The sequence below is a fragment of the Artibeus jamaicensis genome, unplaced genomic scaffold, assembly GCF_021234435.1.
Source record: "Artibeus jamaicensis isolate MK-2021 breed Jamaican fruit bat unplaced genomic scaffold, CSHL_Jam_final contig_3109, whole genome shotgun sequence".
In the NCBI taxonomy this organism is placed as follows: Eukaryota; Metazoa; Chordata; class Mammalia; order Chiroptera; family Phyllostomidae; genus Artibeus; species Artibeus jamaicensis.
In genome coordinates this window covers 572821-674891 of record NW_026521716.1, presented here as the reverse complement: position 1 = coordinate 674891, position 102071 = coordinate 572821, and the positions used below count along the sequence as shown (strand labels likewise).

The following is a 102071-nucleotide window of genomic DNA, read 5'->3' as shown; positions in this document are numbered from 1 at the left end:
GGCAGGGAGTGGACAACGATGCCAGATGCCACCTAGGGCCAGGTAAGAGGGACAAAGGAGTGGCCTCTTGTTTAAGGGAGGAAGATGTCCCCGCCGGTCCTGGTGAGCGCAGCCTCGGCCCAGGCAGGGAGGCTGAGGAAGGCAGGCTGGTGGGCAGGTGGCCGGTGACCACGGAGCAGGATTCGGAGAGGTTTCCTGCGGGTGGGGGGTGGGGACAGGGCAGTGGGAGAGGTGAACCGGGGACTAAGAAGGATTTTTATAAATAGAGATCCTAGAGCTGTTTATTTGTCAAGGAGGATGAGCCAGTAAATAGAGGGAGAGACCGGTGGGGGAGGGGAGGGGAAGAATTCAGGAGCTCGGCCCCTGAAAGGGACCAGCTTAGGGGCAGAGTTCAGCCCGGAACAGCGCCTCACCAGCTCTGTGGCAAAAACGACCATTATGCCCGATTTGGGGGGCGGGGGGACCCGCAGGCTTGCGGGAGGCCACACACGGGGAAGGGTTCGATCGGGCTCTGAGTCCCTAGTCCCGCCACTGACGTGACCTAAAGCTCCGGAGTCACGCAGTCTGGGTTCCGCGGAGTTAGCCCACCGCCGGGAGGCACAGAGCAGGGCGGGCTCCGCCTCGCGGCTGCGGGGCTGCCTGCGGGAAGCAGGCACAGGCACAGACGCAGGGTGAGCAGGGAACGAGCTCCGAGAGCGTGGGTCCGAAGGGCGGGGCGAGGCTTTCTCCTGAGTCCTTGGGAGACCGCCAGCTCAGCGCCTCTGACAGCCCCCGGGTGCAGTCCCCTTTATTCTGGAAGCCATGAGCACCTCCTTTGTCCTCCTTCGAGGACCAGGAGCAGGAGCCCGGGGCCTTCCCAAAGGGGAGCCAGGGCTCCTGGGGCCTGCGCTCCCGCCCCTCCCGCAGCCCGTCTTTGGGCTCCTGCCCGTGACACGCCCCGGCCTTCACCGGCTTAGGGTCCGCTCTCTCCCAGGGTCTCTGCGTGGTCATCTGGGCACCAACCGCGGCCCATTTAAGCTGCAACATCAGCTCCCGGGGCCCCCTGTGGTCCAGTCCCCTGTGGCCAGAAGGCTGTCCCTAGTGGGCCGTGGGTGCAGCCCAGCTGTTGACAACAGGGAGTGGACAGAGGGGAAAGGAAGTGCCTCTGAGTGGGCGTCCCTTCCACGGACCCGCTGGACTCTGGGGCCCAGAGACTTGAAGGGTGCGTTTCCTGCCCTCAGGGAGTTGCAGGCTGGGGGGACTCCGAGGGTGGGCAGCGACCAGAAGTCAAGGGTTACAGGAGAAATGGACACCCCCCCACCCCGTCCTTGCCTGGGAGCACAGTTTCACGCCCGGGTCTCTGCCCTGCAGAAGCTCGCAGGGGTCACGTGTTGGGACGTCATCGTTGGCAGCATTTGTCATGCCGAAAACTGCAGACTCTAAACAGTCTTCAGTAGCACCGCAAAGTGTGGACAGCGGTTAAAAAAAATGAGGCAGGCCCCGGCTGGTGTGTCTCAGTGGACTGAGCGCCGGTCTGTGAACCAGAGGGTTGCTGGTTCGATTCCCAGTGAGGGCACGTGCCTGGGTTTGTGGGCCAGGTCCCAGCAGGGGACACACAAGAGTCAACCACACACTGATATTTCTCTCCCTCTCTCTAAAGATAAATAAATAAAATCTTTTTTAAAAATAAAAATAATGAGCCAGTGCGATCTGGAACAGAATCAGGAGTTTTCCAAGGCATGTTATTGACCAAAACAGGAAGCTTTACCAATAGTATCACACAATACTGCTTGCATTATGGTTACCTAATTCTCCATGACAACATCGCCATAACTGTAGTCCTTTATCTTTTTGTTTCCATTTTATTTATATTTTCGAGGGAGGGAAAAAGAGAGGGAGAGACACATTGACTGCTTGCCTATCCCGCCTCCCCAGCCTGGGACGTGGCCCACAACCCAGGCATGTGCCCTGACCAGGGATCGAACTGGCGACCTTTCCGTTCATAGGCTGGCACTCGGTCCACTGAGCCGCTGAGCCAGAGCTAAACGCCGTCATTTAAACGACGCGCAGTGAGGTCACGGCCTCTCGGGCGAGGAATCCGGGCGCTGCTCAGCTGGGTTTCAGCTTCAGGGTCCCACGGAGCCTTCGTGGAGGTGTGGGCGGGGCCGCCCCTCACCTGGGGCTCGGCTGCGCCTGCTTCCAGGCTCACAGGGTTCTGGGCAGCAACCGGGTCCCCACAGGCCGTCAGACTGGCGGCCTCGCGCAGTGCTGGCTGGAGGCCGGGGGCCCCTCACCCCTTTGCCACGTGGCTCACTGCGCGGGTGGAGGCCTGCTCCTTCCAAGCCAGCAAGGGAGAGAGCATCTCCAAGCGGGAGAAACAGTCAACCTCTTATTTTACTGTAAAAAAAAATACATAACATAAAGTTTACCGTTTAAAAAAAAGCAATTTAAATGTGTCCCAGTTTAGGGCATCAGGTGCATGCAGAGTGTTGTGTGACGATCACCGCCGCTCCCAGAACTTCTTCATCACCCCAAACGAAAACTCTGCACTTGTCAAGCGACGGCTGTCTCCCCCTCCCCCAGCGCCTGCATTCCACTTTCTGTCTCCACAAACTGGCCCGTTCAAGGTATAAGGGAGTCATGCAAGGGAAACCTGGCCGGAAACCCAGCCCACGATCCCGGCATGTGCCCTGACTGGGAATTGAACCGGCAACCTTTCTGTTCGCAGGAAGACGCTCACTGAGCCGCACCCGTCAGGGCTCTCTATTTTATTTACATCCAGGCTAATGTTTATCATTTCCTTTCTTCGGCTGGCTTTGGTTTTTTCTTTTTTTCCTAGTTCTTTCAGGTACATGGTTGGTTATTGATTTGAGATCTTTCTTTCTGCTTGAATACAGGCATTTACAGCTGTGAATCTCGCTCTTAGCGCTGCCAACTCAGCATCCTACAAGTTTTGTATGTGGTGTTTTTGTTCTCACTCGTCTCGAGGCGTCTTCTGACCTCCACTGGGCTTTCCTCTTTGACCCCCTGGGTAAGAGTGTGTTTCGGGTCCTACATTTGCGAATTTCCCAGTCTACCTTCTATCACTGGTGTCTAGTTTTATTTCGTCATGGTCAGAAAAGACACTTTGTATTATTTCAATCGTTTAACATTTACTGACATGTTGAATGGCCTAAACATGACCTGTCCTAGAGAATGTTGCATGCACAGAACACAACATGCATCCCGCTGTTTTCAGGTAGAATGTTCTGTGTGTGTCGGTCAGGTCTGATTGGTTTACAGCCCTCTGTTTCCTTGTTAGTTTTCTGTTTGTTTTATCCGTGACTGCAAGTGAGGTGTGTGTTTCTCCTTCGAATTCTGGCAATTTTGGCTTCGTATGTTCTGAGGATCCTTCGTTAGGTTCATGTTGATCACTGTTAGACTTTCCTGCCAGGTTGAATCTTTCATCAATATGTAATGGACTTTTCAATCTCGTAAAACCCTTTAAAAAAAGATTTTATTTACTTATAGAGGGGGGAAGGAGAGAGAAAGAGAGGGAGAGAAACACTAATGTGAGAGAGGAACGTGGGTCAGTTGCCTCTCAGATGCGCTCCAAGCGGGGACCAAGCCCACGACCCAGCATGTGCTCTGACAGGGTTTCAAACCGGCAACCTTTCGCTTTGCGGGACAACATGGACCAACTGAGCCCCAAATGTCAGGGCTCTTATAACCTTTTTTTGACTGAAGTCTATTTCATCTGAAAATAATGTAGCTCCCCCATAATAAGTCTTTTGTTTATTATGTGCATGGCATATCTTTTTCCATTCTTTTCCTTTTGAACTCCTTACGCCTATAATCTGAAATGAGCCTCTTATAGTTAGCATATCAAGGGTTGTGGTTTTTAAATCCAATATGCCCTTCTCTTGGCCTTTTAATTGGAGAGTTTGACTGTTTACATTTAAAGTAAGTATTAATAAGAAAGGATTTACTTTGTCATTGAGCTATTTGTTTTCTGTCATATTTTTCTGCTCTCAAACTTCTCCAGTGCTGTTCTCTTGTATTTAGTTGATTTTTTTTAATAGAAAACTGCTTTGATTCCTTCTTTTTCATTTTCCATATATTTTAAAGTTATTTTCTTAGTGATTACCTTGAGGATTACAATTAACATCTTAAACTCATAACAACCTGGTTTGAATATATCAACTTTGTCTCCAAAGTATGCCTACACTCTGTTCCTATACATCCCTATTTCTTCATCTTTGTACTGCCATCGCCACAGATTGTATCTTTATACATCGCCTTTTAACATAGATTTATAATATTATTTATGCACTTGTCTTTTAAGTCATATAAGAAAACCAGGGGAGCCCTGGCTGGTGTAGCTCAGCGGACTGAGTGCCGCCGGCCTGCAAACCAAAGGGTCTCCGGTTCAATGCCCAGTCAGGGCATGTGCCTGGGTTGCGGGCCAGGTCCCCAGTAGGGTGTGCAAGAGGCAACCACACACTGATGTTTCTCTCCCTCTCCTTCTCCATCCCTCCCCCTCTCTCTAAAAATAAATAAATAGATAAAAAATCTTTTAAAAAAGAAAAACAAGTGAGTTATCAATCAAAAATACAATAATACTGGCTAGTATTTTTACCTGCGTAGTTACCAATGTTCTTTATTTCTTCATCCTGCTTTGAGCCACGGTCCAGTATCTTCTCATTTCAGCCTGAAGGACTCCCTTTAGAATTTCTTTGGGGGAAGGTCTACTGGTAATAACTCCCTCTGCTTTCGTTTATCTGGAAATACCTTAATTTCACCTTCATTTTGAAGGATAGCTTGGCCAGATATAATATTCTTTAAAAGTAATTTTTTAATTGCATTTATTTATATTTTTAGAGAGAGGGGCAGGGAGAAAGAGAGGGAGAGAAACATTAATATGTGGTTGCCTCTCACACGCCACCTACTGGGCACCTGGCCCACAACCCAGGCTTGTTCCCTAAATGGAAATCGGACCACCAACCCTTTGGTTCACAGGCTGGTACACAATCCACTAAGCCACACCAGCCAGGGCAAGATATGTCTTTTTACAATATATTTTATTGATTATGCCATTACAGTTGTCCCATTTACCCCCCTTCATTCCCCTCCACCCTGCACACCCCTCACCCACCATTCCCCCCTTAGTTCATGAACACGTGTCTCAAGTTCTTTAGATTCTGTATTTCCCATACCATTCTTGCCCTCCCCCCTGTCTATTTTCTACCTACCGTCTATGCTACTTATTTTCTGTACCTTCTCCCCCTTCTCCTCCTCTCACTCCCCTGTTGCTAACCCTCCATGTGATCTCCATTTCTATGGTTCCCTCCTGATCTAACTGTCCTCTTAGTTTACTTTTGTTTTAGGTTAATAACTGTGAGTTATTTAGGGTTAATAACTGTGAGTTTGCTGTTCTCTCACTGTTCATATTTTTATCTTCTTTTTCTTAGATAAGTCCCTTTAACATTTCATATAATAAGGGCTTGGTGATGATGAGCTCCTCGAATTTGATCTTATCTGAGAAGCACTTTATCTGTCCTTTCATCCTAAATGAAAGCTTTGCTGGATAGAGCAATCTTGGATGTAGGTCTTTGGATTTCATGACTTGGAATACTTCTTTCCAGCCCCTTCTTGCCTGTAAGGTCTCTTTTGAGAAATCAGCTGACAGTCTGATGGGAACTCCTTTGTAGGTGCTGTCCCCTTATCTCTTACTGCTTCTAGGATTGTCTCCTTCATTTTAATCTTGGCTAATATAATGATGATGTGCCTTGGTGTGTTCCTTCTTGGGTCCACCTTCTTTGGGACTCTCTGAGCTTCCTGGATTTCATAGAAGTCTATTTCCTTTGCCAGATTGGGGAAGTTCTCCTTCATTATTTGTTCAAATAAGTTTTCCACTTGTTGCTCTTCCTCTTCCCCTTCTGGTACCCCTATAATTCGAATGTTGGAACGTTTAAAGATGTCCTGGAGGTTCCTAAGCCTATCCTCATTTTTTTAAATTCTTGTTTCTTCATTCTTTTCTGTTTGGTCATTTTTTTCTCCCTTCTGGTCCACTCCACTGATTTGAGTCCCAGTTTTCTTCTCATCACTATTGGTTCCCTGTGCATTTTCCTTCATTTCACTTAGCCTAGCCTTCATTTTGCAACCAAAATCAACCAGTTCTGTGAGCATCCTGATCACCAGTGCCTTGAACTGTGCATCTGATAGGTTGGCTATCTCTTGGTCACTTAGAAGTATTGGCTCTGGGGCTTTGAGATGTTCTTCTTCTTGAGCCATAATGTTTTGGTTTGTTCGCGCCTGTTACATATGAGGGGTGGAGCCTTAGATGTTCACCAGGGCGGGGCCACCCACGTGGCCAGGTTTTGATGCTATATGTGGGGGCGGGGTCAGAGAGGGAGCAATGGTGCTTGTTCTGCTCTATCTGAGATTTCAGTCCTCTCTGCCACTTCCCACAAGCAAATTGGGCCCTTCCGGTGCTTGTTCCCGGATGGGTGGGCTTGTATACGTTCTAGGGCCCTGTGGTCTCTCCAACGAACTCTTGGAGAGCCTGGGAGTCTCCCCTGGCATCTTTTCCATCGGTGCTTTTAAGCTTATTGCCCATCGCTGGGGCCCTGAGTTGCGCAGTCTGTCTCGCTGCCCTGTTTCACCGGGTTTATCTGCGCACGAACGTGTGACCGGGGTCAGCCAGCCGCCTTGTGCGCCTCACTGGGTTTGCTCATTTCCTCCCCGCACCCGGGTCCGCTAGCCCCGCATCACCTGCATACCCGTGACCGCCAACCACCGCCTCTTCCTGCCGTGACCCCTCTCTGCCGGCCACTGACTCCGCCCCTCTTACCAATCTGGATGAATGGTTGTCAGACTTCTGTAAAGTTCAATTTTCTGTCTGTTGTTTGTTTTTTTTTTGTTTGTTTCTAAATCTTTGTTGTCCTTAATTTGGGTTGTGTAAGGAGGCACAGTATTTCCACCTACACCTCCATCTTGGCCGGAAGTCCCAGATATAAGATTCTTGATTGACATGTTTTTTTTCTTTGAAGACATTAATTAAATTGTTATCCCCCTGCCATCTAGCCTCCAGTTTCTGAGGAGAAATCCATTGTTAATCTTATTTAGGATGCCTTGTATTAATAAGTTGCTTCTCTTTGGTGCTTTCAAATTTCTCTCTTTGTCTTTGGATTTTGACAATGTTACTGTAATGTTAGTGCAGATCTCATTAGGTTTCTACTGTTTGGGTTTATGGAGCTTCTTGGAAAGGTGTATTCATATTGTCTTCAGATTTGGGGAGTTTCAGCCATTATACCTTCAAATATTTTTCTGCCTCTTTTCCTCTCTCTCTTCTCCTTCTTGGACTTTAATTTTTTATTTTATAAATATTTTATTTATTTATTTTTACAGAGGGAGAAGGAGAGGAGCAAGAGAGGGAGAGAAACATCAATATGTGGTTGCCTCTCACACACCCCCTATTGGGGACCCGGCCTGCAACCCAGGTATGTGCCGACTGGGAAGTGAACTGGTCACCCTTTGGTTCACAGGCCGGCGCTCAATCCACTGAGCCACACCAGCCAGGGCTTCTTGAACTTTTATCATGTGTATGTTGGTGTGCTTGGTGGTGCCCTAGAGCTTCCTTAGGCTCTGTTCATTTTTATTTATTCTTTTTTTTCTGCCCCTGAGACTGGAATGTTTCAACTGTCTTATCTTCAAGGTCACCGATTCTTTCTTCTGTCTACACAAGTCCACTACTGAACACCTCTAGTAGATTTTTTTTTCACTTTAATTATAATTTTTAGCTCTGACTTCCTGTTTGGTTATTTTTTCTATTTTCTATATCTTTATTAATTTTCACATTTTCCCCAAACATTGTTTTCCTAACTTCACTTAGTTCTTTGTCCAGAATTCCCTTTAGCCAATCAAACATATTTAAGACAATTAATTTAATGCTCTTGACTATCAACTTCAATGTCTAAGCTTCCTTAGAGATGTTTTTTGTTGAGTTCTTTTTTGCATGTTTATTTGCATGTTCTTTTTAAAGTAAGTATCAATCATTTTATTTTATAGGACTTTATTTCTTTTTAGAGAGAGGGGAAGGGAGGGAGAAAGAGAAACATCAATGTGCAGTTGCCTCTCCAGTGCCCCCTACTGGGGACCTGGCCCTCAACCCAGGCATGTGCCCTGGTTGGGAATCAAACCGGCAATCCTTTGGTTCGTTCACAGCCCATGATCAATCCACTGAACCACACCAGACAGGGCTGCATGTTCTTTTTTTATTCTCATCTAAGCATATGTTCATCGATTCCAGAGGAGAGGAAGGCTGAGAGGGAGAGAGAGAAAGAAGCCCCGATGTGAGAGAGAAACTTGATTGGTTGCCCCCATACGTGCCCCAGCTGGGGATCCAACCTGCAACCCAGTTCTGCGTCCTGACCAGGAACAAACCTGCAGTCCTTTGCTGTACGGGACAATGCTCCAACTGACTGAGCCACCTGGCCACGGCTATTTGCATGTTTTATAATCTTGATTGAGAACTGGACGTCCTGAATGCAGCCCTGATAAGGTAGTAATTCTGTAAGTCTGATTCTCCCACTCATCAGGGATGGCTGAGTTTTGTTTGTTGAGGGCTGGAGTGGTCCATCTGTGACTTTTCCAAACCATTCTCATGAACTTACTGTGTGCTCACAGAAGTTTCTGTTCCATTAAATCTCTGGTTAGCCTGACAAAGAGTTTTCTTAAATGCCTGCCAAAAATCAATGAAGGTTCTGTCTCTTTAAACTCCCGGTAGACCCTGACAGGGGAAGCTGCTGTAGCCCAGAGGGCCACATCTGCTCCTTCCTCCATGGCAGTGGGGGGACTGCAGAGCAGGAGGCGGTAGCTGGTTAGTGCACACTCCTCTCTGACCAAAGTGCAGCAGCCTCTCCCTGTATTAAACATTCCTCTGATTGGCATAAGCGGTCAATCAAGTTCCAGACTTCCAAACAGGGTGAGGCCAGTCGCTCTTTCCAGCTCCATCTTTGCTTCAGCGGAGGGGTCCACTCGGAGAGTTCCCCACGCCCGCAGCCTGTGTGCTGCCGAAAGTTCATGAACTAGAACCGCTGGCCTGTGACTGTGCACATCCCACCACCTTTGCTGCGTCCTACTGGGTAGAAGAAGCAAGTCACAGGGCCTGCCCACACTCGAGGGGCGGGGACCACGGAGCTGCCTACCAGGCAGTCTGCTGTTTCTGAATCGGCAAACACAGGCATGCCTGTGAGAGATGGAGAAGTTTTGGAAGAAGATGACCCAAACTCTTCATAATGGCAGGAGGGGACAAGAATTGTTTTCGGGAGACGGGAAGAAGTAAGAAGGTAAATGTTTGTTTTCTGAGAGAAAATACATTTAAGTAGTAATGAAAATGACTGAAGAATGGTAAGCATCTCCCTCAGAGTGGAGATAAACATGCACGTTTGCACCGAGTCTGGAGTTCTTTGGGAAGAAGGAAATGTCTGTTAGCTTGAGAATTTCCAGTGATTCCCTTCGCTCCAAGCATTTTCAGGGCCCCGCCTGAGAGTGCAAAAAGAAGCGCAGAAAATCGTGGCTAAATGTGTGAAGTTAGAACTCCCTTCCACCCGCCTTCTCTTCCCTTTCCCATTTCTAACCTCGGCCCGGAACCCATTAGGCAGGAAAGAAAATGGAAGCTGCTCCCGTGGGTGGGGGAGAGGCTGGGACGCCAGGAACGGCGGGGCAGGACCAGGCAGGGCAGGGCGGGGCAGGGCGGCACTCAGTCTGGGTGAACATTTTAGGCAGGTGTCACAAAAATAGTAATGAAGACAAGATTTCATTATTTAAAAACATCTGTTTGGGCTGGTGTGGCTCAGTGGATTGAGCACCAGCCTGAGAACCAAACAGTAGCTGGTTCAATTCCCAGGCAGGGCACATGCCTGGGTTGCAGGCCAGGTCCCCAGTGTGGGGTGTGGGAGAGGCAACCACGCGCTGATGTTTCTCTCCCTCTCTCCCTCCCTTCCCTTCTCTCTAAAAATAAATAAATAAAGTCATTTAAAAAATTAAAACATCAAAATGAGGGCAAAAACATTTATAAAGGGCAAAATATTAAACTCCGGATCAGTATTACCGATTTTTCTTTTGCCTCAAGCACTAACGCGAGTCAGCACCACACCGGTGGCCACTCACGCGGGGTGTGGCCCACGGGGCGCAGCTCAGCACGGCGTCAGAGCCCGACTGAGGGGTGTCCACACCGGGGGCAGCGTGGAGCAGTGTCAAAGCCCCAGCGAGATGAAGACGCACCCACAGAGTGGCAGCCAGGTGCAGGCTCCGCCCCCAGCAAAGGCGAGGAGGGTGTTCGGAGAGGAAGGAGGACCAGTGCAGGGAGCTAGACGTCAGTTGTCAGGGTGTGAGTCGGGGGGGGGGGGGGTCGAGAGGGGGTGGTGTGGTCCATAAGTCAGGCGGTCGCTGGCGCTGGGCGGGCCTTCCCCTCCTTACTGATGCTCCATCACTCCTTCCACCCCCACTGAGAATGAGGTGTTAGCTCTCCAGCTAATTGTGGGTTTGCCCTTTCCTTCTTCCAGGTCTTTCACTTCCTGCTTCATGGACTTGGAACTTCTGTTGTTTGCTGTGTAAACACGGAGGGCTGCAAGGCCCCTCAGTAAAATGACCTACTTTTCATTATGAAATAAGGTTCTTGATCCCTGGTCATGTCCTCTACCCCCAAGCCTGCTCTCAGATTAATATAGCCACCCAGGTTTCTCTCTCCCGCGGCTGGTGTGGCACGTGTACCCCAGTCTTTTTGCTTTTACCCTCTTTGTGTCTTTATATTTAAAGTTGACTTCTCATAACTAGTGTATAGTTGGGTCATTTTTAAAAATACAATTGAACTATTTTGACCATTTAATTGGGAACTTTATACAATTAAATGCAATGTGATTATCGATATGTTTAGGTTTCTTTCTTTATTTTTTAAAAATTTTATTTATTTATCTTTAGAGGGGAAGGGAAGGAGAAAGGGAGAGAAACATCAATGTGTGGTTGCCTCTCTTGTGTCCCTGCTGGGAACTGGCCTGCAACCCAGGCATGTGCCCTGACTGGGAATCGAACCGCGATCATTTGGTTCACAGGCCCTCACTCAATCCACTGAGCTACACCAGCCAGGGTGATATGTTTAGGTTTAAATCTCTCATTTTTGCTATTTGTATTCTATTTGTCCCATCTAGTTTTTGTTTCTTTTTTGCTTTTTTTCCGCCCCTCATAAAAAGATTTTAGCCCTGGCTGGTGTAGCTCAGTGGATTGACTGCCAGCCTGCAAACCAAAAGGTCACCGGTTTGATTCCCAGTCAGGGCACATGCCTGGGTTGTGGGCCAGGTCCCCAGGAGAGGGCACATGAGAGGCAACCACACACTGATGTTTCTCTCCATTTCTCCCTCCCTTACCCCTCTTTAAAAAATAAATAAATAAATAAAATTTTAAAGGTTTTATTTATTTATTTTAGAGAGAAGGACAGGGAGAAAGAAGGAGAGGGAGAGAAACACTGATGTGAGAGACAAACATCCATTGGTTGCCTGTTGCACACACCCCTACAGGGTGCAGAACCCCAACCCAGGCGTGTGCCCTAGTGGGGAATGGAACCAGTGACCCTTCTGTTTGCAAGACAACCAAACCCACTGAGCCACACCAGTCAGGGCTTTCTGCATTCTTTTGTATTCGTTGAGTAATTTTAGGGTTCTATTATGTCTCCTTGTTTGATTTATTAGCTAAAATTCTTTGATCTTGTATTTTAGTGGCTGCTTTGTAGTACACATCTTTAACTTGTGGTAATCTACCTTCAAGTGCTATTGTGCCATCTCATAGATAAGAAATTTGCCCTGGCTGGCGTAGCTCAGTGAATTGAGCACAGGCCTGCAAACCAAAAGATCCAGGTTCGATTCCCAGTCAGGGCACACGCCTGGGTTGCGGTTTGGCTCCTAGTTGGGGGCGTGCGAGAGGCAACCAATCTACGTTCCTCTCTCCCATCCATGTTTCTCTCCCTTTCTTTTTCCCTCTTCTTTTTGTCTCTCTAAAATTAAATAAGTAAAATATTTTTTTAAAGAAATAAACATTCTGTATTCACCCACGTAGCTACCATTTCCAACGCTCTTTATTTCTCTGCGGAGCCCCGTTTCTCTCTGATTCCGTTTTCCTTCCGCGGGGAGGGCCCGCTGTGGCGCGCAGGCTCTCCAGTCTCTCCTCCTGCCCCGTCTAATCTGCCCTTGACGCTGCACGTTCTTTCTCAGACGCTGTAGCTTTGACATCTTCAAGTCCAACTTGGAATTTAAAAATATTTTTCATGGCTCCACTTAACGTTCTTAATTTTCCCTGTAGTTTCATTAGCATATGGGACACAGTTATAATAACTATTTTAGTCCCCTTACCTACGGAATCTATCACTTGTGTTATTTCTGGTTCAGGTTCAATTGATTGAATTTTTCCTCCCTAAGGCTCAGAGGTTCTTGCTTCTTTGCATGCTTGGAAACTTCTTCTGGATGCTGTGCACCATTTGTGCTAGTTTTTAAAAATAATTTTACTTTGTCGTAGGCTATTTTTGTATTCATACAAGTGCTCTTGAACTTTGTTCCGGAACAAAGTAGCCTGGTTCTTTCAAGTCTCGCTGTTAGGCGGCACCAGAGCAGTGTTTAGCTAGGAGTGGTTTCCCCACTACGGAGCACCTTACCCAAAATTCTCCAAGACTCCCACTGGGGCTCGTGGGAGCAGGAGACACCTTCCTGGCCCTGCTAGAGCTCCTGCGATCCTTCCCTCTGATCCTTTGGGGCGTTTCTTTGCTGGTCTCAGCATTTTCCTCACAGGCGCACACTGGTTGGTACTCGATTAATTACGTCTCCAGGGTTTGCAGAGCTTCGGAGCACAGCGCCCCCTGCGGCGGCCTGCACTCCTCGGCCGCGAACTCTGCTCGCAGCCTTCCCACACTCCGGGTCGTCTCCCCCGCTCCCTCCGGAGGCCGCGGCTGTGCCACAGCTCTTCCTGCTTGACACTGTTCAGACAGCAAGATGGTGCCCCTGTCGGGCTGTCACCTCCGTGTCTTCTCCCTCGGGGACCACGGCTTGCAGACAAAACAGTGAGGCCGGAGCCACTTACAATAGCTCCCCAAAGTTTTAAGTGCTTGCTTTTAAATCTAACGAAGGCTGTCTGGGATCTGTGAGCTGAAAGCAACGAAAGGCTGGTGGGAGGAGTCAAATGCGACCTCAAATGCTGAGAGAGGTCCTGGGGCGTGGCTTCTAAGACCTGATCCTCAGGGTCAGGATGACAGTTCTCTCCAAATCCATCTACGGGTTTCGCGTCCCATCCCCGTGGAAACCCCAGCAGGATGTTTTTGTAGAGATCAGCACTCTAATTTAAACATTTGTATGGAATGACAAAGGTATTAAACTAACCAAGATATATGTGAAAGAGGACAAAGTTGAAAACTCACACACTTCCTGGATTTTTAATGAACATGGAAAGCAAGTCAATGTAAAAATAATAGTCTTTCAACAAATGGTGCTGGACCAACTGGACATCCATATGAGTGAGGGAATCCTCAACCTAAACCTCACACCTTATATAAAAATTAACCAAGCCCTGGCTGGCGTGGCTCGGCTGGTTTGATTCCCAGTCAGGGCACATGCCTGGGCTGCAGTCCAGGTCCCAGTGCCGGGCATGTTTCTCTCCCTCTCTTCCTCACTCCCTTCCTCTCTGTCTACAATAAATGAATAAAATCTTTTAAAAAATTAACCCAATATGAAGCACAGAGTTAAATGTGAAATATAAAACTACAAAACTCTTAGGGCAAAAAAATCTTTATGATCTTAAGTTGGGCAAAGAATTCTTAGATCTAACACTAAAACCATGATCCCTCAAAGAAAAAGTTGACAAATTGGACCTCATTTTTTATTATTTTTTTAAAAGATTTATTTATTTATTTTAAAAGGGACGGGAAGAAAGGGAGAGAAACATCAATTGGTTGCCTTTTGCACACCCCCTTCCAGGGACCTGGCCCACAACCCAGGCATGTGACCTGGCTGGGAATTGAACTGGAGACCCTCGGGTCCACAGGCTGGTGCTCAATCCACTGAGCCACACCAGCCAGGGCTGGTCCTCATTTAAATAAATAAATAGATAAATAAATAAATAAATAAATAAATAACTTTTGCTCTGAAAAGAAAAAAAAACCTATTGTTAAGAGAATTAGAAGATAAGCCAAGACTGGGGAAAAAATTTATAAATCACCTATCAAAAAAAAAGAGTTGTACTTAGAATACATAAAGAACTGTCAAAACCAACAATAAGAAAATAAATAATCAAATTTAAAAATGATCAAAAGATTTGAGCAGACACTTCAACAAAGAAGACATAAAAATGGCAAAGAAACCCATGGGAAAAAATGCTCAATATCATTCATTAGTCACTAGATAAATGCGAATTACAGCCACAAGGTCCCCGCTCCAGACCTGTGTGAATGGCTAAAATAAAAACGGCCCACTGCGCCTAGTGTGCACAAGGGTGTGGGGAAGCTGGACCCCACACAGAATGGTATAGCATCTGGAAAAGGTTTGGGTGGTTTCTTATAAAAGTAAAAATATACTCTTTGGCCCAGCAATCCCTCTTCTGGCTGCTGTTCACCCAAGAGATGAGAAGTTACAGTCACAGCAACACCCATACGTGAGTGCTGGTAGCGGCATCATTGACCGTAGTGAATACTGCAAACACCCGAATGTCCTTCCACGGGAGAATGGACAAGCGTAAGTGCCTCAGTACAATGAATGCCCCTCAGCAGTGACAGAAACCCACGCCGACGCCTCGACCACATGCGAGGCTCTCCGAGCGTTGTGCTGAGTGTCTTTGAGCTTATGTGACATTCTAGACAAAGACAGGGAACAGATCAGTGATTTCCAGGGCTCAGGGGATGGTCTGACTACAAAAAGCCGAGTGAGGAAATTTGGACTGTTTTCTGGTCTCACTGAGTGGGTGGGTACCCAAATCTGCACTAAAATTCATAGAAGTATATATGCCCCTTCCAAAGTGCATCTAATTGAAAAAACTCAACTGTACCCGAGAGGTGATTTTGGTTATGCCCTCTCCAGCTGCCGCCCTGCTCTGCCTTCTTGCCGGGCAACTCCCCGAAACTTTGGACTCTCTGCCTCCTGGGCCCTCTTCCTCCCTCCAGTCCAGCTGCCACTCCTGTGCCCACGCCCTGGGGCTGACCGTCACCAGGAACTGCTCTTCCTCCGACATCTGCCTTCCCTCAGACAAACCACTCTCTAAGCCAGCGGTTGTCTACCTTTTTCATTTCAGAGCACGCATAAACTGACTACCGAAATTCTCGTACCCTACGTTTTTTGCCGATCTGACAAAAAAGTAGGTATAATTTTCGATGATTTATAAAAAAAAGTATTACCTACCCTTTTTGCTCCAAAATGACTTTTTAAAAATCAGGTACCTGCGCTTGTAGGTAAGGATTTCTAGTACCAGGAATTAACCAACCAGACGCAACCTTATTGTCCGAGGTGACCAGTAAGGCGCGAGCCTAAGATGTGACCCATATGTTTATGGTTCAAGACGGGGCAGTCCCACCGGACGGCTGATGCTGTGTCGGCTGTTGTTGTCTTCTAATTTGACACTCTAAGGGAAAAAAGGTCAGTGCCCCTGACTAAGTTGTCAGGTACGGCATGTTTCAGAAACTCTGGCAGCGCAACGGTTGAAAATTGTTGCTCTAAGCCATCCTCCGGGATGCTGTAGCCCCCAGAGAGCGGTGGTGGAGGCATTTGGGTTGCCAGGACGGGGACGAGGTAGGTGGGTAGAGACCAGCGATGCCGCTAAACATCCTGCAATACTCGGGACAGCACCCAAGCCAAAGAACTCTTTCGCTGCAGACATTAAAGGAGCCAAGGCTGAGAGACCCGAGGAGAGCCTGCCCTTCACCCCACAGACTCCCCTGCAGCCGCGCCAGCCCCACCCAGAGCCGACCCTCCTCTGGTCTTCAGTCCTGTCTCCCAGCTGGCAGTCCTGGTCCCTCCGCTCCCCGCTGCGGGGTGAGTATCTCGTCTGAGTCAAGACTCTCTGAACGATAAGACGATGCGGTCACCACGGAAAAGGATGTGGCAGTTTCTTATAGTTATACACACACCTACCCTTTAACCCAGCATTTTACCCCTAGAGAGTTACCCAAGAGGACTGAAAATGTTCGACCACAAAAAGACTCGCATACAAATGTTCAGAGTAGCTTTGGCCACACTAACCCCAGACCGGAAACAACCCAAAAGCCCATCATGCGAGAACAGACACATAAGTCATGGCATTCATCCACTGTATCCATGTAATGGAATACTTTTCCGCAATCAAAATGACTGAACAGATGCAACCAAGAATCTGAATGAATCACAAAAACATTAGGCTTCCATTCTGTGAAGTTCAAGGCCTGGCCTAGGGTCGCCTCAGCGAGAAGACAGTGGGGAAGAGATGTGAGAGAACTTTCCGGGGGTGGTGCACGCATTCTGTGTCTTGATAGGTTTGAGTCACGTGAATATATCCACTTGTCAAGACTGATTGTACGCTTCAGATGTGAGCATTTCAATATATGTCAATTTTGCCTTAAAAATGAGCTGCAGTTAGGCATTGGAGTCCTGTGGCTGGGTTTGCTGCCCACGGTGGAACGGGTTAGTCATTTGGGAGCTGCCTTCTGTGTAGGTCAGACCTGAGCAAACAAGAACCCTGTTGAGGTTCACTGGAGTCGGGTCTCGCACTGGGGGGAAGGGAGTTATGAGTACGGAGAGGCGGAAACCAGCGGCCCCTGTGATGCTGGAAATCTGTGTTCACACGTAGTTAGCTGTAGAAGGATAGATGTAAATGTGTTTATAGATACATATACACATGCAGGTGTGTGCGTGCTATGTATTTACACACATACGCACACACACTGTCTACGTCAGTGCCCCACAGTCACCCTGAGCACACTTTATACCCAGAGCTCGGCTCTGTTAAGGGGAACCATGGCTCCTCGGAGAACTGACTGATCGCCGGGCCAGAGGGAGGTCTATCAAAAAGGGACAGAGGCCGGTTTAAAGAGGTTCCCACTGGCCCAGTCCGGGGCCATTTGGGCAGCCAAATACTTACTTTATGAAGTAGGGGGTTGAATGCTGGCCTCCCAAAAGATGGGTCCACATCTTAATCCCCGGAACCCTTAAAATGTGCCCTTACTGGGGAAATAGTCTTTGCAGATGTAATTATAGGTTCAGGATCCTGAGATGAAATCATTTCTGGGTGACTTGGGTGGGTGCTAAGTCCAAGGACAAGTGCTATATGAGAAAAGAGAGGGGGATTTGACACAGAGAGACACAGGGGGGAGGGCCACGTGGACAAGGAGGTGAAGACAGGAGGGATGCAGCAGGGATGCAGCAGGGATGCAGCCACAAGCCAAGGGAAGCTGGAGCCACCAGATGCTGGGGCAGTTGAGACAAGACCCTGCCCCTAGAATCTCCAGGGGGAGCAAAGCCCCGAGACTTCTTTTTATTTATTTATTTATTTACCTCTAGGGGAAGGAGAAGGGGAGAGAAACATCAATGTATGGTTGCTTCTAGTGCGTCCTCTGCTGGGAACTGGCCTGCAGGGAACTGGCTTGCAACCCAGGCATGTGCCCTGACTGGGAATTGAACCGCGATCCTCTGGTTCGCAGACCTGTGCTCAGTCCACTGAGCTACACCAGCCAGGGCTGCCCCGAGACTTCTTGATTGTGGACATCTGGCCTTCAGGACCGTGGGAGAATACTCTTCTGCTGTTTGAAGGCTTGAGTAGCTTGCTTGCTGGGTTTAAGGCCCTCGGTAAAGAGATAGACCCTGTGGGAGCCTGGGCCTGGGGTCAAGCTGGCATGAGAGCGGCTGCAACCGGCTCCGCCTTCAGAGGCTCAGGCGCAGGATGCCGGCTCGGACCAGCAGGCGGTAGCCTGAGGTTCTGGGAGGGGCCTGTGCCTGCAGAGCCACCGCACTGCCACGCTGCGCTTCCCCCCTTGGGATCCATCCGTGTGTCCGCCCGGCCTTATCCTGGGACCTCCACCTCTCCAGCCAGTCCCCGCCGACCCCCACTGGCTGTCTTGAGACAACCCGCTGCCCCAAACTGGGCACTAGTCTGAGATGGAATTACCAGTGGGTCCGATCGCACCACCGTGGGTGAGGCCTGGGCAGCAGAGAGTGAATTTTGTGCGGGTGGATTGTGCAGACAAAGGGACGAAGATTCTGATTCTCGGTGGCTCGTCCTTCCTGCTGGCTCACTGGGCACTTGTCATGGTTCCTCTGTTTGGATGAATGGGCAAGAATGGTCACAGAGATGGAACAGATGCCTCTCCTTTTCCCCTTGGCGAGCTAGCTCCCTCCCCACCCTCAGGCCGTCTTGAACCTCAACCCTCCCCCTTGGAAACCCGAATGCCACCTTCTCTGCCCCGCCACCCAGAGCATTCCAGAGGAATCATCTCCAGTTCGGGCTGAGAAAACACCACCCCTAGGAATTTGCCAGGGGACAAGCCCGCGGCCCACAGGGTATTTGGGAGGTGTAACAAGGGGACTCAGGGTCACGAGACAGAACGAAGAGCTGATTGCATGGGAAGCACATCGATCTGGCCAGAGAAGACCAAGGTCAACTTAAAATTGGCTGGAGACGTCCAGTTCGGTGCAGGCTGGAGAGCAGCTGGTAGGCTGTCCTGGTGGCGGAAGTTTCCGTCACGTCTGTTAGACACAGAGGCAGGTTTTCCTTTAAATAAATCTCAGCAACAGCCGCAACGGCAGTGCCCCGATGGAGGAGCGAGAACCTTCGGGTCCCTCACCTGCACCTTGAACCCGGAACCTGTACTTGGGGAGGAATCTGGATCATTTCCAGAAGGGTTGTCTGGGAAACACCCAAGAAAAAACTATTTTGCGAAATTTACTCTACCGCAAAACCAGCCGTGGAGAGTCGGAGAAGAGCTCACTGAGCAGGATCCCAGTTCCATTCACTTTTTTGCCCGATTTCTCCCTCTTTTTTGAGTGTGTCATCGAGTGCCCAGAATTTAGACTTGCAGTTTGCGCGTTTGCAGAAGGTCCGCACCTGGGTAAACCACCCCAATACAGGATGTGTCTTTTCCCTTTAAATATTTTATTTATTTATTTTTAGAGAGAGGGGAAAGGAGGAAGAAAGAGATAAACGTGGATGTGCGAGAGAAACATCAATTAATCGGTTGCCTTTCACACGCCCCCAGATGGGGACCCGGCCCGAAACCTAGGCATGTGTCCTGACTGGGAATTGAAATGGTGACCTTTTGGTTTGCGAGATGCTGCCCAACCCACTGAGCCACACACCAGTCGGGCAAGGATACAGGATGCTTCCGTCACACCGGGGGTTTCTCATGGCCCCACCTGGCCCCCTGCCCAGAGGTAAATGACTGTCCAGACTTCGACCTAGGTTTTATTGTTGTTGTTCTAAGTCAGTGATTTTCGGCTAGTGTGCCGCAAGAATTTGTAAAACATGCAACACCTGACTATTAGTCAGGGCCATGGACCTCCTTTCCTTCAGGTTGTCAAATTAAAAAAAAAAGACAACAGCTGACACAACAATAGCCGCCTGGTGTAAATGAATCAAAGTTATACCTATTTTTTGTCAGGTCAGTCAAAAATACATTTTGGGGTGTACCACAGAATTTTAGTAATTAGTTCACGTGCACTCTGAGATGAGAAAGGTTGGAAACCGCTGCTCTAAGACATCGTATATTTGGAATCAAACGATTTGTGCTCCACGGTTTCTGGTCTCTTCTGCCTCCACGTGATGTTTCTGAAGCTTGTCCATGTTGTCGCTTGTGACAGTAGCTCGTTCCTTATGATTTCTGAGCAGGGCTTCATCCGGTGGGCAGAACACAGTTCGTAGAACGCCTCCCTGGTCGATTGGGAAGCAAGTTGTTTCCAGGTTGGGGCTATTCTAAATGAAACCGCCACAAATATCTGGAAGGAAGGGAGGGAGGGGGAGGGGCAGGAGGAGGAGAAGGAGCGGGGGAGGGGAGGTGGGATGGTAACTTAACAAAACCGAAACCCGAAGTCCGTGCGGGTATAGATCTACGGATACATTGAAAGTGTGTTGAGGGAATGAGACTTTTACATCCTCTCGAAGTCCCTTCATCAAGTGACCCAAGGCAAGGAACATCGTCCCTTTGGGTCATCGAATCCCTCACCTCCTGACAGGGCGAGATGAGAAGAACACAGACTTGCTTCTGTGACATTCTTGACAAAGATACTTGACCTTAACCTAATCATGAGGAGCCACCAGAGACACCTCAATTGAAGGACATACCAGAAGATAATGGGCCTGTAACCTTCGGGCGTGCAAGGTCACGCAAGCCAAGGAAAGGGGGGGCTGCTTCTCAGTGAGGGGTGGGCCAGACGGCAGGACTGGGTGCCCAGCACGCCGGACGAGCCCCCTTGAGGCTGTAAAGGACTTCGTTACAGTCCGTGGGAAAACCTGGGTGTGGTCTGACGATTCCACGGCAGCGACCCAGGAGTGTTAGTTTTGAGGTTCCGGTCCTCGCGTCTGGTTTTCTGGGGGCGGGGGGGGGGGCAGCTCAGGTGGAAGGAAACACACCCCAATGCACTCAGAAGCCATGGAGCTCCTAGGTGGCAACATACAATCAGATGGTTAAGGAAAGGGGTTCTGCGTCATACTTGGAACCTTCCGAGAAGTTGGAAATTGTGAAAACACAGTGATATTGCCCCGCTGGAGTGGCCTAGTGGGCGGGGCGTCGCCCCGCAAGACGAAGGGTCACTGGTCTGATTCCCAGTCAGGGCACGGGCCTGGGCTGTGGGTTCCATCCCTAGTTGGGGGCGTGAGAGGCAATGGATCAATGTTTCTCTCTCACATCGATGTTTCAATCCCTCTCATTCTCCCTCTCTTCCCCTCTCTCTAAAAATAAATAAATACAATGTTTCTGATAAAAAGAGCAGTGAGATTAAGTTTTCCCTGCTCTTGAGGAAACCACTTTGTCAGCTGCCGCCGGTCCTTTCTGTGTTGACTTCTAGGCACAGGTGAGGACAGGGTGAGGACAGCTGGGCCTCTTTTTGGCGCTGGTGGAAAGGTAAAAGGCTGTGTGTGAAGAACCCCAAAGGTCCCATCCCTTAGGGACACAGGGCTGTACTGGGGGCCGTCTGATTACCCGGGTGACCCAAATCCCAAGGGCGCCCTTGACCTTGGAAGGCAGGGAAGGGCCTGTGCGCTCGGTGTGGTGGGTGGTGGGAAGCCTCCTTCAGGGAGGAAGCTTGAGCCTGGAGCCAGGACCGAGGTTAGAGACCCGCCTCCGCCCCTGCCCCCTTAGATCCCGGCAGCAGCCCCTCGGGGTGGGCGTCTCCTTTGTTCTTTGGGGACAGAGCCTCAGCACCCGCAGCCCAGGAGCTGCGCCTGGGAGGCAGAGACGGGCCGTAGAAGCAATGAATAAAGAAAACGTCCAGGATGCGAGGCACTCGTGAGTTCTGAGGAGAGAGAACGGTGGCGGCAGTTGGGGGAGGATGGGAGCCAGGTGCTGGACCCAGGCAACGGGGAATGTGTCTCCGAGAGGTGGGAGTCTGCGCGTGGACACGTGTGCACCACGCGTGCCTGAGGGGTCAGTTTCAGCCACGCTGTATTTGAAATGCCCGCTCAGCCCCCAAGTGCTGGTGGCAGAGGGGAGGTCCAGGCTGGAGGCAGGAATCTGGACACCTTTAGCACCTAAACAATTGCAAAGCTGTGCACGAGGTGACTTCGGCAGGCCTGAGGGCTGGCACCTTCTCACACGTGAGAAGACTGGGTGTAGACAGGTGACCTCATCTGCCCAAAACTACATGGCTGGTGTAAGTGGCAGAGCTGGGATTTGAACCTTGTGCTGTGCCCGTTTACAGCTGCCGTAGAGTCTTGCCCTGTTGGGGCCATGGGCAGGTCACCTGGCCTTGCGGAGGCTCAGTTTCCTCAACTATCAAAAGAGAGGCTGGCGGTGGGGTGGGGGGGGGGGGAGGGCAAGGATGCTGCAGGGGCCTAGTGGTGCTCAGGCAGGCGACCAGAGAGCCAGCAGCCACCCGGATGGGCCACCAGGCTGGTCCTGGGGGTGTCCCCTGCTGTTTTCCCACCAGCCTCCCAGGCTCCACACCTGCTCTCCTCAGAACAGCCCTGTCCTCTGGCAGGGGTGGGGCACAGGGCGTGACTCCTGTGCAGAGTCCGAGAGCCAACAGATCACTTTACAGTGAGACACCACCCACCACCCTGCCTGGGATTCTGTGGTCAGCTGGACCTGCAGGCCCTTCCTGTGGGCCCAGGATTCCAGCAAGCAAATCACCGTGCCAGCCGGTCGAGGGGTGAACCTGGCACTTGCAGACGGGAAGCTAGATAGTGACGCACGGTTGGCAAGACCAGACTGGGTCTCCAGAGTATCCCTGGGCCCTGCGGGGGACTGGACGGGGCTCCGTGGCCTCAGCCAGTGCCCTGCAAGGGCGCAGCTTCCAGGTCAGCTCCGGGCTGGGCTGGCACTCCTGATGCTTCCGGGGCTGGCCCGGCCCTTCCGCTGACTAGGTCTTTCTTTAGAGTTGCCAATATCTTTCCGTCTGTCCACGGCCCCTGCGGCTTAGCATTTCCACTTTGGGGCATCCAGAGGCTTCACGGTGTAAATGTCGTGTGGGGGCTGGGCAGGTGCCCGGCCACAGTACTTCCTGTCCCCCATCCCCCTTCCTCTGCCAGATGGCAGGAAGAGGCCTCCAGCTGGCCACACTCAGTGTGGAAAAGTCCAATTTGTAGTCCGCCCCCCCCCCTCCAAGAGGGCCACTCCTGCCTGTGCCCTCTGACCAGCTCAGCCCTGGCCTCCCTGGGTGGGGACCCCCAAAGGCACCAAGTGCCTTCAACATGGCTCCATCAAGTTCAAGCCCCAACTCATCTCTGCCTGCCCTGGGCCTCTCAGCCGAGGCTGGAAGGGCAGCTGGCAATGCAGGGGGCCTTGGGGGAGGGACAGACCGCAGCCAGGGAGACTCGAAGGAAGCTCTGCCCCGGGGTTTGCTCACTCTGCCCCTGCCAGGCTGTGGGCCGGCCTGCTCCTTTGCAAGTCACTGCCCGGCACGCTTGGCCTGGTGCTGGGCAGTGACTAAATGGAGGTGCCAGCATCGTGGGAGTCTGGGGCTTTACGGGGTTGGGGTGTGGGTGCCAGCCCCAGGGGCACGTGGCGAGCGCCCCGTTCTGGAAAGCTTGGAGTGTGGAGAAAACTGGTGTTCGAGGCTGTGAAGAGCTGCCCGGGCACGGTGGGATGCGGGGCCTGGGCCCCGGGGCCCCGGAGGGTCCACACAGGGCTGCCGAGGCTGCCTACGGCAGGGAGGTGTGCAGGCCTCCCGGGGGGCATCCCGCGGGGGTGGCAGAGGCGGTCTCAGTGAGATGCAATAGGAGTATTTGGAGCCAGGCACTATGAAAACATTGGAAAGAAAATTTAGTGATACATCAGAAATCAGTAAAACCACAGTAATCATTTGTTAGGCGCGTCTGCAGAGGAAAGTGACCAGGCAAATTCTGATGTCACAGGTGAACCTGAGGCTCAGTGGAGTGAAAGCGCAGGAAGCACCCCGTGATGACCCAGGTGTGCCTTACCTGAGGGAGGTGGGGCTCTGTCCCCCCAGTGCCCACCCCCCCACCCGGCCAAGTCAGCCTGGGAGCAGAGGGAGGGAGCCTGGAGAGGAGGCAGGTAAGGGCGCTGGGAGGAGCTCTGGTTTTGAAGATCAAGACCAGCTTCTGCATCTGTTAGACACACTCCTGCGGTGAATCCCTGCGCCTCAGTTTCCCATCTAGGGAAGGGTCACAAGCATTGTGTCTACCACTCAAGGTCACAGAGGAGGGGGACTGAGTTGAGCACCTGTGTTGGTGGTAGCTGGCTCGCGGTTCTCATGGTCGCCTACACTCTCCACTGACCAGCCCACGGTGAGGTCTGCTCTGTGCCACCACCTTGGGACATAGGGGAGACCAAGGCACGCCTGGGGCTCTTGGAATCTGCCAGCCTGCCCCCCTTCCCTCTGCAGGGGCCCCTCCTGCACCCCGTAACCACCGCCGCTTCCTAACGTACTCCAGTCCCCACTTAGGTCTCTGCTTCCCAGGGAACAGGTGCTGGTCTGCCAGCGGGCGGCCACCCCCAGTTCTCGATGCCTGCCTGCATTTTTCACCACGACTGGATAAGGGCTCTCTGAGAGCTAGTCAACCTCTCTGCGCCTCAGTTTCCCCGCGTGTAAACCAGGAACCACAACGCTTCCTTCCACCTCCTGGGGATTGTTTCAAGGAGTAAACGGGATAAGGCACCAAAGCCTGAGACCCGTGTCTGGCATTCAACCAGTGCCGGGCCGTGTCCGTGTTACTCTCGTCGTTACTTTGCAGTCATTGTCGCCGGACTACAGGATCCCGAGGGCAGGGCTTCGCACGATGGCTGCAGAGCAGCCCTGGGAGCGTGTAAGCCACTGGGCCTCTCCCCGACCTGTTTAGGCACGTCGAGGGGGCTGCATGTTGGGCGTTGGCACTGCCCAACTAGGGCGGAAGTGGCAATACCACCCTTTCAAGGAAGGTTCGGCACACAGTAGGCGCCTAAGAAATGGCCGGTCGACACCAGGAAGCCTGCGGCCGGACGAATGCACGCTCTCTCCCTCCCATGGCACGATGTGGAATGCTGAGGGTGCCCAGATGGGCTTTAAGGTGTGTCTGCTTCTAACGACACCCATTTCCACAACAAAGAAGCTCGCCTCTGTGGTGCCGCCCCCCCTCGGTGCAACCGGGAAGCGCAGATGCTGAGGAGCCTGCTGTCCCCCAGGCCTGCCCCGAGTCCAGTTCGGTAGCCGACCCTGGTGGGTGCAGCTGCACGGAAGGTCTAGAGTGGTGGCCACGCACGAATACCCCACGCCAAGGAGGCGCCCAAGGGGCGTGCGGCGACACCGCCTCCAGCCGCAATTTAAAGGGCAGCGAGGGGCGGAGGGATCCGTGCCGACTGCTCAGCGCGGATCCGTCCGCAGCGAGAGAGGTGCCGTGAAGACTCGGCTCGCTCCCTCAAAATTCGCTGTTTGTTCCTCCGCCGCAGGAGCACCCGGCGGCGGACTCATTTCTTTCTCGGGTTTCTCCGCCTCCCCCCTGCAGAGTCCCGTAAAAGCAACAGAGGTGACTAGGCCACGCGAGCCGGCGTGGTGTCCCTCCGCCCGGCCGAGGGCACTCCTTTTCGTGTCTTTCCACCGTTCCCGGGCGGCGTCCGGGTGGCTCACCGGGGGCGGCGACGCGGTTGCGGTGCCGGCGACTAGGCTCTAGGGCTATGAGGTGAGGGCGCCCGGGCACAGGAGGCGGCAGCGCGGCGCCAGGACCCAGAACGCAAGCCTCGAAGCTGGCGGCTGCCTCTGGGACCCCGCGGCCGCGCGTGAGACGAGGTGAGGCCCGGGGCGCGGGGGACGCGGGGGCGCGGGGGCGCGGCGCAATGGAGGCGGGGGGCTCCGGCCGCGGCTGGGACTCATTTCCCGACAGCGGATGGAGCGGGCGGTGCTGCGGCATGTGCCGCCATCTTGGATTTTACTCTCCATTTTTCTCTGGAATTATTTTTTGGTGATTAATTTTATTCGTGGGACGGACAGTGTTGTCCGGCAGCGCGGACCCCCCCAGCGCATTGGCCGGGCAAGGGGCCTCGACGCGCCCTGAGGAGCAGGCGGTGCCCGGCGGTGAGCGGGGTGGTGGGCGCCGGTGCGGGGGGCGGCGGAGGGCTGGGGGCGGGCGCGGGGGCGCCGGGCCGGGCGGGGGCAGGGGGCGCGGCGGCGGCGGCGGCGGGGGCGGCCGGGGCGCGGGGCCTGCAGTAGGCGCCGCCGCCGGAAGGGAGCGGTAGCGGCCACCGGGCGGCGCGGGGCCGGGCCGCGGCCGCACGAGGGGAGCAGCCCCGCCGCTCGCGATTGGGGGACTCTGTTTTCCCTCTTCTCCAATGGGCAGCCGTGAACGGTCTCGCCCAATCTGCTCCCTCGGCCGCGCTCGACTCGGGGTTGTTTTTGTTTGGGCTCGAGCCTCCTCTCGGCTCTCCTCGCGGGTCGGTTCCCCACCCCTCTCCGCCCCTCGGTTGACAGCGGCTCCGGCTCCCTCTGCGCGTCGGGCGCCTGGGTCCCGAGGAAACGCCTGGCTCCTTCGGTGGATTGTCCTTGCACAGATCCGAGATGATGTGTGCCCGCGTCACTCCCACCTGTGAGAGGGGGAGACGCGCTGCCGAGATGACAATGCGACCCAACTTGTTGGAATGGCACAGAGGCGCCTCGGACCGGACGGGCTCGCTCGCTCTCCTCGGGCGTTTGACCTGGTTCTCGAGCTCTCGTTTCCCACCCACTGAGTGGGGACCGCGGGGGTGAAAATGCGTTCTTGGAGTTAATTTTTAAGAACTCGCCAAATGAGACTCCCTGTGTGTATGGGTGGGGTGGACTTAGACTCGTGGGCCGATGAACGGGTTGGTCGTGGGCGTGATTTTTCACCGGGGCCTCCTTAGACTTGAGCTGCCCTGGTGCAAGTGCAGGGAAGCGCGGCTGTGTGGCTCGGCAGACTGCTGTGCAGGGGCGTCAGAGGGGACAGGTGCCCGCTCAAAGTTTTCCCCTTGGTGTTTAATACTGACAACACGCCTGTAGCTTTGGAAGATGAGTGGTAAAAGCATACACATTTTGGAGAGGGAGAGGGAACCATGTTTGCCTGCAATAACCACGGGTAATTGAACACGTGGGCACGAGAACGTCAAGAGTTACTTGTATCCGCAGTAGATACAAAGTTACTTTGCAGCCAAGGTTTAGCAACTTGAACTCTAGGTGTGGGTGGCCCTGTCAGGGTTGGGGCTGCTTATCCGTGCTCCAGGATAAAAGTCCAGGAGGGCTTCTAATCCCCGCGTGTGTGGGAACTCAGGCCCATTTTTCAGTTTTTAAATTTTCAGCTTTTAAAAATCTCTAGCCCTTGGACCTTCTGCTCTCCCTTCCCCAAGCACCAGCCCCGCCCGTGTTCCTTGCCTCTGGCCACTGGGTCACCGCCTGCGCGCACCCCTGACCCCTCCCGCTCCTTCCCTAGGAAGGCCCAGCTGTGACCGTGTCGCCCTCCGGGGGACTCCTCTCTGCGTGCAAAGGTGTGGGCCAGCCGGCCCTCCCTGTCCGAGCACCGGTTAATTGCTATACATTTGACTGTTTACTTGTCCAGCCTCTCAGCTCTCTTGTGAGCCTTTTATTGTTTATCTCAGCTCGGGGGCAGGCACAGGAGAAGAAAGTGTTAAATTTATTAATCTCCAAGTTATCAAACTTAATAGTTTGTATTTAGTTTTTCAAAATGTCCATTCTAGTGTTATTAGCGTTGTCAGTAGCAAAACTTAGAGAGTGAAATGAATACTATGGATATTTACTCTTTGTGAAGAGTATAGTAGGGCTGTTTTTGTTGCCCATAAACTTTTAAATTGAACTCCCTTTCACAGCCATTTCCAAGTGCTCTTGTGCCTGTGTCCTCACCTGTGTCCTGGGGCACACTGAGCTGTGTTTGTGTCTGTCTTTCACTCTCCGCTCTGGAACCAAGTGTCTGTGGGCTGTGCTGCGGGAGGTGGGCAGGTTGGGGAGCGCATCCGAATGCGCCTGTGAAGGAAGTGGTAGCAGGCTGTTTGCACCTTTGAGCCTAGTTTTGTGGGTGGGGGATGTTGGTTTGTAAATTTTCCCCTGTCATTGAATTTGACTTTTCCGTATATGAGTATCAGTTTGTTACAGGACACAAGTATGTGGCCTGGTTGTGTTGCAAAGACATTTGTTTGTATAAGTAGCATCTGAACAGCTCCCTGTCCCCAGGAATGCCCTGCCCTGCCCACGGCTTATGAGAGCAGATCTTTTCAGATAAATCAAGTAGACTTCATTATTTCATACTTTCATTATTTTATGAGCTTTACTCTCCACTCTCCAAAATCCTTCTCCAAGGATTTGTTCAGGAGACACGTTCCCAAATTTTAGTCATGCACATCTTATTTTAAATGCACAACAGGATTTTACTGTTTCAAAGGTGTGCTATAGAGAGAACCCATCCATACAGGAAAGAATCATCACCTTACTTTTGTAATTCACATCAATGTCTAACATTAGCTTTTGACCCCCGTGTTCCCCAGAGGTATTGCGTTAGAGTAGGTGTGTTATCTTTACATAGTTGGTGATGGGACCAGAGACCATTTGCACAAAAGGGAAAAAAGTCACTGATTTCCATAATTATTGATGCTCTAAATTACATTTTGCATCCTAATTTCCTTTCATCATGCTGAAGGGCTCCTAGGACTGTGGACCAGTTTGCTCCCTCACTGCCTTTGGCCCCTGCGTCTACAAGCCAGGTTTGGGGCTGGCTGGCGTCTGTGTGAGGAAAGCTTAACCACCACCTAGTCTTCCAGGGTTGGACATTATCATGACTGCTGTGTCTCCATGTAATTCTGGGCTGGTTGAAGGAGCTGGAGGAACACTCTACCTGTGTTCCCGTGTGCTCTGTCATTATTTCCGGAAGACATTGATAGGGCCAAGCCCCTGTTCCTTTGTCTGTAAAATAATTGAATATTAGTCTCTGCAGTCATTTCCAACCCTGTATTATAGTTTATCTTTTTTAAAAATATATTTTATTTATTTTTAGAGAGTATGGAAGGGAGTGAGAAAGAATGGGAAATATAGGTCTGTTGCCTCTTGCACACCCCCAGTTGGGGACCTGGCCTGCAACCCAGGCACCTGCCCTGTCAGGGTCCACCCAGTGACCCTTTGGTTCTCAGGCCAGTGCTCAGTCCACTGAGCCACAGCAGCCAGGGCTATAATTTATCTTTTACATTTAATTGCCACTCTGTTTTCTCGCAGGGGTGTCCAACCTGTGGCCCACATGCAGCTTAGGATGGCTATGAATGTGGCCCATCACAAAATCATAAATTTACTGAAAACATTATGAGGGTTTTTTTTGTGTGATTACATTTCATAATATAGCTAATATATGGCCCAAGACAACTGTTTTTCTTCCATGTGGCCCAGAGATGCCCAAAGGTTCGACACCCTGTAAGGGCTATTTTAATCATATTTGGACATCTAATTGTGTACATAGTTCATCTGTAACTTCCATGTAGTTTTTTGTTAAATTAAATTGATGGTATAGGTTACAGTCGGTTGGGTTTTAGAATTGACAAACTTGGGTGTATCCATGGTTCCAAAAGCTTGATTTTTCAGGTCTGTATGTCTCCTACTGGTCGGTTGCGTCTCTGCAAGATGTCTTATTTTCTGTGTTACAACAGTACGCTAAAGGCAGAGGTAAGTAGACCTGGGAAGCATTTCTTGGTGATAAGCCTTGGCATTTCCGGCTGGTGCACATGTCCTCACACACTGGAGTAAATCTCTGGACTGAAGCTTAAACACCAGAGTTTTAGACCCAGCCTTACCATTTAATAGCAATTTGACTTTAGGAAAGCATGTTCATTTCTGAGCTTTAGCTGTCATAATCCCTGACTCACCCACATCACAGCGCTGCCATGCTGGCAAACCCTCTGTCCTGTGTGTGAGGGTTAAACAAATGCCTGTGTTCCAGTTGGGCCTCTGGTTGCAGCAGTTGGTCACCAGGTCTCTAATGGCACTAGGATTGCCTCTCAGGTCTTAGGCAAAAGATTCCTTCATAGAAGGGTCCTTCTGCGTCCTAATCTGTGGACTGGTTTTCCTGAAAACTGAGGCTCTCTGGCGCCCTCTACTGTCCCTGGACACAGCCAGTATTCCAGCACCATGAACAGTGCCCGATGGTTCCCAGTAGGTTCTTGGTGAATGTTGGATTGAGTGGATTCTGATCTGCAGAATGATTCATTTTGTCTGTTTCATTTGTATAACAGGATTGATTGAAGTGCCTGATGAAGTTTAATGATCCCTGAGGAGTATTTTCATTTTCAAGGAAATGCTTATGTGGCATGATGTGGAGGGATATATATTTTTAGCAAGAAAACCAACCTACTCTTAGAAAGGTGGAGCTCCCTGACTGAGGAGAAAAGGGGGGGCCTGATCCCTCAGCCAGTGAGCCAGTGGAGTCTGGGGCTAAAGAGGCCAAATAAAAACCTTTTTCCTTTTCCTTAGAAAAAGGAGCAAAAATAGTCTTCATGCCCTGGCTGATGTGGCTCAGTGGGTTGAGTGCCAGCCCATGAACCAAAAGGTCCCCAGTTCAGTTCCCAGTCAGGGCACATGCCTGGGTTGTGGCCCAGGTGTCCAGTAGGGGGCACATGAGAGGCAACCACATACTGATGTTTCTCTTCTCTGTCCCTTCCCTTCACTCTAAAAATAAATAAATAAAATCTTAAAAAAAAAAAGGCAAAAAACAAAACAGCCCTTATTCTGGGTCCAGGAGGATGTAGACAAAGCCAGTTGCCTCAGAAACTGTTTGTTCATTGGATATGAATAGATACCTGGAAGGTGTTGAGCCTCCCAAAAGGTGGTGTTTCTGTGTTTATGCTTTTGACTTATTTTCCCTGTCATCCTATGTAAAGTCTGTTTCCACATTATTCTGTCTCCTAACATCCTATTTGTTTCCTTTATAGCTCTAACCAGAATTTATAGTTTCAAACTTATTAGATTGCTTGTCTCTCTCCCCACACTATACGTTGAGCTCCATGAAATCAGGAACTATGTCTGTGTTGTTCTAGGGTCTTACTCTTTAAATATGTGGTAAAGTACACTTCTAAATATCATCGATAGGTTCTGTGACTTAGAGCAAAATAACTTACAGTGAAACCAGTTTTACCACAGGCTAATTGATAGAAAAAAAGTTAAGTTTCTGCCCTGGCTGGTGTTGCTCAGTGGGTTGAACATTGTCCCACAGACTGAAAGGTCGCCAGTTCGATTCTTGGTCAGGATGCACGTGTGGGTTGTGGGCCAGGTCCTCAGCTGGGAGTATGTGAGAGGCAACCACACATTGATGTTTCTCTTGCACATCAATGTTTCTCTCCCTCACTTTCTTCCTCCCTTCCCTTCTCTTTAAAAATAAAATCTAAAAAAAAAAAGAATGAAAAAAAAAAGAATGAAGCTCTCACGGCATCACATCAATTATACCAAAAGGACGTTATTTGAGGACCTGCTGTATGTTTAAAACTTTGAGTCAGGGTTGTATTGCTCTCTCATATGGTGTAAGGCTTGCTGCCATTTGTAAAGTGGGGATGATAACAGTAGTATCTGACATGTTAACATATAATGCAATACTTTTATTACACGTGCATGAATACACTTAATGTACTGCACACGTTAAGGACTGTGATGGGGAAAGTGATGTGGTACATGGAAGGTCGGCAGCACAGTCCTTGCCTCGTAGTCAGCGCAGTAGTGCGACACGCCCAGAAGACTAGTGCTGTAAGGTGTCTCTGGTGGCCAGGACTGCCCACTCAGCCCTGCTGCAGCCAGTCCCTCATGCGCACCTGGAGCAGCCTTTTAACTAAACGTGTGGTGGGCACTGTGCTCCGCACTGAGCACCTGGCCTCTGGCCCTGTACGTGGGGCTGCTGCTCAGCAAGGCCTGTCTCTCCACAGCTCATTTCCTTTCCTCCCCTTTTTTTTTTCCCACTCAACTACCCATGATAAAGCTCAAAAAAATTTTTATATTGGTTTTATAGAGAGAGGGGGGAAGGGGGAGAAAAATCTATTTGTTTGTTCGCCTTATGTACGTGTTCCTTGGTTGCTTTTTGTACATGCCCTGACGGAGTCAAATGTGCAGCCTTGTTGTATCAGGATGATGCTCTAATCAGCTCAGCTACCTGGCCAGGGCCTCCAAAATTTTTTTGGCTTCATGGATTGGTAGCACATCATCTTGTCAAAAGGTGTGAATTACTTTAGGTAGGTAATTATATATTCCCGAGGCTGTTTCTTTTACTCCAAGACCTTCTGATGTGAAATACTGCGATTCTTTTTTTTTTTTAGGTGTATTTTATTTATTTATATTTAGAGAGAGGGGAAGGGATGGAGAGAGGGAGAGAAACATCAGTGTGTGGTTGCCTCTCGCACACCCGCTACTGGGGACCTGGCTGGCAACCCGGGCATGTGCCCTGACCGGGAATTGAACCAGCCACCCTTTGGTTCACAGGCCTGTGCTCAATGCACTGAGCCACACCAGCCAGGGCTGAAATACTGTGATTCTTTTAATTAATAATGTTGAAAAGCTTGGTAAACTGCAAAGTCCTTGTTAATGTTACTCTCTTCACAGTCCCATTTCTCTCCTGAGTTGTAACACATGCCAGCTTCACCTGGGTTGTGCTCCCCTCCTCAAATTTCCCAAATCCAAACTTTCTCACCTTTCCTACAAACAGGTTCCTCTGTGGTTCCTAGCTCAGTTAATGGCAGCCTCGCAGTCACCCCAACTAGAGATTTCTGATTCAGTTGGGATTCCTTTCTGTGCCTCACTATCCAAATCAGATTTGTTACCAAGTCTTGTCAAGCTTGTGTTTGAAACACCAGAGCTGCTCTCTCCCTACTCACTGCTCCTGCTGCATTGAACCTTCTGACTGGTCTCTGCTCACTTTCCACCAGGAGGATCCTGTCTAGTGTACAGTGAGCAACTTCTCTGACCTTTCATCTGATAACAGCAACTCCACCGGGAGTGAGAATTAAGTGATAAAGTGACTGTAGGAAGCACTAAATAAACAAAGGGAGGAGCTATGACTTATTGGTGTTTTTTTAAATGGGGTTACAGTTCACCTGATGCACAACAAGCTAAATCCCACTCTAACAAATCCATAATCCCTCTGAATGCTGACTGTGAGGAGTAGTTTGGTGAGATCTTTAATTCCACAGTGTTGCCAGAGGTCCCATTCCTTCTGTTTAGGAGCAGTAGAAAAGTAAAGCTGGTCTCAGCTCCGTGGCATAAATTCACATCTCTGGCCCTTTTTTCTTCTTTTGAAACTTTTAATGCAGGAGGTGAGGTAATTTTTTTTTCTTGTGGGCGTTTGGTAGGATGAGGGGTAGAGGGAACATTTATACTTGATTAAGGCTTTGTAAATAATGGGCTAACACGCCTGCCCTCTTCGTTTCTGCGGTAGTGATTGATTCGGAAAGAGACAGTTGGATACCTTTATTTGCAGTTTCTGCTCATTTAATCCTTTTGGTAAACCGAGGAGGTAGACTCTTCATTTTACTGAGGCCATTAGCAAGGTTAAGTGACTAGGTCCGTGGTCACACTGCTAGACAGTGATGAGTAAGAGCCAGGGTGGGACCCAGGCTCTTTGACTCTACCCAGAGCACATCCTGAACTACCTGGCAAACTCAGCCTAGGCCTTTAAGACCCACCCCAAGAATTGCCTGTTGGAGTTTTTCTTGCCTTTGTCTTCGTGCAGGAAGAATTGATTATTCTTTGTTTGACTTACCTCGGAACTCCTGAGGAACTGTGGACTGTACTTACAGATTTTTGACACGAGGTGGCATCTATTTATAGAAGAGTAAAATGCTGTTTGGCTCAGAAAACAGTGACAAAAGGAGCATCCTTGGTTTTCATTCTAAGGCCCTATTAGCTAAGTGGGCGGGGTCAGATGTGGAGAGATGGCCAGCAGGTTTTCTTGTTTGTTGTGGAATTTCCTTCAACAACTACCTTAGCTAAAACCTGTATTTAAAATATACTTATTGAGTCAACTGGAGACACAAATCTTTCTGGTAGAAAATTCTTTGTTGTGCTATATATCAGACGTGAGTAAATAAGGACTATGAAGCAGTATTTTCTGTAAGGACTCAGTTTATTATGAGCCCAGCTGCAGATCAGTGGCCCAGGGGGTAAGTGCAAGTGTTGTAAATATCTGATTCTTGAGTTGCCAGTAAGTAGTGGATATTACACTGTTTAAAATGTTGTGATGAATGAAAAATTCTGGTAATTTTATTTTTTATTTTTATTGTAAATTTCGTATGAACATAAGTTCAGTCACAGTACTTCCCAGGAAGGTCTTGTTGAATTTGGCTTAAGCCCAGTGTGTGATCAATTGCACATGTGATCGGGATGCCAGCCGCACTTTAGGACTCCATGGAGCGCTCTCTGGAGCTGTTTCACACCTGCAGTTGGAGAGGAGAAATGACTTTAAGTGTAATTTGAAACAACTTTGTTTCTGCCCTGGCTGGTGTAGCTCAGTGGATTGAGCTTGGCTCTGCAAACCGAACAACCGCAGTTCGATTCCCAGTCAAGGTACATACCTGGGTTGCAGGCCAGTTCCCAGTGGGGGACACAGGAGAGGCAACCATACGTTGATGTTTCTCTCCCTCTCTCCTTCCCTTCCCCTCTAAAGATAAATAAATAAAATCTTAAGAAAAAAACAACTTTGTTTCTCTATCCTCACCTGAGGACATGGTTATTGATTTTAGAGAGAGGGCAGAGGGGAGTGAGAGAGAGAAATAGAAACATTGGTGTGCGTGTGGGAGAGAAACATCGACCAGTTGCCTCCCGTAGGTGCCTTAACTGAGGGTGAAACCCACAGCTTAGGCATGTGCCCTGACTGGGAATCGAACCCATGACTTGTTGGTTTATGGGAGGATGCTCCAACCAACTGAGCTGTCCAGCCAGGGCCAAAACAGCTTTTTAAAGGTGTTTAAAATTTTTTTTCCTGTAATACCTTGGAACCTTATGTGTTTCTCAAGTCTGTTGATTTTTAATACAGTAAAAATACTTTACAGTATTTTTTCATGTGGTTTACTTTTTCATGGTCTCTTTCAGTTTCCTGTGGGTCCTGTAACAAATGACCATAAACTTGGTAGCTTAAGAAAACAAATGTGTTCTCTCTCAGTTCTGGGGGGCAGTCTACCCTGTTTCACTGGACCCACATCAAGGTCCAGCTCAGGCTCCCTCCCGAGGGAGCCTCTTCCAGCTTCTTTTTTTTTCTTTAAAGATTTTATTTATTTCTTTAGAGGGGAAGGGAAGGAGAGAGGGAGAGAAACATCAGTGTGTGGTTGCCTTTCGTGCTTCCCCTGCTGGGAACTGGCCTGCAACCCAGACATGTGCCCTGACTGGGAATTGAACCTCGATCGTGTGGTTCTCAGGCCTGCGCTCAATCCGCTGAGCTACACCAGCCAGGGCTTCTTTTTTTTTCTTTAATATATATTTTATTGATTATGCCATTACAGTTGTTCTATTCCCCCCTTCAGTCCCCTCCACCCTGCACACCACTCCCCCACCATTCCCCCCTTTTAGTTTATGACCACGTGTCTCAAGTTCTTTAGATACTGTATTCCCCTACTATTCTTGCCGTCCCCCTATCTACTTTCTGCCTACCATCTATGCTACTTATTTTCTGTACCTTCTCCCCCCTTCTCCTCCTCCCACTCTCCTGTTGCTAACCCTCCATGTGATGTTCATTTTTATGGTTCGCTCCTGATCTAGCTGTCCTCTTAGTTTGCTTTTGTTTTAGGTGTGGTTGTTAATTACTGTGAGTTTGCTGTCCTTTCACTGTTCATCTTTTTTATCTTTTTCTTAGATAAGTCCCTTTAACATTTCATATAATAAGGGCTTGGTGATGATGAGCTCCTTGAATTTGATCTTATCTGAGAAGCACTTTATCTGTCCTTTCATTCTAAATGAAAGCTTTGCTGGATATAGCAATCTTGGTTGTAGGTCTTTGGATTTCATGACTTGGAATACTTTTTTCCAGCCCCTTCTTGCCTGTAAGGTCTCTTTTGAGAAATCAGTTGACAGTCTGATAGGAACTCCTTTGTAGGTGACTGTCCCCTTATCTCTTGCTGCTTCTAGGATTCTCTCCTTCATTTTAATCTGAGCTAATGTAATTATGATGTGCCTTGGTGTGTTCCTCCTTGGGTCCAACTTCTTTGGGACTCTCTGAGCTTCCTGGACTTCCTGGAAGTCTATTTCCTTTGCCAGATTGAGGAAGTTCTCCTTTATTATTTGTTCAAATAAGTTTTCCACTTGTTGCTCTTCCTCTTCCCCTTCTGTTCCTCTTCCCCTATAATTCGGATGTTGGAGCGTTTAAAGATGTCCTGGAGGTTCCTTAACCTCTCCTCATTTTTTGAATTCTTGTTCCTTCATATTTTCCTGTTTGGTCATTTTTTTCTTCCTTCTGGTCCACTCCCTTGATTTGAGTCCCAGTTTCCTTTTCATCACTATTGTTTTCCTGTGCCTTTCCCTTCATTTCAATTAGTTTAGCCTTTATGTGTTCCTCTAATTTGTGGCTAAAATCAACCAGTCCTGTGACCATGCTGATCACCAGTGCTTTGAACTGTGCCTCTGATAGGTTGGCAATTTCTTGTTCACTTAGATTTATCAGCTCTGGGACTCTGAGCTCTTCTTGAGCCATGTTTTGATCTGTTCATGCATGTTACATATGAGGAGAGGAGCCTTAGGTGTTCACCAGGGCGGGGCCACCCAGGTCTGCTGGTTTGTGATGCTGTATGTGGGGGCGGAGTCAGAGAGGGGCAATAGTGGTCCCTTCTGCTGCTTCCCGCCGCTGGGGTCTGTGCATCTGTCTCACTGCTAGCTCCTTTGCCTGTGAATGTGTGACCGAGATCATCCTGCCGCCTTGTGGCCTCAGTGGGTCCTCCCGTTGCTACTCCACACCTGGGATTCATCTTTGGCTGCCTGCGCGCCTGGGTCGCACACCTGGGTTGGTGCAGTAGATCTTTCCTGCCTGACCCGCTCTGCTGCTGGCTCTGCCCCTCTTACCGGTCTGGCTGAGTAGTTTCGTTGTTGTTGGACTTCAGTGTAGTTCAATTTTCTGTGGTTTGGCTGCGTATTTTGTTGCTAAAACTTTGTTGTTTTTAAACTTGGTTGTGTGAGAAGGTACAGTGTTTCCACCTACCTCTCTATCTTGGTGGAAGTCTTCCCTCTTCCAGCTTCTAAGGACTGGTGTATGTGCTGTCGGAGCTCCCTCTGCCCCTCTCTCACAAGGGCACTGGTGACAGCATTTAGGGCCCACTGGATGTGTCTCAAAACCTGTAATTTTATCACACCTCCAAAGACCCTTTTCCTTGTAAACTAACACTGGCAGGTTTGGGGGGCATTTTCCAGCCCATTTCAGCCTCCTTTAGAGCAGTTAGTGCACCAGTTAGGCCTGGTGAGTGGTGCTGCCCTCCAGCCGTCTTGAAAGGTTGGGCAGAGCATTTATTATGCGTTGGTGGGAAACTGCTTAGAAGGGGCCATTCTCTTGCTTGCCCTAGTGGCTGCTTGGGAAAGCCGTGAAATTGTCTCAAATGAGTTTGACTCTGTCAAAGCTGGGAAAAGAAGGCTGAAGTGATACCTTTAACAATAACATGACACAGGTACCAATGACTGTGAAGAACTATTCTTTGCTCTGGAGTCTGGTGCCAGATGCCAAATCCTCACTGAATTTGCACCGACACCTCCAGTCTTACAGCAATGGCTCTGCCTTAGGTGGCGGCTTAATTGTGAAACCAGAATAGAGTTCCCCAAGGCTGTTATTTCATAGCACTAGAGTTCAACTAGTGCAAGTCATCTGAATTCTCACATGCAGTTTATTTCTGACAACAGTGTTTATAAGAGCAAGTTTTAGGTTACAGGTGTGATCGTGAATTCATGGTAGTTTTCTAGTAAATTGGCAGCTTGAGCGATTGCCCTGTCAAACTGCATTGTAGTGTTACGGTGAGGTACTAATCACAGATGCTCCTCATAGCTTTGCAGGGCTTCTTATATTGGTCCAACCATATGGATTGTTCCTACAGGGTTCCATCGAACCTTGGGTGTATATTGATTGCAGATGGATTTGGAATAGCCATTGTTAAAAACTAATTTGGTCCCTGGCTGGTGTGGCTCAGTGGATTGAGTGCTGGCCTGTGAACCGAAAGGTCGTCAGTTCAATTCCCAGTCAGGGCACATGCCTGGGTTGAAGGCTAGGTCCCCAGTTGGGGGTGGGCAAGAGGCAACCACACACTGATGTTTCTCTCTTTCTCTTTCTCTTCCCCTCTCTCTAATGATAAATGAATAAAATCTTTTTTTTTTTAGGGAGGGGGGCTCGTGTGGTCGGGCCCGCCCCTCCACCCCCACGCAAAAATCTTTAAAAAAACTAATTTGGAATTGTTTGATATATTTTAGGGTCCTTTTTAGATTTGAGGGGAAAAACTAATAACCACTTGGGTTTATATGTAGCAGTTAGGTTTGAGAATAGAAGGGGGAATGTGAGACAGGCCAGACGTGTGAAGCACTAGAAGGTGGAATTGCTGTTTCACTGTGCTGATGGGAAGTTACTAGGAATGAGACGAGCCAGAGTGGTCTCGCTCCTGGGCCCGCGTGGGCACGTTTGTTCTTTTGGGGGCGTGGTGTGTGTTTTTCCTCCTTGGACAGTGCTCTCTCTCATTTCTATGCTTTTTGTTTGTGTTCATCTTTCTAGTGCTTCTTTTAAGTACAAAACTACAGAGAGTGTCACAAAGTCTAGAAGTGAAGGTGTAAAAAGTTTGTGAAAGGATTTTAGTTACATGTTAGATTTCCTGTCACTCTGAGAGTCTGGTTTTTGGATTGCTATATTATGGTTTTAGAAGTTGGTTTTAACTTACATACGTATAAATAATGCAAAAGGATTTTTGTGAAGTCTTTTTTCCTTTTTATACATACCTTTAAATGTTACAAAAGTAATATATGTTCATTTTGAAAAGTTGAGCCCTTTGATGACTACGTCATGTAACAGGTAAAAATTGGTTGTAATCTCATTCTCTAGGGATGATACCACAGTTAATTGCTGTATTGAATTGTTTTCTTAGCACATTGTACCCGAATCACTTAAATGTTTGCTCTGCTTTTTTTTTCAATAAAGATTTTCAAAACTCTCTAGCAAGCTAGAGCCTGCTTTATAAAAATGTGTATCACTTTTTCCTCTTTAAGCACTCAGGGTTTGTTGCGTTGCCACTGGATGATTTCTCAGATAAACTGTGTGCAGACAAGTTCAGCATGTAAGCTGGTTAGAGAGTTCTCGGTAGTGTCGCAGGGATTATGTTGAAGTCCTTGATAGTCATTCAGAACCAATGTTTTCATTTTTCTGACAGAGTTTTAAAAATCCTGGTTTGTGTTTAGAACATTAAACAAAAAATTTGTGTCCAAATCTTTAAGTAAAAAAATATTAGAACCAGCCCTGGCTGGCGTAGCTCAGTGGATTGAGCGCGGGCCTGCGAATCAGAGTATCGCAGTTCGATTCCCAGTCAGGGCACATGCCTGGGTTGCAGGCCAGTTCCCAGCAGGGGACTCACGAGAGGCAACCACACATTGATGTTTCTCTCCCACTCTTTCTCCTTCCCTTCCCCTCTCTCTAAAAATAAATAAATAAAATATTTAAAAAAAAATATTAGAACCACAGTTCTCAAACTGGGTACGAGCAGTTCGCTGAAAAGGCAGTAAACAGCTTCCAATTCCGTGTGTGTCCACAAGGGGAGAGTGACAGTCACAAAGGTGTCGGCATTTGGTGACAACCCCTCACAGCTGAAGTAGAGCAGGCTCTCTACGTAAACCAAGCACAGTTTTAGTGAAACAGTTCTGTGCTTTCTTTGGAAACTTTTTCAACTATCAGAGCATTTTAGGGTTTTTTCCCAATTATAAATAAATAGGTTTACTATAAACATTTTGGGGGAAATTTTTGTTAATGTTAATCCCATTCCCTCAAAGGTAGCCATTCTGTTGTTGATTTGGAACGAGGGGTGGTGTGTTGTGTGTATGCTTTTTCCTGGAGTGGTATTACAATATGATCAGACATTTCCTCTCTAAATACAACTCTACATAACTCTTCAAATACTTTCCTCTTCACATGCAGCTCTTATTTTAGCAGTTTTCCAGTGTATTTTGTATTATCATAAATAGTTTGCCTTCTCCTTATGTTTGGTGCTAGAATCTGAAGCATGTGCTTCCTTCCCCACCTGTTGGTCCAGTGAAATTCGTGAGGTGAATGTTCCTCTCCTGTTGACTTTCGCCTTGTGAAGCCTCCTGCCCTGGGGCACAGTCACACTGCATTTCCTTAGAGCCTGGACAAGCCAAACACAGGCAGCAAAGCTTGCATAATACCCTCAGGAATTTCACTCCATTATCTATACTAGAATGGTCTTTTTTAAAAAGACATTTTTAAAGATTGTATTTATTTATTTTATACTGAGGGGAAGGGAGGGAGAGAAACATCAGTGTGTGGTTGTCTCTCACACGCCCCCACCAGGGACTTGGCCTGCAACCCAGGCACATGCCCTAACTGGGAATTGAACCAGTCACCCTTTGGTTCGCAGGCTGGCACTCAGTCCACTGACCCACACCAGCCAGGGCTTCATTTCTTTTTTAAAAGTATTCATTGTGAGCTCTTCTCCACATAGCAAGCAGCTAGCATGGGCCTTTAGGCTGGAACTTGGGGCATGTTGCTCCTCTGTCACGTGCCCTGCCTTCCGGGCGCCTCTCTGACCCCATCTGCCCCCGCCACCCCGGCTCTGTGCTGGTCCTTTCGCCCGGGCCTGGTGCCTCGCACTCTCCCATGCTGCCCAGCTTTCTTCTTCGGGCCCTGTGCCACCTGATACACTCCCTGCCACGTGGAAACTGCCTTGTCTCCTGCAAGGTGTCGATGTTCATTTGTGAATTTGCTATTTCCCAGAGCTTTCGTCATGAGAATATAAGCACAAACGAGGGCAGAAACCTTTTGTTCTTTGCTGTATCCTCAGTGCCTAGAACAGTGTCTGGAATACAGTAGATGGCTAATAATTTTTCTGATATTTTTATATTGAGAGATCAGAACAAAGTAAGATTTGTAGCTATTATACCATTTAAGGAGTGGTCAGTACTCCTTGAAATTTTTTTCTGCCAATTTTGGGATAAATTCAAGGTAATTTTTATTTCTAAATTATAGTCAGTAGCCAGTTAGCCTAGTACTGTCAACCAAGCCAAGACTGGTGAGCCAGCTACATTCAAAGCCAGAGAGACACACCCTTGCTTACTTTGGGAGGGGGACCTCTGGGGGGGCCAGGAAGCCTTCAGACTTTGCTAGCTGCCCATGTCTTCAGCCGCTGTCTCCACAGTTCACACTGTGTGGGCTGCGTTAGCTTTTGTAATCCCGTCTCCACCTTTAACGTGTGAGTGTTCTTCCCAGTTGCAATCCTATAGGAAATGTCTTGCCAACAGCAACAGATTCCACACTCATGGGGTAGAATAAATAACCTGAAATTACTAGAGTGCTTATTGTATATACTCATACTGAGCTAGAAAACTATAAATAGCCCCCACATTTCTGATAGCTTTACTAGAAGTGCTTTCAAAAGTGTTCATTTGTGAGCCTAAGTCAAGTCTTTGGCCTCGATGAGCTGTTGTCATATGGACGAGTGGAGAGGATTGAAACCTCCGTGAGAATGAATCCCGACACGTACAGTATGTTCATACTGGAGACTCAGCCGTGTTCTGTGACTGGCACAGCACTCACCACAGCACGGGGTGGTGTCAGTATTGGTGAGGCCCAAGGTTCCTTCCAAGTGCAAGTGCACTCCAGTTTGGATCAGAAACACTCATTTGGTTGAGTTGTGTGTAAGCTGGAGCGAGCTCAGCCTGTGCGCCATGAACTGGGCTGGTGTGCTCCTGGTGATTTATTGGTGCACTTTTCCTAGTTCTCACGGTGGGAGGGGGGGAATACAGCTTGGTAGGTAGTTTCCTCCAATTGAAATTTTTTGTTCCATGGATTTTAATTAGTATTCTTACATCTTTACCGGACAATATGTTTATTGATTTTAAAGGTGGGGGGGAGGAACATCTATGAGAGAGAAACATCGATCGATTGCCTCCTGTATGTGCCCAACCAGGGATCGAACCACAATATTTTGGTGTGTGGAACAACACTCTGGTCATCTGAGCCATCCAGTCGGGGCTCTTCAGTAATTTTTCTGAAAATTTTGGCATCTGTCCTTTGCCCTAACAGCTGGTGAAGTGAATGAATAAGTAATTTAGAACAGTAGTTCTCACGCTGGTGCTTGCATCAGAATCACCTGGGAGGCTTATGAAACCAGATTGCTGGGCCTGTCTTCAGGTTTCTGCTTTTTGTCTCTGAGTGGGAATCTGGGTTGAGACTTAAGGATTCTTTCAGGAGAGAAGACTATTTTTTGTGTCTCTTAACTCTTCCTAAAGCCACCTTGCTCTTTTCCATTCCGTGTATTATCACCGAAGAAGATGAGGACTCCTAAGAGTCCTAAAAATACATTCTTTAGTCATTGTAAGTTGCGCGTGTTCCACGTGGGCATCCTTGAGATGGACTTGCTGAAAGCCCAGAAGCCCTGCACCTCTCCTTGTTCTTTCTGTGTGGAGATGCAGAACCAGGGAGTGAGGCAGAGAGTGTGGAGGGCGGGAGGCTGGGACTTGGTTCTGTGTCTGAGCCTGCACAGGAGCTCCTCTCACTGCCTTCAAGAGCACTGACATCTTGAGGAGAGGATTTGAAGAGGTCAGGTTATAACTTTAATGTGCAGTTTAACAAAACAACAGAAGTACAGTTTCAGTTAGGTGGTTTAGACTACAACCTTATTTATTTATTTATTCTTTCATCAGCCAAGTGGCTCTGATCTACTTTGTACTGTACCAGATACTAGGGTTAGAAAAAGGAAAAAAAAAATCTTGACCTCAGGACCTGTCATCTATTAAAGAGGCAGGCCGACCATTACTGCGCAGTGACAGGAGGGCCGTCAGGTCCGTTTCAGAGTGGGGGTGTATCCCTGGGTTTGGCAGTGAGGGTCCGAGAAGACTTCCAGGGACACAAGGGGATTTGTGTGCTGGCACAGGATGGGGGAGGAGCATCACGTGGCATGGCCGTTTCCCCTTGAGCTCTCTGCTTTTATGCTTCAAAAGTGTACTGCTCAGAAGCTCTGTGCCTTTTCTCCTAATTATAAATATAGGATATTTGGTCATCAATAGGAAATCTTATATTTAATTTGAGGTGTAATAATTTAAAAATCTTTAACCTATAACTGACTTAATCAGTAGCTTTACTCACCTGTTCCTATAGTTTAAGGAGCAGTATTTTTCTGAATTTAGTGGAGCCTATAAGAAGTAGCAAAAGATAGGCCCAGGAAAAGTTGAATGCTAATTGAATTTAAATAGTAAGGGAACCAAGAGAAAAGTACATGATGAAGAATAATTGCACAAGTATCCTTAGTATTGATCAGATATATATTTTTCTTAAGCATGTCACTCACACATTTTATCCCACTGTGAATTAACACAAAATTTCAAGTCACATGAAAGCATTCTGTAGTCAAGTAAAAATTAATGTTTCATATTTGTGTTGGTTATCATTACAGAGGTGTCCAGTTAGACATTTTTCTTGGAGTACTTCAGAATAATTTACCATTTGTACTTTTCTGTGTGTTTGTATAAAGTAAGGGATATCTGACTTTGTCACATGTCCTGAGAGACCCGTGGGCATGAATGCTGGGTCCTCACGATTGTGCTGTCGGCTGGTTATGTGGCCTCGGTTATGTTACCTCTCTGGCCTCAGTTCCACCTGCAAGTGGAAGGACTTGTACTAGGGTCCTACAGGTCCTTTAGCTCCAAAGGTTTGTTTTCCTAGAGCCTTTTTAGTTTGACTTACACTAAAAACATAATTTTATAATTAACTGATGTCATGGACATTTTTTTTCTTAATCTGTTACCAACAAACATAAAGACTTCCAAAGGTCTTTGTAAAGTACAGGCATCCCTCACTGTCCAAATCATTCAGTTCCCAAATTCAGCTCATTAAAAGTCATATGGTGAAAGATACCTCTGTATTAGCAAATGTGGTCTCTCAGTTTGTGTTACCATTGTAAAGGAGCACTAAGGAAGATCTGTTATGATGGGCAGTACTTTGATATTGATAAGACACTAAATACCTTGAATGTTGACTTTACTGACACAAAGATGTGACAAACCTTTGTGGACAAGAGATAACATCATCAGGAGCAAAGGTGATCCTTACTGATAACCGAAGGATAAGTGTTTATAGAGCACTTGCTTTTCACCAGTTGCTATTCAAAGCACTAGCAGTGAGAAAGTCAGGGCCTAGGGGCATTGCAGACCCCTCAGCACGATTGGGACGGCTGGGGAGCAGAGATAATCTCTAAAGAGTGGAAACATTAATTACTAAGTTACTTTTAATACTCTGTATCGTTCTCAAGGGTCTGTGTAGCATGGTCCTTTATGTATTGACCTCCCCGTTTTGTTTTGTCTTTCATATTTTGTTTCTGTTAGGAGAGAACATTGAAATTATTCTCTAAGCTATTTGAAGAGAGTGACTAAATGCACCTGGGTCAGGCTGTCTGTGGGTATGAAGTGGTTGGGAGAATCCAAGAACATGGTGGTGAATGGCAGGAGGAGTGGAGGCAAGTTGTCTAATGACCACCCGCAGAACCAACCCAAAGCGCAGCACACGGGGAAGGACGCCGTGAAGGCCGGCAGAGGCGCAGTGGACAGGAGGTCGAGCAGATGTACGTACACCCTCAGCCGTCGCCCTGCTGACCGCGACACGGGGCAGGGGTCTGTCCTCTGTCGTTTCCAAAACAATTATTTGTGTTCTCACAGTGAGCAGTATAACTTTTTACTCTTTCAGAGTTATATAAATTTTTATTCTCACCAAACATTATGTACAACTTCAGTTTAATGCTTAATATAATCAGTCATGCTTTCTATGTCCATGGTTTCTACAAAATTATATTCTGTAGAATTTATACTTAAATGGTTAATCTCTTCTGTAAAAAATATTACAGTAACTGCAACTGAACTGAATTTCTTTAAAGTTCATACTGTATTTTTTATATTTGATGTAAGTATAAGTACGTATGTCTTTAAAAACTTAAAATAATATGAATAATAAGATCAACTCTAAATTGTGTGTTAAGTGGAATTTAGGCCAGCTTCACAGATTGTTACTACTTCTATTTATGGAGGGTGGGGCACTGTTGATATTAAGTTACTTTATCTCTGCAGCTTGGTAAGAACAAAACTACTTGAGATTTCTGAGAAATTATAGAGTTGATACTCGTTTCATAGTTCTTGAAATAGTAATAAGTTGCCATAGGATGAATTTAAACTTAAGTAGACGGCCATATGAAGATTGTCCAAAAGTATGTTAAGGAGTACAACTTTTTCTATTGATATTTCTTGATTTTACTAAGGTTAACTTGCCACTGCTGAATAAATAGCCTTAGTTTGCGTCGTAGACCGGGTTAGCCTGAGGTGTGCTGTGGTTCCAGGTAGATCGCCCCAGTCCGATTCATTCTGTTCTTACCTTTTAGAGGTTCATGCAGTTCACTAGGCTCACACTGCCTTTACCTTTCCATATCAGGTCAGGTCATGTCACTGTTGCTGTAAAGAAATAGGCAGAAATTCCTACTTCAGATAAGAGTGGAGGGCGGGTGCAAGGCTGAATGTATTCTCTTCTGCGTGGGTGCCTCCTCCCCTCTTAGCCTGTGACGCGAGCCTGACGGAGCTGAGAAATGCAGTGACTGGAGCAGTGAGTTAGGTGTCACTTAGACTTTTTTTAAAGCAACTTGTTATTGGCCTCCTTTTGTACATCACAGTGCAAAGAGGCCCTCATTAGTTTAATTGTTGAAGGTACATAAGAATCTATATGAGCTACTATAATGACCACTATATGAGCTGAAATGTAGACAGATGTAGAGGGATAGGTTGGAAAAACCCAGAGAGTGTGAAGATGGACAGCATCACATTGAATGTTATTGGTGCAAAAACAGCCAGTGACGAAGAGAAGCACAGCGCTGTTCCATCTAAATAAACTGCAGTGACTTCACCTGACATCAGAGCCAAACAATACATGAAGCAAAAACTGACCAAATTGAGGGGAGAAGTAGAGAGTTCAACAACAGTTTGAAGACTTTAATAACTTGCTTTCAACGATGTCTTAGAACAAGGAAAGAAGACAGACCGGCTCTCACTGACAGGCACTTTAGAGCACTGCCCCACAACAGCGGTCTCTACGTTCTTTCCAAGTGCACACAAGCATTTTCAGGGCAGACCGTAAAGGGCAGGGCAGGCCGTAAAGCAAGACTCGGTAAATTTACAAGGATTGAGGTCATACATTATGTGTTCTCTGATGAAAATCATGTAAAATTAGAAATGAATAATAGAAATTTGGCAAGTTCACAAATATGTGGGAATTAACACACTCCTAAGTAACCAGTGGGTTAAAGAAGAAATCAAAAGGGAAGGAAGAAAATACTTGTACATGATTGGAAATAGGATACCACATATTAAAATTAATGGGGTGTAGCCGAAGCATTGCCTAGGGGGAAATTTATAGCTGTGAACAACTATATTTAAAAAAAGAAGAAAGATCTCAATCAATAACTAACTTTTTAGCTAAAACAAGAGAAAAAGAAAAGCAGAAGGAAGTAATGAAGTGAAATTAACAAAATAAGGAATAGAGAGATGGTAGAGGTAATCAACAAAGCTAAAAAGCTGATTCTTTGAAAAGGTCAACAAAATTGGCAAATCTTTAAGCAAGTCTGACCAAGAAAAAGAGAAGAATCAAGAATGAAAGAGGAATGTTATTGTCTCAAAAAATAAAAAGAATTATAACTATAGTGAGTAACTGTATACCATATAATTAGATAACTTAGTTTAATTTTTAAAATTCCGAGAAAGTAACAAAACTACCAAAACTGAATCCAGAAGAAATACAAAATAACACTACAAGAAAATCTCAGGCCCAGATGGCTTCATTGGTGAATACTGGCAGGTGTTTAAAGGAGAATTAGTACCAGTTCTTCATACATAGTTCCCAGGAAATGGAAGGGAGCACTTGCTGATTCATTCAGTGAGGCCGGCATTACCCTGCCATCGAAATCCTCAGCAAATACCATAAACCCTGTCACCCAACAGACGAAAATGATTCTGCAGCATGACAAAGTGGGATTTACCCCAGGAAGGCAGGGTTGATTTAATGCCTTCAATACACTATAATTAATTAATACACTATATCAAGAGAATGAAGGACTAAACCCATACAGTGATCCCAATAAATGCAGAAAAAGCATTTGACAAGTCTTAATACCCTTTCAAGAAAAAAACCAAACATTTAGTGAACAAGGAATAGAAGGAAAGATAAAGGACATCTATGAAAAACCTGTCACAGCTGATGTCACATTTAATGGTGACTACTAAATGGTTCTCCCCAAGATCAGGAACAAGACACAAAATCCATTCTCACCATTTCTATCCAGCGTTGTACTTACAGGCTGTAACCACAGCAGCTGGGCAAGAAAATGAGCTAAAAAGCATATCACAAAGGAAAAGGTCAAACAGTCTCTATTTGCAGATGACATGATTGTGTATATAGAAAATCCTAAGGAATCTACTAACAAACTATTAGAACTAATCAAGTTCAGCAAGGTTGCAGGATACAAAAATCAGTTGCAAGTCTGTATACTTTCAATGAACAATTCAGTCGAAACAGTTTTATTTACAGTGGTGTAAAATATAGCAACAAGATTAACAATGAAAGTGTAATACTTATACTCTGAAAACTACAAAACATTGTTGAACAAAATTTAAAAAGACCTAAATAAATAAACATCACATATTCATGGATTAGAAGACTTACTGTTGTTAAAATGGCAGTACTCCCCAAATGATCTGCAGATTGAATGCATTTCTTATCAAAATCTCAACTGGCTTCTTTGCAGAAATTGCTGAGCTCATCTGAGAATTCTTATGTAAATTTAAGGAACCCAGATTAAAACAATCTTGGAGAAAAAAGGACTCTCGGTCATTAGAAAAATGCAAATTAAAACCATAAGATACCACTTACAACCACTAGGATATATATAAAATTAAGAGGACAGACAGTAACAAGAATTGGTGATGATGTGGAGAAGTCAGGACCCTCATACACTGTGGTTGGAAATGTAAAACGGTGCGTCCACTTTCCATGTGAAGAATAGTCTGGCAGTTCCTCAAAAGGATAAGCGTAGAGTTTCCATATGACCTAGCAGTTCCCCTCCTAAGAGAGTTGAAAGCATATGTACACACAAAAACTTGTACATAAATGTTCGTAGAAACATTATTCATAAAAGCAGAAAAGTGGAAACAGGCCACATGTCCATCAGCTAATGAATAAGCAGATGTGATATATGCATGCAGTGGAATATTATTTGACAATACTAGGAATGAAATTGGTTGAGCCTTGGAAACACTGTACTAATTGATAGAAGCCAGTTGCAAAGACCACATATGGTGTGCTTTCTGTCTATAAGCAATTTTCAAACTAGGCAAATCTGTAGAAACAGACCCTGGATTAGTGGTTGCCAGGGGCTGGGAGGAAGAAACAGGTAGTGACTGCTAATGGGTGTGGGGTTTCTTTGGGGAGTGATGAAATGTTCCAGAATTGATTGTGGTGATGGTACAGTTATGTGAATGTGCTTTAAAAAACCTTTGAATTGCACACTTGAAATGGGCGAATTGTATGGTATGTGAATTACAGTTCAGTGAAGCTGTTACAGAAAATACAGTGATTTGATAGCTTTTCACATGCCTATATGTCCGGTACAAGTGTTCAATTTTTTTTGAAAGAGTAAATGAAAAGAAGATTATACCTCTTACTGTGTCTCTTGTTCTTTCACGTATTATTTGGGTTGACCAAAAGGTCCATTTAATTTTATCTGTAAAATAAAAGACTCTTTATTTTTACAAATAACTTTATCGATTTGGATATTTTTAGTATGTCGCTATCTCCCACATGGGAACCTTGATAGTTCTCAATTAATGTTTCTATTTGATCACTATCAACTTCAACTGGTCTGCCTGCCCGTGGAGCGTCATCAAGCGAGAAATCTCCAGCATGAAACTTCACAAACTATTCTTGACATGTTTGGTCAGTCCCAGCACCTTCTCCATATACTGCACAAATCTTTTTTTGCATTTCAGTTGTTTTTTACCTTTCTTGAAATAATAAAGCATAATATGCTGAAAATGTTGCATCTTTTCTTCCATCTTCAATATTAAAATGGCTATACAAAAATTCACCAATTTTGATGTTCTTTTCTCTTTTTTTTTAATTTTATTTATTTATTTTTTGGAGAGAGGGAGAGAAACATCAATGTGTGGTTGCCTCTCGCCTGCCCCATACTGGGGACCCAGCCCGCAACCCAGGCATGTGCCCTGACCGGTAATTGAACCAGGGACACCTTGGTTCACAGGCCAGTACTCAGTCCACTGAGCCACACCACCAGGGCAAGGTGTTCTTTTTTAAATGCACGCTGATATGACAGGTGTCACAATACAGTCCAACAAAATTGTTTCACATGAAGTTAAAGACAACTAAACGCTACTACAGCCATCTTATGGAAGAAAACCAAACAAACTTTTTGGCCTGTTTATCGAGGCTTAAAGTTATACTGCTGGTGTCACTAACTGCTGCTGAGACTGTCAGTGACAAAGACACTAGACGCTGATGAAACTTGATGCATGCAGATTTGGCTTTCTTCTCCTCTCTCTACATTGTTTTTCTTCCACAATTAAACCCAAGTACTTCAGTCACCTTTCCTGTTTTTATCCAATCACTCAGAATTTTTTAAAGAGAGGTCAGAAATAGGCCTGTCATTCTTTCTTTTCTTCTTTCCCTACCTCCACTACCTAAGTTTGTGATGATGGGCAAGTTTCTTAACCTCTGGGCCTATTAACCAGCAAAATGGAGATGGTAATCACTCATCAGACTGAAAGCTGGAAGGTGGAGTCGGCGCCTCCCGACTGCTTTTGGTCCTTAAGTTCTTACCCTCCTGGCACTAGCTACAGAGAGTATCTTATGCTCGTCCTTTTTCCTCCTTGACCCAGCCCTGTCTGTAACGACCTGTGGTGCTCTCTTGCTTCCTTAATGAACATCTGCCTTCCCCATTTCTCACCTTCTCCTGGGAGGGGCAAGGCATCCGAGCCAGAGTCTCACCCTCTTCTTGGGAAACCTGGTACTGTCTGCTAACGAGAACACTCTCAGTGATGGGCTAGTTTACTGCGTTTGGTTTTTGGTTTTATGCTTATTCAACTAGTACTCCACTCTCTGCTATTAAAGTTGATTGAGATAGATAATTTCAGTTCTTGATTGTTAGCTTGAACAGGCAAAGGTGATTTTAAGGTAGATTTTAGTAGTTTTCAGTTTGAGTTACTTTTTCTTTCTCTTTTCACAGGTAATGGTAATTCAGGATTCGAGGGACAGAGTCGATATGTACCATCTTCTGGAATGTCCGCCAAGGAACTTTGTGAAAATGATGACCTAGCGACCAGTTTGGTTCTCGATCCCTATTTAGGTTTTCAGACACACAAAATGAATACTAGGTAATTTAAGTCTTTGTCCTGAATGAAACAGATGACGTTAAATTTGAGGAAAGAGATGGCTAATTTTACTTTCAGTCAAAATTTTAAAGTAACATGAAAGGAATCTTTCTTTCCTACAGAAAGATTTTTCTATATGTGAGCTATGAAAAGCAATGAAAGCTTGTGAAAGTCTTGTCAATTTTAACTCTGTGTTCTTATTTTATCTCAGGATATTTCTGTTAAAATATAAGGCTAGGGGACCATCTCTATATTCTATTTTAAATGTTGATGATAATTAGCCAAAAGAAAAATCTTAACAGGCATCCTATAGAACCTTAAAAATGTATGTGGGTTTTTCCCCTACTAAAAGTAGGTTACATCAGGTTTTTTTTCATGGCTTTATGAAAAATTTGAATAATTGCCTTCGTACATAGGTAATTCTGCCATCTGTTTTAATGAGATGCAGCTAAGGATTCAGCTAGGTGAGCTTCAGCTAAGTAAGAGTGAATGATTTTAAAGATGTGCTCACCTTTGGTGTGCAGATAAGAAAAGCGCTGTACAAGTGTTTTATTGAATGTCCGATGTCATCTACATAAACTGTTACTACATTGCTCTGGAAATATGTCATCCTTTGAATTTTTCTATTTTAATTCCCTTAAAATTTCTCTCCCAAATTCCATGGTAAAGTGTTTTCCAGTCTGGTGGGAAAAGCACCGGGATTTAGAATGTAGAGCAAGTTCTGGGCCAGTGTCCACTCTTACCTCTGCCATCCTGACTCTGGTGTCCAGTAGCTCCGGTGCCAGTGACCAGCCCTGGAGGACTTGGTCACCAGGGGGCCGTCATTGGTAATTAGTTGAGTAATTTTATTCAGCAGGAATTGGTGAGTAAAAGTGATTAGGGGAAAATCTTGTGTTCATCATTTTCCCTTTTAATTCTGTCCCTTGCTGGAATTGAAACAAGATATTGTGTTAGCATTTATAAGTTACATTCTAAATCCAGAAAGAAATCTGGGTAAAAATGTGCCTTTGGTATTTATATGTCATTTCTTGTCACCCTGTGTCTTTCTTTACTCACTGAAATGAAGGGAAGAGCGGGAATAGGCTTGAGAGGTCCTTTAAATAGCTCCCTTTCTTCAGAGGGGCGAACACCTACGTTTTCTAATTAGGCAGGCAGATGGCTGTTCTCTGAGAATCAGCAGAATTGGATGCCCTTGTGTACAAGTAAAGTCTGGTTTGCACTATTTTAAGTCCACCTCCCTTTTTCGCCCAGGGAACGTGAGAGGCCAGTGCTCATTCTCTGCCAGGACCCTGGTAGCATTGAAGGCGTCCTTGGTCCTTTTTCTCCTGAGTTCAGAAATGTGAACCACTGATTCACAAACATTCTAGTGGCATTCAAGATATTACCACAGAGGCCCCTGATTATGACCTGGAGTCGTCAAGAAAGAGTTAGATCGTGTTCACTGAGCTTTACGTATACCGAATTACGGATACACATAAACCATTTTAGAAGGTATTCCATCCAAATCACCAAGCGTTTTTAGGGGCTGAGGAAAGAAACCCGTGTTCAGTGTCTGCATGCTTTGTTCCGGAGGATGGAGGGTTGTTGCCTGTTACCGTCTTCTTCTGCTGTGGGAAATAACTCCTGTTTTCTGTAAGAATCCTCTTAGACAACTGCTTCTCATAGTTTCTAGGAGTCACTTGGGGAATCTTGTTAGGGTGTAGACTCTGAGCTCTGGGCAAGGCCTGGGAGCCCCTGTTTCTGACAGGTTCTGGGCTGGGCTCTCAGGAGCGGGTGCCGTGCCCCAGGCTGCTGCGCTTCCTCCTGGCAGGAGAAGTGGGTTAGCAGCGCTTTACCAGTTGTTTTGGGGGGTCACTTAAAAACGTGTCCTTCAATTATAAAGTTTAGGGTTGTCACACCAATGTTAAAACTCAGGATGTTACAATATCTAGGTACTCTCAATTAAAATGTATTCAGTATATAAATTTTTTAAGATTTAATTTAATTTTTTAAAATATTTTATTTATTCATTTTTAGAGAGAGGGGAAGGGAAGGAGAAAGAGTGGGAGAGAAACATCAGTGTGTGGTTGCTTCTCATGAGTCCCCTACTAGGGACCTGGCCTGCAACCCAGGCATATGCCCTGACCAGGAACCAAACTGGCAACCTTTTGCTTCACAGGTCCATGCTCAATCCACCAAGCTACACCAGCCAGGGCTAAATTTTTTATGAATAGAAATTGAAGGATCTAAAATGCAAACTAGTTCATCCTGGTTAAACATGCGGTGGACACACTTGAAAATAAAACTGTATTCATTCTAGTTCATCTTTTGAGCAAGAATATACCAGAATGTTGGCTTATATCTTGTTCAAAGATATTTCATGGAAAATGTATAGTGCTTTATTTGAATAAACCATAAATATCCCTGAAATTGTTAGTTTTGTAGACCTCTCTGTCTTTGGGATGCAAATGAAGTGACTGGAAAATAGGATTAGAGCTTGGATTTTAATGCTTCCAGCTATTACTTGTATAATGGTCTCTTTGTTCTCATGTTTATACATCTGTAATTTGACTGTCAGTTTCTAGTTTCTTTTTTATACCTTTTTTCCTCCTTTCAACTCCTTTCAGTGCGATGTGTTCAGAAACAGTAAAGGTTTAATAATTTGAGAATTTCCCAAACTAGCTATATTATGAATACTCATGTTTTAATCTTAAAATATCCCTAATTTACTAACAAGTAAGTCAGAGTTATAGCATGAATACCTAGAAATAGTGTAAACAAAACAGTAATTTCAGTCTATTGGGAAATATTTAGACATAGTTGATTTGTCAGTTATGAAACTTAAATTTTTCCTTTTAGCTGGAGAATAGAGTTGTTAGTAATACCTCTGACTTTTGAAAAATCAGAGTAGGGTGGTGGATGTTGTAGAGCCAGGGCAGGTGCCCCTTTTCAGGCTCCAGAACCCCCAAATTTGACAGTATCATGAGCAGCGGGGAGTTTCGGACGAGCAGAGCAGGAATAACGTTTCAAAGAAGTGAGGGGTCATCTCAGGGCACTTTTTCTTTGGAACTTCTCTTGATTTTTCCGATCCAAACGTCATTCTGTATAGTCCTCACTCATCCTTCCACTACTGTAGCCGTCTCATTTCATCACACTTATTTATGTATTTGATTATTCACATCCACTGTTGGATATGAATTTATAAACCACTGTAAATACCACTTTGAAACCAAGTGCTTGACCAGAAAGCCTGAAGAAGCTCTTAGACCCGCTAATTCTCTGTAACGGGCAGAATGGCAGCACGGGGGAGGGGAGAGCGTCTTGGCTCTCATCACCCTGAGACTACCCCTGGCTTCACAGAGTTCTCGGACGTCAGTGTTCTCAGGACTTCTGCAGCTAATATTGTAAGTCTGTTTAGAGATTGCAAGTACAGATCGTACAAATAGTTTTTCATTGTTGTTGTTTGTTTTTGCATTTATATAGCGCCTTTCCTTCGAGGAGCTCAAGGCATTTTTCAAAATCTGACAGTTTCCCTCACAACAACCCTGTGAGGTAGGTAGAGTGCATTACGAATGGTAATGAGGTGCCGCCGCCCTATCGCAGCCTTTACAATGTTCTTTGACGTTAAGTATTGAAGGTGTCAGCATAAACATGAGTTTTAGAACATTTTGCAAGCCTTTTAAAATAGTGTGGTCTTAGTCATAGCTGTATTTGAAAAACCACTTGTACTCCATAACAGGGTAATTTTAAGAGAAATCTTTCACGAGAAGATCAGGAGTCAGTCCCTGGGACCAGCTGAGCGCTGAGTGCAGGCCTTAGCCAGGTGTGTTCTGGTCGGTGTCTGTCTTCGGGTGAAGGCGGCACGGAGAGCCGCGGCTGCAGCACCTTTCTTCAAAGGGGGAAATGCTTCACAGTGTTGCCTCGCGGTTTTCTTATTTTATGTCTTAAAATAGTGGAGCCTTTTTCTCTTCCTGTCCCCTTCCCTTGCTCCCTGTTTTCTGCCCCTCCCTTCTCGTCCTCCCTTCCTCCAGTCAGTTCTTGGTTGTACATGCTAATGGGAGGAACAGTAGTGCAGCTAAGTCAAATCTATAACCTTCCTTCCTTGCCACCGTGGTCTCTTGGGTTGGGAAACAGAAAAACCAAATAGCAAGGAAACCTCTGGAAAGAGTGGGGAACAGGTGCGTGGGGTGTGAGTTCGTAATTTTTTTCTGTGCCTTTCAATAGTAAATGATTGTAAACAGCATTTTTTAAACTTCCTTTTAATTTTTTAAAAAGATTTTATTTATTTAATTTTAGACAGAGGGGGACAGAGGGAGAGAAACATCAATGTGTGGTTGCCTCTTGCGCTCTCCACACCAGGGAACCTGGCCTGCAACCCAGGTGTGTGCCCTGACTGGGTATCGAACCAGCAACCCTCTGCTTCTCAGTCCGGCACTCGATCCACTGAGCCACACCAGCCAGGGCTTCCTTTTAATTTTTAAAGGGTTTTTTGCTTATTTATTTTTAGCAGAGGGGAAGGGAAGGACAAAGGGAGAGAAAGAACAGCGTGTGGTTTCGTCTCGCACGTCTCCTACTGGGGACCTGGCCTGCAACCCAGGCATGTGCCCTGACTGGGAATCGAACCTGTGACCCTTTGGTGTGCAGGCCAGTGCTCAATCCACTGAGCCACACCAGCCAGGGTTTTTTTTTTTTTCTTTCTGATTAAAAAAAAATTTAATGTTGTTCAAGTACAGTTGTCTCCATTTTCCCCCCAACCACTCCCCATTGATTAGAGTTGTGGGAAGAGAAAAAGAAATATTTATTTATTTTTAAAGATTTTATTATTTATTTTTAGAGAGGGGAGGGAGAAAGAGGGAGAGAAACATCAACGTGTGGTTGCATCTTGAGTACCCCCTACTGGGGACCTGGCCTGAAACCCAGGCATGTGCCCTGACTGGGAATTGAAATGGACCTGACATGGACCCTTTGGTTCACAGTCTGTGCTCAATCCGCTGAGCCACACCAGGCAGGGCAAGAAATATTTATTGAAAGTAGCAAATTTTTGTGTTAAAGAGGGAGGAGGGACATACTTACTTGGAAATACCAGATGCCTGTTTTTCTTGCCTCTCTGACACTCCAACTCACCCCAGAAGGCCACATTTAAAAGTGTGTTTTACCTTTCACTGTATCGTCAGAATCCCACCAACTGGGTATTCTCTGGCTGGGCTGCGGGCTGGTGCTCCGAGGCAAGCGCAAGTCAAATCCTGTTCTAAGGTGGAATGCCACCAGAGGGCCCTCCGAGTCCACGCAAGAGCAGGCTCGTGAAAGTCTTCCCTTCACGAGCCTTCTTTTCTTCATTTATGGAACAGGAGGGCTGTGTTTGATAGTCCCAATTTCCTTCTAGCTTTAAGAAGCATGGTGTAAGGATGGCTTTGTGCAGTTTGTTTGGGAGAGTGATTGGGATTAAGGAGAGGGCAGAGGGTGTCTTTCTACTCAATCATAGAATATTATTTTATGTCCTGGCTTGTGTCGCTCAGTGGGTTGATTGCTGGCCTGAGAAATAAAATGGCCAGGGCACAGGCCTGGGTTGCGGGCCAGGTCCCCAGTTTTGGGGTGTGCACGAGGCAGCCGATCAGTGTCTCTCTCCCACATCGATGTTTCTCTCCTTGTTTCTCCATCCCTTTCCCATGTAAAAATAAATAAAATCACTTAAAATTTTTTTAATTTTAATTTTGTTTGAGGTCTTTAGTCTCGGTTTTTTTCTGGCCCTAATAATTATAACAATCTTATGTTCTTACAAAAATTTTATTTCCGCCCTGGCTGGTGTAGCTCAGTGGATTGAGCGCGGGCCTGCGAACCACACGATCACAGTTCGATTCCCAGTCAGGGCACATGCCTGGGTTGCAGGCCAGTTCCCAGCAGGGGACGCACAAAAGGCAACCATACACTGATGTTTCTCTCCCTCTCTCCCTCCCCCTTTCCCATCTAAAGATAAATAAATAAAATCTTTAAAAAAATTTTTATTTCCCTACAGTATTTGTTGTAATGGGATTTGACTTGAACTGTCAGCCAGGTGATTTTGGTGTATTTTTTGTAGGATTATTGAAAATAGCCGTCTGCACCCAGAACCATTTTCTTCTTTCTTTACCAATCATTTCACACCTACAGCAACCAACTGTGATGAGAAATTTTTTTGGGTTTTTTTTGTTTTTAAGGATTATACTCCATGTTCCTTTCCCTTTTTTTTTTTTTTTTTTAAGATTTTATTTATTTATCTTTAGAGGGGAAGGGAAGAAGGGAAGGAGAGAAGGAGAGAAATATCAATGTGTGGTTGCCTCTAGTGCATCCCCTGCTGGGAACTGGCCTGCAACCCAGGCATGTGCCCTGACTGGGAATCGAACTGAGATCCTTTGGTTCTCAGGCCCACGCTCAATCCACTGAGCTATACCAGCCAGGGCTGATGGGAAGTTTTGATAATCAGTTATATTTTAAGTGAAATAGAGGGTTTTTTTTAAGGAGGTTCTTAATTTCAACTATTCTACTTTTTTTTTATTGTTATTCAAATACAGTTTTCTGCCTTTTCCCCTGGCCCTGAAGTGGAGGTACTTGCTAGTGAGTTAGCAAGTAGCATTTTGAGGGGGAGGGGGTTTGCTTTTTGAGCTGATGGAAGTGGGGAAGGCAGAAACAAAAATCAGCACAGGGGAGGTGGAAGGCAGAGAGTATTACTCAGTCAGGAGTTCATTATTTTGTGTGTGGGTTTCCCATATAAATTGGCATTGTGGACAAAGAGTAAACAAAACTGCAGAGTGCTGGAAGGAGTTTCCAGAGAGGAGGGCAGGTTTCAGGAAGTGGAGAGCGCACACCAACCTGTAGGAGCAGCTGGTGTCCAGTCCGCGTCTCCACCTATGTTTCTGCCATGTTCTTAAAGCTTTGCGTGAATTTAGCCCTGACTCTGACTTGCTTGCCAATGTGTTGAGCCATGCGATTATTTTAAAATAGCAAGTACCACTGGTCACTTCCACGTTGAACATACCAAGATTGCTTGGCTCTTTCTGTCATTTGCGGCCCTGCCACTAACATTGTGGATTAGATATTGTATGTGCTCAAACGAAGGATTGCTTCACCGTGCAGAAAGCAGGCTCCCCCTTCCCGCCATGCCCTGCGTCGTGCTGTGTGGAGTGGCGTGCGGAGCTGATGGAGTGCTCCCAGTGGGGGCCTGCAGGTTTAAGAAAGTCGGTCTTGACCAAATCACTGGGGATATTTTCAGGTAACAGTGTTACAGCTGTCGAAGTTTGGCTGCTTTCACAATCCTGCAGTTACTTAGATCATTTTAGTGATGTTTCTCTAACACCGTATCCTGACAGTCCTAGTTAAAGACATTCTGATGGTGTAAAGGGTTTCCGCTCCTTGGTCTATCCGGGCAGGTGTGCAGATTCATTGAAGATGGAATAAAATAAGGCCTTGTCATTTCTTCGTGTGGTACCTCTGGGGTGCGTTTAAACTCTTTCATATGGTTTTGCTCAGTAGTTGTGAGGACTTACCGAAACTAGGGTCGGAAGCTAGTAAGTCCCTAACAGTGTCAGCATGCGTTAACGTATCGGAAGTCCCCCAGAGGTCCCTCCGGACCTCATGTCCTCCCTCTTCCTGTTCTAGGGCTTTACTCTTGCCCTGCTGGTTCCCTCAGCCCCTGTTCCTCTCTCTGAATTGGGCGTTACTGGGCTCCTGCCTAAATTTCCATTCACTTTGCCTACCCTCCTTTGATTCTTTCCTGCCTACAGTAATATTCTAGAAAGCTGAAGTCACAACTCGCTTCACTGCCCATACCAATCTGAACTGCAGACTCCTTCCCAAACACATCTTCGCTTCAGTTATAATTTCCGTGCGTTAAAGTGCACTATAGCAGTGTAGTTGGTATCATATTAACATGCATTTGCATATCGATGCCTTGCTTAACTATTTGATGCATGTGTATGTCTTTTAGTCCAAATTAAATTTTTCACTTAAGAGCTTTGGCCATCCCCGGCCAGGTGCTCAGTTGGTTAGGGCATCGATCCCAAGGATTAAACCAGGTGGCTGGTTCAATCCTTGGTCAGGGTACATACTAGAACCAGCCAGTGAATGCGTAGATAGGTGGAACAACAAACTGATGTATGTCTGTCTGTCTCTGTGTGTCTCCTTCTCCCCCTCCCTCTCTCTCCCCTTTCCTCTTTCTTTAAAATCAATCAATAAATTTTTTTTAAAAAGAGAGCAGTGGCCAGTCTGTCTCTTCTATTTTTCACCATAGCGTCTGTGTGCACAGCACCTAATAAATAATCCTTGGTGAGATGTCGTGACTTAAAATCGTACTGAAATGTTATGAATGCATTTGTGGTAGCTTACCTAGAAGAAAAATGCTGCTTGAATGCTTGCTTTCCTGGAGTTGATGCTGGATTAAAAAAAAACAAAACTTTATTTGGGAAAATAAACCAAATGACACTGACATGAGCAAAATTTTTAAAATTAAGATCCAAGTACCTTTAATTATAATGTGTGTTTTATTGAAAACACTTTAGAATGAGGGGCTTGGAAACTTAAGTTTTACTTGGACCATGATTGTATCATGTGTTATTTTGTGACTGGAAATGTGGTATTCTGAAGTTGTTACAGCTGAGTTTGCACTAGAAGCTTTTTATTATTCCACGTGAGCAGTTTTTGCTTGCACCACCCACACGGCAGCATCACTGCTGAAGTCGCGCTTGTGCGGTTCTTGTTCTCTGAGTGCAGTGGTCAGAGGCCAGTTGAACATGTGTTGAAACATCGAGGTTTGTTTGGAGGCTGGGTTCTTGGTTTGAGGGTTTTCTAGTTGTACGTAGAGAATGTTTGGTTAGCGGCATGATTTTGTTTGCTTCTCATTCTTCTGAAGCCCATTGCCTAGCACTCTTCTGCCTTGATTCTGCATGGTTTTTTTTTTTAAAAACTTGTCATTCTCACACAATTAGATGGGTGCTATTGTCAGTCTTTCGTTTTGTACCTTCTGTAGCAGATGACTAGTGTGAGCCTGAATCAGAGCGCATTCGCTGGAATCAGCAGTTAAGGAGAAAACAGTGAAATAAAAGTGTTAAAATGAAGTTTGGAGAAAGAGAAGTTACATTTCCTGATGATCAATATTACTTGCATAGTAATTACCAAGATTATTGACCTCTTTTATACTGTCTGGCAGTTTTTAGGTTGTGTCTTTCTCAACATCTCTTAACAGTATCCCAAGGATGATGGCAGATAACTAGAGTTATTGTCTTGATTTTTCCCCCCCACCAGATTTCGGCCTATTAAAGGAAGGCAAGAAGAACTCAAGGAAGTAATTGAACGTTTTAAGAAAGATGAGCACTTGGAGAAAGCTTTCAAATGTTTGACTTCAGGCGAATGGGCGCGGCACTGTTTTCTCCACAAGAACAAAATGCAGGAGAAATTATTCAAGGAACATGTAGGTTTATTAATAAGATTAATACTGTTTATCTGCTTGGATACGAGTGAAGGAAACTATAGCCTAAATTTTGGTGAACACTGAAACTTGAAATCAATTTTTTGGCTCTGACCAGCGTGGCTCAGTTGGTTGGGCATCACCCAGCAGGGCAAAAGGTCACCGGTTCAATTCCTGGTCAGGGCACATGCCTGGGTTGTGGGTTTGATCCCCTGTCGGGGCACATGTGAGAGGCACCTGGCTGATGTTCCTCACATCAGTGTTTCTCTCCCTCTTTCCCCTCCTCTCTCTAAATATAAATAAATACAGTTTTTGTGAAACTAATCTTATGAAGATCCAATAATATATAAGACCATTTGTATGACTATACAGTGAGAAAACTATATCATCTAGAAGTTCAGTTCTTTGTGAACTTTTAGAGTAACATAGCCAAGCTGTTAGGTACTCACATACGTGAAATTTTAAAATACCAACTAAGTTTGTTACTTGAGGATCTTAAATGTTTTTATGTTGTTGGTGGCAGTTTGCTTTTATAATTCCAAGAATGTGTAGCAGGATAAACAATATAAAATTAATGTCGAATGCTTTCTGTTTTAGGTGTTCATTTACTTGCGAATGTTTGCAACTGACAGCGGATTTGAAATACTGCCCTGTAACAGATACTCGTCAGAGCAAAATGGGGCCAAGATAGTAGCAACGAAAGAGTGGTAACTGTTACACTAGTATAAACTCATAAAGTTATTTTATTTAAATTCTCTCTTAAATTACTGTGGAAATGCTAAGAAAGTCATAGGCAGGGATGAAACCGGAGCTCACTGTGGGGGAGCCAGTGTAGGGCCAGTGCCCTCGCCCAGAGGCCACGGTCTGGTGACTGTTCCCATCCTCGTCTGTGGAATTAGAAGTCTGAGTTGAGCCAGATTCTCTCTCTAAGCCAAAGTGCTTCCCCCCCCCCGCCCAGTTAAGCCTGGGTGCCTGCTTAGTGACGAGACTAGAAAGGCTGTCAGGGGAGGCCAGGATGGGAAGCCTGGCTTCCAGAGTCAGTCCTTTACTGGCCTGGAGGAAAGGTTAGGTATGAACCCTTCCTTCATGATCCTAGGAAGTTGATGGATGGGAACTTGCTAGCACACTGCCTGCTTAAAAAGTACGCATGTGCGTCAGCGAAGTCCAAGTCCTACTGCTGAGCCCCCTGGGAGGAATAGCAGCCATACGTGAGAGAGAGAGAAATGTGATCGTATGTTCTTTCCTCAAATGCCTGTTCCCTACCTTTTCTCCCAAAAGAAATATGTCGGCCCTCTCATAGACCATCCTAATATATTTTATAGCAGATCCTAATATATTGTAGGGTCAGGTGCCTGAAAACGGAGTGGGTAAAGAGCATTACTACCGGGCTTGGAAGGGTGTGTACATGAGTGTACCTGTGTGTCTCCAGGCAACTTCAGGCCTGCTCATGGGCTCCCGGGGTCCCCTGTGGTGGTGATGGGTGTGGAGGTTTGAGATCTCAGATCCAGAGCTGCTCTATCTAGTACAGTAGCCGCCAGCCCCATGCAGCTCTTGAGCCCTTGCAATGCAGCGAATCTGAACGGAGCAGGGCTGTGAATGTGATGTGTGTGCCAGGCTTTCCTTCAGTTTCCGTTTTCAGTTCTTACACTGACTACCTGCTGAAACTGTGTTTGGGGTATAGTGGGTGGGAACGGGTTACTAGAAGTAATTTCATGTGTTTCTCTTTCACTTTCTCAAAGTGGCTGTTAGACAGTGGAGGACTCTGTGTTGGGCCCTGGTTACTTGTCTGTGGGGTGGCAGCCCCTCAGTTATGTGTCCTCATAGCTCTTCCCTGCTGTTGCACTCATCCGGGCCTCCTTCACCCGCTGCCAGCAGGGTGAATTCAGTGCAGCAGGGGTTTCGGTCCTTCTGCTTACAAACCACTGCACCGGGTGCTGCGGGGCGTTCAGAGACAGAGACAGGCTCCTGTCCTGGAGGACGGTCCAGCCTCGGGCAGGGGTGTCGGGGCTTCCTGGTGGGGGGGTCGAAATCTGCTAAGATACGCAGGGCTAGGTCTTCTCAATACTTGGTATTTATTGGTCAGGGTTATGTTATTAAAAGAAGCCTTATTATTTATAATTACTGGTAATTTTTAACATCACATATTTTAAATAGGAAACGAAATGACAAAATAGAATTACTGGTGGGTTGTATTGCCGAACTTTCAGAAATTGAGGAGAACATGCTACTCAGACACGGTGAAAACGACTTCAGTGTCATGTACTCCACGAGGAAGAACTGCGCGCAGCTCTGGCTCGGCCCCGCCGCCTTCATAAACCACGGTGAGCGCCTTTCTCGGGGTGTGGCGCTGGCGTGTCCGACAGAGGGAGGCCTTCGTCTTCCTCTAGAGGAGGGTTAGGAGTGGAATTTCCTCCCGCAAAGTTGTTAAATACTTCTGTAGTTCTAACTTGAGACCTAAACTTCTATCAACTTTGTAAACTTACATGGAAAGCTTATTTCAGATTTCTGGAATTGTTCGTGTTTCAGATCTTATCTACAGTTAATTGACTTTATCTTTTGGACATTTTTCAGATTGCAGACCTAACTGTAAGGTAAGCACAAAAATTTTATCTCAAATATTTAGTTTCTGCTTCTGGTGCGAGTTTCTTACATAGTTAATTTTATTTCAGTTTGTGTCAACTGGTCGAGATACAGCATGTGTGAAGGCTCTCAGAGATATTGAACCTGGGGAAGAAATTTCTTGTTACTATGGAGATGGGTTTTTTGGAGAAAACAATGAGTTCTGCGAGTGTTACACTTGTGAAAGGTATGTCATTCATTAAGATGTTCAGCTCTTTCATTCTTTTAACCACCTGATGGTCGTGGGCTTTAAATCCCATTATTTCATCACTTAAATGCAGGGGTAGTTATGTACATCAGAACGTTGCACCCAATCCTGCACGCATGAACAAATCAGAGGGTCCAGAACTTGTAGGTACACTGGCACCTGACCCTTTCACATCCTACTGTTACCAGTGGTTATTCCTACAAATCGATCAGAACTCAAACCTGTGTAAGGGGAGAGTGGGAAGTAAGTTACACACACGTGCGCACAGCCAGGATGGGGTTGTCCCAAAAATGGCAAGTGAAGTCCCACCGCTGACAGTCCTGTACAACCCTGAAGTAGTCTTGTGAGTTACCAAGGTGTGTGCTCTGGAATGTTTGTGTCGAGGCATATGCTCTTTGTAAGCTCCATCACTCAGTGGGGAACCTCTCTGTGTGACCCATCGAGACTCTGGCGTCCTTGTGGGACTCCCCCAGGTCTGCCTTAGCAGCACTGCTGCTCAGCACCTTGCTGGAGGAACCCCTGCCTACCTGAGCTCCCAGAGACAGCTTCACCAGCTCATCCGGGTGGAGCTGCAGGAAGGCTCCATCACAGCCTAGGGCACACTGTCGGCCGCGCTGCCCAGCAAACCTGGGCTTGTTCAGCCCCTGTCACACACCTTGCCCTGTCCTGGACACCACTGATCTCGACTCATTCAGTGCTCACAGCCGTCCTGTGAGAGGGCAGTAGCCATTGCCCCTTGCAGGGGCAGAAACTGAAGTACTGAGCCCAGTCAGCCTAACTTCAGAGCCCTTGTTCTTTTCACTTCATGTTGCTTTTGCAAATACGAGCAACAGTACTGGTTAGGGCCACTTCTCCCACTGAAAACACCCGGCCTGTAGTCCTAGATGGGTAGCATGGTGGGTTCCACAGAGGCCTCATTCTCTTCTTCCCAGGCAGCCAGAGGTTTCCCTATGTTGGCGTGGAGGATAAAACTTACCATTTTCTATATAAAAATGGTGTGAACATTGGTTGGATCTCAGACTAGTCCACAAAAATTAAATTCACTATAGTTGATCAGTGCTTTAAAATCACTTTACAGAGACAGCACAGTGTGGTAGAGTGAGTGCCCGAGTCGGCGTCCCGTGACTCTGCACTTCCTGAGCTCTGCAGTCTTGGGCAGCTTAGCTGCTTTTGTCCCTCAGTTACCTGTCTGCAATTCGAAGGCAACACAAGAAGTTACTCCATAGGTTTGCTGTGAGGATTCAATTAGTTATTTCATGTAAAGTATGTAGAATAGCACATAATTAATACTCAAAAGTAACTGTAAAATTGCATTGTGGTTTCTGGTCATTATTACAATAGAAACTCCAATAAGTCAGAGATTTGTATTTCTTTTATTTACTTCTATATTCCCCAGCATCCAGAATAATACCTGGCACATAGTAGGGGCTTGATAAATATTTGCTAAATGAATGATTGATGCTAATAAGGTTTTAGAGGCTGTTCTGAAAGTGTAACTATATACACGAGATTCCAAACCGGCCCTGAAGCAGCTCTTTTACTCATTCAGAGCTGCACGTGTCATCATGTTTCTTAGGCATGTTCATTCTCATTATCGAGCCTCGGTTTCTCACGGGTCATTTGGGGTCATCCCTCCTCCTTCACAGGCTGTGTGTGAGCAGTAGGGAGAAACGTGCAAGCCCTTCCCACGTGGAAAGGCCTCGTCCACAGAACAGTATGCACGCTGTCGTCACACCGGTGAGCAGTCTGATCTGAAGGTTGGCTGCAAATATCGTTCAGAGTCTGGTTCAGGGAACACCAGTTAGGTGAGAGGATGAGACTAGTCAAAGGAGCTCATTCGGTTATTCATCAGATACTAACTGAATAGCCACTTTCTGTTAGGCCTGCACGTGCGTGATAAACAAGACTAATAAGCACAGTGTCAGTCGTGAGGGTGGTGTATACACACACCCACACTCACACTGCACTGCGTGCCAGATGGCGAGAAGAGGCGTCCCACCGAGGGGCAGAGAGTGGGCAGTTTTACAGAGGCGCTGAAGCAGCAAGCGGAGTGGCCGGGGTGCGTGGGGGCCCGCACCCACGCTGCGTCATATACCCTCACGCCGCGGCGGTCGCAGCATGTCCCCAGTCAGCGCTGCAGGTTTCCCTCTGGGCCTTGGAGGGGTAAAATCCAGTGAGGGGCCAAATTATTGTAAAGCTTATGCAAAAGTATGGTAGGTAATAGCCAAGAAAAAATTTCTGAAGGGAGCTTTGCCTTAACAAGTATTAAAAGATGCTGTGAAACAATTGTAATCAAAACTTGATACTTACCGGCCAGAAATGGGCAAGTAGGTAAGAGGACATGAGGAGAGTCCTGAAACAGGCGGGCGTGAGGGTGCAGTAGCCTGTCCGCAGGTGCCGGGGGCTGGCTTTCGGCTGCAGCACTGATTGGTGCCTGCTGAGTCCCGCCTTGTTCAAGGGTCAGCTGTCGTTCATTATGTGTCTGGAAGAAAACAGCTAAATCCCCATCCTCACACCGTATAAAAATAAATTCCAGATGGATTAAGAGTTTAAATTTTGAAATACAATGCAAAACTATTAGAACAGTTTAGGAAAATATATGTCTAACATTGGGTTAGTAGTATTCTTTTGAAAGAAGACAAGAAACTGTAAATACTGAAATTTTGAATGGCTGAAAATAAAGTCAAGAACAAACAATAAACCGAAGTGGGAAACAGTACACACACGAAGAGTTAGTGTCGCACTAACAAAAACTGCAGTAAGCTCCTGGGGAAAGACAGACCGCGGTAGTAAAGAAAGGTAGGCAGAGTGCAGCACGGGAAATGACGACCAGAAATGAGGAAGTTGAAACAGTCAGGTGTCCGTGTTCACTGTCAGGGGGCAAAGTTTGAGGCCCGCGCCGCATCCTGCTGGTGAGAACGTGGAGAAACAGGTACGGTGTTGTCGGGGCCGTGAAGAGCTGTGACCTTTTGGGAAGGTAATCTGGCAGTATGCGTCAGAAGTAAGTGTACCATTTACTTGGCAGGCAGTCCCATATGGAAGAATCTGTCCTATGGAAATATGGGCAGTAGTTTATGGATTTGGTTTCAAGAGCAGTGTGGCAGCTGTGTTCACGGTGGCAAGTGGGAAAGATAGCCGGCAAGGTTCAGTGTCCACCACTTTTAAAACACGTTCTGTCCCAGTTAATTTGCCTGCGCTGTGTTGATGGTGGTAAAGCTGGTTGCTGAGTGAATGCATGTATTGTCGTGCTGATTCGGATCACTCAGAAAACACCGACAATGTAGATGGGTGTGCAGACTGGGGTGAGGAGGTGGAAGCTGAGGTGCCAGCAGGTGGGGAGCACTGGTCCCTCAGGGTTGTGGGGCTGCAGGGGGTTGGGAAGCACCATCAGTTTCCACCTCCCAGATGTTTATGTCCTGGGCGGTCTGGCTCGTTGCAGCAAGCCTGAGCACGCGTCTCTCTCCGGGGTTAGAAAGAAGTGAGGGTAGTAGAGAAGCAGGTGAATAGTAGAGTTTTACTTAAAAAAAAAAAAAAAAACCTCCTAATTTCCAGATAAAATAATTCCATTACAATCACTTATTTTGTGTTTAAGCATAATTTTAAGTGTGGCTCATCTTTCAGAAATGCTATGTGTTATGGTAAAAGGACATGGAATATCTGAAAATAATTTATTACTTTCTTTATCCACATCAAATGAAATGGCTTTGGGATTTGTGGGTTTATTCTCTGGGAGTGTTTTGGGATGGAGTTGAGTATAATTGATTGCCTGGCTTGGTGAGACTTTTCGGTGCACTTTTTGAATGAAAGAATTGAGGCAGTCCCACAGTAAGTTTTTTATTTTTACAAATGCATTAATAAAAATTCTAGGTGCTTTCTGTGAAGGCAAAGAAAGCAGAAAGCAAGAATTCTTACTTTACTTATCAAAAATAGTTTCCACTTTAGGGTTAGGTCTGTGCTTCCTAGCATTAAGAGTTAGGAGGGTGGGGAGAGAAAAAAGAACTCTTGTTGTCCCTTAGCAAAAAGTCACATCACACACTCATTGCTTGGGAGGAGGAAATCAGTCATGTGGGGTCTCACGCAGGGCAAGATTGCTTTCATACCAGAGGATATTCACAATTTGACCACAAGGTCAGAAGCTGTTACTGTATGGCTTTTCTTTTAACAAGCTAAGGCCAATAAGAGGCAAGCCACAGAAGGCAATTTTAATTTTAGCCCAACAGATTTCTCACTTCTTAAATGCAACAGGTAGTGCTTTTTTAAAAACCTCTTTCATGTATAATTTATTCTTTTGAATAGAGATGAGTAGAAATTTCCCTTTATACGCTGAATAAAGATTTGCAAAACCAGATTCATTTAGGAAGTTTAGGAACTCTCCTGTTAAGTATCCTCACTTCAGAAGAATTTATATAAATACCAATAATAGTAAAAGCAGGTTAGAAATTATTCTTATCCTGTAGTAAAAGCAAGTCTCTTAATGTCTTGTATACAGTAACATTTTATTAACTTGATTATGGTCATTTGTTCATTCAATAGCTTTAAAGGAATTACTTAACAGGCTGTTTTTGTTCCCAAAGTCAGATTTTCACTAAGATAGCCTAGCCTCTGATACAGCATTTCAGTGGGGGCTTGTTTGTGTTGAACATTAAGTTCTAACTAAATAATGACTTAATTTATGGAAATTGTCTGGTTTCGTTTTTTAATTTCTTAATTCTCAGTTTTTAGTAATGTAGTGTTAAACTGTGTAGAACAAAGCTGGACTGTAATTAACAGGTGGTTATTTGAGCCACAATTTAGACCACAATATATTTCTATATGTACAGAAATGGTAAATTTCACCAGCCAGTTTTGAAATCGAAGAACCAGTTATTTATTGTTACCTACACATAATTCTCCTGGGCCCAGTAGCTTCTCGTGGGAGATTAATAATTGATAGCAGCCGTCACAGCTTGCTGTAAATTTCATACCCTCTTTCAGTTCTTTGGGAGCCCTGGCCCTGGCAGACCCCAGGGGTGGCGGAGGGGCCTGGGGCCTGCAGCCCGTGGCCAGTAAGTGCACTGCTTGTGTGACGTGTGCTCTTTTCTCTTTCAGACGGGGAACTGGTGCTTTTAAATCCAGAGTGGGACTACCTGCGCCTGCTCCTGTTATCAATAGCAAATACGGACTCAGAGAAACAGACAAACGTTTAAATAGGCTTAAAAAGTTAGGGGACAGCAGCAAAAATTCAGACAGTCAGTCTGTCAGCTCTAACACTGATGCAGACACCACTCAGGAAAAAAACAATGCAAGTAAGTAAGGGACCTTTGATAAGCATATCTTCTTTTGTTTCTTTTTTTTTTAAGTGTTTCAACACAATTTGTTTCCTGAAGTGTGTGCTTCAATAGTTTTGATCTTTTAAATATTGAGAGACACCCTGGGTCTTCAGCAGCATCACAAGGTTCTAGAAATGATCTGCCCACAAAAGCGGTCTGTGTCCCACCTGCAGATTCAGTATGCTCCCCTAGACCAATTGCTCTGCTTTCCTTGAATACTTGGTAACTGGATTTTACATGTTTCGTCATGTGTTCCAGGGTCGTCATATGTATTACACATATCATATATGACATTATATGTGGCATGGCTATGTTTGTGTGTTATGCACACCTTGAGAGCAACATTCTCATGGTGTGTTAGCTTCACCACAATGAAGTGGCTCCGAGCAGATAGGACTGACGGACTCACACAGGCGCACACGTGTCCCCATGCCCAGCCCGCTGTTAGGACGGCTGAGGGACTTGGGGGGCTCGTAGCTTCTGGCTTCAAGGTTTACTTGCCTTTTTCAAAATGAACTGACCCAGTTCACCGCCAGTTACCAGATTCAGATTGTGATAACGGAGCATTTTAAATGTCCCTTCACTGTGACATATTAGCCGCTACCAAAAAGTAGCAGGGTGAGAAGGAGAAAGAAGCAAGCTTTAAGATACCAGTTGGGGGTGTGGGGGAGAAGACCTAATGGAACTGGAAAAAGAATGAAGAATACAGAGAAAAGAAAAAGAAAGCCTAAACAAAGAAGGAAAACACGTTGTCTTGGAGCTCGGAAGGCCTGGGACCATTCCGAACGCTGCTGTTTCCATCTGGGTGACACCGATGTCCTCTGGTCCCACCGAAGTAGAGGCTCTTCAGTCTGACTTATCTCTGACGGGGATGGAGTTTGAAAGTTTTGACTTGGTGATCCTCAAAGTCTGCCTGTTTTGGCACTAAATGTTCATAGGTACTTCTTGGCACCTAAATATCCTCTGAGATCTGGTTATTTTAGGCTCTTCTCCCTCTCCACGTTTTCAGCCCAGCACTGGGTGCTGCCCTCCCTCCCTCGCAGAAACTCCCGAAGGAAAGGGAAAGTGTCTCCCGTGATGGCGAAGGTCAATGCTGAGAATTCCCAAATCCACCTGCTGCTGGGAGTCAGGACAGACGTAACCTCTGCAGTGTAACAGTAACCCTGTGCATCCAGTCCCCTTTATAATGTCCAGAGTGAACAAGACGAGCGAGAGCAGTTAGTCCGTCGCTCGCTGTGGACCGTTGGTTCTGATAATAAACACAGCACAATCAATGCTTGTTTTCTGAGTCTGGTTCCTGGGTGACACTGGAGAGTTGTGAAACCTGTGTGTGGGGACTGCCACAGCGCTGTCCCATTGAGTGGCTCTGTGGCATTCCGGGGGGTGTTTTGTGTTTTTATGCATTAACTGCGTTTCCGATGTAAAGATTCTGAATTTTCAACACCACAGTTTAAAAGATTAGAATACAAATATTTTTCAGAAGGTGTTGAGTGTGCTATACTATGTGAGCATCAGGGAATATTTGCCAATGAACCAAATACTTAAAAAAATTTTTTTTAACTTTCAGAGAGAAGGGAGGGGAGAGGGAGAAACATCAGTGTGTAAGAGAGACAGCGATCTATTCCCTTTTGCACACTCCCAGCTGTGGACTTGGCCCACAACCCAGGCTTGTCTGGGATTTAGCAGCTGACAGGAACTGCTTTCCTTGAGCAGTGTGTATATTCTTTTTAAAGAAACATTTCTGCCTAGTGAAAAGAAAAATTATTTCTTCCATGCAGATCCATTTTCATAAGGTACATGAGAGCCACAACCTGTTTGCTTTAGCATCCAGAGAGAGGAGACTAGAAGAAATCCATTTTTACAAATAAACTTCACAAGCCTGAATTATGCCATTATTGAAAGATTCTGCTTTTTCAGGTCTCTTGTGCCTCGATGTCTGGGCCACCCCCTGTAGTCAGTGCCCTGGTACAGGATGTGTGTCACTGCAAATGCCACAAGCTGGTACAGGACCCAGAAGACTTGGCCAGCGCGTTAAGTCTCTGAACTGAGGAGAGCCTGTCCCAGAGGCGGGGGCTGTTCCCTGCTCCTCAGTCTCGCCTGTCGTAGGTAGCACTCCCCAGCCTGAACGCAGGGGTCTGCTTCAGGCCCCGGCCCGAGGCCTGCTCCTGGCAGCCACCGTCAGTCTGTGTTGGCCACGGAAGGTGGGAGCTGCTGGCTCAAGTTCTGAGGTGTCAGCTGTACGTGGTCCTTGGATTAGCTCGGTTCATGCCGACAGTGTGCGTACCTGGGGCTTTTCCGTCCAGATGCAGCCCTGGCACTCAGGAAGCCTCCATGTCATTTTTCTGCTCTTGCATCTGGCTGTAATTCCTGACACCCACGCAGAGCTGCCTTATGATTTTGAAGACACCCAGAAATGACCGTGATGGCCATGCTGTGCCTCCTTTACCTATATGAGTTGGGACTGGCGTACCTTAGAAGCAGTGCCTAAGAACTTGGGATCTTGTCCTACCTGGCGTGGCTTAGTGGATTGTGCACTGGCCTGTGAACCAAGGGGTCATTGATTGGGTTCCCAGTCAGGGCACATGCCTGGGCCACAGGCCGGGTCGAGAGGCAACCCACACATAGATATTTCTCTCCCTCCCCCTCTCCCAAATAAATAAATAAATAAATAAATAAATAAATAAAATCTTAAAAAAAAAAAAAACTAACTTAAGATCTTGAACTACAGAGCTCAGTGCAAATCCCATCTCTGCCCCTCACCAGATGGACAGTCTTAGGCACGTGAGATCAATGTGAGCATGGTTCTCGCACAGCACGTGCTATGTGATCATTGCAAAGAATGTAGCTCCACCTAAAATCACAGTTTCAGTTTATGCATTTGGGGCTCGTCCTGGACATGGACAGCAGGGAAGAGTCACAGGTGGTGTGTCAGTGCAGGCACCAGGGTGGCCACAGTCAGAGTCCTTAAGTCTCTTCTTTTCCACAGATTTTATTAATGTTTGGTGGGGGGGGAGACATTGATGTGCGAGAGAAACGTCCCTCAGTTGCCTTTGTGTGCCCCAAACCGGGGACCAAATCCACAAGCCAGGCCTGTGCCCCAAGAAGAAGTCCAACCAGTGACCACCTGCTTTGCAGGGTGATGCCCAACCCACTGAGCCGCACCGGTCAGGGCAGAGTCCTTAGTCTCTCATCTCATCTTGGTCACTTTGCTCTCACTTCTGCCCAGCTTGCATATGTCTTTTTTTTTTAACCTTTGACTTAATATACCTTTTAGCTGGACTTCTGAAGAGAGAATGCTTTTTAGGCCAAACGAGAACACACTGTAACATAAACCTAAGTGGAGTCTCTGTTGAAACCACCTGTAGCCTCAAATGCTCTACTTGGTGCTGTTGTGGACACACGCCCAGGTGCTTTGTGAGTGATTCATTGCCATCAGCTAACAGTGATTCCCCGGGAAAGGGGTTCTGGGGGGAGTCCGAACCCAGAATCCCCGTAAAACAAGACACTTGCAGTGGGTTAAAATAGGTGCCCAAGGAAGGGGACGCTCAGGCTTTGTGGGGCACACAGCCAGGGCTTCCTGTCCTACACAGAGAGTCCTGACGGGCTCCCTGGGAGAGGTGTTTTCCTGAGTTGAATCTTAAAAGAGGTGAAGCATTGACCATGTGAAGCATATTCAAAGGAGAGGGAGTTTTATTTTTTTTTAAAAAAACAGCCCTGCCTGGTGTGGCTAGTGGATTGAGTGCAGGCCTGCGAACCAAAGGGTCGCCAGTTCGATTTCCAGTCAGGGCACAGTGCCTGGGTTGCAGGCCACATCTCCAGTAGGGAGTATGTGAGAGGCAACGATGCATTGATCTTTCTCCCTCCCTTCCCGTCACTAAAAATAATAATAATTAAAAAATAAATATATTAGGGCTGTGGCTAGTGTAGATTAAGTGCCGGCCTCCAAACCAAAAGGTTGCCAGTTCGATTCCCAATCAGGTCCATGCCTGGGTTGTAGGCCAGGTCTCCAGTTCAGGGTGTGTGAGGAGCAACCGATGAATGTTTTTCCCGCACATCAGTGTTTCTCTTACTCCTTTTCTCTGCCTCTAAAAATAAGTAAATAAAATATTGTAAAAATTATTTAAACAACAAGTTGGGGGTGAGTGTAGGACTTGTGTAGATGAAATTGGTCGCAGCTGGACCGGGAGGTGGGAAGAAGGGGTGTGAGCATGACCCAGAGTTGTGGACCTGAGTCTCAGGGCAGTGGGTTATCGTAAGGTTGAAAGTGCAGAGGTGACATGGTGTACGTACTAGGAAGGTCATTTTGGCTGCATGGTGGGGAGTGGGCTGTTGGGAAGCAGGCAGGAGGGTGTGGCGGCGGTGGAGAGGTGGACTCCACAGGACCTGGTGGTCAACAGGAGAGGCAGGTAGGGAAGGCAGGCATCCGGAATGCCCCCCTCCCCCCACCCCCGGGGCCTGCTTGGGCAGCCGGGCGGGTTGCGGAGCTGCTAACCCAAAGGCGGAAGTGTAGGAGGAGAAGCAGCCATGAGACTCGGTGGGGAGTTCAAGTTGAGTGTGTTTGCTGAGGGGCTTATCGAACAGCCTTGCAGGGAGGGCCAGATGCCAGTGGGTGTCTGGTGATAGGGATTGATAATGCAGGAGAGAGTCAGGCCGGAGAGAGTGGTTCGGGAACTTCCAGCAGATGGGTGGTAATGGCCGCTGGGGTGGGCGCCTGTCACCGGGAGACCGCTTTCCCAGAGGCCTGAGGAGTGCCGTCTCAGGGCAGTCACAGGGAGAGTGCTCTTGGGGACAGCCAAGGGAAGACGGTTTTCCTGGAAGATGAATGGTGAGCAGTTTCACATCCTGCAAAGCAAGGTAAGGGCCAAAGGTGTTCGCTGGATTTTCTGACCTGCAGGTCGTCAGAGACTGGCCGAGGCCCCCCTGCAGGGCACAGGCTGGGTCCAGACGAGGCCTGTAGCTGCGGAGAGTGCAGGGCGTATGTGTGGTTATGATGTGCAGCTGACGGCGGGTGCAGAGCGGGAGGGGTGGGGAAAGGGAGAGATCCGGTTGAGAACCGCTGGCCTGGTCCTGGAGTGGCCCTTGAAGAGCCGTAGGCCGAACAGAGGACCACCACAGCTACCCCGAGAAGACGGAGCGCACAACACTGGTGGGCGCAGACCTCCGTAAGCATCTCTCCTTGGTCGGCCTCGAAGGAAGCCCTGGAGGCAGAAAGAAATTGTTTAGCCAAAGAACTCCCAGAATACCCTTACATTTTAAAAATAATTTCATGCAAATTCTGTGTCCAGCTTACATCAGCGTTCCAGTGGAGTGGTGTCCAAACCTGACTACTGTTCAAAAGATAGTGGCCTGCTTGGGAACAGCCCACACAGACAGACAGTGAGTCTCAGGCCTGGGAATCCTGCTGGTTTGGGTACCTCGGCGCCATTTAAGAGCCAGTCTCGAGTATAGAGCCCTCTGTTCTCGATGGCGTGGTCCTTTGGGAAAGCTTGTTACTCATTCTTGCTCTTCTGAATAAGAACGAATGGTAGCTGATTGCCTAGCCATGCAGAAGAAACAGCGGTTGCTTGGCAACCCTCAGGCATGGGGTAAGCAGCAGTCTGTCGGGCAGGGTGCTGGGCTTGCCCACATGCGTCGTTTCCTTCTCCGTCGTTTCTGGTGGGAGGCGGTGGTTATTAGATCCTCTCAGCTTCTGCAGTGAATGAGTGGAAGGGGAGTGTGGGTGGGTGGGGGTTCCCAGGGTTTCCAGGTGGGGAATGCGGGGAGCTGACTGAGTGGACTCAGGTGAAGCACAGTGTGTGCAGGTCCAAATGTACGTGCAGAGAAAACGGCAGCTCAGAGACTCACTTGGGGAGCAGCTCGAACTTGAGCCATGTATCAGCCTTGTGTAAAGCCTTCAGCTGTCACCCTAGTTCCCAGGCAGAGGTTTCCAGTAGGATTATCGCCACCTTTCTGCGTCCTTGTCCAGAGGAAGGAAGTCGGAGGCCCCCCATCTGAGGGTAATTCTGGCAGCTTCTTCCCTCTCAGCACAGTTGCAGGCAGCAGGCAGTCGCAGGAGAGGCAGGGCCAAGTGAGTCCTGCTGGACTGAGGGAGGAACTTAGTGCAGGTTTTTGGGGCGATTGTCTTGGGAATACAGTGTGTGGTTCTTAGGGTCTGTTTTTGTTTGAAGCCATTGGAATAGAATTCATCTCTTCAAGCCCATTTGCAGTGTGTTTCTGTTCTAGATTACTAGTCAGATAATATACTTACTTTGAGTTAATGAGTAATGGGATTTTAGAAACCTATTTTAAATGATTATTCTAAGAACTCGGGAAAGGGGGGAAAAAAGCCGTGATTTTTCCTTAACTTCAAATCTTTTATGTGATAAAATAATAAATTAGGAATAGAAATGCTTATTTTGGACCGGTATAATGCTAGATTTAGGACAAGTGTAGAGTGAAAACTAGTTACTTGTACTAAGCTCTTTAAATACCCAATTCAAAAGTGAATAGATGCTCTGTAAATTAGAGGCAGAGATTAGAAGGAGACCAGTGTGGGGATGCTCACGTTTAGGCAGTAACTGAACTGGGTCTTTCTGCCATGTGTTTGTACGACCTGAGGCTCACATCCCTGAGAATCTGGTTTGGGGCATTGTTTTGTGTTACCAAGGCTGTCTTTCATCTTTTTTTTTTTTTTTAACTTTGCAGCTTCTAGCCGAAAATCTTCAGTTGGTGTGAAAAAGACCAGCAAGAGCAGAACGTTAACGAGGCAGTCTATGTCAAGAATTCCAGCTGCTTCCAACTCTACCTCATCTAAGCTAACTCACATAAATAATTCCAGGGTACCAAAGAAACTGAAAAAGCCTGCAAAGCCTTTACTATCAAAGGTAAAATTAAGAAATCATTGCAAACGGCTGGAACAGAAGAGTACTTCAAGAAAACTCGAGATGGGAAACTTAGTCCTTAAGGAGCCTAAAGTTGTCCTCTATAAAAATTTGCCCCTTAAGAAAGATAAGGAGCCAGAGGGACCAGTACAAGCCGCAGTGGCTAGTGGGTGCTTGACTAGACACGCCGCAAGAGAGCACAAACAGAACTCCGGGCGCGGGGCCCCTTCACCCGGGGAGGGCGCTCCCAGCACATACACAACCAGGCGGTCGGTGAGGACGAGAGTGAACTTGAAGGAGACCTCTGACATCAAGCTGGAACCAAATGCATTGGACGGCTATGAAAACGGTTTGACTGAGCCTTGCCTAGACGGTGGCGAGCAGCCAGCTCTGGCGACACAGGAAGAGGAACTAGCTCATGACACTGCACAAAGGGGGGAAGCGAAGTGTCCTAAGAGTGACAACAGCATTGCAAAAAAGAAGTCGAGACCAGGAAAACTTGTGAAACAGTTGGCAAAAGCAGAGGAATCCCATCCTGTGCGTGATCCTCCTGGAAAAGCCGGCGTGGTGCCTGATGGGATGGGGTCCCTCTCCGACCAGGGCCAGCACAGCAGCACAGAGGGTGTGCCCGGCAGCTACTTGGGCTGGGCCCCTTCACCTCTGGATGGTGCGGCGGTGACGTCAGATAGCTTCAAAACGAAAGATGGCTTCAGAACTGCAAAAAGTAAAAAGAAGAGGCGGATCACAAGGTATGACGCACAGTTGATCCTGGAAAATAACTCTGGGATCCCCAAATTGACTCTTCGAAGGCGTCACGATAGCAGCAGCAAGACAAATGACCCAGAGAATGATGGGATGAATTCTTCCAAGATAAGCATCAAGTTAAGTAAAGACCATGAAAACGATAATAATCTCTATGTAGCAAAGCTTAATAACGGATTTAACTCAGGGTCAGGTAGTAGTTCTACAAAATTAAAAATCCAGCTAAAGCGGGATGAGGAGAGCCGGGGGTCATGTACAGAGGGGCTTCATGAAAACGGGGTGTGCTGCAGTGACCCCCTGTCCCTCCTGGAGTCTCGCATGGAAGTGGATGACTACAGTCAGTACGAGGAGGAGAGCACGGACGGCCCCTCCTCCTCGGAGGGGGACGAGGAGGAGGACGACTATGAGGACGACTTCGAGGACGACTTCGTTCCGCTTCCGCCAGCCAAGCGGTTGCGGCTGATAGTCGGGAAAGACTCTATAGATATTGACATTTCTTCCCGGAGGAGGGAAGATCAGTCTTTGAGGCTTAATGCATAAGCCCTGGGTCTCACTTTGACCCAGGGTAACTACTTTAGCAAAATAAAAGATTCCAGTCAGTTATTCCTCAACTGAAACATTTTAGCGGCAGCACTTCTCGCGTTTCTTCACCTGTCGGCATAATACGTAGAAAGTGTACAGCGTGCTGACTCTCTGGAAGTCTGATTCGTGCACATTTTTATTGTACTTTTTAAGTAGCCTCCTTACGTGCAATTCTGAGTTAGAGGTAAAGCCCCGTTGTCGAATAAAGGCTCACGCAGACCTGCGCAGTGACAGCAGCTTTCCACACAGGACGCTGGAGACAGTAATGTGGCTGTACAATTTTTTAACTTCAAGAGCATTAACTAGCTCTTTAATATATGACTAAACAGTAATTTAAAACAAATCATAGTAGCAGCATATTAAGGTTTTCTAGTATATGCTAATATCACCAGCAATGATCTTTGGCTTTTTGATTTATTTGCTAGCTGTTGCCCCCTGGAGTGTCGTCAGTTCCACACTGTGTGCCGGCCCAGGTGCACTGTGTGTGGCCCGGGTCAAGGTCAGGTTGGTTTCTTTACAAAGAGTTCAGTTCCACGTGTGGCGGCCAACGTCTCCACGGCATTGTATGTACAAGGTAGCAGTGTGCGGGATGAGTTCGATGCGGCGTATTTATTGCTTGTCATGTAAGTTAAAGACCTTGTATTTAACACTTTTCAATACTTTTAGATAAAATTGTTCTTTGCAAGAATGATTGGTGCTTATTTTTTCAAAAATTTGCTGTGAACAATGTGATGACAACAAGCAACATTGGTCTAATGAACTACAGCTCTTCATTTGGGTCTTCAAGTTTCTGTTGCACTTGTAAAATGCTACAAGGAATATTAAAAAACTCTATTCACTTTAACTTATAATAGTTTATGAAATAAAAACATGAGTCACAGCTTTTGTTCTGTGGTAACCTATAAAAATGTTTGTCTTTGAAATTCAATGTAAAGAACTGAAACAATGTATATGTTGTAAATATTTGTGTGTTGTGAGAAATTTTTGTCATAAGAAATTAAAAGAACTTACCAGGAAGGTTTTTAAGTTTAGAAATATCCATGCCAATAAAATAGGAAATTATAAATATATAGTTTTAAGCACTGCATCAGTGGGAGTTCTTGGCTTATGTTAGTTTATGTATGAAAAATATCAAAGAGTTTTTGACTATATTATCAGTTAAACAAAAAGAAGAGTCAGATTTAATTTGTTTTTGAAGCACTTTGAGAAGAGAAATTAATTTTAAGTAACTTAATGAGCAAAATTTTACTACTTTATGTTCAGTACCAGTCTTTCCTTTTTCTGGGTTATTTTACAAGTCATCAGACACAGAACTGGGGACTGAACCTGTGGCAGGCGTTGGCGCCAGCCGGCCCATCTCTGGAAAGTGTGTGCATGCGCTCTCTGAAGCACAGTGTTCCTCGGTGAGACCGAGTTGGGGCCTGCGTGTCCCGTCTGGCTGGCGGCCCGGGGGTCACCGTGCTCAGGGGGGTGGCAGGTCACGCGAAGTCCCGTGGAGAAAACCCCTGTGCTCACTGTTGTCCTGATTCCCCCCGGTGTCCAGATTCCGAGACGTTTAAGCTCCTTGACGCTATTGCCAATAGGTTCCAAGTAGAAATTAATAACATCCATATAAGTTGTTTAAATCGAGGATTTTTTCCTCCTTCCCTTCCTCAAGGAGTCGCTTCTGTAGTCTTGTCCCACCCTCGTGTGTCACGGTGCAGTCGGACCCCTCGGGTGCTTGTGTGGCAGCGCGTCGTGGCACGTGGCTTGGCTCCACCCGAGTCCTCGCCCTGGGAAGCAGGGCGGCCCCCCGGGGCCCGCCCCCACTCGGCGCACTCGGCAGACCACGAGCCGTTCTCGCTGTCCCCTGCGCAGAAGTGTGAGACGCACGCCACCAAGGAGGGCTGGCAGAGGGTCACCTCTTCGATTCCGACCTTAGTTTGGGGACTTTAGTAGCAGGTCAGAGACCAGATCTTGAATTGATTCTTGGAATACCAATAATAGCAATTTCGGGAAATTCGGTCTTAAGGAAAAAGTAATAAAATAATTGTATTTCTCACTTTTCTCCATTTTTTTAAGCTTCATTTTAGTAACTTATTGATGGTGTTAGTTTTAACTTGATTGCAGCCTTGCCCTTTGAGCCGACCTTCCCGTGCGTCCGAGCAGTGCCGCCCCCCTTGGGCACCTGCCGGGAGCTGCTTCCGGGGGTTGGAGCCGGGGCCTTGGAGCTGCCCCGGCTCTGCCTCGGCACGGCCTGGGAGAGGCCGGCGAAACTTTCATTCAGTAAAACTCTGAGCTCGAGCTTATGCAATGATCGGTAAAGACTTTGGCATTGTAAGAATTAGGAAATGATCATAGATATATGTAAAGTATTCAATTTTCAATCATTTTTCAAACTACTGTTTTAAATTGTTTTGCTGAGTTGTAATACTTTTGAGATACAATGTATTCCTTGTACTGAAAGAATGAAAAAAAAAGGACTTTTTCAGCATTTGAGGTAAGTTCTTTAACGTTTCATTAAAAACATTTTTTACAAATATTTTGTACATGCACTTGCAGTATTGAGGTTAATCATTTTAATAAATTCGGAAATTAAAACAGTCTGGCCAGTGTTCACTGTCTCTGAGAAGAGAAGTTTGAAGCGGATTTTCTCCCACAAGTTTTTCGTTCGAATTGGAAATCGTAGCATCAGCGTTTCTAAAGCTTCTTCATCTTTGAGTGTGGATCTCTCTTTCTGTCACTCGTCCAAGAGAAAAGGGGGTCAGCACTCTCTGTCCTCCCGGGGCTGCTTTTAAAGGTCACTGGCTCTTTAGCCCTTGGGCCCATTAAGAATTTTGCAATCCAATTAACGGTTCCTGATGACTTGGTGTTTTTCTCCTTGAATTGGACAGAGCTGGCGTGGGTCCTTTCTCCCAGTTACTGCAGCCTAAGCCTCATTGAGAGAGGACATGACGGGCTCACTGGCTTAGGAGTCAGTCTGTCCAGCACCTGGAAGTGGGGGTGAGCCGTGAGTACCCGAGGCGGTGAGGGTGCGTGGCCTGGACCAGACGATCATACGGGCTTTGCTGAAATGCACCCAAACTTGGGTTCCCCATGTGGGAAAAAGGCTCACCCGCAGCGTTCCCGTTAAATACTCAGGCCTCTCACTCAGTCTCAGGTTTCCCCTCTGCTGCTTTCCCTGACCAGCTCGTGTGTCCAGTGCCGCCCGTAGCCCCTGCGTGACTTCTGTTTCTCAGGTGCCATGTTTGCTGCAGGACCCAGTGACACTTGGAGCAGAGCGCAACAAGCTGCTGGCCTGGGGCACTTTTTTAGCCCGCGGGTTAGGGTAAGCGCCACCCTAGCCCGCAAGGGTTGGCGGTGGGTAGGTCTCCAGCCTTCTCCCTCCCCAGTAGAGCCTGGGCCTTGTGTCTGCCCAGCAGCCCAGGGGAAAGGCGGAGTTTTATTCTTCAGGAAGTGTCGGGAGTGTGGATGGGCAGGGTTGGGAAGGGGTCACCCACCCAGGCTGCCTCCGCCCCTTTCATGCAGGTTGGCTACTCCTCCCTAGACGTTGAAGTTTATGGTCACGGGCACAGGGGAGAGCTGCCTACCCTGAGGACAGGAGACGGACTGCAGTCTCAGAGAGAGGGCTGTGGTAACTTTTTATTGTTTAAAGTCTGTGCCTGTCAGGTTGCAGGAGACAGCGACTTCTGTCTTTGGGGTGTGACCCGCCCTGTTGAGTCTGCTCTGCTAAGGTGAGACGGAGCTCTCGGGGTGTGCCCGGGCCCACCGGGCACTGGCAGGGGGTCTGCAGGGGTTCCTAGTCCCAGGTCTGAGCAGGCAGCACCCAGAACAGTGGGGTCCAGGGAGGCTGCTGCATTGCCCGAGTGTGTGTGGGGGGCGCACACTGTGTGAGGGGCTGGGCAGGGGGCAAGTTTTGAGCACTTTCCTCGGATGTGAGCGAAGCCGTGGGAACATGGAATGGCCTAGGGAAGGAGGGCCGGCAGGCCCTGCCGACAGGCATGGACGCAGGTGCCATGGCGTCATGGGTGGTCCTGACCCCGGAGAACACGGGAAGCCTGGGGCAGCACCGTCTGGAGGAGCCCGAGCAGCAGAGGGTGGGAAGAGGGGGAGTTGCTGTGGGAGAGCCAGGATGACAGCCAGCAGGAGGGGAGGTGCAGTGAAGGAGGGCATCCCTTCTGTCAGGAGGACCAGCAGGTCTGACCGGAGGGGAAGCTTCCATGGAGGCTGAGTTCCGGGAAGGGAAGTGAAGGCGTCTTTCAGAGTCTGGGGGAGGAGGGGTGGTCTTAGGAGGCCAGCTCTGCCGTCCTTGCTAACGAGGGGGGGGGGGCAGCTGGGGGGCCCGGGGCGGGGGCAGCCAGTCCCAGCAGGAGGGTGTTTCTGCTCTGCAAAGGAGGAGTCTGGGTCACCCCAGAGTGAGGAGATGAGGAGCCCCCAGACCTGAAGAGAGTGAAGAAGATTTGAAATCCAGAAAGGGAAAGCAAGCCGAGTAGAAACCTAGTATAATTCACACACGAATGTTCACCCACGGTGCCCAGGCTGACGGGAGCTGTCCCTGCACAGGCCAGGCGGCAGGCCCTCTCTGCTCAGTGGGCCCCGGCGGAGTGCAGGGCTGGAGTGTGTATGGAGGACGTGGGCTTCAACGAAGAGGGCCCTGGAGTGGGCGCGCAGGTTAGGGAAGAGACTGGAGTCTGCAGGGGGTGGGGGTGAGGGGCAGAGTGTCCTGGTTCAGATGGACCACGGTGGTTGGAGCTGAGGGCACCTGGCAGACACCCTTCCTCATGTGTCCTGGGAACCAAGCAGCCATGCCCATAGGCAGACACACAGGAGCCCTCCTGGGGAAGGGGGTGGGACACCCTTTGGAGCTGCCCTCGGGGAAGGGAGTAAAAGCTCCGTCAGCCTGAGGCCACACAGCTTGTGAGGAGCGGTAGAAACAAATGTCAAACCCCGCCCCAGCACCTGTTGCAAGGCCCTGCCCTCAAGGGCCGCAGAGCCCAGGGTCACTGGCCAGCCAGTGAGTCAGTCACCAGGCCTCACCTTCCTCAGGCTGAGTCTCCGTTTCCTTGGGTGACAGGTCGCAATCACTGCTTTTCGCCCTCACTGGTGTGCAGTTACGTGGGGCCAGGGAACTTGGTGCAAAGGTTACGGTGCCGATAAGCGGGCGCCCCACCCCCCGCCGGTCAAATATGGCGAGCGCAGGGGGTGGACTTGCCCTGATCTGCAAAACCGAGTCGGGCACGAGGAAGCCTTGAGACGCCCAAAGTCCAAGGTCTCCTGCCTGGCAGGCGCCCGGACGCGCTGTTTCAACAGGGACCTTTCGCAAACCGAACCTGACCAGGGGCTTTCTTGTGTTGTCCCTAAAATACGACTGCCTTCACCTTTGAGTCTGTCGTGGGTCAGGTTTTGGAAGCTGTACCGACACCAAGGGGAAGAAGTGTGGTATTCACAGGAAGCCGATCCGTTACACTTCGGAAGCACACCTGTGAAGTGTGAAGCCAGTCACACTTCCTGCTGTCAGCGTGGGTGTGATTCCAGGACATCCCCACTGCACTGCTAGTGTGACCGCCAGGAACAGGCAGGAGGTAACTGCCCCCCTGACCCCCACTGCCTGGAGCAGGTTGGGGGAGTCCCTTTTCAGCGTCACCCTTTCCTAAACCAAACACCGTTTATTTCCTCCTCTTTCCATCCAGTGACCTTTCTCCTCCTCCCGGGGGTGGGGTAAGAGGGTGAGGGGAGGACTGAGCCTTGCCAGCTTGCACGTGGGCCAGAGCTGACCCAGGGAAGGGCCCCGTCCAGGGTCATGCCTGGCCATGGACACCTGGCCTGATTGCCCGCCCCAGGCTGCCTGGGGCTGGCACGAGCCACCCACTCGGGGTTGGAGCAGGACTTTTGGTCGTGGCCCTTTCCTAGCTGTGAGCATGGACCACACCCTGCCTCTCTCCAGTCTCAGTTCTCTCCCCTGTGAAACGGGTCAGTACCAGCACTTACCACTAGGATTGCTGAGGATGAAGTGAGAGGGCCAGCTGAGACCACTTTTGCAGCCTGGCACCTGAGTCCAGAGTTGGTGTCGGCTGGCGTCAGTCTGCGCCCTTCAACAGTCTGCGTGGCACCCTGACCCCCACGGGGCTCTTCTCTGCCTCTGACCCCTGCCCTCTCAGCTGACACCTGCTCAGACGGCTCTCATCGGTCACAACCTCCTCCGCCCCAGCTTTGAAATGCCGGGCTGCTGGAGCCCGCCTCCTCCATCGATGTGGACACAGACTGGTTCTGGCTTCTTCCTCTGGCTGATGCCTCCTCTGCCACCAGAGAACACTGCTGCAGCCCCATTCCTCTCCCGTCCACGGGGGTCTTTCTGGATTCATCTCCTGTGACAGCCTTTCCTACGTAAGGACCCAGTAGGTGCCGGACACTCACAGGGCCCAGGGGCCACACGTGCCCCCCCCGCCCTCCCCTCACTAATAGCAGACACTCAAACAGCAGGGAGGCCTGGGAAACGCTGGGCCACTCACAGCGAGAAGCCTGGTCCTCACCCGCATCACTGAGAATAAAATAAAGCAGCAGAACGATGCCCAGGCAGCGTCTGGCACACCGTGAGTGGTCAGTCACCATTCGTCACTTTGATTTCCTGGAGTCTAATCGCTAAGACTGTGTTTTTCTCTGGTTTCACCCAGTCAGACCCAGCTGGAGCCGGCCCTACTGGGACCCCTTCCCGGACAGTGACTCGGCCAGGTATCCCAGGAGGCCAGAGGAGAGGAGACCTCTCATCATACCGAGAGGAAAACTGGCCCCAGCAAGGAATAGCGCCTTGCCTGGGGTCACACAGACAGCAGGGGACACAGGTGGGCAGGACTTGAACCCAGGCATCCTGGCAGCCTTTGCTCCCCAGTAGGCAGGGCTGCTCTGTGCCCTGAGCCAGGGCCTGGCCAGCCAGGCAGCTGCTGTTGATGGTAATAGCGGTGATAGCTGGTGTTTGTTTAGCTGGAGCCACTCATCAAAGGGGTTAATGTTCAACTCTCTCCAGCCCCTGGGGCTGTGTGCAGGGGGAGGGTGAGACCTGCCCCTCTCCCCCATTCCTGAGGCCCACAGCCTGCCTTCCCTGGGCGGTGGCGGCCTCTCCCTCTCCGGGGTCTGTGGGAATGCTGAGGGCTGGCAGGGGACTCCTCCTCACTGCGGACTCCACCGCACTGGGCTGGGCCAGGTGCTGGGGACCCTGGGAGCACCTGCTGGGTTGTGGTTTGAAGTCTGGGGGTTGGGCCTGGTCAGTGGCCCTGAGCTCACTTGGACTGGGAAGGGGCTCAGCTTGCCTGTCTTTCTGTGGGACCTTCTCTGTGCCCACCCCGGACTGAGCAGATCCCCTCAACCGGGCTTCTCTCAGCTCAGCCCCAACTCCTCCCACCCCATGCGGGTCCCTGGGCTGAGAAATGGCCTTCCTCCTGGAGAGGGACGCCCCGGGGGCACTCAGCCTCCCTCCTCTCTGGGTCGGCGGGCAGGGTGCAGTTCACCTGGAAAAGCCAAAAACCTTGGGCTGCCAGTGGCCAAGGAAGTCCCGGGCCAGCCTCTCTTCCTCCCTCCCAGCGACGCTGGGAGCAAAGGGGCTGTGCCCAGTTTGTGCCCGTGGGCCACGGCATCCCACCCAGCAGAGAAAGGGCTGGAAGCAGGACTGGAAGCTTCCTGTGAGGCCTGTGGGCTGAGCCTGGGGTCCGGGACGGGGATGGCTGAGGTCCAAGGGGGCCTTGGGCGGGGGGCAGCGGCCTCTCTCCCGCCCGCCTGCCGTGCCACAGCCTCTATGCCCAGGGAGCACCGCGGACTGGCAGCAGCTCGCGGTCCTGCAGCCCGCCCCCTGGCCCACCTCCGGAGGTCCCCGTCCTGCCCCAACACCCCCACAAGCACAGTGCTCAGCCTCATGCAGCTGCAAGGAACCTTCCAGATCCACCTCTGGTCAGCCAAGACACATGGAGAGGGAAACTGAGGCACCGGGTGTGGTGGGCAGGGACAGAGTGGGTCTAACCTTTCCTCATGGGTGAGAAGGGAAAGTGTGTTTTGAAGAGTGAGCGGAACTGGACGCCCTGGGCTGTCCCTGAGACAAGGCTTTGGAGGGGGCGAGGCTGTGGGGTGCCCAGTGGGGGCTGAGGGCTCTGGGGGCAGCTGTGCCCACCTGCCAGCCTGCCTGAGCTGAAAGGCCACCACATTGAAAGGCTGCCCCCTCTGGGACTCAGTGCCCTGTGGACTGGGCACAGTGGGGACGAAGTGAGGTGGCCAGGCTAGCCAGGGCATGATCGGCCCCTCCCCGCCCCGTGCCAGGTGGCATTCCAGGCACTGGGTCAGATAAAAGGGCTGCGGCCAGGGTGGCAGTGTGCTGTCACCACACAGCTTCCAAAGGCCTGTCCAAGGTGGGTCGACCGTACGCGGGCTGGTGTGGCTCGTGGACTGAGCGCCAGCCTGTGAACCCAAAGGTCACTGGTTTGGTTCCTGGTCAGACTACATGCCTGGGCCGCAGGCCAGGTCCCAGCTGCGGGTGTACAACCGATCAATGGATGTCTCCCTCTCTTTATCCCTCCCTTCCCCACTTTCTAAAAATAAATAAGATCTTTAAAACAAAAATGGGTTGACCTTGGACTCCGGCCAACTGGATCCTTTCTGCCACAGCTGTGTGTCAGTGGGGCCACTGACAGTCCCTCAGTCCCTCGCCTCTCCTCTGGACCCAAGCCATGCTCCGTGACCCACACCGGGCACCGGGGGACTGCGCCTCCTGGGGACTCCTGGTCCCTAGCCAGGGGCAGAGACAGACTTGCCTGGGGGTCTGATGAGGACAGCCTGGGGACGAGGGACACAGGACGCATCCTGGGAGGGTGGCAAGCAGGGCAGAGGCTTCCCAGAGAATGCGTCCTTTGAGCTGGGTTTGGGGGGGGGGGGACTGGAGGTGGGGAAGGGCGTCCCCACTGTCTCAGGAGCACGGGTGCCACCACCCTGGCACTGTACCCAGTTTTGCACCGACAGCCTCTTCCCTGGGCTGCGCGAGCTGAGGCCCCAGATGTGGGCCTTGCCCCGACTCCACCTCGTTTCACAGCCAGGGCAGCGCAGCCTGACAGCGTGTCAAGGGCAGTTCAAAAGGACAATAAAGAGAGACAGGCCGTGGCAGACCTCGGTTTGAGGCCTGGGGTCTCAACCACTTGCTGGCTGCCACAGTTGCCTTCCTGAGCCTCAGTTTCTTCACCAAATGGGTGCTCGTGGGGCCTTGGTGAGGATCGGCTTTGCATAAGCCCCGACCTGTGGGTGGGAGGCGGTGCCCCACCCCCGCTGCCACAGAGGCTGGTCCGTTCGTGTGGGGGGAGACTGAACACTCCCCTCCCGCAAGGGAACGTCTCCTTCCTCTGGGGCGGGTCCCTCCAGCATGCCTCTGCTGCCACCTCCAGAGGCCCCCAGCCCCTGTGGCCCAGGAGGTGACAGAAGGACAGCCACTGTCAGCAGGGCGGGGACCAGAGACAGGCTTGGGGCCCAGCTGTGGTCATTCATGGTGTCCACCCCCAGAGGCCAGTGCCCTTCTTTGGAAGGGGCCACTTCTCTGAGCTCAGGCCATGTGGCTCTCGGTGGACCGGCCTCCCCAGCCACCCCAGCCTGACTTCAGGGCTGACGCATGTCCCCGGGCACTATGGCCAGTCCAGGGACAAGCAGGGGACCAAGTAGGTCAATGAAATGCAGCTTTGGGCCCCTGAGCCCAGGAAGGCTCTCCACCCGGGTTGGTATGAGCCTGTTGCCTGCCTTCCTGCCACCCCGGAGTGAGGCCTCTACGGGGGGAGGCGGCACTGGACCAGCCTTTATACCCCCAGGTGCATTAGCCCACAGCCGGGAGCACCGTCCAGGCCTTTGACGCGAGCTACTGCTGGGGTTGGGAGACCAGCGGTCAGGCCCGAGGCCAGCCTGGTCGCCGACCTGCTGTGTGACCCAAAGCCAGGCTTTGGGTCTGGTTCCAAGCTTCTGTCTAGAGCACGCCCTGCCCCCTGCCTTGTGAAGTGCACGGGCTGGCAAGGCCCTGCCCAGGCCACGGGCAACAGGCCTGGGCCTTGGCCACCTGCTGCTCTACTTGGCAGGAGCTCCAGGAGAGACTGGGGCAGGCTGGCAGCCACCCCCCTTCACCAGCTGCACCGTCCCGGGGCACCCTGACTCGCACCAGGCTCACTGCGTGTGGTGAAACCCGAGGAAAGAGGAACAGCCAGAGACACCAAGGAGCTGGAGGTCTGTGGCTCCTGACTTCAAATCCACACCCTGCCCTGTCCCTGCTGTGCGATTTGGGGCACATGAAGTCCCCTCCTTGAGCCCCACTTTCCTCATCTGCTGAACAGGAATAATAATAACAACTAATTGTCAGCTGTCACCCAAGTGCAGACGCTGGGCTTAAATGTTCTGTGTGTTGTCTGGATTTCCCCCATATCCCGTGAGGTGGCCTCACCTCTGTGTTCCAAATGGGGACACTGAAGAAAACGAGACTCAGAATCACGGGCCCACAGAACCTGCAGAGCTGGGTTTTGGTCCTCGGTTTCTCTGTTCTAAAGTCAGTGCCCCCGACTACTTACCAGGTCCTATCTTGGGCAAAGTTCAGCCAGGAAAACAGGATTTCAAGCCGAGAGGTTGAACCCAGACATGTAGGGGCGGGCGAAACCATGGAAGAGCTGGGGGAGCGAAGGGCAGGCAGCCGCCACTGGGCTTGGGAAATCGGGGGGCATGGGAACTGCAGAATCTGTAGCAGAATCTGTACGCCGCGCCCTCAAGTTGCGCTTTGGGTGGGGGCTGTTGGCAATGGCGCTGCTGGGCACAGTTCACACGTCTGTCGTGGACGTAACACACATTTCCATCCGTTTCATACCCAGGAGTGCAGTTCCAGCTTCCTCCACACTTCACTATGAAACATGTCAAACCTACAGGAGACCAGAAGCATTGGTTAGTGAATCCCATGCACACACCCCACACACACCCCTCCCCCCCGCCGGGAAGCCATGCTCCACCATGACTGCCTTGCGAATTCTCTACACACCCGCCCATTCCTCTACCCACCCCTTCATCTATCTACTTTTGCTGGTGCAAAAGCATGCTTTTAAGGGGGAAAGAAAGCGAGACACAAAATTATCCAAAGGGAAGGACCCAGAGAGATTGGGAGCCAGTGCAGCCGACCCCAGGTCCATGTGAGCTCTGCCCGGGAACATGTTTTATCCTTCTCTTTAGAATTTCCCAACTTCTCTGGTCAATTATTTTGATCAAGATAAAAAATCTGTTTTAGCCCTGGCTGGTGTAGCTCAGTGGATTGAGCGCGGGCCTGCAAACCAGACAATCGAGGTTCGATTCTCAGTCAGGGAACATACCGGGTTGCAGGCCGGTTCCCTGCAGGCCAGTTCCCAGCAGGGTACGCACGAAAGGCAACCATACATTGATGTTTCTCTCCCTCTCTCCTTCCCTTCCCCTCTACAGATAAATAAATAAAATCTTTAAAAAAATCTGTTTTAAATTTTAAAAAAGGAGCTTTACCTTTTAAAAATTATATTTTATTGATTATGCTGTTACAGTTGTCCTAATTTTTCCCCCTTTGCTCCCCGCACCCAGCACCCCCCACTCCCTCAGGCTATCCCCCCACCATTGCTCATGTCCGTGGATCATGTGTATAAGTTCTTTGGCCACTCCATTTCCTCTACTGTACTTTACATCCCCATGGCTGTTCTGTAAGCACCTATTGGTGCTTCTTAGTCTCCTCCCCTCTTCACCCACTCTCTCCCACCCCCTCCCATCTGGCAACTGCTGTGGACCGTGTGTTGTGGCTGCGATGAACAAATGCACGTGGACTGCAGAGTCCTGTGGAGAAAAGGGACAGCACAGCCGCTCTCTCAGTGAGAGAGGGCCCCGACCTCCACTTGGACAGGCTTTTGTTGCTCTTCTGGGCACATTACAGCGAGGATGGTCCTCATTTACTAGGCACAGGTTCACTTTAGGTCGTTATCTTTTACAGATAACAAAGGAAAGAATGTTGGCAACTACTTCAAAGAGAAGGATGTTGCAGATCAAGGGGAAAGGTGGTTGAACTGGTTACATTCCATACTTGGGAGGTTTAGCATAGATTTTAAGAAGTTACTTTAATGATATGCAGTAAACATTTGCTGCCCCAATTTAGGGTAAGGAAGTTCTAGCAAAAAGCAAGTCTCAAAGCAGTCTAGGTACAATGCAGGCCTGGTTCCCCACGGGAGAACCGATCCGTGGGCTGGGTTCCTGTGTGGTCACTCGCTCCCCGCTGGTTTTCTGAATCAGGGGCTGGGCTACATTTGCCACGCCATGCGAATAGGTTCCCTGTAGGCAACCATCAAAACACTCTCTGTATCCAATATTCTGTCTCATTCTTCTTGTTTGCTTAGTTTTTTAGACTCAATTGTTGATGGATACGTATTTTGTTTGCCATTTTATTGTCCCTGCTTTCCATGACTATTTCTCGCAGACTCTTTCTAGCCTACAAAGTTTCTTTTGAGAAATCAGCTGACACTCTTCTGGGAACTCCTCTGTAGGTAACTAACTTCTCTTCTCTTGCTGTTTTGAAGATTCTCTCCTCTTTAACCTTTGGCATTTTCATTATGATGTGTCTTGGGGCCTGTTTGCATCCGTCTTTTTTTTTTTAATTTTTTTTAATTGATTATGCTGTTACAGTTGTTCTATCCCCCCTTTATTCCCCTCCACCCTACCCCTAATCCCCACCATTACCCCCCTTTAGTTTATGACCATGTGTCTCAAGTCCTTTAGATTCTATATTTCCCATGCTATTCTTGCCCCCCCCATCTATTTTCTATCTACTGTCTATGCTACTTATTTTCTGTACCTTCTCCCCCCTTCTCCTCCTCCCACTCCCCTGTTGCTAAACCTCCTTGAGATCTTCATTTCTATGTTTCCACTCCTGATCTAGCTGTCCTTTTAGTTTGCTTTCGTTTTAGGTGTGGTTGTTAATAACTGTGAGTTTTCTCACAGAAAAAACTTCTTTTTCTTAGATAAGGACCTTTAACATTTCATATAATAAGGGCTTGGTGATGATGAACTCCTTGAATTTGATCTTATCTGAGAAGCACTTTATCTGTCCTTCCATTTTAAATGAAAGTTTTGCTGGATAGAGCAATCTTGGTTGTAGGTCTTTAGATTTCATGACTTGGAATACCTCTTTCCAGCCCCTTCTTGCCTGTAAGGTCTCTTTTGAGAAATCCGCTGACAGTCTGATGGGGCACTCCTTTGTAGGTGACTGTCCCCTTAGCTCTTGCTGCTTCTAGGATTCTCTCCTTCATTTTAATCTTGGCTAATGTAATTACGATGTGCCTTGGTGTATTCCTTCTTGGGTCCAACTTCTTTGGTACTCTCTGAGCTTCCTGGATTTCCTGGCAGTCTATTTCCTTTGCCAGATTGGGGAAATTCTCCTTTATTATTTGTTCAAATAAGTTTTCCACTGGTGGCTGTGCCTTTCCCCCTTCTGGTACCCCTATAATTCAGATGTTGGAGCGTTTAAAGATGTCCTGGAGGTTCCTAAGACTCTCCTCATTTCTTTGAATTCTTGCTTCTTGACTCTTTTCTGTTTGGCCATTATTTGCTTTCTTCTGGTCCACTCCATTGATTTGAGGCCCAATTTCCTTTTCATTGCTATTGGTGTCCTGTGCAATTCCATTCATTTCAATTAGTTTTGCCTTCATATATTTGTCTAATTTGTGGCTATAATCAACCAGTTCTGTGAGGATCCTGATCACCAGTGTTTTAAACTGTGCGTCTGTGAGTTTTGCTATTTCTTCATCGCTTAGATCTATTGGCTCTGGGGCTCTGAGATCCTCCTGCGCCATTCTTGATCTGTTCGGGCCCTTTAAGTGTGAGAAGCGGCGCCTTGGATTCCCAGGTCGCTGGGTTGTGACGCTGTATGTGGAGGTGGGGTCAGAGCAGGGAAATGGCGGCGCCCTCCACTGCCGCTTGCCGTGGGGACCTGCTGGCCCGGTCCAACTGCCCACTCCCTCGCCTGTCCACCCTCGCACAAATGCGCGACCTCAGTCAACACGCAGCCCCGCTGCCCCGCTGTCTCCCCGGAGGTCGCTCGCCTGGTCGCTCGCTCGGTCGCTCACTAGGTCCCACCCTGCGGCTGGATTCCGCGCGCCTGGATTCCGCGCCTGAGTCCGTCTGACCGAGTTTTCCTGTGCGACCCGGCTTCACCAGCCACTGGTTTCACCCCTTACCAGTCAGGCTGAAGAATTTGTTGTTAACGGACTTCCGAAAAGTTTAATTTTCCGTGTTCTGGCTGTGTTTTCTGTTGCTAATATTTAATTTTCTCTAATCTTCGTTGCGTGAGAAGGCACGGCACATCCACCTATGCCTCCATCTTGGCAGAAGTCCTGCATCCGTCTTATTTGGGACTCTGTGCTTCCTGGACTTGTATGTCTATTTCTTTCCACAAATTAGGGAAAGTTTTCTTTATTTTTTTCAAAAAGATGTCCAATTTCTTGCTCTTTTTCTTCTCCTTCTGGTACCCCTATAATGTGCTTGTTGGACCTCTTGAAGCTGTCCCAAAGGCTGCTTATACTATCCTCATTATTATTTTTTATTCTTTTTTCTTCTTATTGTTCTGATTGATTGTTTTTGGTTCCCTTTTTTTAAAATAATTTTATTTAGTTATTTTTCAAGTACAGTTTTTTGTCTATTTTTCCCTTCCCAGCCTCCCCCGCCCCTTGCTCCCCACCTCCCTCCAATTTCCACCCCCTTTAGTTCTCGTCCCTGTGTCCTTCCTATTTGTTCCTCCAAATCCCTTCCCCTTTTTCCCCTTAACTTCCCTTCCTTCTCCCCTCTGGTCACTATCCCCTTGTTCTCTATTTCAGTGTCTTTGTTTTTTTTTTTCTGCTTGCTTGTTTGTTTTGTTGTTTAGCTTCCTGTTAAAGGTGAGATCATATGGTATTTGTCTTTCAGCACCTGGCCTATTTCACTCAGCAAAAAATATGGAACGCTTCACGAATTTGCGTGTCATCTTTGCGCAGGGGCCATGCTAATCTTCTCTGTATCATTCCAATTTTAGTATATGTGCTGCCGAAGCGAGCACTGTTTTTGGTTCCTTATGTTCTAAAGCATTGATTTGATTCTCAGCCTCATCCACTCTACTGTTTTCCTGTAAATTATTCTTTTTTTTTTTAGACACAAGGTATTATTTATTCCTGCTCATTAAAGATTTTAGAATAAGATGTTCCTTTTTTTAGAAAAGTTTTTTTTAATTTATGTTTTTATTGATTATGCTGTTACACTTGTTCTATTCCCCCCTTCATTCCCCTCCACCCTACCCCCTTGTCCCCACCATTACCCCCCTTTAGTTTATGACCATGTGTCTCAAGTTCTTTAGATTTTATATTTCCCATACTATTCTTGCCCCCCCATCTATTTTCTATCTACTGTCTATGCTACTTATTTTCTGCACCTTCTCCCCCTTCTCCTCCTCCCACTCCCCTGTTGCTAACTCTTTTTGAGATCTTCATTTTTATGTTTCCACTCCTGATCTAGCTGTCCTTTTAGATTGCTTTTGTTTTAGGTGTGGTTGTTAATAACTATGAGTTTGCTGTCCTTTCACTGTTCATGTTTCTTTAACTTCTTTTTCTTAGATAAGTCCCTTTAACATTTCATATAATAAGGGCTTGGTGATGATGAACTCCTTGAATTTGATCTTATCTGAGAAGCACTTTATCTGTCCTTCCATTCTAAATGAAAGTTTTGCTGGATAGAGCAATCTTTGTTGTAGGTCTTTGGATTTCATGACTTGGAGTACCTCTTTGTAGCCCCTTTTTGCCTGTAAGGTCTCTTTTGAGAAATTCGCTGACAGTCTGACGGGAACTCATTTGTAAGTAACTGTCCCCTCATCGCTTGCTGTTTCTAGGATTCTCTCCTTCATTTTAATCTTGGCTAATGTAATGATGATGTGCCTTGGTGTGTTCCTTCTTGGGTCCAACTTCTTTGGTACTCTCTGAGCTTCCTGGATTTCCTGGCAGTCTATTTCCTTTGCCAGATTGGGGAAATTCTCCTTTATTATTTGTTCAAATAAGTTTTCCACTGGTGGCTGTGCCTTTCCCCCTTCTGGTACCCCTATAATTCAGATGTTGGAGCGTTTAAAGATGTCCTGGAGGTTCCTAAGACTCTCCTCATTTCTTTGAATTCTTGCTTCTTGACTCTTTTCTGTTTGGCCATTATTTGCTTTCTTCTGGTCCACTCCATTGATTTGAGTCCCAGTTTCCTTTTCATTGCTATTGGTTTCCTGTGCAATTCCATTCATTTCAATTAGTTTAACTTTCATATGTTTCTCTAATTTGTGACTAAAATCAACCAGTTCTGTGAGCGTCCTGAGCACCAGTGGTTTGAACTGTGCATCTGAAAGTTTAGCTATTTCTTCATCGCTTAGATTTATAGGCTCTGGGGCTTTGAGATCTTCTTGAGCCATTTTTGGTCTGTTTGTGCCCATTAAGTCTGAGGAGCAGAGCCTTGGATTCCCAGGTCGCTGGGTTGCGACTCTGTATGTGGAGGCGGGGTCAGAGCGGGGAAATGGCGGCGCCCTCTGCTGCCGCTAGCCACTGGGGCCTGATGGCTCCCATCCAATCGCCCACTCCCTCGCTTGTCTATTCGCACACGAATGCGCGACCACAGTCAACCCGCAGCCCTGCTCCCTCGCTGTTTCCCCACGGTTGCTCGATTGGTCGCTTGCTCAGTCTCTCACTAGGTCCAACCCTGCGCCTGGATTCCTCGTACCTGAGTCCGTCTGACCGAGTTTTCCTGTGCAACCCCGCTCCACCAGCTGCTGGTTTCGCCCTTCTTACAGGTCAGGCTGAAGAATTTGTTGATATCAGACTTCCGAAAAGTTCAATTTTCTGTGTTCTGGGTGTGTTTTCTGTTGCTAATATTTAGTTGTCTCTAAACCTGGTTGTGTGAGGAAGCACAGCATCTCCACCTATGCTTCCATCTTGGCGGAAGTTTTTCCTGTAAATTATTCTTTATTTCAATTAGTGCATTCTTTGTTTCTAACTGGATCTTTTTTATGCTGTTGAGGTCCTCACTAAGTTCCTTAATCATCCTTATAACCAGTGTTTTAAACTCTGCATCCGATAGATTGCATATCTCCATTTCATTTAGCTCTTTTTCTGGAGGGTTTGTGTGTGTGTTTAAGATGTTATTTATCTATTTTTAGAGAGGAGAAGGGAGGGAGAAAGAGAGGGAGAGAAACATCAATGTGTGGCCACCCCTCACATGTCCCCTACTGGGGACCTGGCCTGCAACCCAGGCAAGTGCCCTGACTGGGAACCAAATCAGCGTTGCCCCGGTTCACAGGTGGCCCCCAATCCACTGAGCCACACCAGCCAGGGCTTTTTTTTAAAATTTATTTATTTATCTTTAGAGGGGAAGGGAAGGAGAGAGGGAGAGAAACATCAATGTATGGTTGCCCTTTGCGCATCCCCTGCTGGGAACTGGCCTACAGGGAACCAGCCTGCAACCCAGGCTTGTGCCCTGACTGGGAATCAAACCATGATTGTCTGGTTCATAGGCCCAAGCTCAATCCACTGAGCTATACCAGCCAGGGCCCAGCCAGGGCCCAGCCAGGGCCCAGCCAGGGCTTTTTGTGAAGTTTTGTTCTGTTCTTTCATTCAGGCCATGTTTCTTTGTTTCATTTTGACAGCCTCCCTGCCTTTGTTTCTATGTATTAGGTAGAGCTGCTTTGACTCCATGCCTTGGTAGTGTACCCTAATGTAGCAGGTGTCCTGTAGGGTCTGGTGGCGCAGCCTCCCCTACCACCCAAGCTGGGTACTCGAGGTATTCCGTTCATGTGGGCTGAGAACACCCTCCTCTTGCAGTTGAGCCTTGGTTGCTGTTGGCAGGTCAATGAGAGGGATTTACCCAGGCCAGTCAGCTGCAAGCACTGGTTGTGCCCACTGGTCACCAACCTCTGCCCAGGGAGGATCCGCTGTGCAGGGTCAGGGTGGTGGTGCTTCAGTGTGGTCTGTAGCTGTCCACTGGGTGCACAGACTCTAGGGTTTCCCAGGTGGTTCAGGCCAAGGTCAGCCCCACTGATGTTTTCCCTGGGGCCCCTGCCTGACTGTAACACAATCTGAGGTGGCTGCTCCTTGTGCTGGGCTTGGAGATTCCCAGGCAAAGCCAAGCTGTGAATCTAAGCCGGCTGCTGCTGGTGCAGGGCCCGGGGCTCACTGAGGCCGGCTGTTGTTCGTTTGATAGGATTTAGGAGGCTGTGAAGCACGAGCCAAGACCAGCCATTCACATGGAAAAGCAGCTTGGGTGAGCCAGTAATTTAGGTGGGGCGGAGTCTCTCGGGATCCTCCAGGTGGATCAGGACAGTGTTAGCCAGGTGCTGGAGTCTCAGGTGTGGCACCAGCTTGCCGGCTCTGTGGGGAAGGGTTTAAAAAAAGGACAATGGCCTCTGCTCACCTGATGCCAGACACTTCGGTTTCTCCCTGTGAACCACTGGTGCCCTTCAAGCTGCTACCCTGGTGCTAGAGCTCAGAGTAAATGAGTCTGAGTGAGTGAGTCCATGCGAGTGTTTTTTAAAAATATATTTTATTGATTATTCCATTACAATTGTTCTATTCCCCCCTTCATTCCCCTCCACCCTGCACCCCCCTCCCCCACCACTCTCCCCTTTAGTTTTTGACCACGTGTCTCAAGTTCTTTAGATTCTATATTTCCCCTACTATTCTTACCCTCCCCCTATCTATTTTCTACCTACCTTCTATGCTACTTATTTTCTGTACCTTCTCCCCCCTTCTCCTTCTCCCACTCCCCTGTTGCTAACCCTCCATGTGATCTTCATTTCTGTGGTTCTGCTCCTGATCTAGCTGTCCTCTTAGTTTGATTTTGTTTTCGGTGTGGTTCTTAATAACTGTGAGTTTGCTGTCTTTTCACTGTTCATCTTTTTTATCTTCTTTTTCTTAGATAAGTCCCTTTAACATTTCATATAATAAGGGCTTGGTGATGATGGACTCCTTGAATTTGATCTTATCTGAGAAGCCATGTGAGGGTTTTTTAAGAGCAACTGCCTGGGGCTCCAGAAGTTTCTTTCACCGACTTAATCCCCACTGGTTTTTGCACCCAGAAATTGTGGGGACTTATTTTCCTGGTGCTGGAACCCTGGGCAGGCAGGACCAGTGTGAGGCTGGGACTCCTCACTCCTGAGATACCCCTCCTGAATTTTCTTTTAAGATTTTATCTATTTATTTTTACAGAGAGGGGAAGGGAAGAAGAAAGAGGGGGAGAGAAACATCAATGTGTGGCCGCCTCTCACACACTCCCTGCTAATGACCTGGCCTGCAGCCCAGGCATGTGCCCTCACTGGAAGTTGAACCTTGACTCTTTGGTTCGCAGGCCTGTGCTCAATCCACTGAGCCACACCAGCCAGGGCCCCTCCTGAATTTTTATCCACCACACGTGATGTGTGACCAGACTGTTCCAGGTCTCTGACCCGCCTACCAGTCTGGACGCATGTGGTTTCTTAAATTCCACAGTTGTCAGACTTCCACTGAACTCAATTTCTGCTGGTTCTGAATGATTGTTGTTGTATATTTTAACTTTAATTAAAATATATATATTTTATTGATTATGCTATTACAGTTGTCCCATTCCCCCTTTTATTCTCTCTGGTCTGCACACCCCCTCCCACCCCACCCTCATTTCCCCCTTTAGTTCATGTCCATGGGTCATACATATAAGTTCTCTGGATTCTTCATTTCTTACACTAGTCTTCACCTCCCCTGTCTATTTTCTACCTACCATCTATGCTACTTAGTCTCTGTACCTTTTCCCCCTCTCTCCCCCTCTCTCCCCCCCTGATAACCCTCTATGTGATCTCCATTTCTGTGGTTCTGTTCCTGTTCTAGTTGTTTGCTTAGTTTAGTTTTTTTTTTTTAAGGTTCAGTTGTTAATAGCTGTGAGCTTGTTGTCATTTTATGGTTCATATTTTTTATCTTTTCCTTAGATAAGCCCTTTTAACATTTCATATAATAAGGGCATGGTGATGATGAACTCCTTGAACTTGACCTTATCTGAGAAGCACTTTATCTGTCCTTCCATTCTAAATGAAAGCTTTGCTGGATAGAGTAATCTTGGATGTAGGTCCTTGCCTTTCATGACTTGGAATACTTCTTTCCAGTTCCTTATTGCCTGTAAGGTTTTTTTTTTTTAATAAATTATCTGATTGTCTAATGGAAACTCCTTTGTAGGTAACTGTCTCCTTTTCTCTTGCTGCTTTTAAGATTCTTTCCTTATCTTTAATCTTGGGTAATGTAATTATGATGTGCCTTGGTGTGTTCCTCCTCAGGTCCAACTTCCTTTGGACTCTCTGAGCTTCTTGGTCGTCCTGAAAGTCTATTTCCTTTGCCAGATTAAGGAAGTTCTCCTTCATTATTTGTTCAAATAAGTTTTCAATTTCTTGCTCTTTCTCTTCTCCTTCTGGCACCCCTATGATTTGGATATTGGAACATTTAAAGTTGTCCTGGAGGTTCCTAAGCCTCTCCTCATTTTTTTGAATTCTTGTTTCTTCATTCTGTTCTGGTTGAATGCTTATTTCTTGCTTCTGCTTCAAACCATTGGTTTGAGTCCTGGTTTTCTTCCTGACACTGTTAATGCCCTGTAGATTTTTTTTAATTTCACATAATGCAACCTTCATTGCTGCCTGGGTCTTTTTTTATGCTGTTGAAGTACCAAGTGAGTTCCTAGAGCATCCTGATAAACGGTATTTTGAACTGTGCATCTGATAGGTTGGCTATCTCTGGAGCTTTGTTGTATTTTTTTCTGGAGCTTTGAACTGTTCCTTGATTTGGGCCTTTTTTTTTCAGTCTGGGTGCACCTGTTACGTATGAGGGGTGGAGCCTTAGGTGTTCACCTGGGCAGGGCAAGTGGCTGGTTGTGATGATATATGTGGGGGAGGGTCTGAGAGGGAACAGTGCTGCTTCCTTGGGTCCGGGCTGGTTTTCAGTTACTTCACCCACTTCCCACAAGCAAATTGGGCCCTTCTGGTGCTAATTCCTGGATGGGTAGGTTTGTGGTCCTTCTAGGACCCTGTGGGTCTCTCCAACGAACTCTCCTGTGAGGCTGAGAGTCTCTCCTGCTGCCTCAACTCCCACAGGTGTTTTCAATCAGAGGTTTTTGAGGTTTTATTCCCCACTAGGACCCTGGGTTGTGCGGTCTGTCTCGCTCCCCAGTTTCGCCTGGTTTATCTGCATGTGAATGTGGGACCACCCGGTCTACCAGCCGATGGATGCCCATCTCTGCCCTGCCTACCGGTCTGGGTGAGTGTTTCTTCTTTAACTTCTTGGTTGTTAGACTTCCATACAGTTCAATTTTCTGTCAGTTCTAGTTGTTTTTCATTTTTAAATTGTTGCTGTGTGCCTGCACCGCCATCTTGACCGGAAGTGTACAGAGCTTTATCTTCTGTAGTGTTGGAATGTCTTTCTTTGGGGAAGGAAGCCAGTCCCTGGGGAGGTGAGCACGGAGGGCTGCACCCTCTTCCAACAAAGAAGGAGCTCAAGAGAAGGTGTTGGAGGGACTAGAACTCCTTTAGAAGGCTGCTGAAAGGTTGCCACAGCTTGATCTGTTGAGCCAAAATGAAGATTTGGACTTGCACCCACTGGCCTGAAGGGCCTGAGGGCACCAGCTCATTAGGGAGCGTGCGCCATAGATCGACCCCAACAAGCATCTCAGTCCTTGGCAGTGGGCTCAAGAACACTTTTGAAGCCATTTAACTCTGTGCCAATACTGGCAGTGTTCGAGTTGCCCAAACCAAAAACGACTCAGAAAATAGCAGTGCCAGTTCCCCCACGGCCTGTCCTCACCCCGCGGCTATGGCATCTCAAAGACAGGTGGCCCAGACACGCAGGTAGAAGAAGCGGGTGGACTGAAGGTCGTCTGTCCTAGAATCCCCTGCGGAAAAGATGTCAAGCCAACGAGCATGTCTGCGAGTATTTCCTCGTTCGCCTTCACAGGTGGATTGGTATCAGCCTAGAAGAGATAGAGGGCATTGACCAGGAGGTAAAGATCCACGGAGAAAAGGACTTCAAAAAAGGCAACAACTTCTCCCTCATTTCGGCAGGACCAGCCTCCAGGGAAACCCCTCACTGTCACCCGGAGAGCGGCCCGCGCATTTGGAGCTGGTTATCCAAGTCTGCTGTGGGTGACGGGGAACCTCACGGCCAGCACCGGCCACTGGGAGCTTTACCAGGTCAGGCACAGCCAGGACAACGTCAGAGGTCAAAAGGGCAGCTCCGCTGAAGCTAATCCAGAATAATTCTGAATGTAAACTGTAACTGGGGTTGGGGGGGGGGTGGCAGCTCCGGAACAGGAAGACCAGGAACAAAAGGAGGAAGAGGATGATGGGCAAACATCCCACAAAACCCAGGAGGGAGATGGCTTATCCTAAGCAGCTATGGCAAAAGAGAGAACACGGGTTTGTCCATCCCTCCCAGACACCTCCGCCCCCCAACGGAGCCCGAAGCGATGCTTCAACTTGCTTTGTGTTCAGTAAAGTGTCCAGCAAAGAAGTGTAGCTTTGAACGTAGACGATGAGCCAGCGACCTTGTTTTGGTGTTAGCATTCCTATCAGGGTGTATTCCAATTTCTCTCTTTCTTTTTTTGTATTGCAATTTCTTAAGTGGAAAGAAAAGAATACTAACACCCTCGCCCCTGTAGCTCCGTTGGTTAGAGCGTCATCCCCCCGCTCCGAGGCTGTGGGTTTGGTCCCACTGGGGGCACAGAAGCAGCAGCACCAGAATGCAAAAGAAAAATTTGGAAAGAGTGTTGAGAAATGGCTTTATAAAATCAATGGCTGTATGAATTCTTCTTAAAAAATAATGAAAGTTTTTTATTACATGAGCTTGTGCAGGGGGAAAAAAAGAACTTATTTGAGCCAAATTTTTGAGGATATGCCTAAAGCAAGGTCTCAACAGATTGAGAAAATGCCCCGGAGAATGGCAGTTTTACAGCTCATTTCACACATCAGAATCGAAGGAGAGAATGTGAGGAGGGTCACATGAAATCCAAGGGTGGAATGACTATAAAGGACACACGGACAAAACCAGAGGAGAATGGAATTGGGGGGGAGGGTGGATGGATGGGGTAGCGGGGAGGGGGGAAGGCAGACCACTGTAGTTGAACAACAATAAAATAAAATAAAACAAAATAAAATAAAATTAAATTAAATTAAAAAGAAATATTTACTGAAAGTAAAAAAAAAGAAAGAAATCCATACGACTGAGGGGCCAGGGAAAGCAAAGTGGGGAAATCTCTAGAACTGGATAAAAGGTAGAAGGGAGAGACACAGCCTTCTGTCCCACTGGCGGGTCCAGGACGGTAAACGTTTGCAGCACGTGGGGACATTGTGCGGGCACCAAGGCCACCCTGAGGAGTTCCGTGGTCTCGAGGTTCCGTGGTCCATGCTCTGGGGCAGGCGGCTGCGCCCTGAGGGCCTGGAAAGTTACTCGGACATTTCAAGGGTGTGTTGCCCTAGATGAGTGAGGACAATGGACGGCGCTCACTCAGGGTGAAGATGAACCTTTGCTAAGGAAGCTACGGGCCTGGCCATGACTCCCCCCCCCCCCCCGTGGCCTGGCCAGTTAGGAGTCTGCGATCCAACCCTCCTGTACGTGACTTTCCATCTTGTTGGGGCTGCTGCGCTGCCCCTTTTTGTTCGCAGATTTGTATGTTTTGCAGCATTGACACACAACTAAAAAGTTCAACTAAAAAGCCCCCAGGCTAAGTGAACGAATTTGGTTTCTATTTCAACCCACTTTGGTTTTCGAGTCCCAATGGTAATGACTCCATTTTGTTTCTTCACTCTTTCCTCAGACTGTTAATAAAGCCAATTAGAGCTACAAATGTACTCAGTTGAATTCTGAGTTTTTTCTTTTTTTTTAATTTTTACTTATTTATTTTTAGAAGCAGAAGAAGGGAGAAAGAGAAAAATGTCAATTTTGTTGTTCCACTTATTTATGCCTTCAATGATCAATTTACTTACTTAATAGATTTTGTCTGTTCATTCCGAGAGAGGGGAGAAGGGAGGGAGAGAAACATCAAGGTGCTCAAGGTAACCCGCTGCCTCTCGCCCGCCCCCTACTGGGGGCCTGGCCTGCAGCACGGGCATGTGCCCTGGCTGGGAATCGAACCGGCAACCTTTTGATTTGCAGGCCAGCACTCAATCCACTGAGCCATACCAGCCAGGGATTATTTTTTTCTTTTAAAACATTTTGACCCCCTGGCCGTGGGCAAGGACACGCCTGACCGGTGGTGTTGCCCTCACGTCAGTCGGGCAAAGCAGGTGCACCGTCCTTAGTTCGTCCTGGCTTGTTGCCTGCATTGGTGGCCAGAGCTGGTTCATGCCTGGGGCGCATTAAAAACAAGATGTTATTTCCCCTGCTGCTGTGGCTCAGTGGACAGAGTGCCTGCCTGCCACCCCAGAGCTCCCTGGTTCAATCCCTGGTCAGGGCACATTCCTGGCTTTTGGGCCAGGAACTGGTGTTTCTCTCCTTCTTATCCCTTCTACCTCCCTCTCTCTGAATTATAAATAAAAATCTTTTAAAATGTTTTAAAGGATTTTATTTATTTATGTATTTATTTTTAGAGGGAAAGAAAGGAAGAGAGGGAGAGAATCATTGATCCGTTTCCTCTCGTTCACACTGAGACTGGGGACTGAACCCGCAACCCAGGACCAAACCTGCAACCCAGGTACATGCCCTGACCAGGAATCAAACCGTCCACCTGTTGCTTTGCTGGATGATGCCCAACCAACTGAGCCAGATGGGTCAGGGCCATCGGTCCATTCTTGTATGTGCCCTGACTGGGGATCAAACCCACAATCTTGGTATATTGGGACAATGCTCTCACCAACTGAGCTACATGGCCAGAGCTGGTTGAATTCTGATTTTTAAGGAATTCTTCTAATAACCATTTGAGGCAGGCACTCACATGCCCCATTTCACAGGCAAGAAACAGAGTCACAGAGAATAATCATCTATCCGGCGCCAAATGGCGCCTAAGTGGTGGAACTGGGATTAGAACTCAGGTCCGCTCAGTGGACAGGGCGCCATAACCTCAGTTCTCTCGTTCATTCTTTCAAACATCCAGTGGGCCCCTACAATGTGCAGGCCCTGAAGGCAGAAGAGTGACTGAGGGGCAGTAGATGCAGGCGGCCAGGACAGCAGAGGGTGGGGGGCTCATAGCCTGACCCCCAAGGGCTTGGAGTTCTGGGGGAGGCCTGGCCTCCAGACAGAATCTGCTGGTCCAGCTCGCCCGCCCGCCCAGCCACGTGCTTGCAGCTCCCGGCAGTTCCTGTTTCCCCACCAGGAACATAGGCTCCAACTGCAAAGGGTCTTCGTCAAGCCTGTGGGAGGAAAATGATGAAGATGCTCCCTAGAGAACATTTTGGGGGTGATTCCCACCAGGACACAAGCAGTGGGTAGATGGTGGGGTGGGGCGTGTAGAGTAGGGAGCCCCCCAGCTGCACGGCGCCCCAGGACCCCTTCCTGAGCAGGCACAGCCTGCCGCCCCCTGATCTCCTGACTCCCCACCCACTGCTCTGCCAGCGGGTCCCAGAGAGTGGAGAGGCCCAGGAATCCTGTCCGGCCAGATTCCGCCCCCAGGACAGTGGGGCTGGGGAGGAAGTGGGGCCACAGCCTCTGAGGACCTGGCGGACTCCCTCCCCTCTTCACTCCCCTTCCCTCTCCCCGCCTCCACTCCTTCCCATTTGCCTGGTTAGCGGACATTCTGAGAAACTTTTAGGGGTAGGCCAACCTCCAGAGGGTGGGCAGTGGGGGCCGGTGGGGCAAGGGGGCTAACCCTTGCTTCATCATCACTCACGGTGGGGTGAGGACAGGGCTAAGGGGAGTGAGACCCTCCCAGTGGGTAGGAGTCAGCCCCCAGCCTGGGGGGATGGCAAGTGGGGGTGGCCCAGCAGCAGCCATGGCATCTTGGGAAAGCAGAACCGCTGACTCCTGCCTGGTCCGGGCCTCAGCGTACCCATCTGCAAGGGGTCCTTGGGCCCCGCTGGCCCTTCTCCACGGAAAGGCGAGTCTGCAGGACACAGGGCTGACTCAGGAGAGAGGAGCTCAGAGG

At 48.0% G+C, this 102071-nt stretch overlaps 1 protein-coding gene, 1 long non-coding RNA gene and 1 other non-coding gene across 8 annotated transcripts; 2 read left to right on the top strand and 1 right to left on the bottom strand.

Annotated features, from left to right (window-relative positions):
* Positions 1-24977: 24977 nt before the first annotated feature.
* KMT5B (lysine methyltransferase 5B) lies at positions 24978-76815 on the top strand. Of its 6 annotated transcripts, none has more exons than XM_037135224.2 (11): positions 24978-25385; positions 44127-44362; positions 50072-50219; positions 53679-53747; positions 59469-59634; positions 60229-60338; positions 61786-61952; positions 62203-62222; positions 62301-62437; positions 67547-67743; positions 74452-76815. In XM_037135224.2, exons 2-11 carry the CDS (start codon positions 44203-44205, stop codon positions 75927-75929), a joined length of 2652 nt encoding a protein of 883 aa, XP_036991119.2. In that variant the 5' UTR covers positions 24978-25385; positions 44127-44202; the 3' UTR covers positions 75930-76815. The 6 variants fall into 6 exon arrangements, with proteins under 6 accessions (XP_036991119.2, XP_036991123.2, XP_036991122.2 ...); XM_037135231.2 differs by lacking the exon at positions 74452-76815 and adding an exon at positions 68777-69041 and having other exon boundaries at positions 24981-25385; XM_037135225.2 differs by lacking the exon at positions 24978-25385 and adding an exon at positions 25504-25670.
* Positions 76816-78857: 2042 nt separating this feature from the next.
* On the top strand, positions 78858-84525 carry LOC119041875 (uncharacterized). The gene is made up of 5 exons (XR_008391108.1): positions 78858-78960; positions 79190-79278; positions 79479-79684; positions 81351-81532; positions 81895-84525. It is a non-coding gene; the product is annotated as an uncharacterized LOC119041875 (long non-coding RNA).
* Positions 84526-90925: 6400 nt separating this feature from the next.
* On the bottom strand, positions 90926-91032 carry LOC119041948 (U6 spliceosomal RNA). The gene has a single exon (XR_005081130.2). It is a non-coding gene; the product is annotated as a U6 spliceosomal RNA (small nuclear RNA).
* Positions 91033-102071: the final 11039 nt, after the last annotated feature.

Bases quoted from the DNA above. Each gene is read 5' to 3' on its own strand.
- KMT5B (XM_037135224.2), top strand. From the start codon at position 44,203: ATGAAGTGGTTGGGAGAATCCAAGAACATGGTGGTGAATGGCAGGAGG. The intron at 53,748-59,468 runs GTAGGTAGAGTG...CCCCCCCACCAG, and splicing joins CCTCACAACAACCCTGTGAG to ATTTCGGCCTATTAAAGGAA. The intron at 67,744-74,451 runs GTAAGTAAGGGA...TTAACTTTGCAG, and splicing joins TCAGGAAAAAAACAATGCAA to CTTCTAGCCGAAAATCTTCA.